The 139274-nt window shown below is 44.7% G+C and overlaps 1 protein-coding gene across 1 annotated transcript; it reads right to left on the bottom strand.

Annotated features, from left to right (window-relative positions):
- Nucleotides 1-24476: 24476 nt before the first annotated feature.
- Nucleotides 24477-87879, bottom strand: LOC122925677. The gene is made up of 3 exons (XM_044277024.1): nucleotides 87822-87879; nucleotides 28750-28888; nucleotides 24477-25220 (listed from the first exon to the last, which is right to left on the bottom strand). The coding sequence occupies exons 2-3, from the start codon at nucleotides 28761-28763 to the stop codon at nucleotides 24554-24556; spliced, it is 681 nt and encodes a 226-aa protein (XP_044132959.1). The 5' UTR covers nucleotides 28764-28888; nucleotides 87822-87879; the 3' UTR covers nucleotides 24477-24553.
- Between the last annotated feature and the right edge of the window lie 51395 nt (nucleotides 87880-139274).

A 139274-nucleotide genomic window follows, 5' to 3' on the forward strand; every position in this document is an offset into this window, starting at 1 on the left:
GATCTAATAACTATGTATAAATATATCAGGGGTCAGTACAGAGATCTCTCCCATCATCTATTTATCCCCAGGACTGTGACTGTGATGAGGGGACATCCTCTGCGCCTGGAGGAAAGAAGGTTTGTATATAAACATAGAAGAGGATTCTTTACAGTAAGAGCAGTGAGACTATAGAACTCTCTGCCTTAGGCCTCATGCACATGATCGGTGTGTGCATCCGTGGCCGTTGGCCCGTGTAACGTTTTTTTCTGCGGTCCCATTGACTTTCAATGGGTCCATTGAAAATTCGGCTACTGTCACCCGTGCCCGTGACCCGTTTTTCCTGCCCGTCAAAAAATATAACCTGTCCTATTTTTTTCACGGCTAACGGGTCGCGGCCCCATTCAAGTGAATGGGGCCGTGAAAAACGCGGTTGCACACCCGTTTGTCATCCGCGTCCGCGCCCGTTTTATTTCATCTTATGGCATGTGCAAATTGTCTGGCCAAACTTGTGGCAATAAAATTGAAAAAAAAAAAGATACAGGAAGTTTGAGGTGACAGGATATGCTAATTTCTAGGCATCTGTGGTAAACAGCTTGTGTGTGGTGAGGCAGCCATTGCAGCAGGTTTAACCTCCTCATGACCGCCGTACGCAGGATTGCGTCTTCGCGGCGGTCGTGCTGCTCTGGGTGGACGCGCCGGTGCGTCCTCTCGCGAGACGCGAGATTTCCGGGTATGCCGGCCCGCGCATGCGCATCGCGGGCCGGCAAAATTCAAAGAAGAAGTTCGTCATCAACCTGCCGGCCACGATCATTGGCTGGCAGGTTGATGATTTTCAAAAAATTGAATCAGCAGCCATTTAACCCCACATATTAGTAAATATGATGGGGTTATATGGCTGCTGTGCTCCTCTGCTCCTTCTTTTGGTCGGTTGGTTCCAGGAGAGGAGCAGAGGAGCACATCATCACTGTGAGTATCCACTACAGATATGCCACACAATTTATAACCGCTAACCCGGGAAGCTCTTATGCCCAGTCTTTCCGGTGGAAACCAGTCCAAGTTTCCGAAATTAAAACTTTTCTGGGCCTCCTCCTCAACATGGGCCTGACAAAAAAGCATGAATTGCGGTCATATTGGTCCACGAACCCAATTCATCACATGCCCATGTTCTCTGCTGCTATGTCCAGGACACGATTTGAGACCATCCTGCGTTTCCTGCACTTTAGTGATAACAGCACCTCCCGTCCCAGAGGCCACCCTGCTTTTGACCGGCTCCACAAAATTCGGCCCCTCATAGACCATTTCAACCTGAAATTTGCAGATATTTATACCCCAGAGCAAAACATCTGCATAGACGAGTCCCTAATACATTTTACCGGGCGCCTTGGCTTCAAACAATACATCCCAAGCAAGCGCGCCCGGTATGGGGTCAAATTGTATAAGCTCTGTGAAAGGGCCACAGGCTATACCCACAAATTTCGGATCTATGAGGGAAAAGATCAGACCCTGGAGCCGGTCGGTTGCCCTGACTACCTGGGGAGCAGTGGGAAGACAGTTTGGGACTTGGTGTCACCCTTATTCGGCAAGGGGTACCATCTTTATGTGGACAATTTTTACACAAGTGTGGCCCTCTTTAGGCATTTGTTTCTAGAACGGATTGGCGCCTGTGGTACCGCGCGAACTAGTCGCGCGGGCTTCCCCCAACGGCTCGTTACCACCCGTCTTGCAAGGGGGCAGAGGGCCGCACTGTGTAACGAAGAACTGCTCGCGGTGAAATGGAGAGACAAGCGTGACGTTTACATGCTCTCCTCCATTCACGCAGACACGACAATCCAAATTGAGCGAGCAACCCGTGTCATTGAAAAGCCCCTCTCAGTCCACGACTATAACCTCCACATGGGAGGGGTCGACTTCAATGACCAGATGTTGGCTCCGTATTTAGTTTCCCGACGCACCAGACGCTGGTATAAGAAGGTGTCTGTATATTTAATTCAATTGGCTCTGTACAATAGTTTTGTTCTCTACAGTAAGGCTGGGAGAACTGGATCCTTCCTCAAATTTCAGGAAGAGATCATCGCGAACCTCCTGTATCCAGGAGGTTCCGTGGCCCCATCCACCAGTGTAGTTAGCCGTCTACACGAGCGACACTTCCCCAGTGTCGTTCCTAGTACCTCAAACCGACCGCCACCCCGAAAAAAATGTCGTGTCTGTAGCAGGAGTGGAATAAGGCGTGACACCCGCTATTTCTGTCCTGACTGTCCGGACCACCCTGCCCTATGCTTTGGAGAGTGTTTCCGGAAGTACCACTCACAGGTACACTATTAGCATAGGGATCATCTCACCAGGATAGGCACACAGGGCTATTAGCTCTTTAACAACTGAAACTACCAGCAGGCTAGAATAGCTGGTAGTTTCAGTTGTTAGGGCCCATTCACTCACAGCTGCTGCAAACGTCTCCTTTCACATGGGACAAAGTGCATAACGCACTTCGTCACATCTTTGGGCGATTTGCGCTTTGCACATTGACCCATGGGGAAGGAGAGGTTTGTTCTATAAAGGTAAAAAAACAAAAAACAAAAAAAAAAAAACACCAGTAAGCAAACACGTTAATGTTTAGTTCAAAAAGTTAAAGTTACATGTTCTGTTCCAAAGTTAATAAAATTATTGCGTTGTGGCCTGGTTTTTTCTTTTTTTTTGTCTTTTTACCTTCCAGGTGGACCAACCGATCTACTAGCTGCAGCACCGATGTGCATTCTGACAGAAGCATTGTGCTGCTGTCAGATTACACGCAAGTCGGTGTATGCGGCGCTGCAAGACGGGATTTTCTCCTCTGCAGTGACAGATACGTTTGCCGAGGCATACGAGCTGAGGAGGAGGCGGCGTTCCTATGCTTTGGCAAACACTTTGTATATATATAAAAAAATTCTATGAACTTGCCAGGCCCCTCATTGGATACCTTGGGGTGTCTTCTTTCCAAAGTGGGGTCACATGTGGGGTATTTATACTGCCCTGGCTTTTTAGGGGCCCTAAAGCGTGAGAAGAAGTTCATTTGGGTGGTAAGTTGCATGACCGAGCGATAAACGGTGAAAGGAGTGTAGTGCCGAAGTGTAAAAAGTGCTCTGGTCATGAAGGGGGTTTCACCTAGCGGGGCTGAAGTGGTTAATTTCATCCACCATGCCGCAATGGAATGTCGAAAAACTAATAAACCTCGTCCAGGAGAGGCCCGAGCTATGGGATACCCGACAAAATTCCTATAGTGACCGATTAAAAAAGGATGCTTCGTGGGAGCAAGTGGCACAGAGCATGCGCAGAAGTGAATGGCTCAAGGCTGATAGCCGAGGCCGGGCCAAATTAAGTAAGTGTTATCAATGTAGTTGTGCTGTCCTTGCCCTCTGTGTGGCCCTAAGATGTAGTTTAAAATTCCCTGAGGTGACAATAGTGTTTTTTGGGTGGTCCAGCCTCCTTTTGCCTAAAGGCCTGTACATGGTTTTTTAATGAGGCGTCTATTTTTCCCCTTTATTAATTATTTACCTCACAATTGTCTTCTATGTCATTTCTAAACAGTTAAACAAACCAAAACCCGCTGGGCAAGTTGCCGGGACCAATTCCGGCCGGAGATGACCAGCAAAGGCCGGAGTGGGGAGGGAACCTCGAGGAAACAGGCCTATATTTATACGGCCCAGTTGCAGTTTCTGCGGCCAGTAATGGAATTGAGGCCGTAAGTATTTTAAATTTTTTATCAAAATGTTTAATATTTGCACACTTACGTTTGTTTTTTGCCAAGCTAAAGTGTTCCAGAAACTAATGGATACAGTTATGTTGTTCAATTGAAGACCTATACTTTCTGTAGGGCAGCCATGTCATAACTGACTACATCCAGCTCTTTAACAACTGAAACTACCAGCAGGCTAGAATAGCTGTAAGCTACTCGGTCCTGCTTGGAGTTGTAGTTGGGCATCAGCTGGAGGGCAACAGTTTGTAAATGCCCGGTGTTGGTTGCCTACATCAGTTTAGTGGTGGAGTCAAACCAGGGCCCACCGCTTATGAGCTGAATGAGGAGACGACACGTGAAGTGTGCAGATGGCGCCTCCCTTCTCTATTTTGTTTGTGTAGAAGCAATTTATTGTCCCTCCTGGAACATAGATGTTTCCAATTGGAACAAAAGCAAATACAGATGACACTTGCGCACTGCATGCATTATTTCCTCATACAGTAGATCATTGTGTTTGTCTGCTCCTAGTCACACACCAATGTTTAAAAAAGCTTTCCAAAAGCCTCCCGTTTAAATGGGAGCCCGGACTAGAGTTTTTTGGTAAAATATTTTAGGGCGACATGAGATTTGTACCATAGCGACATATTATCTAACTTTTTGTTGTTTTGGAAATGGGTACCCTTTAGGTATTGGCATTGTAATTTATATTGCTGAAATTGTATTGCACCGAACACCACATGGTTTCCTTACATTGCTCCTATAAAATGACAATAACCACATCCTAATCAAAAGTGTAAAACTGAGGTTGCAACTACGCTTGAGCAGCAGGATTAAAAATAGTACTCTCACCATGGTCAAGTGGTTGTTTCTCTGTAAATGATGTTCTACTATGTTCAAATTACATCTTGGATCTGGTAGCGGGGCACATACAGATGAGTTGGCCTGAATTTCAGCACTGGTTTTGGTCCTTGAATGAGGAATCAGAGGCTGGACAGCTCCAAGCAGCAAACAATGTTTTACCATTTCCGAAACAATAGGCCTTTACAGGACTTATTCCATCAATAGATTCCAAATGCTATTCAAATTGGAATTCCACATTTCACATTGAAGCAGTTATTCGTTGTGTAAATTCAAATCTCTGATGTATGCTGCCACTCCGTATATATATTGTATTTGCACGGTTGTTTTGCGAGTAATATAATCTATGTACTTTTGGAATGTTGAAATTAAATGATCTAATGTTTTGTTTTTTAAATACAGTACTGTGGACAGTCTGGATCCGTCCCAAGATTCCGATACGTCGGGCAGTGAAACCCCTGGGGTATTTTCACCCCAAGCAAGTCCTGCTCCAACGCCGGCTGAGGACCCGGAGGACTCTACACTGGCCGAGGCCCCTCTACCACTGGCCAGTCCACCCTGGATTGTCCAGCCCCAGCCCAGACGGCACCGCCAAGTCCCTCCCTCTACCTCTGGGCCTGAGAGTCGGGAAGTTATTGATGCCCGCGTCATTGACTTTCTGGCCCAGAGGAGGAGTGATGGAGTTGAAGAGAAAATATTACGTGGCTTAGGACCGCTAATGAAGCACGTCACTCCTTTGGAGCAACATGAGTGCCTTGCTTCATTAGCAGTCGTTATAAAAATGTTTGCTCTGCCGAACCATGGGGACATTCTGGGGAAGCTAAATTTGATCAAACTGGAGCTTGAGAATGCCGGACAGCAGCAAAGGGCCGGACCCTTGGATTTTGCGCCCCAAACATCCCAAGGGCCATCATACCACCAACAACCCCAGTATGGACTATCCCACGCCCCATTGCAACAAGTGGGTCAGCCCCTTTACCCGGGCAGTTTCACATCTGGGGGACCTCAACAGGCCAATGTCAGGCCAAGGTCCACGTTTACTCCGGCATCATTCACGCAGGACCTTATGAATTTATAAACATGTTTATTCTTTTTGTTATGAGCACTTATATGTTTTTGAAAAAAATGTTGGGACCATTGGCTTCCATTTTATTACGTTTCTCACAATCTTCAACATAAATGTTGTTTGGGCCAAAAAGTTGTCGACTGTTTTTTATTTGGCACACTACAGAAAACATTTCCTTTTACAATTTTCTTTATAAAAAAGAAACACCGCACACTTTTCCTCACAAACCAACACTTTATTTGGATGAGCAACATCTTTATTTGGGGATACGGTCATGATGAGGTATTAGAAAACTTTTGGGACAAGAAAAAACAAATATAAAGATGTTAAAGTCTATTTTGATTTAGACCAAAACATCAATTATATTACTTTATATGCAGATTTAAATGTGTGAGGTCCCAAAAATCTCAGCCCGCAAGCCCACGTCAAGGGTCCTCATTATCTTGCGAGTCCCTACACTCAACTCCCACAATAATTGTTTTTATTTTATCTACAAAATAATAAAAAGCTAAATAGCCCAGAAGATTTCAAAAACTGCCACGAATAGCGTCCCTCTGCCATGGCACGGACCAGACACAAGCAGTGCACATTACAGGTGAAACTTTACAAGTACTGTACTGCTTACCTCAATGTGATGATGAGCCTTCCCTCAGGAGTAATGCTGCGCCTCATATTGGTGTCCATAAAGGTAAGGACAGTACGTAGAGACGACAGCAAGCGATCAAATGTACCCACTGACATCCGACAGAAGGAAAAGAACTTCGCAGGATGCAGGCGCAGATCTTCGTAGAGGGTATGGAAGTGTCCTTTCCGGTACCATTGGGAAACTATCGGATGGACCCAAAATCGTTGCCTTCTACTCGGTTCCTCAGTCAACAAAGGAGGGCGCGGACCCTATTGCCGAGAAACTAGCCAATGCACTAACACCTCTTCCTCTGAATCAGACATGGTGAAACAGCAAAGAGAAGCAGCCAAAATAACCTCTGTACTCTGGAAAGACTACAGAAAATGGCCACAAATGCATACTCAGGTGCCCTTGATTTATACCAGTATCCTGGGTGGAGATATTAAAATTACATTTTTTTCACCATGCCAAGTTTTCAGACGGTCCGCAAAAAAAAACGGGAACGCGGACACACGGAAGCACAACGGAAGAAAAAACGGGCATGGATCACAGAACAACTGAACCACTTTTTGCAGCCCGTTAAAAAATACTGTCGTGTGCAGGAGGCCTAAGGAGGTGGTGATTGGGAGTTCACTAAAAGAGTTCAAGAGGGACCTGGATGTATTTCTGGAGCGTAATAATATTACAGGCTATAGCTACTAGAGAGGGGTCATTGACCCAGGGAGTTATTCTGATTGCCTGATTGGAGTCAGGAAGGAATTTTTTTCCCCCTTAAGTGGGGAAAATTGGCTTGTGCCTCACATTTTTTTTTTTGCCTTCCTCTAGATCAACTTGCAGGATAACAGGCCGAACTGGATGGACAAATGTCTTTTTTGGCCTTATATACTAAGTTACTATGTTGCCCTGGCCCTAGAAAGCATCGGTGTAAGGAATGCTACTCTGAATAATTATTGCAGCCATAGCCACTACAATGTTACAAACTGGTTGTACCACCTTTAGCAGCAAGAACCGTATCCTACTGTATATACTTCTGATATTTACATTGTTCCAATGTCTCCTAGAAATTGTGTTTTAACCCCTTAAGGACCAGGCTCATTTTCACCTTAAGGACCAGGCCATTTTTTGCAAATCTGACCAGTGTCACTTTAAGTGCTGATAACTTTAAAACGCTTTTACTTATACAGGCCATTCTGAGATTGTTTTTTCGTCACATATTGTACTTCATGACACTGGTAAAATAAAGTCAAAAAAATTATTTTTTTTGCATAATAAAATACCTAATTTACCAAAAATTTGGAAAAATTAGCAAATTTCAAAGTTTCAGTTTCTCTACTTCTGTAATACATAGTAATACCCCCAAAAATTGTGATGACTTAACATTCCCCATATGTCTACTTCATGTTTGAATTATTTTGGGAATGATATTTTATTTTTTGGGGATGTTACAAGGCTTAGAAGTTTAGAAGCAAATCTTGAAATTTTTCAGAAATTTACAAAAACCCAATTTTTAGGGACCACTACAGCTCTGAAGTCACTTTGTGAGGCTTACATAATAGAAACCGCCCAAAAATGACCCCATTCTATAAACTACACCCCTCAAGGTATTCAAAACTGATTTTACAAACTTTGTTAACCCTTTAGGTGTTGCACAAGAGTTATTGGCAAATGGGGATGAAATTTGAGAATTTAATTTTTTTGCCTAATTTTCCATTTTAACCCATTTTTTCCACTAACAAAGCAAGGGTTAACAGCCAAACAAGACTGTATCTTTATTGCCATGACGCTGCCCTTTACAGAAACACCCCATATGTGGCCGTAAACTACTGTACGGCCACACAGCGGGGCGTAGAGTGAAAGGTACGCCGTATGGTTTTTGGAAGCCAGATTTTGCTGGACAGTTTTTTTGACACCATGTCCCATTTGAAGCCCCCTGATGCACCCCTAGAGTAGAAACTCCATAAAAGTGACCCCATCTAAGAAACTACACCCCTCAAGGTATTCAAAACTGATTTTACAAACTTCGTTGACCCTTTAGGTGTTGCACAAGAGTTATTGGCAAATGGGGATGAAATTTGAGAATTTCATTTTTTTGCCTAATTTTCCATTTTAACCCATTTTTTCCACTAACAAAGCAAGGGTTAACAGCCAAACAAGACTGTATCTTTATTGCCCTGACTCTGCCGTTTACAGAAACACCCCATATGTAGCCGTAAACTACTGTACGGCCACACAGCGAGGCGTAGAGTGAAAGGTACGCCGTATGGTTTTTGGAAGCCAGATTTTGCTGGACAGTTTTTTTGACACCATGTCCCATTTGAAGCCCCCTGATGCACCCCTAGAGTAGAAACTCCATAAAAGTGACCCCATCTAAGAAACTACACCCCTCAAGGTATTCAAAACTGATTTTACAAACTTTGTTAACCCTTTAGGTGTTGCACAAGATTTAATGGAAAATAGAGATACAATTTCAAAATTTCACTTTTTTGGCAGATTTTCCATTTTAATATTTTTTTTCCAGTTACAAAGCAAGGGTTAACAGACAAACAAAACTCATTATTTATGGCCCTGATTCTGTAGTTTACAGAAACACCTCATATGTGGTTGTAAACCGCTGTACGGGCACACGGCAGGGCGCAGAAGGAAAGGAATGCCATATGGTTTTTGGAAGGCAGATTTTGCTGGACTGGTTTTTTGACACCATGTCCCATTTGAAGCCCCCCTGATGCACCCCTAGAGTAGAAACTCCAAAAAAGTGACCCCATTTTAGAAAGTACGGAATAGGGTGGCAGTATTGTTGGTACTAGTTCAGGGTACATATGATTTTTGGTTGCTCTATATTACACTTTTTGTGCGGCAAGGTAACAAGAAATAGCTTTTTTGGCACATTTTTTTTTTTTTTGTTATTTACACCATTCATATGACAGGTTAGATCACGTGGTAATTTTATAGAGCAGGTTGTCACGGACTCAGCGATACCTAATATGTATACAATTTTTTTTATTTATGTAAGTTTTATACAATAACTTCATTTTTAAAACCAAAAAATTGTTTAGTGTCTCCATAGTCTGAGAGCCATAGTTTTTTTCAGTTTTTGGGCGATTATCTTGAGTAGGGTCTAATTTTTTGCGGGATAAGATGACAGTTTGATTGGCACTATTTTGGGGTGACTTTTTGATCGCTTGCTATTACACTTTTTGTGACGTAAGATGGCAAAAAAATTCTTTTTTTACACAGTTTTTTTTTTTTTTCCGGTGGTCACCTGAGGGGTTAGGTCATGTGATATTTATATAGAGCCGGTCGATACGGACGCGGCAATACCTAATATGTATACTTTATTTTTATTTATGTAGGTTTTACACAATGATTTTATTTTTGAAACAAAAAAAATGATGTTTTAGTGTTTCCATAGTCTAAGAGCCATAGTTTTTTCAGTTTTTGGGCGATTATCTTGAGTAGGGTCTCATTTTTTGCGGGATGAGATGACGGTTTGATTGGTACTATTTTGGCGTACATGCGACTTTTTTGATCACTTTTATTACCTTTTTTGGGAAGTAAGATGGGCAAAATTTCAATTTTCTCATAGTTTTTATTTTTTTATTTTTATGGCGTTCACTGTGCGGGGAAAGTAACATGACCGTTTTATAGATCAGGTCGTTACGGACGCGGTGATACCTAATATGTGTAGTTTATTTTATTTTTTTAATTTTTATTCAGTGATAAATGTTTTTTTTATCTTAACTTTTTTCACTTATTTTTTTTATTTTTTGACCCAGACCCACTTGGTTCTTGAAGATCCAGTGGGTCTGATGTCTGTATAATACAGTACTGTACTCTATATAGGGTACTGCACTGTATTTTACTTACACTGAACAGATCTATGCTTTCAGCCATGGGAACCTTCCCCGTCTGCCACAACTTCGCAGACGGGGAAGGGTGAGGACTGGGGTGTCGGGGGGCTGTCTGGGGGCTCTCTCCCTCTCCCATCGGGGGGCTGTAAAGGCACAGCAGCCCCCCGATCGGAGATGGAGGGAGTTCCCTCTTACTGTTAACCTTTTCCGCACGGACCGCTGTATGGAAAGGGTTAAACGGCTGACATCGCATCAACGATGTCAGCCGTTTATACCAGGGTGCCAGCAATGTGCTGGCACCCTGGTATACCCACTGTACACCAACGATTACGCAATGGGAGGCGGGCGGGGGATCGCGATCCAGCCTGCCGCACCGCCCGCCTCCCGCAACGCCCCCACCGCCTGCGACACCCCCCTTGCACCACCCGCCGCCATCAAATCGTGCAGGGGTGCAGGGGGGGTGTACTATATTGATTTTAGGCACTCTAAAGTTTCTGATCCCCGCGGTCAGGGACCGCGGGGATCAGAAACTGCAAAAAGCGCAGCAAACCGCAGGTCTCAATTGACCTGTGGTTTGCTGCTATCGCCGACACGGGGGGGTCAAATGACCCCCCCTGCGTTGTTACGGGATGCCGGCTGAATGATTTCAGCCGGCGCCCCGTTCCGATTAACCCCCTTGGCGCCGGAATCCCGATTTTAAGTCAGGACGTACCGGTATGTCCTGTGTCCTTAAGGACTCGGGAAATAGGGCGTACCGGTACGTCCTATGTCCTTAAGGGGTTAAAGGAACTGAATTTTTTTGACTTCGTAGTAGAAAACTTTTTTTTTTTTTGGCTGTTTGCCTTTAATTTGAGCAGTACTGTGCCACTGAAAATAAAATACAAAATATTGTCTTTGCAGTTAGCACAGAGAGATAAATATCTTCTATAGTAAACCCATGTCACGGATGTAGTAGGGGAGAACACCAAAAGACAACAAGAAGGAAGGGAAAAGACACTAGGCCTCACCGCTAGCAAAGGAAAAGGGTCACCACCTATAAAACCCTGCTCCTGGCCCTAACTCCTATCCGTATTGACACCTCTCGATGGTAGAAAACCCTGGTGGCCCTCTGATGCTCTAATGTTAATGACAGGGCAGAGACTACCTACTCCTTCCCTGTTGAAGGAACCAGCGTCTCGCTGAGGCCTAGTAAACAACAAAGGTGGGGGGGGAATACAAAATACAACAAACGGAACACTTAACTTCTGAGGATGATGGATGGTGGATGATGGATAATGGATGAACAGGACTTCAACTAGAACCACACTCCAGCTCTTCCAAAAACCAAATGAAGCTATCCAGAGCAAGGAGTGATGGGTAGAGTCAGACTAAATAGGTCACATGATCCAAACCTGAACAGGAGGTATGGACATACAAGCAACGCACAGACAAAGTGAAACCAAAAGCAAAAGAGGCTGTCAGATCACTAATATGCAGATAATCTTTCAGACCTTCTAAAACCTGTCACCGGTGTGACAGTACCCCCCCCCCTCCTTCTATGGTTGATCTCCGGGCACCCAGGACCGACCTTATCAGGATGAGCTCTGTGGAATGCTCTCACCAGGCGACTAGCATTAACATTGGTCGCTGGAACCCACATCCTCTCCTCTGGTCCGTACCCTCTCCAATGAACGAGATACTGGAGGGATTTCCGGAGAACTCGGGAGTCCACAATCCTGCTGATCTTAAATTCTAAATTGCCGTCCACCATGACAGGAGCGGGAGGCAAGGAGGACGACCCATTGGCAGTTTAATACTGGTATAAGTTGAAGATTTTATCTGCTAGTATAATGGTAGGTGTAGAATTGGGACCTCAAGGTGACAGCTCTATTGCTTTCTTGATAGGCCTAGATAAAGAAGCCCACAGAAGAGCTTTACATTGATTAGTATACGGTAGGTTTCATGGCACTCTGTGGTATAGTGGGTGGTTTCAGTAGGGTTCCAAACCCGATGATATAGAAAGGGTAAACAATCACTCCAATTTAGCATACACTCATAGAACATTTATTGTGCCCTTGTTACAGGCTTCACACTTAAGTGGGTGCCAATCCCGGCAACTGCTTAAATTGCTGTTTTGATGTGTACTGGAGGCTCCTGGGTGTGGCTGTGGCCATGGCTGCTGTCTTTAGCGGCCTCCTTGTTCTAGCTCTCACTCCCAGGATCCCTGCAGCATGTGGCTCTGCAGTCGTAGCGTTGCCCTGCCCCCTGTAATCCAATCGCCACCGCTGCATGGCTCAAGCCACATGTTGATCCATCAGTGAGGGCAGAGCTCTAGCCTGCCCTGCTATAACTTACCCGCACTGTCACAACCCTAGGCGTCAGAGCCTGCTGGCACACATGAATGAGTGAAGAGCAAAGTTCTACCACCTGGATCCAAGCAGAGCACTTAAGGACTGCTGCTACTGGCTCCCTATAGCCTAGCCCAATCCAGGCCTCTAGTCAGCACCTCAGTGGCCCTAGTCCACCACCAATCCATTTAGCATTATATGTTGCTTTTGGTAAGTCTGATAGGACTGACTTACACATACAGGGTTTGGGGGTTGGGGCAGACTAACTGCCATAGATTTTAGTAGTTTGAGGTGGAGGAGGAGATAGTTGTAGTGCTGTTAGTAGTTTTTTTTAGGGAAGGGGGGAAAGATTTGGAGGGCCAACAAATTTCAGCAGCTTAAAGGTGTTGTTCGTTCCAGGGGTATTCAGGCAGATCCTGCAGCATGATCAGACCAGCATCATGTCACTGGGTCACTTGACACATGGGGTACATGTCACTGCTGTGGCCAGTCATTGGCTGCAGAGGCAATGTGATCCGCATCAAACCAGATGTTAGTGAGGGGGACCAGAGATCTGCAAGTGATGGTGGGGAAGCAAAGGATCCAGAAGCCAGTAGCGAGGATCAGTTAAGTATGATTACCTCCACAGGTCTAGCCTTGCTGGATGGTCTGCCCAAAAGGCATTAACCTAATCTCATCTACTTAGCTGGTACTCGATTACACTGTAGATTTTCTGAACAAAATGATGCATAATCTGCAATGTGTGCATCTATATATACCCTTTAGTAGTTTTGGGCAGCGGGGTGGGAGATTGCGAAGCAGAGCCAGACTAAGAAGTTATTCACTTATCCATGTCTATGTTGACATCTGTGACAAGAATGTCAGTGGTTCATCCATAAAGATGTCTGTGAAGAGTTCTGTTGGTTGTTTTCATGGATTGTTGCTAGCATTTGCTCTGGAAATTAAAGGGGTTTTCTCATATTGATGACGTATACTCAGGATAGGTCATGAATATCAGATTTACATGGGAAGATACATTCTGTTTACTATTTATCTGCCCACCGACATTGCAGTGTAACAACAGCTGCTCCGCCACTGTCAACAGCAAGCGGTTAAACAGTGAAGAGAATATAATGCTCAGATAAACGCTGCAGCCTCTTCAAACAGCTGATCAGTAGAGGTGCATGAAGTCAGACCCACATCATTCTTATATTCATGACCTATCCTGACAATACATCATCAATATAGGAAACACCCCTTTAATCACTTTAATTTTCAGATGAGCAGTTTCCATGGACCACAGATGACACATGGATGAACCGCTGAGCATCTTGTCACGGATGTCATCATGGATGCAAATATGTGCATAAAGCCTAACTGACTATTTGCTGGGCGCACTTATTTTTGGGGCGCTGTATGTCAATAATTATTGAAGGGGGCACTATCTGTGTGGTACTAGTATTTTCAGGGGGACTGTTTCTGCAGGACTGATGAGCTTTTAGCTACATCCTTGGTGCCAGGGCTGCTTTCTATTCCCAGTCCAGTCCTGAATGTCCCTCATCTCCCTTTGTTCTCTGGTCAGTGTGAATGGCCTGACTGGGAAAGTCAAGCAAGGCTGTTTGCCGTGTTAAAAGTCCAAACACAGGAGATAGTTAAGAGACACAACAGGAAGTAGAATATCTGCAGTGGCTTCGAAAAATTATATCCAGAAAAATATCTTCTCTTTATTTGTAAAAGACAAAAATGTTTTTACGAGTTCACATAAAAAAATACAATATTCCTCCATAGGAATGTATTACCACCATAATATGAATCATGAAAAGATGCGTGTACATGAGCCTTTATGCTTCTGTATGGATTTCAAACACCATATACACTCAGAATTTTTATATACTACACAAACCATTTAATCATTAACGTGTCCAGAAGGTTATCATTAATATAACATCCAATACAATCTACTAAAGGAAAGACCCTCATAACATAATATTGGTAGCCTCTGATAAATATCCAGTCTTTAATTCAGGCCTCAGTGCTAGAAAAGATTTGATCAGTAGCCAAGTCTTTATAGTCTGTCACTCGTATAAATCACTTTTAAACTGAATAGCTGTGACTAAATAATGCAGATCACCACCAGCAGGGAGAATCATTAAAAACGTTAACCCCTTAAGGACCCGCGCGGTACATGTACGGTGCTGGTGAACGTGACTTAAGGCCCAGCGCCGCACATGTACGGTGGGCTGATTGGGCGGGTACAGGAGCTGCGCCTGCCAGATCAGAGGCACGGACCAGGCATACGCCAGCATCAGTGAAAACACTGACGCCGACATATTAACCCTTTGTATGCCGCGGTCAAAGCTGACCACGGCATGCAGAGGGTTTGTGGAGGGTGCGCGTGCCCTCTGTATCTCCAGTGGCGGGGACCCGCTGGCAAAAAAGGCAAGCTCGATGGCTTCCATAGGTAGTGGAGCTTGCCTTCTACAGAAACCTGTGAGATCTAGCCCTTAGGCCTCATTCATTAATGTTATTCCTTCATTATCCCAATTACAATGAGCAGATAAAAGGTCCAGAGTTCATTTTTTAAGTGTGCTATTTGCATTTGGAATCTGTTGCTGTCAACTCTCAAGATGAGATCCAAAGAGCTGTCACTATCAGTGAAGCAAGCCATCATTAGGCTGAAAAAAGCAAAACAAACCCATCAGAGAGATAGCAAAAACATTAGGCGTGGCCAAAACAACTGTTTGGAACATTCTTAAAAAGAAGGAAGTCACCAGTGAGCTCAGCAACACCAAAAGACCGGGAAGACCACAGAAAACAACTGTGGTAGATGACCAAAGAATTCTTTCCCTGGTGAAGAAAACACCCTCCACAACAGTTGGCCAGATCAAGAACACTCTCCAGGATGTAGGTGTATGTGTGTCAAAGTCAACAATCAAGAGAAGACTTCACCAGAGTGAATACAGAGGGTTCACCACAAGATGTAAACCATTGGTGAGCCTCAAAAACAGGAAGGCCAGATTAGAGTTTGCCAAGCGACATCTAAAAAAGCCTTCACAGTTCTGGAACAACATTCTATGGACAGATGAGACCAAGATCAACTTGTACCAGAGTGATGGGAAGAGAAGAGTATGGAGAAGGAAAGGAACTGCTCATTATCCTAAGCATACCACCTCATCAGTGAAGCATGGTGGTGGTAGTGTCATGGAGTGGGCATGTATGGCTGCCAATGGAACTCATTCTCTTGTATTTATTGATGATGTGACTGCTGACAAAAGCAGCAGGATGAATTCTGAAGTGTTTCGGGCAATATTATCTGCTCATATTCAGCCAAATGCTTCAGAACTCATTGGACGGCGCTTCACAGTGCAGATGGTCAATGACCCAAAGCATACTGCAAAAGCAACCAAAGAGTTTTTTTAAGGAAAAGAAGTGGAATGTTATGCAATGGCCAAGTCAATCACCTGACCTGAATCCGATTGAGCATGCATTTTACTTGCTGAAGACAAAACTGAAGGGAAAATGTCCCTAGAACAAGCAGGAACTGAAGACAGTTGCAGTAGAGGCCTCACAGAGCATCACAAGGGATGAAACCCAGTGTCTGGTAATGTCTATGCGTTCCAGACTTCAGGCTGTAATTGACTGCAAAGGATATTCAACCAAGTATTAAAAAGTGAAAGTTTGATTTATGATTATTATTCTGTCCCATTACTTTTGGTCCCTTAATAAGTGGGAGGCACATATGAAAACTGTTGTAATTCCTACACTGTTCACCTGATTGGATGTAAATACCCTCAAATTAAAGCTGACAGTCTGCAGTTAAATTGCATCTTGTTTGTTTCATTTAAAATCCATTGTGGTGGTGTATAGAGCCAGAAATGTTAGAATTTTGTTGATGTCCCAATATTTATGGAGCTGACTGTTTCTACATGCAGTCAATTTGATGTACATGCAGGTGTGGGCTGGGACAGGGGGCAGGGAGGCAATTGTCCCCCAGGCTGCCCTAAAGCATGTTTGTTTGTTTTTATTCCTCAGGGCCGCATCGCCGATCACCACAGGTGGCGCAGCCCTGGTTCTAGTTTCCAGCAGCAGTGGGTTGGCAGTAGGAGATAGGCGCTTCCATTGTGGAAGCACTCATCTCCATATTTATCTGTATCGCCGTCCTCAGGACAGCGATACAGATAGCTGTGCTGCGGCAGGGGAGGGAGAAGCGTCTGCCTTCCCTGTTCTTCCGATAGGCTGCAGGCACTAATGCCTGCGGCCTATCAGAGGCCGGCTCAGGCGGCACGATGACGTCATTGTCATCAGGCTGCCTGAGCCGGGCAGCACACAGCAGGGACACAGGCCAGAAGAGGCCTGCATTGTATCACTGCTGATGGAGGTATTAGTGTTTTTTGTTTTTTTTTCTTTGCTGGGGGAGCTGGAACTATGGGGACATCTGGCATTTCTTACAGCCCCATTTTTTTTAGGGTGGCACTCTGGGGGCATTTATTTTTTGCCCATTTTGTGGGGGCAATATGGGGAATTTCTTACTGCCACATTATAGGGGGGGGCGCCATGGGGGAGAGGAGCACTCTGGGGGCATCTGGGGCTCTAAAGGGGCTTTTTTTATTGGCACACTATGGGGGGCACTATAGGGGAGAGCGGCACTAAGGCATTATTTGGGGGCACTATGGGGGAGTGGAGCACTATTGGGGCATCTAGTGGCACTAAGAAAGGGCATTTTTTACTGGCACATTATGGGGGAGAGGAGTACTATAGAAGAATCTGCTGGGGGCACTAAGAAGGGGCAATTTTTTACTGCCATATTATGGGGGACAATATGGGGCAGAGGGAGAGGAGCACTATGAGGGTATTTACTGGGGCACTATATAGCAGTATTGTATACTGGCATACAATATGGGGACATTAGCTCAACTGCTGGCACTAAGCGGGGGTATTTCATGTACTGTCATATTATAGAGATAATTATTACTACTAGGGAGTATTATGCAGAGCTTTACTACTACTGGGGGGCTATGAGGAACATGATTACTAGTATGGGCACTATAGGGGCATTATTACTACTAAGTGTGCTCTGGCAGAGAATTATTTCTATTAGTGGGATTTTGGGGAGCACTGTGTGCCAATAATTGTTGAAGGGGGCACTATCTGTGTGGTAGTAGTATTTCCAGGGGGACTGTTTCTGCAGCATAGTATTAGGGGTGGTAAAAAAGGGTGTTTAGAAGATGGGAAAATGATGGAAATGTGGGAAACTAATGTCTGTTTGTCAATCTCTGCAGAGACGGGAGATGGCTGAAAAATCATCATGGCGGTCTGGTCTGAATGGAGAAGATGAGGAAAGAGAACGTCTACAACAAAGGTGACATCACTGGATGTAAGAGGTATGGGGCGCTATGTAGGAGAGGAGATGCTCACGGCTCCTCCCCCTGCCATTTGCAGAAGGAGGATTCAGAGCTGGGTGAGGACGACCAAAGGGGGAAGCAGGCCACGGGCGGGTGACAGATGGTGGGGGGAACCACAAGCCTTGAGCAGGATCTGGGGAGGGAGGAGAGCGGAGGAGCTTCCTGGCTGTAGCCTGCTATTTATTGTCTAATGTGAAGCAGGCAGTGCAGCCAGGACAGGCCCTCCCCTCTCTGTATGATGTGTAGAGACAGGCCTCAACAATAGAATTTCAGCTGTACAGTGTTTGTTGGGAGTGGCTTATTATATGTAGGAGGGGCTTTTAATAACTGGCGTGCCGCATTTTTAAATATGAAGGGGGCTTTGAAAAAAAAATAAAAATTGACCACTTGACTGGATTTGCCCCCCAGGACTAAGGCTGCGAGCCCTCCCCTGCATACATGTACGTGGGATTAAGGTAACAAACCACATTCCATTATATATGTGTACATCAAAAGGCATTAAGGGGTTAGTATAATATACAGTATATACTGAACTCAATAGTAATAGTAAACAGCAAGTTAATTTACTGACAGTATATTTCTTAATTCTAATACTTAAACTGTTGAAAATAATGTCCAGTCATCTAAAATTAATTTGTAGATAATTTGTAGAATGTATATTTAAAAAAAATATATATAATAGAGAACAAAATTGTGCAGTTCACAGTTAAATTTTTACAAATCAAAGCTTTAGCAAGCAATAGCATTGGTCAAGCGCCAAGAATTACCCTAAAATTTGAGAACACACAACCTTTGAAAAGATCACTAATAGGGCACAAAAACAGGCAGAACACAACATTGCTAATTTAAACCAGAAACATTATGTTGGTAGAGCAATGGATGACTAATGTTCCTTAAATCACTATCTTCTTTACGACATCACAGGCTGCACTCATAGCAAATGTGACTATGAACATCACATTACTGCTGTGCAGATTTTGTCTCTGTAAGTTCACTTCATGGCCTGCAAGTTCTTTTAGAACAAGATGAGTTTACTCCACCCACGTTTAGATGGATAGCATATTTACAGTGTAAAAAACACCAGCTGTCTTCCCTTCTGGCATTTTCAGTAGATAGTAAGTCATGGCTGATAAATATTCGAAAACACACAAATGGCCTAGAGATACTAAAAGAATCAAACAAAATGTATTTTTTATTCTTTCAGAAATATCAAATTAAAATACAGCTATAAATATAGTAAAAAATATTATGAAAAGGTATGTGTACTAACGAAATGCAACATAACACACACCCTTCAAATCATATACTGCATATGTCCAGCTGAGCTAAATAACTGGTTAAAAGGAAGAGTCTTTGGCCTCTTTCACACGAGGGTCATGTTTTTGGCCCGGAAAAGATGCGGGTGCGTCAAGATTTTTCAGCACGGGTGCAAAACATTGTAATGCGTTTTGCACGTTAGTGAGAAAAATCAGCATGTTTGGTACCCAAACCCGAAGTTCTTCACAGAAGTTCGGGTTTGGGTTAGGTGTTGTGTAGATTGTATTATTTTCCCTTATAACATGGTTATAAGGGAAAATAATAGCAGTCTTAATACAGAATGCATAGTACAATAGGGCTGGAGGGGTTAAAATCCACTTGTTCGCGCAGCCCGGCTTCTCTTCTGCCTTCTTCTTTGAGGAATAGGACCTTTGATGACGTCACTGCACTCATCACACGGTCCATCACATGGTCTTTTACCATGGTGATGGATCATGTGACGGACCATGTGATGAGCGTAGTGACGTCACCACAGGTCCTTTTCCTACTGCACAGCAAAGATGAAGACAGAAGAGAAGCCGGAATGCGCGAACAAGTGGATTAACCCCTTTAGGACACAGCTTTATTTCACCTTAAGGACCAGACCATTTTTTGCAAATCTGACCAGTGTCACTTTATGTGGTGATAACTTTAAAACGCTTTGACTTATCTAGGCCATTCTGAGACAGTTTTTTCATCACATATTGTACTTCATGACACTGGTAGAGGGAAAGGTACTTCGTGTGGTTTTTGGCAGGAAGATTTTGCTGGACTGGTTTATTTACACCATGTCCCATTTGAAGCCCTCCTGATGCACCCCTAGAGTAGAAACTCCATAAATGTGACCCCATCTAAGAAACGACACCCTCAAGGTATTCAAAACTGATTTTACAAACTTTGTTAGCCCTTTAGGTATTGCACAAGAGTTATTGGCAAATGGGGATGAAATTTGAGAATTTAAATTTTTGGGCAAATTTTCCATTTTCATCCATTTTTTCCAGTAATAAAGCAAGGGTTAACAGCCAAACAAAATGCTATATTTATTGCCCCGATTCTGTAGTTTGCAGAAACACCCCATATGTGGCTGTAAACTACTGTACGGGCACACAGTAGGGCGTAGAGGGAAAGGTGTGCTGTATGGTTTTTGGAAGGCAGATTTTGCTGGACTGGTTTATTTACACCATGTCCCATTTGAAGCCCCCCTGATGCACCCCTAGAGTAGAAACTATATAAAACTGCCCCATCTAAGAAACTACACCACTCAAGGTATTCAAAACAGATTTTACAAACTTTGTTAACCCTTTAGGTGTTGCACAAGAGTTATTGGAAAATGGGGATGAAATTTGAGAATTTCAATTCTTTGGCAAATTTTCAATTTTAATTAAAAAAAAATTCCAGTAACAAAGCAAGGGTTAACAGCCAAACAAAATGCTATATTTATTGCCCTGATTCTGTAGTTTGCAGAAACCCCCCATATATGGCTGTAAACTACTGTATGGGCACACAGTAGGGCGTAGAGGGAAAGGTGCGCCGTATGGTTTTTTGGAAGGCAGATTTTGCTGGACTAGTTTATTTACACCATGTCCCATTAGAAGCTCCCCTGCTGCACCCCTAGAGTAGAAACTCCATAAAACTGACTCCATTTTGTAAACTTCGGGATAAGGTGGCAGTTTTGTTGGGACTATTTTTAGGGTACAAATAATTTTTGGTTTATCTATATTACATTTTTGTGAGGCAAGGTTACCAGAAATAGAAATTCGGAAATTTCATCACCATTTGCCAATAACACCTAAAGCGTTAACAACGTTTGTAAAATCAGTTTTGGATACCTTGAGGGGTGTAGTTTCTTAGATGGGGTCGCCTTTCTGGAGTTTTTACTCTAGGGTTGCATCAGGGGGGCTTCAAATGGGACATGGTGGCAAAAAAAATGTCATCAAATTGATTTTTTGGCAGCATTTTTTTTCACTGTGTTCATCTGAGAGGTTGGGGGGGTATTTTTATAGAGCAGATTATTACGGACGCGGTGATACCTAATATGTCAACTTTTTTAAATTTTTGTTTTACACTATATTATCTTTTTATAAAAAAAAAAAAAACATTTTAGTATCTCCATAGTCTAAGGCCTCATGCACACAACAGTATTTTTTCTCGGTCCGCAAAACGGGGTTCCGTTGTTCCGTGATCCGTGTCCATTTTTTCTTCTGTTGTGTTTCCATGTGTCCGTGTTTCCATTATTTTTTTGCGGACCGTCATTAAACAAGGAATGGTGAAAAAAATGAAATTTTAATAACTCCACCCAGGATACTGGTATAAATGCTGTTCACCTGAGTTTGGTTTTGTGGCCATTTTCTGTAGTCTTCACAGAGTACAGAGGTCATTTTGGTTGCTTGTCTTTGCCGTTTCACCATGGATGATGAATCTGAGGAAGAGGTCGTACTGCATTGGCTTGTTTCTCGGCGATGGGGACAGCGCACTTCTTTTTGGCTGAGGAACCTAGTAGAAGGCGATGATTTTGGGTCCATCCGATTGTTTTGCCACGTTACCGGAAAGGACACTTTCATTCCCTCTACAAAGATCTGCGGCTGCATCCAGATAAGTTTTTCTCCTTCTGTAGGATGACAGTCAATACATTTGATCGCTTGCTGTCGTCTCTACGTACTGTCCTCACCTTCATGGACACCAATATGAGGCGCAGCATTTTTCCTGAGGAAAGGCTCATCGTCACGTTGAGGTAAGCAATATTTAATGTTTCAAGCTTCACCAGTAATGTGTGTTGCTTCTGTCAGGAGGAACATGTGTTTTAAAATGGCTGCTGTTAGACATGTGCTTATGTTTGCTTAAGTAACCTTTCTTTGGCCATAATGTTTTGCGCAAATTTTTTTTGTATTTGTGTTTTAATAACCGTTAATCCCTGACACATAACATCCAAATATTGAAGGATGTGCAAGTTTCAAACTTGTGTTCAGCTAACGTCCTCAAGACACTCCAATATTCCACAGCACTCGCCAGTTTTTGGTGACAAAATGGTGATTTTTTCCGTCAGGCAGCCAGGTTACAGCAGGCTGTGTGAGTGACTAAATAACCATTTTTTTTTTTACAAACTATTGCCGACTGCAGCAGATTATTGGAGTGTCTTGAAGACTTGGGTCCCTCAGTCAGGATCCCTAGCTGCGTGCACCACCCTGCTTGAAGCCTATATACCTGTAACCTATTTTGTGTGATTGTGGTGGTGTCAAAACCCTGAGATTTTATTCTAACGTCCTCATCATACATAATGTTCACATAATTTTTAAGTCGGCACTAACTTACAGCATTTCAAAGGGGCTAAAGACAGTTGTTGTAACTTAGTTGTGGTAGTACTGGCCACACAGTAATAGCTGGTAGCTGTTTTAGTCATATCCAAAATTAAAAAATAAAAATTTGGGTGTAAGTCCACAATGGACATAGGGTGTTTAAAATCATATCTTGTGTACAACATTATACGTGATTCATGTATCTGATGTTTCCTTTGATTTGCTGCTGTCTGATTTTTTTTCTTTTTCATTTTTCAGCAGATTCCTTGCAACGGGGAACTCTTTTGCATCCCTGCATTTTGAGTTTCTTTTAGGAACATTGACGATCTCTCGGATTGTACGTCATACTTGCCAGGTCATCTGGCAGCAACTCCGAGAGACGGTGATGCCGCAGCCCAAGGTGGACGATTGGCTTCGGATTGCTGAGGGCTTCCAAATTTCCGTGCAGTTTCCAAATTGCATAGGGGCAATGGATGGCAAGCACATCCGTGTGAAGAAGCCGCCTCACTCAGGGTCCAGATTCTTCAATTATAAACAATATTTTTCGGTAGTGCTGATGGCTGTAGCTGACAGTAACTACCGATTTATAATGGTTGATATCGGGCCTATGGAAGCACTGCTGATGCTCACATCTTTAGTGCTTCTAGAATGGGTGAGCGGCTTCGTCCCAACCAGCTTGCCCAGCCGAGTCCAGAAGACTGCCCGGATCTGCTGGGCCGCCGGCTCCATTTGTTATCGTGGTGGATGAAGGGTTTGCATTAACTCACCATGTTATGCGGCCCTTTCCAAAGCGTGGTTTGGATGTCAGGAGGTGTATTTTCAACTACTGGTTGACTCGTGCCCGTCGGTATGTTGAATGTGGTTTCGGAATACTCTCTAGCAAGTGGAGGGTGTTTGTCATCCATACAGATGGATCCGGAGAATGCTACCCTGGTGATTCAATCTTGTGTTGTTCTACACAACTTCACCAGGATTCACAAGGCTTCCTCGTCGGTTGACATGGAAGATTTGCCAGCGTCATCGGGTTTGGGCTTGGATCGGACCCTGCATAGACGACCTGGGACTGCAGTTCGAGAACTCTATGCAGACTACTTTTTGCCATGGCAGAGAGAGACGCAATTCGTGGCAGTGTTTGATTTCTTCTGTGCTCACTAGTTTTTTTTGGTTTTCTAGATAGCTTCTGTAATTTCAGACATAGTTGAGTGAAGGGACTCACAAGAGAATGAGGACCCTTGATGTGGGCTGAGGTTTTTTTGAACAAAAACTTAATCTCATTTTAATTAAAATCATAATCATCATTTTTTAATATTTAAACATCATTAATGGATTTGCTATGTTTCAAAAAACCTTCTAATACCTCAGATTTTTTTTATGTTGGGCTCACCATGGAAAATAAACTTTGTTTAGTACTACAAGTATTGGTTGTGTCTTTTTTAAGTGTATTATTGGATTGGAATGTTATGTATTTCATATCAAGCTGGAATTTAACAATTAACACCATCACATTCTACATGTATTCCTGAAACATGATGTGCTTTTTTTGGCACCAACTCAATAGTAAGTGTTGTTGGGCGAAAATGCACTTAGCCAATAGGTTTCCTGTACAACCATTAGGTTAATATTTTATTTATCAACCCCCCAAATTGTAAAATAAAGGGGGGTTTGTGCATTTGTGCCTTCTACTTTCAAATAATAATAGTTTACATTGCTCCCTGTACAAACAGATGTTGGGACGAACGCCAATTCAAAAGGCCTATATCAGTGATGGCTAACCTTGGCACTCCAGCTGTGTTAAAACTACAACTCCCAAGATGCACCCCTTGATTGGCTGTTCTCAGAACTCGGTAGAAATATATGGAGCATGCTGGGAGTTGTAGTTTCAACACAGCTGGAGTGGCAAGGTTAGCCATCACTGCCCTATATAATTTGTATTGCTACTTCTCCATCCAAAGGTTGCGTTGGTTGTAAAGCCACATCCCATAGTTATTTGGTTTGTTTGCAGTCACAATTGTACTTGCTTTTGTAATAAATTCAAGACACATTGCGTTGTAGTATATTTTTTTATAAGAAAACCCATGCCCCCCCAAATAAATTTTCAACAAACAATTATGCCAAAAATAAGGCACGGAAACAATAAAAATACATGAAACTGTAGTTGAAAGGCAGCACTACAGGTCAAATAAATCCCTGGTGAAGGGACCATGCTGAAATGAACTCCCTGGCCTAACCTGTTCAGGTTGCTGTGGCCCACTGGGATAGGTGGCAGCCTGACTAAAAAACTGTGGTGGGGGGCGGCTTGTTTCCTGTACCACCTGGTAACGTGGGCCTGGTAAAGGTGGGCCATGGGGTTGGGGTTGGCTGGCCATAGAAACAGGGTGGGAGCGGGCAGCAATGATCTTGCGCCTCACAGTGTTGATTTCGGAGACAATGTCTCCCTCGTATGGTGAGGAGAACATTTCAATCACCATTGCCATTCCTGCCCCACAAGGACTCAATTTGTGGGCAGGGACAACCCTCAGTAAAGGTCCCAGCCCCCTCACCACAGCTTCTTCTGGTCCCTCACTCCTCTTCTTGGCGAGGAATTCAATGACTCGAGAGTCAATCTGCTCCCGAGTATCTGCCGCCGCGGAAGCCTGGGGGACATTTCTCCGCCGCCTTGGCTGAGGCTGCTGGGTCCTTTCCGTACTCCCCTGGGAAAGGGTTGGTGGCGCAACGGTGGGATGCTCCGTCTCCTCGGCCTGGGTATTAGTGGGGCTACTTTCTGGGAAGAAAGCAGCTAGAGTTTCGCTCCCACCCAAATCTGACTCCTCTGGATCATCCAAACTGTCGACAGTACTGTATGTAAAAATTAGGAAACAACATATTAAATCTATGGAGTACAACATTTCAAATTACATAAGGTTTATACCAAAAATAAAAATTGTGTTGTGCTATAGTCGATGATTCTACATACAAGACATATTTTCTGAAAATGTGGAAAATCCTTGTGAGATGATAATTTAACACATCCATAAACACAAATTCACAAAGGATTCCTATTGGGAGCATCAACACAATTTTAGAAACAAATTTTCAGAGCAGTGATAGTAGTTTGGGGATGTACTGGCCGAAAACAGGTGGACACATTCTATGAGCCAACCAAGTGCTGAAATTCTGTGCATCTGCATTGGACGTGTTTGTACACTGTCACACTCGTTTTTGTCAAATAAACCAACAAATATACCACTCCCAGAAAATTTTAAATGCATCCTAACCGCTTTAAGTCCGCCCATAGGATATAAACGTCCTATGGGTGGACCTCTATTTCTGAAAGCACGTTTTAAAACGTCCTTTCAGAAATAGCAGCTGCACGCTAATTGTGCAGCTGCTGATCAGGTTGCCCGCTGTCAGTGACAGCAGGGCAACCCAGAGAGAAGGCAGGGACAGTGCCCAGGTGTCCCTGCCTTCCGGATCACTGCAGACACAGCGCTCACCGAGCGCTGTGTCTGCAGAGCAGGAAGCGCTGTGCGCTTCCTGTTCCGGCCCGGCGGTCATGTGACCGCCGGGACCGGAGCGTGCAGGAGCTGTGTGAGGTCTCTCACAGACCTCGATCAGCCCTGCTCTGAGGCTGTACAGCGCAGAATCACGCTGTACAGCCTCTCTGGGGGGTGCATTTCTTCTGTAACTGGGGCTACTATGTCAGCCCCAGTTACAGGAGAAATCAACAGTGAAAAAAAAAAGAAAAAGTGAAGCAAATGTCCCCCAGAGGTCTTGTATGACCTTATGGGGGACGAAAAGTGTAAAATAAAATAAAAAAAAATAAAGGGCTGAAAAAAATAAAATAAAAAAAAGTTTCACATGTAAAAAAAAAAAAAGGTCCCCAAGTAAGGAATAAAAAAAAAATTTAAATTAAAAATAGAAAAAATAAAATAGACATATTTGGTATTGCCACGTCCGTAAAAACCAGCTCTATAAAAATATCACATGAGCTAACCCCTCGGGTGAACACCGTAAAAAAAAAAAAAAAAACTGTCAAAACAAGCAATTTTTGTCACCTTACATCACAAAAGGTGCAACACCAAGTGATCAAAAATGCGTATGTCCCACAAAATGGTACCAATAAAACCGTCACCTCATCCCGCAAAAAATGAGCCCCTACATAAGAAAATCTCTCAAAAAATTAAAAAACTATAGCTCTTAGAACATGGAGACACTAAAACATCATTTTTTGGTTTCAAAAATGCTATTATTGTGTTAAAGTGAAACAAATAAAAAGTATACATATTAGGTATTGCCGCGTCCGTAAAAACCAGCTCTATAAAAATATCACATGAGCTAACCCCTCAGATGAACACCGTAAAAAAAAAAAGTCAAAACAAGCAATTTTTGTCACCTTGCATCACAAAAGGCGCAACACCAAGTGATCAAAAACGCGTATGTCCCACAAAATGGTACCAATAAAACAGTCACCTCATCCCGCAAAAAAATGAGCCCCTACATAAGAAAATCTCTCAAAAAATAAAAAAACTATAGCTATCAGAACATGGACACATTAAAACATAATTTTTTTTGTTTCAAAAATGCTATTATTGTGTAAAACTTTAATAAATGAGAAAAAGTATACATATTAGGTATCGCCAAGTTCGTAACAATCTGCTCTATAAAAATGTCACTTGACTGAACCCCTCAGGTGAACGCTGTAAAAATAAATAAAATAGAAACTGTGCTAAAACAACCAATTTTTTGGTCACCTTGCCCCATAAAGTGTTATAATGAATGATCAATCATATGTACCCAAAAATAGTACTAATAAAACTGGCACCTTATCCCCTAATTTCCAAAATGGGGTCACTTCTTGGGAGTTTCTACTGTAAGGGTGCATCAGGGGGCTTCAAATGGGACGTGGCATCTAAAAACCATGTGGAGTTCCTTTTCTTCTGCGCCCTGCCGTGTGCCCATACAGCAGTTTATGACCACATGTGGGGTGTTTCTGTAAACCGCAGAATCTGGGTAATAAATATTGAGTTTTGTTTGGCTGTTAACCATCGATGTGTTAAAGAAAAAATTGGATTAAAATGGAAAATCTGCCCAAAAAGTGAAATTTAAAAATTTGATCTCCATTTTCCTTTAATTCTTGTGGAACGCATAAAGGGTTAACAAAGTTTGTAAAATCAGTTTTGAGTAACTTGAGGGGTGTAGTTTCTACAATGGGGTCATTTATGGGGGTATCCACTATGTAGGCCCCACAAAGTGACTTCAGACCTGAACTGGTCCTTATAAAGTGGGTTTTGGCAATTTTCTTAAAAATTTGAAGAATTTCTTCTAAACTTCTAAGCCTTCTAACGTCCTAAAAAAATAAAATGACATTTCCAAAATGATGCCAACATAAAGTAGACATTTGGGGAATGTTAAATAATAAATATTTTATGAGGTATCACTTTCTGTTTTAAAAGCAGAGAAATTGAAATTTAGAAAATTGCGAATTTTTCAAATTTTTGGGTAAATTTGGGATGTTTTCATAAATAAAAGGTGAAATATTTTGACTCAAATTTATGACTATCATGAAGTACAATGTGTCACGAGAAAACAATCTCTGAATGACTTGGATAAATAAAGGCGTTCCAAAGTTATTACCACATGAAGTGAGATATGTCAGTTTTGCAAAATTAGGCCTGGTCAGGAAGGGGGCAAATGGCCCAGATGGGAAGTGGTTAAGACCATGGTGGAAGTTGAATTTCTAATTCTGCTCCAGGAACATAGTTGGTGCATCATTACTCAGTGTAATAGTACAAAGTATTGTGCCTTTTATTTTAACCGAATAAAAACATTTTTTGAACTTGAAATACAACTTGATAATAATGGTAAAGGAAATATCCATAGTGAAGGGGTCCATTTAAAAAAAAATAACAAAAAATTGAATTTATGTACACAAACATAGGAACACAGAACAATACCTAAATGGGAACACTATTCAGACACCTATGGCTGCTAAGGCCTTGGACAAGCATTATCATATTTAGAACATATACAAAAGGATAGGTACACATTATCATATTGGTGATGGACAAACACCTGGCAAAATATATGACAATCAGCTGTATGATGAGGAAATACGTGCAGTGCACAAGCGTCATCTCCCTTCTCATTTCCAGAACTGATAGCACTCTATCCCATCAGATATCTGTGACTAGATTTAACAGAAAGTGGCACACAGGAGGAAGAGAGACGGCAGAGGGCAGGGCATGCGTGATGTGCTTGTGTTGACTCTTCATACTGCTGAAGAGTATGGTTGTTCGTTGATGACATTGTCTTTTAAAAATAAAAATAGAACCTACACAGAGGAGATAGGTCATCAATAGTCAAACACCATAATAAACATACTTACGGCCTCAAATCCATGACCGGTTTTAGAAATTCTATATATGGCCTTTTGCGGGCTCCACCATCCCCACTGCGTCCTCGCTCGTTAAGCTCCCGGCAGAATTGATCCTGGCAACTGTTCCACCGGGTCTTGGTCTGCTTGACTATTTAGAAATAAAACAATTACAATATTAGAAATTTTTGGCAAAAAAAATCCCCCAAAACAGGAACCAAGAGCAAAGCAGACATTTCTCCAAAATCAAGCAGCCCCCTGAAGATAAATATCCAAAAATGGACGAAAAGACACCACATGCTACAGTAGTTCCGGTGTGGGTATACCAATAAAATACATTCATGAAGCCAGTGAATAATCATGCTAGCCATTGGTATCTTAATTTTAAACAATATGTGTTAAGTACCAACTATTGTATGCTCAATTTAAACTAGAACAAGTGCAACCAACTAGCAGGTGCACATGCGTAGTATCCATTACTACAGTTTACAGTATCATAGCTAGGGCCAGGCATTTAAAATACACCCAATGGTAGGAGTATGGTATATATTTTACAATTTTTTGGTAAAATCCATATATAGGCCTATATAAAATAAGGCTGGCCAATAAAAAAAAAAAAAAAAAAATACAGTTTATGAAGACGGATCTGAGCGTTCCGCGGTATCATGGCCTAGCTGTGACGACCACCCGCCAATCCCGTCGTACTATGCCACAGTTGCCATACAGGTCTCCACTAGAGACTCCTGAAGGCGAATCCACTGTGAGCACAGAAGACGTGTAAGATTGGTTGGTGGGCCCAGACAGGATGCAATCACGATTGTATGTACAATCGGTAAAAATAAAATTACTGATTTCACGCTGGAAATCAAATTAATTTGCTGCCACCACTCTTCGTATTGAATCGGGGCGAAGAGACCCCGGCTAGCTAATCCTAAAGGGACTAAATGGTTATTTGCAACCTAGCTAGTACATTAACAATTTATAAAAATAACACAATTTGGTAGGATGTCTTCTGAGGACAGAGTTCTTAGCATAGATCAGGTCATCAAGTAACAAGGGCAAAACTGGAACGATGAAATCGCTAGTTTTTTATTCTAAAACTACACACAAAAATATATATATTAAAGCTGGCAGATAAATCTACCGGCCGGTGAACAGATTGGTTTGGATAGAAATAGGTAAGCGGTGGAAGGTAATAGAATGTCTGTAAGTTCAGAATTACCGTGGTAGTGTCCAGTAATAGGCAAAGTCTTTGAAATAATAATCCAAGATGGTGGGGTGCCCGTGTCCCTGCGGGCGGTCGAGATGTTAGACGACGTCAGATGGTAGGTGAAGGACCCAGGACCTGAGTGTGTCACTGTTTTTACCTACTCTGAAGCGGGGAGTGGTTATGACACGTTCAGGTCCAGCCTTGGGTAATTGGAACAGGGGCAGTCCTTTGCCCCATAGGGAGAAAACCTGGCAGCATCTTTGCTTTGCCCATTTCTCCATATCCCGTAAGTCCAATCAAGAAATATAGTAGATATTGATAATCAGTACAATTTTACGCATCATCTGATAACAAATACGACTAGAAGATAATACAGGGTGCCTGAGAACCTTTATATCTCAGAGCGGGAATCTCTGATTTGTCCGCAGGTTTCCTAGAAGGTGGGTTAGGAGAACCAAAACCATCTCTGAAAAGATGGTTCCTTTCCCATTTCCATAACCCATGAAATATTAGGAAAATATGGGAAGAATATGAAGTTTATGGATTGGAGGTGACTTTCAGGTCATCTTTCCTCCTGTACCAACCAGCTGTGTGATAAGGATCTGTCCTTTTCTTCTGAAGCTCGCTGCCCAGGCTAAAGGTGTGAGACCCCTGCTGGTATTGGAGACACTATGGCTGCAGAGAGACCAGGTTTATGAGGTTCTGTCAAGAGAATACCAGATTGATGGGTACTTAAACCTGGCATGGGGCAGGAAGATTCTTTGGCAAGAAGGTGCTAATTGTACCTCTGATCTGTGAGTTACTCCTTTAGTGAAAGAGAAGATTCTTAGTGAAGGCTCTTTTGTCTTTGTGATTGAGAAATATGGCGCATTTGTGATTTCCTAGTATCGCTGTGGATCGCAAAGCGTCACACTAGCATCCTGTTGAGAACAGGTGTTGCCACAATCATTGGTTGCTATGACACCATAGCAGTACCGTAATACACTCATATGATATATACCAGTGCCTGACTGTACTTCAGCGTCGACACAAAGCACACCGCATCATAGCAACAAAAGAGGATACCAGGCTGGGATACCGCAGAACGCTCACCTCCGTGTTCCACACTCGCATGCAGTTATTAGGACATCATGGAATAGCTAGTTCAATAGTGACAAGACAGGGGCCAGGACAGTGCAATGACATTGCTGGCACCTAAATCAGCTAGGCCTCTGGCATCAGATTTTTGCCATTCTAAACACCTCATGGAACGGGCCACTTTCTCCCATGACACCTCCTTGCGGACTTGGTCTTGGTAGATATTGAGCCTGCTGTCCCATAACTCTGGCCTCTCCTGAACCAGAGTTATACACTTTTTGACATTCCATTCCTACGCACTGTAAAACGCTCAACAAGGAGAAACCAATGCTTCCCTATGGGAATGGTTCTCACCTGGGCGTTTTACAGCGTGTACGATCGCGCTGTAAAACGCCCGACGCCCCAAGAAGTACATGAGCTTCTTTGGGGCGTCTTGTCGCGTGTTCCCGTACATAGACTTTCGGGAACGCGTGACAATAGGTGTTCGCTTGTCTCTGTATGCGCGATTGCAAACACCGGTACAATCGCGCATACAGAGCGCTCCATCGCTAACGCTCAGGTCTGAACCCAGCGTAAATACCCCTGTCTAATCTAACTTGTACCTAGCCTTTCCCTAAATACCTGGGGGTGCTGGGGCACAGATGGGGTTCTGGCTGGATTCTGGGCTCTGAACAGATGGGGGTGCTGGCTCTGATGATGGAGCGCTGCGATGGAGGAGCACTGCGATGATTTGAAATGCCCGCCCACCCCTGCAGCCAATCAGAGCGATCCTGAGAGGTGATGTCACATCACCTCTCAGGATCTAAGGATGGCGATTGGTGGTGTATTATCACACCACCAATCACCATCCTGTTTCGGATTATTAGGTCCCCAGAGACCCGAATAACCCGGAAACGCAGCAAACTGCAGGTCTGAATTGACCTGCGGTTTTCTGCGATCGCCTACATGCGTGCGAGTCCCTTATGGCGGGAGCCATGCGTGCGAGTCCCTTATGGTGGAAAAAAGTATCAGATGGCCGTGCGAACTGCGAATGGCGATGCCAGTCGTGAGGTCCTATAAGCGAACAACCACTCGTGTAAGTCTTTATGGGAGGAGCCATGCATGCGAGTCTCTTATGGCAGGAGCCATGCGTGTGAGACTCTTATGGCGGAAAAAAGTATCAGATGGCCGTGCAAACTACAAGTGTCGGTGCCAAACATGAGGCCCTATAAGCGAAGAGCCACTCGGGCGAGCCTCTTATGTTTTTTTTTTTTTTTTTTTTTTTAAACCACTTATGCAGTACCAGAATGCCTTGGGGACTCGCATAACCATGACCCCCTCCAACTGCAAACCTGGGACACTAACCAGCCTACAACCATGTCGTACCCCTAACAAACAAAACAAAACATGAAACGGTCATGGGGCCCCCGGAGCCATGAGGCCCGATCAGTCATAGGGCCCCCAAAGCCAGAGCAATGACGTTGCGGTGACGATAAGTAATTAAAACGTAAGCCGGACCTGATAGGATATGCAGAGACTTGAATGATTGGATTGGCTAGAAGGTGGCCTAAAGAACCTAACTGCCAACAGGCGTTGAAAATATAGACATTAGCAAGCCGAAGCCTGTGCATACATAAAACACTAACCACCGCGAACCATAAAATGTAAACATACAATTGAAGCAGAGATGGGAAAAAAACAAGAGCCTGAGGTATTGCAAGTTCGCTAAGAGAAGTCTCTTATTGTGACAAAACAAATGAACAGCTTGTTAAAACATAGCAGGAAACTTACGCCTATTGACCCACTGACATCCGCTGAGGAGCTGTTTGGTGAACTGGGGAAGGAGACCAATCTGAGTGGATACGAACCAGAAGTAAAAAGGAGACCAGTCTGAGTGAATATGAACCAGAGCGGTGGGTGCAGACTGCCCCGGTGAGACTATTGAGTAAAACCATGACGTAGCAATGAACAGGAGAATGCAGCTTTGAGCGGACGCAGAGTACAACACATGATGTAACAACAAATGGGTGAATGGAGCTTTGGATGTGAGTGGTACCTAAAAAAACATGGTATGGCCGCAGCTCTGAGTATGGGTAGCGCATGAAAAGCATGGTATAAAGCAGACGTATGAATGCAATTTGACAGTGAGCAGAGTATTGATGTGATGCGAAAGCAGACACGTGAACGCAGCTCTAGTAGTGAATTGAGTATAGGACAAGATGTAAAAGCAGACATGCGGACGCAGCTTTGGATGTGAACGGAATATTAACTTGATGTGACAGCAGACATGGAAAGCGGCTTTGGGGAGTGGGGTATACGACCTGGTGTAGCAGGAGAAGTGTGAACACAACTCTGGGTATAAACAGAGCATGAAATTTGGTATAACAGCAGCTCTGGTTGCGAACGGAGCATAACATAGATGTAACAGCTACATGAATGCAGTTCTTGAAATGGGCCTGGAAAGAACCTGTAGTAGTAAAGGATGTGTGAACGCAGCTCTGGGTGCAAGAAGAGTAAACCCGATATACCGATAGAGTGGGGTATGGCAGAGACTTATTCTAACAACAAAACATGACATCTAGCGTAGTATCATCAGCGGCTGAACCTGACGGTCCAGTTGTCACCCAACATTTAGCTTATCCTGGGCGATCCAGGTAACAAGACAAATGACATAGCATGGTATCTGCAGTAGCTGAACCTGGGCGATCCAGGTGACACACAACATGTAACTCGGCCTGGGCGATCCAGGTGACAAGACAAAAACATACAAGTATAGTATCAGCCGTGGCTGAACCTGGACAGACAAGGTAACATGCAGCCTGTGCACCTGAGAACACACGCCTGTGAGTGAGGGTGTGGCTCGTATATGAAGAGCCTCCGCCCCTCCCACAAATGCAGGCTGACTAGGGATGAGCGAACTCGAACTGTATAGTTCGGGTTCGTACCACACGGACCCGAACCCGGACATTTTCGTAAAAGTCCGGGTTCGGGTTCGGTGTTCGTCGCTTTCTTGGCGCTTTTGTGACGCTTTCTTGGCGCTTTTTGAAAGGCTGCAAAGCAGCCAATCAACAAGCGTCATACTACTTGCCCCAAGAGGCCGTCAAAGCCATGCCTACTATTGGCATGGCTGTGATTGGCCAGAGCACCATGTGACCCAGCCTCTATTTAAGCTGGAGTCACATAGCGCCGCCCGTCACTCTGCTCTGATCAGCATAGGGAGAGGTTGCGGCTGCGACAGTAGGGCGAGATTAGGCAGATTAACTCCTCCAAAGGACTTGATTAATCGATCGATCTGCAGCTGTGCATCATTGAGCTGCTGAAATTCAATTGCTCACTGTTTTTAGGCTGCCCAGACCGTTTGTCAGTCACTTTTTTCTGGGGTGATTGGCGGCCATTTTGTGTCTTGTGGTGCGCCAGCACAAGCTGCGACCAAGTGCATTTAACCCTCAATGGTGTGGTTGTTTTTTGGCTAAAGCCTACATCAGGGTGAAGCTGTCACACCAAGTGCATTTAACCAGCAATAGTCTGTTTATTTTTTGGCCATATACTACATCAGGGGCAAGCTGCGCCCGTCACCAAGTGCATTTAACCCTCAGTAGTGTGGTTGGTCAAGCTGTCACACCAAGTGCATTTAACCAGCAATAGTGTGGTTATTTTTTGGCCATATCCCAGTCTAATTCTGTCAGTAAATCCATATCGGTCACCCAGCGCCTAAATACTAGGCCTCAAATTTATATCCCGCTAAATCTGTCGTTACCGCTGTACTGTTCTGGCTGGGCAAGTTATTTAGTGTCCGTCAAAGCAAATTTTTTGTTCTGGGTTGAAATACAATTCCCAATTTAGCAATTTCATAATTTAGTGGTTTCTGCTATATCAGAGCTATTTGAAATCTATCCCTAAAAGGGTATATAATATTCAAGGTGCACATAGGGTCATTCAGAATAACTTCACACACACGCTACTGTGCATTTTCAAGTCTAATTCTGTCAGTAAATCCATACCGGTCACCTAGCGCCTAAATACTAGGCCTCAAATTTATTTCCCGCTAAATCTGTCGTTACCGCTGTACTGTTCTGGCTGGGCAAGTTATTTAGTGTCCGTCAAAGCACATTTTTTGTTCTGGGTTGAAATACAATTCCCAATTTAGCAATTTCATAATTTAGTGGTTTCTGCTATATCAGAGCTATTTGAAATCTATCCCTAAAAGGGTATATAATATTCAAGGTGCACATAGGGTCATTCAGAATAACTTCACACACACGCTACTGTGCATTTCCAAGTCTAATTCTGTCAGTAAATCCATACCGGTCACCCAGCGCCTAAATACTAGGCCTCAAATTTATATTCAGCTGAATTTGAATACAATACATTGGGCCAAATAATATTTTTGTTGTTGTGGTGAACGATAACAATGAGGAAAACATCTAGTAAGGGACGCGGACGTGGACATGGTCGTGGTGGTGTTAGTGGACCCTCTGGTGCTGGGAGAGGACGTGGCCGTTCTGCCACATCCACACGTCCTAGTGTACCAACTACCTCAGGTCCCAGTAGCCGCCAGAATTTACAGCGATATATGGTGGGGCCCAATGCCGTTCTAAGGATGGTAAGGCCTGAGCAGGTACAGGCATTAGTCAATTGGGTGGCCGACAGTGGATCCAGCACGTTCACATTATCTCCCACCCAGTCTTCTGCAGAAAGCGCACAGATGGCGCCTGAAAACCAACCCTATCAGTCTGTCACATCACCCCCATGCATACCAGAGAAACTGTCTGAGCCTCAAGTTATGCAGCAGTCTCTTATGCTGTTTGAAGACTCCGCTGGCAGGGTTTCCCAAGGGCATCCACCTAGCCCTTCCCCAGCGGTGAAAGACATAGAATGCACTGACGCACAACCACTTATGTTTCCTGATGATGAGGACATGGGAATACCACCTCAGCATGTCTCTGATGATGACGAAACACAGGTGCCAACTGCTGCGTCTTTCTGCAGTGTGCAGACTGAACAGGAGGTCAGGGATCAAGACTGGGTGGAAGACGATGCAGGGGACGATGAGGTCCTAGACCCCACATGGAATGAAGGTTGTGCCACTGACTTTCACAGTTCGGAGGAAGAGGCAGTGGTGAGACCAAGCCAACAGCGTAGCAAAAGAGGGAGCAGTGGGCAAAAGCAGAACACCCGCCGCCAAGAGACTCCGCCTGCTACTGACCGCCGCCATCTGGGACCGAGCACCCCAAAGGCAGCTTCAAGGAGTTCCCTGGCATGGCACTTCTTCAAACAATGTGCTGACGACAAGACCCGAGTGGTTTGCACTCTGTGCCATCAGAGCCTGAAGCGAGGCATTAACGTTCTGAACCTGAGCACAACCTGCATGACCAGGCACCTGCATGCAAAGCATGAACTGCAGTGGAGTAAACACCTTAAAACCAAGGAAGTCACTCAGGCTCCCCCTGCTACCTCTTCTGCTGCTGCCGCCTCGGCCTCTTCTGCTGCTGCCGCCTCGGCCTCTTCCTCCGCCTCTGGAGGAACGTTGGCACCTGCCGCCCAGCAAACAGGGGATGTACCACCAACACCACCACCACCTCCGTCACCAAGCATCTCAACCATGTCACACGGCAGCGTTCAGCTCTCCATCTCACAAACATTTGAGAGAAAGCGTAAATTCCCACCTAGCCACCCTCGATCCCTGGCCCTGAATGCCAGCATTTCTAAACTACTGGCCTATGAAATGCTGTCATTTAGGCTGGTGGACACAGACAGCTTCAAACAGCTCATGTCGCTTGCTGTCCCACAGTATGTTGTTCCCAGCCGCCACTACTTCTCCAAGAGAGCCGTGCCTTCCCTGCACAACCAAGTATCCGATAAAATCAAGTGTGCACTGCGCAACGCCATCTGTGGCAAGGTCCACCTAACCACAGATACGTGGACCAGTAAGCACAGCCAGGGACGCTATATCTCCCTAACTGCACACTGGGTAAATGTAGTGGCAGCTGGGCCCCAGGCGGAGAGCTGTTTGGCGCACCTCCTTCCGCCGCCAAGGATCGCAGGGCAACATTCTTTGCCTCCTGTTGCCACCTCCTCCTACTCGACTTCCTCCTCCTCTTCTTCCACCTGCTCATCTAGTCAGCCACACACCTTCACCACCAACTTCAGCACAGCCCGCGGTAAACGTCAGCAGGCCATTCTGAAACTCATATGTTTGGGGGACAGGCCCCACACCGCACAGGAATTGTGGCAGGGTATAGAACAACAGACCGACGAGTGGTTGCTGCCGGTGAGCCTCAAGCCCGGCCTGGTGGTGTGTGATAATGGGCGAAATCTCGTTCCTGTTCTGGGACTAGCCAGTTTGACGCACATCCCTTGCTTGGCGCATGTGCTGAATTTGGTGGTGCAGAAGTTCATTCACAACTACCCCGACATGTCAGAGCTGCTGCATAAAGTGCAGGCCGTCTGTTCGCGCTTCCGGCGTTCACATCCTGCTGCTGCTCGCCTGTCTGCGCTACAGCGTAACTTCGGCCTTCCCGCTCACCGCCTCATATGCGACGTGCCCACCAGGTGGAACTCCACCTTGCACATGCTGGACAGACTGTGCGAGCAGCAGCAGGCCATAGTGGAGTTTCAGCTGCAGCACGCACGGGTCAGTCGCACTACAGAACAGCACCACTTCACCACCAATGACTGGGCCTCCATGCGAGACCTGTGTGCCCTGTTGCGCTGTTTCGAGTACTCCACCAACATGGCCAGTGGCGATGACGCCGTTATCAGCGTTACAATACCACTTCTATGTCTCCTTGAGAAAACACTTAGGGCGATGATGGAAGAGGAGGTGGCCCAGGAGGAGGAGGAAGAGGGGTCATTTTTAGCACTTTCAGGCCAGTCTCTTCGAAGTGACTCAGAGGGAGGTTTTTGGCAACAGCAGAAGCCAGGTACAAATGTGGCCAGCCAGGGCCCACTACTGGAGGACGAGGAGGAGGAGGTGGAGGAGGATGAGGATGAAGCATGGTCACAGCGGGGTGGCACCCAACGCAGCTCGGGTCCATCACTGGTGCGTGGCTGGGGGGAAAGGCAGGACGATGACGATACGCCTCCCACAGAGGACAGCTTGTCCTTACCCCTGGGCAGCCTGGCACACATGAGCGACTACATGCTGCAGTGCCTGCGCAACGACAGCAGAGTTGCCCACATTTTAACGTGTGCGGACTACTGGGTTGCCACCCTGCTGGATCCACGCTACAAAGACAATGTGCCCACCTTACTTCCTGCACTGGAGCGTGATAGGAAGATGCGCGAGTACAAGCGCACGTTGGTAGACGCGCTACTGAGAGAATTCCCAAATGTCACTGGGGAACAAGTGGAAGCCCAAGGCCAAGGCAGAGGAGGAGCAAGAGGTCGCCAAGGCAGCTGTGTCACGGCCAGCTCCTCTGAGGGCAGGGTTAGCATGGCAGAGATGTGGAAAAGTTTTGTCAACACGCCACAGCTAACTGCACCACCACCTGATACGCAACGTGTTAGCAGGAGGCAACATTTCACTAACATGGTGGAACAGTACGTGTGCACACCCCTCCACGTACTGACTGATGGTTCGGCCCCATTCAACTACTGGGTCTCTAAATTGTCCACGTGGCCAGAGCTAGCCTTTTATGCCTTGGAGGTGCTGGCCTGCCCGGCGGCCAGCGTTTTGTCTGAACGTGTATTCAGCACGGCAGGGGGTGTCATTACAGACAAACGCAGCCGCCTGTCTACAGCCAATGTGGACAAGCTGACGTTCATAAAAATGAACCAGGCATGGATCCCACAGGACCTGTCCGTCCCTTGTCCAGATTAGACATTAACTACCTCCCCTTAACCATATATTATTGTACTCCAGGGCACTTCCTCATTCAATCCTATTTTTATTTTCATTTTACCATTATATTGCGAGGCTACCCAAATTTGAATGAACCTCTCCTCTGTCTGGGTGCCGGGGCCTAAATATATGCCAATGGACTGTTCCAATGTTGGGTGACGTGAAGCCTGATTCTCTGCTATGATATGAAGACTGATTCTCTGCTGACATGAAGCCAGATTGTCTGTTACGGGACCTCTCTCCTCTGCCTGGGTGCTTGGCCTAAATTTATGAAAATGGACTGTTACAGTGGTGGGGGACGTGAAGCCTGATTCTCTGCTATGACATGAAGACTGATTCTCTGCTGACATGAAGCCAGATTGTCTGTTACGGGACCTCTCTCCTCTGCCTGGGTGCTGGGCCTAAATTTATGACAATGGACTGTTGCAGTGGTGGCTGACGTGAAGCCTGATTCTCTGCTATGACATGCAGACTGATTCTCTGCTGACATGAAGACAGATTCTCTGTTACGGGACCTCTCTCCTCTGCCTGGGTGCCGGGGCCTAAATATCTGAGAATGGACTGTTCCAGTGGTGGGTGACGTGAAGCCAGATTCTCTGCTATGGGACCTCTCTCCAATTGATTTTGGTTAATTTTTATTTATTTAATTTTTATTTTAATTCATTTCCCTATCCACATTTGTTTGCAGGGGATTTACCTACATGTTGCTGCCTTTTGCAGCCCTCTAGCCCTTTCCTGGGCTGTTTTACAGCCTTTTTAGTACTGAAAAGTTCGGGTCCCCATTGACTTCAATGGGGTTCGGGTTCGGGACGAAGTTCGGATCGGGTTCGGATCCCGAACATTTCCGGGAAGTTCGGCCGAACTTCTCGAACCCGAACATCCAGGTGTTCGCTCAACTCTAAGGCTGATTTGTTTTTAACCCCTCCAGCCCTATTGTACTATGCATTCTGTATTAAGAATGCTATTATTTTCCCTTATAACCATGTCATAAGGGAAAATAATAATGATCGGGTCCCCATCCTGATCATTTCCTAGCAACCATGCTTGCAACCATTTCCTAGCAACTTGCTTGCGGATGCTTGCGATTTTAATGCAGCCCCATTCACTTCTATGGGGCCTGTGTTGCGTGGAAAACCACAAAGAGGAACATGCTGCGATTTTCACGCAACGCACAAGTGATGCGTAAAAATAACCGCTCATCTGCACAACCTCATAGAAATGAATGGGTCCAGATTCAGTGTGGGTGCAATGCGTTCACCTCACGCATCGCACTCGAGGGGGAAATCTCGCCCGTCTGAAAGAGGCCTTACATTCCATAACTATGCAGATTCATGTCTTTCAGTTAGGGTTCATGCACGCGTCCGTAGTGTATTGTGGATCCGCAATACAACCGGCCGGCGCCCCCATAGAACTGCCTATTCTTGTGCGCAATTGCGGACAAGAATAGGACATGTTCTATTTTCTTCCGGAGCTGCAGACCGGAAGATCGGGGCCGCGCTCCGGAAATGCGGATGCGGAGAGCACATAGTGTGCTCTCCGCATCCATTCCTGTCCTATTGAGAATGAATGGGTCTGCACCTATTCCCGATATTGCGGAACGATGCAGACCCATTTGCGGACATGTGAATGGACCCTTAGATGGGGTGACAACCTAAATGACTGCCATTAGTGGATATTATCTGTTTAGAAGACAATGTAATTTAGAAACACTTAAAGTGTCTGTCCAGGATTAGAAAAACATGATCAATCTTTTCCTAAAACAGTGCCACTTCTGAGCTCAGGTTGTGTGTGTTATTGCAGCTCAGCACCACTCACTTCAATAAGGTCTCCTGCACACGACCATATGTATTTTGTGGATCGTTTTTCACGGATCCGTTGTTTGTTTTTTTGTTTCCGTTGTGTTTCCGTTCCGTTTCCATTCTGTATTTCCACAAAAACATCTCTGTATGGTTTCTGTATGCAATCAGTTTATTGCGGTTCGCAAACGAAAAACAAACTTTGTAATCCTCTTTTTTGGACACATCCCCTTTTTCACTCCTCCTATTTAACTTGGTTATGTGATTGTTGTGACTCCATTTTATGCAGCTTGTTGCAGCATTGAGAGCTCAGTTCGAATCCTGTATTTGGCAGACATTGGTTTCTGGCTGTAATTTTCTGTTGTATCATGGCTGACGATTCGGAGAAAATGGTTCTCTTGTGCTAGCTGATTTCTTAAACAGGAACAGCAGCCAAGTATGCTGAACGTGGAACCGAGGAGGAGGCATTGGGTTCACCCAATTGTCTCTCAGCGCTGCAGGAAGGGTCATTTCCACATGCTGTACATGGATCTGCGACAGCATCCTGATACATTTCATGGGTTTTGTCGTATGTCTGTGAACAGCTTTGACTTGTTGTTAGCGACTCTGCGTCCTGGCCTCCCATACCAGGACACAAATATGAGGCGCTGCATTTCCCCCCGAGGAACGGCTCGTTGTGACGTTGAGGTATGTATTTTTAACATTATTTTATATTTGTAGAATGTGCAAACTAATAAATCGTACTATTTGTTCAATTTGTAATATGTGTGAGAGTGTAGCTACAATGTGATAATGTGCATATGTAGATTTGGTGTATTTCTTGGGTGTGAGTATATCTGTGTTGCATTATATGTTTATTTGTTTTCCAGATTTTTGGCAACTGGGAATTCATTTTCATCTCTGCATTTTGAGTTCCTGCTGGATGTCTCAACGATTTCTCGGATAGTTCGTCAAACCTATGATTTGATTTGGCAGTGACTCCGGGAAGCGGTGATGCCAGAGCCCAAGGCTGAGGATTGGATCCGAATTGCTGAGGGTTTTTTATGCCGATCCGGAATTGCAGATCCAGATCCTCAATTCCGATCCTGAAAGAAATAGAACATGTCCTATTCTTGTCTGCAATAGCGGACAAGAATAGGCATATTCTTAGTGCCGGCAAAGTGCGGTCCGCAAAATGCGGAACGCACATTGCCGCTGTCCGTGTTTTGTGGATCCGCAAAACACACACGGATGTGTGAATGGACCCTAAAAATTTGTTTCCAATGTAGTATTAATAACTAAACAATTACATAATAAACGTATTGCATTGTCTACTTACCACCAGGACAATAAGATGATCTGGTCTCTGGCTCTTGGACTGGCTCTGGGGACTCCCTTGTCACTCTCTCCCCCCCCCCCCCTCTTGTCACTCTCCCCCCCCCCCCCCCCCTGGTCACTCTCTTCTCCCCCCCTTGTCACTCTCTTCTCCCCCCCTTGTCCTCTCTCTCTCACCCCCCCTTGTCACTCTCTTCTTCCCCCCCCCTTGTCACTCTCTTCTCCCCCCCCCCTTGTCACTCTCTTCTCCCCCCCCCCTTGTCACTCTCTTCTCCCCCCCCCCTTGTCACTCTCTTCCACCCCCCCCTTGTCACTTCTCTTCTTTCCCCCCCCTTGTCACTCTCTTCTCCCCCCCTTGTCACTCTCTTCTTTCCCCCCCCCTTGTCACTCGTCTTCTCCCCCCCCCCTTGTCACTCTCTTCTCCCCCCCCCTTGTCACTCTCTTCTCCCCCCCCCCTTGTCCCTCTCTTCTTCCCCCCCCCCCTTGTCACTCTCTTCTCCCCCCCCCCTTGTCACTCTCTCTCCCCCCCCCCCTTGTCACTCTCTTCTCCCCCCCCCCTTGTCACTCTCTTCTCCCCCCCCCCTTGTCACTCTCTTCTCCCCCCCCCATTGTCACTCTCTCTCCCCCCCCCCTCCTTTTGTCACTCTCATTCCCCCCCCCTTGTCACTCATTATTCCACCCCCCCTTTGTCACTCTCATTATTCCCCCCCCCCCCCCCGTCACTCTCATTCTACCCCCCGACCTCTAGTGTAGCGTGGCCGAGCTCTGTTCGGTCCGCGGTACAGGAAACAAAAGCTCCTGTACCGCGGACCGAACAGAGCTCGGCCACGCTACATTAACAACAGCACAGAGCAGACACAGCAGGCAGGATTCTTTAGAGCGACAAGCGCTCAGCCTCAGCCGCTCAGGCGGCGCAGCATGAGGGGCGCCGCCGGCCTCCCGAACTTATATAATCAACTTTTTTAAACCTCAACGGGCGCCCTCTGCTAAATGGCACCCTAGGCGACTGCCTAAGTCGCCTTACTGGTGGCGCCGGCCCTGTGCGCAAACACAAATGTGTTAAGAAGCCGCCTCACTCAGGGTCCCGGTACTACAATTGCAAAAAAATATTTTTCTCTAGTGCGTTTGGCCTTGGCTGACAGTACTTACAAGTTTATAATTGTGGATATTGGGGCCTATGGGAGAACTGCAGATGCTCGCATTTTTAGTTCTTCTAGAATGTGATCAGTCACTGTTGGGTATGGTACATTTCGCCATGTGCATCATTCCCCAGGGCAGGTAGTTTATTTCCTGGTTGTTGGCCCTTCTTCCCAAAGCGCCTCATCAGGATAGCCCAGTGCAGTTAGACGCTCAGGCTATGGCAGATCTGGTCATGTGGGATCATTTTTTGAGCCACTGGAACCGGGTTTCTTTTTTCATACCCGCCGCCAGTGATTCTTCGCTGTGGTCTTTTCAGACAATTCAGCCAGTACTGGTTTTGCTGCTATTTTTGGCACCCACTGGCTAGCCGGAAAATGGCCCAACGAAGTTGGGCAGATTCCGGGTTTTCTGCAGACTTCAGCATTATTCGAACTCTACCCCATAGTGGCGGCTGCACACGTTTGGGGCAGCTTATGGGCCAATTCCACAGTCATCTTTGTTTCAGATAATTCTGCGACAATAGACATTTTAATGCAAGGGAGGTCCAAGTCACCACATGTGATGTCTTTCGCGAGACGTCTAGTTCAGCTCTCCCTGTTGCATAAATTCCATTATTGTTGTTCCCATATTCGAGGTACCCAGAATGTGGCAGCTGACGCCTTGTCACGGGCTAACTTCTCCCTTTTTTCGCAGGTCATGCGAGAAGCAGACGACATAGGGGCCACAGTTCCAATTTTCTTGGCGTTAGTTCTGAACTAACGAGCCATCTGGTCACCGCACACCGCTTGGTGGCCAGGTCAGTGTCAGCTAAAACGGCCAGGACTTAACACACGGGTTGGAACTTGTTCTGCAGATTTCAAGAAATATATCCCCAGAGGGACATCAGGTTTATTGAGTATGTTTTGGCCTTCATTGGCTACTGCCATTCGGAATGTAAGCTGTCGCATAATACGATCCGGTCCTACCTTGCCGGAATGCAACATTTCACCTCCATTAGTTGTCCAGATAGGGGATCCCTATTCTTCGCTCACGTTATTAAGGCCGCCTTGAGGGGTTTAGAGAAATCTAGTCCGGGAGGCCAGTTGCCCAGAGAAGGCATTTCAGGCAAACTGTTTTGACAATTATCAGACATGTTGGATAGAGCCCCCTTCGGTATACTGCCTAGCTTAGTGCTTAAAGCTGCTATTTATTTAGCATACTATATTTACATGAGGCCAGGAGAGTTCACGTGTAAGAACGCCAGCAGTAGGTTTATCAGCATCAACCAGTTGAACCGGAGCCCTGATGGTTTGGTAGTGTCATTACCAGTCACCAAGACTTCCCAGACAGGTCCCCCCACTGAGGTCACCTTCTTTCTGACTTCTCATTCCTGGTGCCCGGAGCTGGTTCTTCAGCAGTTACTAACTTCCCTAGCGGACCGAGACCCAGAGGGACCGTTGTTGCCATTCCCCACGACATCCCTCACCACCTCACAGTTTGTTACGCATGTCCGCATTTTAGTCTCAAATTTAGGTTTGAATCCTGCTATGGTGTCAGGACACTCTTTTGGGATAGGCACTGCATCTGCTGCCTCCAAGAACAGGGTCCCGACTCACGTTATTCGTAAACTAGGCTGTTGGCGCTCCTCTTGTTTCAATAGATACATTCCGCAGCCCAAGCAAGAAATGTTGCTCGCATTTCAGAATCTCATGTAAGATTGCTGTAAATAAATTTTCTATTTCTGCAGTTTGGTGTTTTGCCCTCTTTTCAGGTATCCCTACTACGCAGAAGTTATGGCACAAGTCAAGCCGCTTAGTCCTAGTTAGTCAGGTAGGTTGAGGGTCTTGTCCCTTGGCGTTCTCACTTTCCACGACCACAAATAAGATTGTTTTAAGCATGTGATGCTCCATTAAACTCACCTGGGGCAACTAACAGGTGTGGGCAATATAAAAATCGCACATGAAAGCAGATAAAAAGGATAGAAGTTCACTTAGTCTTTGCATTGTGTGTCTGTGTGTGCCACACTAAGCATGGACAACAGAAAGAGGAGAAGAGAACTGTCTGAGGACTTGAGAACCATAATTGTGGAAACTTATCAACAATCTCAAGGTTACAAGTCCATCTCCAGAGATCTAGATTTGCCTTTGTCCACAGTGCGCAACATTATCAAGAAGTTTGCAACCCATGGCACTGTAGCTAATCTCCCTGGGTGTGGACGGAAGAGAAAAATTTATGAAAGTGTCAATGCAGGATAGTCCAGATGGTGGATAAGCAGCCCCAAACAAGTTCCAAAGATATTCAAGCTGTCCTGCAGGCTCACGGAGCATCAGTGTCAGCGCGAACTATCCGTCGACATTTAAATGAAATGCTATGGCAGGAGACCCAGGAGGACCCCACTGAGGCAGAAGACACAGAGACAAATAAAAGCAAGACTACATTTTGCAAAAATGAACTTGAGTAAGCCAAAAACCTTCTGGGAAAATGTCTTGCGGATAGATGAGACCAAGATGGAGCTTTTTGGTAAAGCACACCATTCTACTGTTTACCGAAAACGGAATGAGGACTACAAAGAAAAGAACACAGTACCTACAGTGAAATATGGTGGAGGTTCATTGATGTTTTAGGGTTGTTTTGCTGCCTCTGGCACTGGGTGCCTTGAATGTGTGCAAAGCATCATGAAATCTGACGATTACCAACGGATTTTGGGTCACACTGTAGAGCCCAGTGTCAGAAAGCTGGGTTTGCATCAGAGATCTTGAGTCTTCCAGCAGGACAATGACCCCAAACATACATCAAAAATCACCCAGAAATGGATGGCAACAAAGCGCTGGAGAGTTCTGAAGTGGCCAGAAATTCGTCCAGATCTAAATCCAATTTAACACCTGTGGGGGGGATCTTAAAATTGCTCCTGGGAAAAGGCGCCCTTCCAATAAGAGAGACCTGGAGCAGTTTGCTAAGGAAGAGTGGTCCAAAATTCCAGTTGAGAGGTGTCATAAGCTTATTGATGGTTATAGGAAGCGACTGATTTCAGTTATTTTTTCCAAAGGTTGTGAAACCAAATATTGAGTTAAGGGTGCCAATAATTTTGTCCAGCCCATTTTTGGAGTTTGGTGTAACATTATGTCCAATTTGCTTTTTTTCCTCCCTTTTTTGGTTTTGTTCCAATACACACAAAGGGAATAAACATGTGTATAGCAAAACGTGTTACTGCAATACTTTTCTGTGAGGAATACTTAATTTTCTTGAAATATTTCAGGGGTGCCAACATTTACAGCCATGACTGTATGCTGAAGGCATGGTATGTCACACAATTATACTCAGGGGAAACTTTGACCTCTCTTAAGCAGGTAAATATAGGTCAAAACTAACACTTCCAATGTGTTTCAGAGTAAATTCTAACTATTGGAAATACCTTAGTTGAATTCAATATGGCATTCGAAAATGTTTCCTCTACCAAATAATGCAGCCTCCCTCCCTATTAATACTTTCACACATTGTCAATTTTCTACAAATTGCACCAGTAAAAAAGCTGTGTCCAGACATTTGCCTCAACTTGTACTAGCAGCCTTAAAGTCCCTATAACACATCTAGGCAATGCCCCCCATAACACTGATAGCCAAACAGTGGCCCAAATGACATTGCCACCCACACATTCCCCACATATCACTTTTAGTCACACAGTCCCTGCATAACACTGCCAGCCATGTTTTAGATGCTGGTCTTAATAGGCCCCTGCGCTGGCAGTGGATTTGCAGAAGTTATGTAGAGGCATATCCAGTAGCGATCTAAATGTTAGCCAGCTTCTTTGCTGTCTAACATTTAGACTATTTTCTACACCTAAAACAGGCATAGAAAATGATGAATGGGACAGGTCTGCAGGCCGGTCCCCTTTCCCCACCTACGCCACAACCACTTTTTTAGAACTGGCATCCGTATGCGGGGAAAAGTTGCAGGTTGCGGCGCAAATAACCTTTGCACCACAATCTGTACCAGAAATATGCCTAATATAGGCATATTTCTGGTCGTAAATGACCCCCTGAATGTCAAATCAGGTCTGCCCCATATGTCTGTCTCTCGGGGCGGTGGCCAGTATGACCTATAAAGATGCAGTGGAGGACGACAGGTGAACCCAGTTATAACTCACTGGTTAACCACTTAAGGACCACAGGTTTATACCCCCCTAGTGACCAGGCCCTTTTTTACAAATCGGCACTCCACAACTTTAGCGGTTTATTGCTCGGTCATGCAACTTACCACCCAAATGAATTTTACCTCCTTTTCTTCTCACTAATAGAGCTTTCATTTGGTGGTATTTTATTGCTGCTGACATTTTTACTTTTTTTGTTATTAATCGAAATTTAACGATTTTTTTGCAAAAAAATGACATTTTTCACTTTCAGCTGTAAAATTTTGCAAAAAAAACGACATCCATATATACATTTTTCGCCAAATTTATTGTTCTACATGTCTTTGATAAAAAAAAAAGTGTTTGGGCAAAAAAAAAATGGTTTGGGTAAAAGTTATAGCATTTACAAACTATGGTACAAAAATGTGAATTTCCGCTTTTTGAAACAGCTCTGACTTTCTGAGCACCTGTCATGATTCCTGAGGTTCTACAATGCCCAAACAGTAGAAAACCCCCACAAATGACCCCATTTCGGAAAGTAGACACCCTAAGGTATTCGCTGATGGGCATAGTGAGTTCATAGAACTTTTTATTTTTTGTCACAAGTTAGCGGAAAATGATGATGATTTTATTTTTTTTATTTTTTCTTACAAAGTCTCATATTCCACTAACTTGCGACAAAAAATAAAAAATTCTAAAAACTTGCCATGCCCCTCACGGAATACCTTGGGGTGTCTTCTTTCCAAAATGGGGTCACTTGTGGGGTAGTTATACTGCCCTGGCAATTTAGGGGCCCAAATGTGTGAGAAGAACTTTGCAATCAAAATGTGTAAAAAATGACCGGTGAAATCCGAAAGGTGCACTTTGGAATATGTGCCCCTTTGCCCACCTTGGCAGCAAAAAAGTGTGACACATCTGGTATCGCCGTACTCAGGAGAAGTTGGGGAATGTGTTTTGGGGTGTCATTTTACATATACCCATGCTGGGTGAGAAAAATATCTTGGTCAAATGCCAACTTTGTATAAAAAAAATGGGAAAAGTTGTCTTTTGCCAAGATATTTCTCTCACCCAGCATGGGTATATGTAAAATGACACCCCAAAACACATTCCCCAACTTCTCCTGAGTACGGCGATACCAGATGTGTCACACTTTTTTGCTGCCAAGGTGGGCAAAGGGGCACATATTCCAAAGTGCACCTTTCAGATTTTGCAGGCCATTTTTTACACATTTTGATTGCAAGGTACTTCTCACACATTTGGGCCCCTAAATTGCCAGGGCAGTATAACTACGCCACAAGTGACCCCATTTTGGAAAGAAGACACCCCAAAGTATTCCGTGAGGGGCATGGAGAGTTCCTAGAATTTTTTATTTTTTGTCACAAGTTAGCGGAAAATGATGATTTTTTTTTTTTTCTCTTTTTTCCTTACAAAGTCTCATATTCCACTAACTTGCGACAAAAAATAAAACATTCTAGGAACTCGCCATGCCCCTCACGGAATACCTTGGGGTGTCTTCTTTCCAAAATGGGGTCACTTGTGGCGTAGTTATACTGCCCTGGCAATTTAGGGGCCCAAATGTGTGAGAAGTACTTTGCAATCAAAATCTGTAAAAAAATGACCGGTGAAATCCGAAAGGTGCACTTTGGAATATGTGCCCCTTTGCCCACCTTGGCATCAAAAAAGTGTGACACATCTGGTATCGCCGTACTCAGGAGAAGTTGGGGAATGTGTTTTGGGGTGTCATTTTACATATACCCATGCTGGGTGAGAGAAATATCTTGGCAAAAGACAACTTTTCCCATTTTTTTATACAAAGTTGGCATTTGACCAAGATATTTTTCTCACCCAGCATGGGTATATGTAAAATGACACCCCAAAACACATTCCCCAACTTCTCCTGAGTACGGCGATACCAGATGTGTCACACTTTTTTGCTGCCAAGGTGGGCAAAGGGGCACATATTCCAAAGTGCACCTTTCGGATTTTGCAGGGCATTTTTTACAGATTTTGATTGCAAAGTACTTCTCACACATTTGGGCCCCTAAATTGCCAGGGCAGTATAACTACGCCACAAGTGACCCCATTTTGGAAAGAAGACACCCCAAGGTATTCCGTGAGGGGCATGGCGAGTTCCTAGAATTTTTTATTTTTTGTCGCAAGTTAGTGGAATATGAGACTTTGTAAGGAAAAAAGAAAAAAAAAGAAAAATCATCATTTTCCGCTAACTTGTGACAAAAAATAAAACATTCTAGGAACTCGCCATGCCCCTCACGGAATACCTTGGGGTGTCTTCTTTCCAAAATGGGGTCACTTGTGGCGTAGTTATACTGCCCTGGCAATTTAGGGGCCCAAATGTGTAAGAAGTACCTTGCAATCAAAATGTGTAAAAAATGGCCGGGGAAATCCGAAAGGTGCACTTTGGAATATGTGCCCCTTTGCCCACCTTGGCTGCAAAAAAGTGTCACACATCTGGTATCGCCGTACTCAGGAGAAGCTGGGGAATGTGTTTTGGGGTGTCATTTTACATATACCCATGCTGGGTGAGAGAAATATCTTGGCAAAAGACAACTTTTCCAATTTTTTTATACAAAGTTGGCATTTGACCAAGATATTTCTCTCACCCAGCATGGGTATATGTAAAATGACACCCCAAAACACATTCCCCAACTTCTCCTGAGTACGGCGATACCAGATGTGTCACACTTTTTTGCAGCCTAGATGCGCAAAGGGGCCCAAATTCCGTTTAGGAGGGCATTTTTAGACATTTGGATCCCAGACTTCTTCTCACACTTTCGGGCCCCTAAAAAGCCAGGGCAGTATAAATACCCACATGTGACCCCACTTTGGAAAGAAGACACCCCAAGGTATTCAATGAGGGGCATGGCGAGTTCCTAGAATTTTTTTTTTTTTTTGCATAAGTTAGCGGATATTGATTTTTTTTTGTTTTTTTCTCACAAAGTCTCACTTTCCGCTAACTTAGGACAAAAATTTCAATCTTTCATGGACTCAATACTGCCCCTCACGGAATACCTTGGGGTGTCTTCTTTCCGAAATGGGGTCACATGTGGGGTATTTATACTGCCCTGGCTTTTTAGGGGCCCTAAAGCGTGAGAAGAAGTCTGGAATATAAATGTCTAAAAATGTTTACGCATTTGGATTCCGTGAGGGGTATGGTGCGTCCATGTGAGATTTTATTTTTTGACACAAGTTAGTGGAATATGAGACTTAGTAAGAAAAAACAAAAACAAAAACAAACAAAAAATTTCCGCTAACTTGTGCCAAAAAAAATGTCTGAATGGAGCCTTACCAGGGGGGGGGGGGGTGATCAATGACAGGGGGGTGATCAATGACAGGGGGTGATCAATGACAGGGGGTGATCAATGACAGGGGTGATCAATGACAGGGGGTGATCAATGACAGGGGGGTGATCACCCATATAGACTCCCTGATCACCCCCTGTCATTGATCACCCCCCCTGTAAGGCTCCATTCAGACATCCGCATGATTTTTTACGGATCCATGGATCGGATCCACAGAACGCATGCGGACGTCTGAATGGAGCCTTACAGGGGGGTTATCAATGACTGGGGGTGATCAGGGTAATCAGGGTGATCACCCCCCTGTCACTGATCACCCCCCCTGTAAGGCTCCATTCAGACATCCGCATGATTTTTTACGGATCCATGGATACATGTATCGGATCCACAAAACGCATGCGGACGTCTGAATGGAGCCTTACAGGGGGGTTATCAATGACAGGGGGTGATCAGGGTAATCACCCCCCTGTCACTGATCACCCCCCCCTGTAAGGCTCCATTCAGACATCCGCATGATTTTTTACGGATCCATGGATACATGTATCGGATCCACAAAACGCATGCGGACGTCTGAATGGAGCCTTACAGGGGGGTTATCAATGACAGGGGGTGATCAGGGTAATCAGGGTGATCACCCCCCTGTCACTGATCACCCCCCCTGTAAGGATCCATTCAGACATCCGCATGATTTTTTACGGATCCATGGATACATGGATCGGATCCACAAAACGCATGCGGACGTCTGAATGGAGCCTTACAGGGGGGTTATCAATGACAGGGGGTGATCAGGGTAATCACCCCCCTGTCACTGATCACCCCCCCTGTAAGGCTCCATTCAGCCCTCCGCCTGATTTTTTCCGGATCCATGGATACATGGATCGGATCCACAAAACGCATGCGGACGTCTGAATGGAGCCTTACAGGGGGGTTATCACTGACAGGGGGTGATCAGGGTAATCAGGCCCCCCTGTCACTGATCACCCCCCCTGTAAGGCTCCATTCAGACATCCGCATGATTTTTTACGGATCCATGGATACATGGATCGGATCCACAAAACGCATGCGGACGTCTGAATGGAGCCTTACAGGGGGGTTATCAATGACAGGGGGTGATCAGGGTAATCAGGGTGATCACCCCCCTGTCACTGATCACCCCCCCTGTAAGGCTCCATTCAGACATCCGCATGATTTTTTACGGATACATGGATCGGATCCACAAAACGCATGCTGACGTCTGAATGGAGCCTTACATGGGGGTTATCAATGACAGGGGGGTGATCAGGGAGTGTATATGGGTGATCACCCGCCTGTCATTGATCACCCCCTGTAAGGCTCCATTCAGACGTCCGCATGTGTTTTGCGGATCCGATCCATGTATCCATGGATCCGTAAAAATCATGCGGACGTCTGAATGGAGCCTTACAGGGGAGTGATCAATGACAGGGGGGTGATCAATGACAGGGGGTGATCAGGGAGTGTATATGGGTGATCACCCGCCTGTCATTGATCACCCCCCTGTAAGGCTCCATTCAGACGTCCGTATGATTTTTTACGGATCCATGGATACATGGATCGGATCCACAAAACGCATGCGGATGTCTGAATGGAGCCTTACAGGGGGGTTATCAATGACAGGGGTGATCAGGGTAATCACCCCCCTGTCACTGATCACCCCCCCTGTAAGGCTCCATTCAGACATCCGCATGATTTTTTACGGATCCATGGATACATGGATCGGATCCACAAAACGCATGCTGACGTCTGAATGGAGCCTTACAGGGGGGTTATCAATGACAGGGGGGTGATCAGGGAGTGTATATTGGGTGATCACCCGCCTGTCATTGATCACCCCCCTGTAAGGCTCCATTCAGACGTCCGTATGCTTTTTGCGGATCCGATCCATGTATCCGTGGATCCGTAAAAATCATACGGACGTCTGAACGGAGCCTGACAGGGGGGTGATCAATGACAGGGCGGTGATCAATGACAGGGGGGTGATCAGGGAGTTTATATGGGGTGATCATGGGTGATCAGGGGTTTATAAGGGGTTAATAAGTGACGGGGGGGTGTAGTGTAGTGTAGTGTGGTGTTTGGTGCGACTGTACTGACCTACCTGAGTCCTCTGGTGGTCGATCCTAACAAAAGGGACCACCAGAGGACCAGGTAGGAGGTATATTAGACGCTGTTATGAAAACAGCGTCTAATATACCTGTTAGGGGTTAAAAAATTCGGATCTCCAGCCTGCCAGCGAGCAATCGCCGCTGGCAGGCTGGAGATCCACTCGCTTACCTTCCGTTCCTGTGAGCGCGCGCGCCTGTGTGCGCGCGTTCACAGGAAATCTCGGCTCACGCGAGATGACGCCAATCGGCGTTAGCGTAGCCTGGGAGCGCCGCGGAGATGACGCCTTTCGGCGTTAGCGTGGCGCCAAGTGGTTAAGGTGAGGTTCCAGCATCACAAAAACAAAAATCAAACAAAATAAACTCCTGTCCGTCTGGGCTATAGCTAATACAAGTTCATTTCTAGCTCACCTATTGAGTGCAGGTCAGACGTGGGGCATCAGGCTTCACTAGCCAGCAAGGCAGCTAGCTTCCTAAGGCTTTTTCCAGGCATAAACCCTTCCCAGACTGACAGCCTGGGATGTGCTTTTATTTCCCCCTAATGATCCCAGATGGACTACACCTGGGGATCCCTCAGGCTAGGGGAAAACATGCCCTGGAATGGGGGTGGACTGGGGAGGTCCCAATACCAAACCTACCTTCCCAGTCAAAATAAAATCCAGCCCTCGAACTTTAACAAAAAATAGCTCCAGTGACTACATTTGCTAAAGCCAGCGCCATCTTCCTGGATTTTACTTATCTCACCCAGTTGAGGAACCTAGGTGGGATATACACCCCTTCCAGGACTTTACCCTACACTTTACCACTATACATTAAAGTAGTGTATATGATATGTAGATTCTAGGACATAGCTCTGCCCTCAGCATGCTGATGTTTATCCATGTCAATCAGGAGGAAACGTCATGTACAGAGCTCAGGGTGTGTTACAAAAGCAGGGCTCCAAGGATTCAGCACAGTGCGGTAAAAAAAATTATTCATACTCAAATAATCCATTTGAGCTCAAAGAGGCCGCCGCAGCTATCTTGCTTGAAGATCTCGCTTGAAATCTTGTGCGCAGCAACGTGGGCAAATGGGTAAGGTGAGTATTTTTTTTTGTGCCAATTAACCCCCTGAAAGCCCTAATTGATAAACTCGGCTTCTGAGGGAGGCACTGCAATTGCCATTTCTCTCCTTGAGTCCGCCATTCACAAAGAAATGCGCTTCGTGACAAAGTAGTTTTCTAAATTTCGCTCATCTCGTATCTACAGTAATACATACGTAGTACTGCAGATATATATTTTTTATTTTACTACTGCTCCGTCCCCATCCCCTACTGTCAGCGCTCAAAGCTGCACTGAAATACATGATCCAGACTACCGTGCTGTGCTAATTTAATGGAGAGGACACTAATGTGCGCATGCACAGCAGTTCTGACAATGTATTTCAACACATCTCTAAGTGCTGACAGTGGGGGAACAAGAGGTAGAAGAAAAATAAAAAATAAAGTGATCTGAACTCCATATCTCCTGTACTACTCATGTATTACTGTAGCTAATAGTCTGAAATTGGATTTCCCTTAAAGTGGTTTTCTGGGGATTTTTCACTGATGACCTATCCGCCTGACTCGGGTTTTGCATGTATATACTCATTTCCTTATGCAATTTTGAAAGTATAATAAAGCGCTGGATGAATGAAAAAGGCTTTCGGAAATTTACTATGCTGGGCTTTTTTTCTGGCTAAATACAGGAGACATAGCAGGGATTGCAGTGGATACCGCATCTGTTCTATAATAGTGATTGATTGATTACGTCTGTGAAAAAACTGTCTATGAATTTCAAACTGATTTGAACTTATCTTCTTGAATGGGAGCAGCGCAGTTCTGATTACAGTATGTCATAAATTAAAAGGGTTTTCCGATATTTTAATACTGATGACCTATGCTCTGGATAGGTCATCAGTATCTGATCGGTTGGGATCCACGCTAATCAGCTGATTGTTTGAGCTTCAAGCCACCGAAACTGCAGACGAGGATTGCAAGTGCAGCAAAGTTTTTCTGAGTACTGCAAAATTACAGAAAAGTGCGGAAAATTACAGATAAGTAAATAGCTTAACACTAGGCCATAGTTCAACACAAGGACATAGGAACCAAGGTTTGATAGAGTCTCCTTGTGCATTGTGTGCTTGATTCTAGCAGGTTCTTCATTTAAATTCATTATTACTGTTTCTATTTTCTTCTTTACTGTTCATTCCCATTTAAACATGTGCTCTATGGACAATGGTACTAAGTGTGTGTCCTGTGCAATGTATGGGTGCCTTAAAGAGCCATTTGAGGGTGAATACATTTGCACTAGATGCAAGCATGCTGCATATTTAGAAGCCCAGATTCTGGATTTAGCTTGCAACACTCAGAAGCACTGCAAACCTGGAGAGAGGCTTACATCTCATTATGCAGGCACTGACTGTGGTCAGTGAAATGGAGGTGGGCAAGTTCAGGACTAAGGGGTAGGTAGTTGAGTTAATGTTACAAGAAGGGGTAGAGGGAAAAGTGACCAGGAGGCTAGTCCTGAGCTGGGACATCCTAGTAAATATGCCTGCTTGGCTAATATGAGAGACGAAAGCCCAGGGCCAGAAACACTGCATCCGGGCTTTGCTCCTAGCAACCAAGAGGATGACTGCTGCAAAAAGGATGGACAGAGAAATGCAGCAAAGTTTAGGAAGATGCTAGTGGTAGGGGACTCTATTATTAGGCGGACAGACAGGGTCATCTATTGCCAAGACCATGAATGCCAAACAGTGTGTTGTCTTCCAAGTGCTCGGGTTCAGCATATTGTGGATCGGATAGATCGCTGTTAGGGGTTAAGAAAGACCTAGCGGTCATGGTACACATTGGTACCAATGAAAAAGTCAGGGGGAGAAGGAAGGTCCTTAAAAATGATTTTCAGAAACTAGGAGAGAAGCTCAAGTCCAGAACCTCCAAGGTAGTGTTTTCAGAAATACTACCAGTGCCTTGAGCATCACTAGAGAGACAACGGGAACTTAGGGAGATAAATAAGTGGCTCAGAAGCTGGTGCAGGAAGGAAGGGTTTGGGTTCATGGAGAAGGGCTGCACCTTAATGGGGACAGTTCAGCTGCTCTGGGGAAAAATGTGTAGATGGCTGAGGAGCTTTTAAACTAGGATCTGGGGGAGGTAGGGGGGTCATACTAATAAGAGGGTAGACAGTGTACGTACGGAGTGGGATATAGGAGGGGACATTAGGGAATTAAGACGGCTGGGGTTAATGAGGTAAGTAGGGAAGTGATTGGACATAAACGTACACCCATGAAAAATAGAGCTGGTGGTAACACCAACCAACAATATCATCCAAGCTACCAAAAAAATCCCAGATATTTACTTTGTGGGAACTGAATGTAGGAAATGAAATAGCAACTTAAAATGTATGTTTGCAAATGCCAGGAGTCTAGCAAGTAAAATGGGGGAGCTGGATTCTATGGTACTAGAGGATCACATAATTGTAGTTGGTGGACATGGCTGGACTCTTCTCATTACTAAGCTGTTAATATTCAGGGTTTTACACACCAGGGCCAATAGAAAAGGCTGTGGTGTGTGCCTGTATGTGAGGAGTGATATGAAGGCGAAATGGGTGGAATTACAAAGGGAAATAAACTCTGAAAAAAATAATACTTGGTGCAATCTATAGACCTCCTAACATCACAAAGGAGATAGTAGTTCAGCTGTATAACCAAATAGAGCGGGCAGCACAGGATGGTACTGTGGTCATAATGGGAGATTTTAACTTCCCAGACATTGACTGGGGTAATGGTTCTGCCTCAACTGCAAAGGGGAGAAGATTCCTCAACTTGCTGCAGGACTACTTTATGTGTTTGTAGAAGCTTCCACTAGGGACAATGCCTTATTGGATCTAGTAATTTCTAACAATGCAAAACTTGTTGGAAATGTTACTTTTTGTGAAACACTTGGTAATAGTGACCACAATATAATTATATTCCCTATGAACTATAAGAAGCAAACTCTGACTGGGAGAGCGAAAACATTGAATTAAAAAAAATCTAGATTCTCAGAGTGAAGACGTGATGACGTAGTGGACGTCACGCTCCCGGCTCTCCCCGCTGCTCTGCTACCTCGCTGCCGCTTTGAGTATGCCGGCGTCTGTGTGCCGAATTCTACATCTACCTTCTCTGTGACCGGGACCGCGTGATCTGCGCTGCTGCTCTTTGCCCAAAGCCTGCTACGGTGCCGATATCGGCTGTTGGGTTCAGGCTGCCTCCGGTTCCTTCTTGACTGTGCCGTGTCTGATGCTGCCGCTCCTGCCTCCTCTCCTGCTCTCCATTTCATTGCAAACAGTTTGCTGTCTGGAGGTTTTCTCTCCTCTACCTCCATTGAGTGTGCCTCCGGTTCCTGCCTGATCCGTTACCCCCCCTGGTTCTGATGTCAGTGAGTAACCTGCTGTTCCCTCATATTTTGAGGAAGCTATAAGTTTCTCTCCTCTAGTGATTAACCTCCCCATGACCGCTGACTCCAACTAACCTTGAATGGACTTTGAGTAAGTTGTGTATGTATGGTTACATATGATTATAAGCTGCACTTGATCATAAGATCACAAGAAAGCTAACTTTAAAGTCTAAAATATAAGCTGGAGAAGGGGAAAAAAAAAAAAAGGAAATAAGAGGAGAAAGAGTATAAAGAAGAGTGGACATAAAAAGAAAAATAAAAAAAAAAAAAAATAGGGAGGAGCGAAAAAAAAAAAGGGTTTAAAAAAAAAAAAAAACAAGAACTAAGAAGAAGGCACTGAAAAAAAAAAAAAGGGGGGATAAGGAAAAAAAGAAAAAAAGGAAAAAAAAGCAAAAGAAAAGGAACAGAAAAAAAAAAAAAGAAAAAGAGAAAGAAGGAGAGTAAGGAGAGTATAGGAGAGTACAGGAGAGTAAGGAGGCGGAATAAGGGAAAAAAAAAAAATAAATCAAAAATCAAATAAATATTCAAGAAAAAAAATATTTAAAGAAAAAAATTTACAAAAAAAAAAAAAAAGGAGGAATAAGATATGGGCCCAAAAGCCCCAAGGCGTTCGACCGATCTATCAGGTCAGAAACAGGGGTCTAGAACGGCTGAACCAACAAAACTTGACCAGTTTCTGAAATCCCCAAGGGTCAATACGAGGGGCGGACAAAAGGAATTCTCTGAAAAAAAGAATTATGAATTGGAGGTAACTGAGCGAGAAATACAAAAAGGCGCTAGTTACCCTGAGGAGGAGGATGGAATAATGGGGGAAGTTATCCCTGATGACAATTCGTCCCCGCTGGAAGAAATACTCCTAGCGGTTAAACAGAACGGAGATTTGATACAGGTGGTTACAACCCAACTTGGATCTATTCAAGTTGATGTGGGACTAATAAAAGAGGAATTGACCAAAATGCGAGTCAGACTCAACACCCTTGAAAGCTCTGTTACTTTTATACAGAAGGAATCCAAAAAAATAAATACGGAAGTTTCTATACTTAAAGTGGAAAATAATCTCCTGAAGAAAAAGGTAGTGGACCTTGAAGATAGGTCACGAAGATATAACGTGAGAATAATAGGCATTCCAGAGGGTGAGGAAGGAAAAAATCCAACTGAATTCGTACAGAAATTAATTCTTGAGAACTTTGGTAAAGAATCATTTTCTCCTCTTTTCATGATTGAAAGAGCTCATCGGGTCCCAGGAGGAAAACCAATTCCAGGGAGACAACCTCGGACAATTCTTGCTAAGTCACTGTCTTCAGGGGACAGAGATGTCCTCTTGAGAAGGGCGAGGGAATCCTCACCGGTTGTTTATAATGGGATTAGACTGGCCTTTTTTCCTGACTTTTCGAAAGAAATACAAGAAAAGAGACGCACATTCATGATTGTTAAAAAGAAGTTAAGAGAGAGGGATATTAAATATTCTCTTATATTCCCGGCCAAACTGCGGATTATTTTTGAGGATAAAACTTTTTTTTTTGATACCTCAGAAGAAGCCGCGGACTGGATTGACCGAAACAATCAATGACTCAATTGGGTTATGAAATGACGGGAATAACTAGTAATATAGGGGGCTCACACCCCTAAATGAGTCTTCTTTGCTTCAAAATGGCGCCGGGGGGGTGGTTGACTGGGGGGAGGGTCGAGGGTTGGTCTTAGGAAAGAAATCTACTACAATATGTGGTGGGTTGCCTGTGGGAGAGGGGTGGGGGGGGGGTTGGGTTGTGGTGCGTCAAAGTAGGTGTGGTTCCCTTTTTTTCAGTTTATTATTTTCCCTTTTCATCTTGTCTTCTCCTTTTTCCCTCTCTCCTAATCTTCCATTTAACCACTGGTGATGACGATGATTAGAATTTTTTCCTGGAATGTACGTGGTTTGGGGGAAAGAGGTAAGAGACAAGCGGTTTTTGACTTGACTCAGGTCCATCTACCAGCAATAATATGTTTGCTCGAGACCCATCTTACTGAGGAGACCACTAGAGTGGTCGACAGGGGATGGGCTGTGCATACGTATCATTCTACCCTCTCCAATTACTCGAGAGGGGTTACGGTGCTGATACATAGACTTATTGACTTCGTTTGCGAGGCATCCTCTGTCGACCAACAGGGAAGATTTATTTTTCTATACTGCAGGTTAGGGGGAGAGTTATGTATTTTGGCCTTTGTCTATATTCCTCCGCCATTTTCTCTGCTGGTTCTTAATTCTCTTTTAGTATTCATGGATAAATGGCCAGAATGTCCAACATTGATTATTGGGGATTTTAATTGTGTCATCGATCCTTTACGTGATAGGGTCTCTATGAGTGCTAAGGGGGACAGTACGGTTCAGGGGTCCCCCCTCGCACGATTCTGCCTGGAGGCTGGATTTGAGGACGCTTGGGAATATCTGGGACAGGGGAAAAGGGTTTTTTCATGTTCTAGTAAAGCAGGTAAATCATTGTCTAGAATTGACCTAGTACTGATAAATAGCAAATATATGAAATTGATAAAACGAATGAAATATGAAACAAGGTCAATATCCGATCACTCCCCGTTAGTACTTGAACTATGTTTCTCTCAGGTTAGATATATATCAAAACCTCCCTTTAGATTAAACCCTTACTGGCTATCAGTCATAAAGACACATGAAATAATTCGAAATGAAATAGGCCGATTCTGGGATATCAACGACGGCTCGGCAAAAATTCAAGTGGTATGGGATACCTTTAAGGCCTACATGAGGGGATTGATGGTTAGTAATATCACGAATCTTAGAAGAGAATATGGGAAAAAACAGAAGAATCTAGAGAAACATGTGATCACAGCGACAGAATCCTTTCATATAAATAAGACGGAGAAAAATAGGGAAAATATGCAAAAAGCTACACAAATATATGCTAATTTTTTACTGGATAAAGCTCAACAGAATCTTTTTTTTAAAGGGCAAAAATATTTTACAGAGTCTGGGCGACCCGGTAGGCTACTCTCCAGAGTAATCTCCAATCAACAACCTAAAAAACATATAGAGAGGGTTCGAGTGAGGGATGGTAGAATAGCTATTGGTCAGGGTCCGGTGGAGAAGGCCTTTTTTGATTATTTTCTTGATATGTATAAGGCTGATTCTAATATTACAGACGATAAGATAGATCTTTACCTAGATAGGATCAACTTTTCAACTATTAGTGAGAACCAAAAGAAAGCATTAGAACTGGAGGTCTCAATTAAGGAACTTGAGGGAGCTATTAAATTATGTTCACCCAATTCTACTCCTGGTTCAGACGGGCTTCCATATGAATTTTATAGCAAATATGGGGACTGTATTTTTCCTAGATTACTGGAGGTCTTTGCTGAATCAGTGGAGGATGGGAGGTTGCCGGATTCAATGATGGAGGCTACAGTGATATTAATTCCAAAAAAAGGCAAGGACCCTCTAGATTTAGAATCTTACAGACCAATTTCACTGCTTAATGCAGATGTAAAACTTTTGGCGAGGGTCCTCGCTACAAGGCTCTCTGGGGTCATCTCCTCCATAGTCCATCCGGATCAGAGCGGTTTTATGAAAAATAAGGGTACACATTATAATCTACACCGGCTCTTTTCTAATATCCAGGCCCCTGGGGGGACCGCCCGCTCCATCCTGTCATTAGATGCCTCTAAGGCCTTTGACAGGGTGGAGTGGCGCTTCCTCTGGAAGGTTCTTGCTAGGATGGGCTTTGGAGAGAGGTTTATACGCACTCTTAGGTTGTTGTATGGATCTCCAAGGGCTAAATTGAGTCTTAATGGAATTTTGAGTAGCAGTATCGAGTTAAATAGAGGCACCCGTCAGGGTTGCCCACTATCTCCCCTACTATTTGATATATATATCGAACCCCTTGCGATGGCCATTAGGCAGGACGATCAGATCAAAGGATTTGGTACGCTGGGAACACAAGATCGTATCTCACTATATGCAGACGATGTTCTGTTTTTTATAGACCATACGGAAACCACTCTCCCTAGGATTATTCAAATGGTTAAATTATTTGGTGAGGTGTCTGGTCTTCTTATAAACTGGACCAAGACTAGTCTGCTTCCAATAGACCCCCTACCACAGAAAGAGATTCCTGTTACACAGTTGGATATTGTTGATACCTTCCAATATTTGGGTTTGACGATATCGCCTCGGGTCGAAAATTTTGTAGAACTTAATTTGATTCCCATCATGGTAAAGATTAGAGCTAAAATAGGAATTTGGCTGAAACTTCCCCTATCTAGAGCTGATCGAGTTTCACTAGTTAAAATGGTGATATTACCACAATTGCTCTATGTGCTCAGGAATACACCTATTTGGATACAAGACAAACATTTTAAACTTATAGAGAGTCTAATTAATGATTTAATATGGGGAAGAAAGCGAGTTCGACTTAAGTTGGAGTATTTGTATAGATCAGTGGAGTGTGGGGGTTTAAATCTCCCCTACTTTAAGGGATACTTTATTGCAGCCCAGCTCTTGAGGTGCTATGAATCAGAGCATAGCGCACTTCTGGGGAAGTTGGTAACTAGTCATGCCCACAATAATATTTTTTCCTTGTTGGAATCTGGCCTATTGAAGAGTTATGAGCAAGGCTATAGAGAGACTATAAAACTACTCCTTAAGGTGTGGGCTACAACTAGGACATGGTTGAAAGTTAAGGGTTCACTTACATTTACGCCTCTTTGGCACAATTTGTATTTAAAAAGGCTGGATGAAATTGCAGCTGACACATTTTGGCAGAAGAATAAAATTTTATATATTTCACAGGTAGCTAAAGATAGAGAAATTAAATCCTATATGGAAATGACACAAAATTTAAAAAATCTTTCATGGTTTAGGTATTTCCAATTGCGTTCTGTGTTATCCAGCTTGGATGATAAGCGGCTGTTGGATATAGATAATGTTTCCTTTCTGAATGATTGGGTAGGAGGTACACATTCTAGAATAAAAATCTCAAATATATATAAGTTATTAATTAAAGCACGGTTTAGTGATATACACTCTCCAGGACAAAAAGCGTGGGAGGCGGACTGTCCGAATGTACAAATAGAAGGGTGGGATAATATTTTTGGGAATCTATCTTCACTATCCCAGAACTTTAACCATGTCCTGATACAATTTTATATCTGCCACAGATTATATATTACTCCACTGTGGATGAACAAATGTGGGTTAAGAGACACGTCCAATTGTCCCAAATGTGACACTGTAGGAGCAGACTTTCTCCATATAATATGGACCTGTCCAGAACTTATAAACTACTGGAACGGTATCAATAACTATATTATGTGTAAATTAAAAATTCTAATCCCTTTTGAACCACAAGTATTTATTCTCAATGATCTCTCCAAATTAAAAATTCATAGTTATCAAAAGATTTTCTTGAGTAGAGTATTCATGTTGGCTAGAGTTTTGATCAGCCGCACCTGGTTTGCCCGATCCACTCCAAATAAAAACACATGGATAAATTTAATCGATAAGGTAAAGAACTACGAAAAAATTTTATATAGACGGAGGGAAAATGAATACCAATGGACCAGGATATGGGGTGGTTGGAGGTCTGGTTAGCTGAGATCAAGTTGTTTTATTTATAAGGGGTCCTACTTTGACGCACCACAAACTGGGAGGGAGGGAGGGGAGGGTTTTTCTAAATATTTTGAAAAGATGAGTGGAATATACGCACATATAATTACTTGGGTTACTAAGAATTGAGAGATTGTAATAAATTTTTTATTGTAAACGTTATGTAGTTTTCCCAATAAAAAATTTAAAAAAAAAAAAAAAAAAAAAAAAAAAAAAAAAAAAATCTAATTTCTCCGGGTTAAGGGCAGCATTTCAGGGCATAGACTGGGATCAGCTACTATCACATAATAATACTGAGGATAAATGGGAGAGCTTTAAATCCACATTAGGTAATTACACGGCAAAATGTATTCCTGTAGGTAACAAGCATAAATGGCTAAAAATAAACTCCACATGGCCTACAGCTACAGTAAAAGGGGCAATAAATGACAAAAAGAGCATTTTAAAAATTCTAATCTGAGGCGTAAGCTGTAATTTGCAAAGGGCATAATAACATTTATAAAAAATTTTAAAAAAAGAGAGACAATCTGGAAAAATACAAAACGAACAGCAGGTGGCAAAAGAGAGCAAAACAAATCCCCAAAAATTATTTAAATATATAAATGCTAAAAACAACAAGGTCAGAGCAGGTAGGTACCATAAATAACGGTAGCTTTATATACAAAAGAGAAAGGAGCTGATATTGGTGGTGCCAGGGCTGTTAGTACACCCAGTAATATATTCAACTGGATAACTGTAGATATATTCCAATCTAAGATAAATAAGGTAAATGTGAACAAGGCTCCAGGTCCATATGAATTACACCCTAGAGTTCTTAAAGAACTCAGTTCAGTTATTTCTGTGCCACTGTGCAGGCTATGGAAAATGTCCAAAAACTACAAGCTCTGAGCAATTGGGCATCAACTTGGCAAATGAGGTTCAATTTGGATCCGCAGATAGCCATACTCTGTGATGTCAAAGCCCTATAAAAGCCTCATCCCGTCCGGTCTCTACCATTTTACTGTGAGCTGAGCATAGGGACAGACGTGGAAACGAAAGGGACAGTTTTTCACAAAGCTTTTAATTGTAGAATATTGGATCAGGAGAGTGCGGGGAGAGTGCAGGACCAGCGCAGGTATAGTGTAGGGAGAGTTTATAGATACTGTAGGGAGAGCATACAGAGAGCATAGGGAGACTCCTGGGAGTGCATATATTTTGAACCCTATAACTTATTTGTAATTATGTTTATGGAGCTGTATGGGGGCTCATTTTTTGCGGGGCGATCCAAACTTTTCATTGATACCATTCTGGGGTGTGTATGACTTTTTGGGTCACAAAATGAAGCAACCAAAAATGTCGAATCGGCCATTTGGACGCTTTTTTCAGTTTTGCTGCTTGCCATATGGTGAATATATTTTTATACTATGGGTGTTTTCGCACATTACGACACCCATGATGTGTATATTTAAAAAAATATATAATTATTTTATTTATATTTTTTGGAAAAGGGGGGTGATTTGAATATTTGTTTTTTTTTATTTATTTTAGGGACCTAGAACAATCAATCATCTGATTGTTATTATCATAGATTCCAATGCACTTGCATTGGAATCTATGATGTTTTTACTAGTTTCCTATGGAGCCCTATTACAGGCAAGGGCTCCATAGGAAATACAATGCAGCAGCGTCCTGTCATTCATAAAGACAGAGGCTGCTGCAAACATGCTCTGGCTCCTCCGATCGCCACACAGGGGAGCCAAAGGTTTCAGCACACTCAGATACCGTGGTCAGGATTGACCACGGCATCTGAGGGGTTTAATGTCCACGATCTTCATTAATGCCGATTGTGGACATTAGCCGCTGGTGTCTGATAGAAGAAGCAGGTGGCCACCCGTGGCTATGGCGCCCGCAGCAGGCAGGAGCGGCCGCCATCTTTAAACATCCGCCCAGTGCCGTACATGTACGGCGCTGGGCGTGAAAGGGTTAATCTGTTCTGTTATACATAGACTTATTGTGCATCAGACTCTGTGTCAACAGGCGGTCTAATATATAGGCCTGTTTATCTAGTTCACCTGCTGCATCATTTATACTTAGATATATAGCTACATTACTGATTCAAAAGATTGACTTTTATTGGTTTTTTTAACATCAGTGGTACATATTATAGCAATGTTTCGGGCCCAAATTTGGTGCCCTTCATCGTGAAACTGGATGTCCACATTATACAGCTTGATGAAGGACACCAAATTTGGGCCCGAAACACTACTATAATATGTACCACTGATGTTGAAAAACCAATAAAAATCAATCTTTTGAAGACCAATTGGTGTGCTGTCTCAAACTAAGAATTGAGGATCTATTTACATTTCTGGGGTGGAAGAAATAACTCTGGGACGTGCACCCACGACAGCCCCTCTTCGGAAGAGTGCTGTGGTCACATCTCTGTCTACATTACTGATTCAGTTATCATACAATATGGCCAACATGGGCACTCACAAGGAAAGGGAAGTGGCAAAAATGTTGCTGTAGCTGGCACAAGTAGCAGCAGAAGAAAGGGTGGTGGTAGCAGCAGCCGCACCAATAATCCAGAGCCGCAGCAATCAAACTGTACTGGAATAGTTGACTTGCTCTTCAACATCATCTCAGGTGACAACAGATACTGTAGACACAGCTAGGAATTGGTGGGTTCCTCTGAAACCACACTTAGTTGGCATGGCCCAGGAACAACCTTTGTGCCATCATCTGTCCTGCAACTGCCTCTTTCTTTTGCTGCTCCTTCTGCTCGGGAAGTAATGTATGCTACCGGCTCTGCCCTGCTTTTCAGCAAGGACAAACTTTGTGAGAACAAACAGCAGCTACAGTCCAGCACAGACTTGGAGGAGAGGTCTGCTGCATCCTCCTTTAGGCATTCAACTAGAGATGATGACAGTCGGTTAGAAATACGTGTTGCGATCGTTCAGGGACGTGACATAAGTGATGACCAGACAGTAATGGATAATGATGTACGGTAGCTGATCGCACATGGAAGCCAGATGAAGTGGGGCATCATCATCAGGAGGTGAGGGTGGCAGCATGCCGTTGAGCCAGCAGGGTGAAACCAGTGGGAGATCGGGAGCCAAACGCGCCCGAGTAGACGTCTGCTACTCAGGAGCTTATCTGCCAGGAAACAACTAGCGGTGCATGGGTTCATAAAGGAAGCGGCAGGTAGTCAGCACGGAGTGGTGGGGATAACATGCCTTGGCAGTGTGGCGATTTTTTAACAAGTCACTGGCGGTATGCAGGGTATGTGGGCCTGCTGTCAACACACAGATTGTCACCATAAATAGTGGTATTAATGTAGTGGTACAGCCTGATGCAGCAAACGCTGCATTTCCCAGTGGCCCGCATCACCTCTCAAGGAGTCAGGTCCAAAATGGGGGCCTTTTTTACAACTTCTGAGAGGGATGAAAAATTAAACTACTATCGAGACATCCTTTGTAGTTGGTTGGTGACTGCCTACATAAGCCATTGTCCATCCTCACATAGGGGGACCCTCTAAGCTGCACTCCACTGCCATGACTGTGAGGGTCAGGGACAGCACCAGCTCCATCAGCAGCAACTTAAATCTTGAGTCTCTGATGAAGAAACCACACAGCAGCAGGACATGGAGCAGAACCTGAACCAGCAGGTGGTATAATACTTGGAGTGCACCCTGTCACCCCAGATCCAATATCCTCTGGACTACTGGGCAGCCAAATTTGAATTGTGGCCACAACTGGCCAAGTTTGCCCTTGGCAAGCTTTCCTCCCAGGTCAGTAGTGTAGCATCATAGAGGGTGTTTAGTGTGGTGGGTGGCATAGTTACCCCAAAGAGGACTCACATTTCCACACAACATTTTGAAGACTGACCTTTATAAGTATGAATCAGGCATGGATCAACCAGTATTTCCAGACACCGGTGCCTGATGCAACAGACTAGATCATTCTGGCAGTAATGATCTGACTGTAGTTTGCTGCCACACAAGAACATTGGGAAAAATGGCTTGTTACTTTTGCCCACGTCCTGCTGCCACTATTCAGATGCTGTCACCCACCTGCTGCCACACGCCTGCTGCCTCTACTGCCGTCTGCTCCCACTGTCATCTGCCACCATCTAGTGCTGTTACTGCCTTTGCTCTTATCCCCCCCCCCCCCTTGTTCCGGGACCACTATTGTGACTCTCTATGCTGTTGTCACCCACACCACTCTGTTCTGGGGCCACTATTTTCACTCTTCATGCTGTTGCCACCCTCACCAGTCTGTTACGGGGCACTATTGTGACTGTTCATGCTGTTGCCACCCTCACCAGTCTGTTATGGATCCACTACTGTGATTCTTCATGCTGTTGCCACCATCACCAGTCTGCTATGTGGCCACTATTGTGACTTCATGCTGTTGCCACCCTCACCACTCTATTCTGGTGCCACTATTGTGACTCTTCATACTGTTGCCACCCACACCACTCTATTCCGGGGCCACAATTGTGACTCTTCATACTGTTGCCACCCACACCACTCTGGGGCACTATGGGGCCACTAGTGTTCCTGGTTGGCCGAGTTGACATCACAGTTTATTTTTTCGTTCTTCTGATCCACCAGAATAAAAAACAGAAAATAAAAAACTAAATTGTTCATAAGGCCTCTATCATATAGTCAGTATTCTGCATCAGGGTTTCATCATGATTCGGAAGCCAAAAGCAGGAGTGGGTCCAAAACACAGAAGACATGCAAATATTACCATCACATTTTATCTCTGTTATGGACGCACATCTGTTTTTGCCTTACCAATACTGATCAAATACTGATGCAAAATACTGACCAAATACTGACTGTGTGATAGAGGCTTCTTGCACACGACCTTTTGTCCCCCTTGGCCGTGGCATGAATGGGTCCGCAAATCCAGAAATGTGGTGCAGAACCGAACCACAGAATGGAAGCACTACGGAGTGCTTTCATGGGGTTCCGTTCCGTGCTTCCATTCCGCAAAAAGATAGAACTTGTCCTATCTTTTTGCAGAATGGACAGATCGCGGACCCCATTCATGGGGTAGCGATCCGCATGCGGCTGGCCCATGGTCGGTGCCCGTTCAATGCGGACCACAAGGGCAGGGCAGCAGACGTTCGTGATCAATAGGCTAAATACCTTGCAGGATTTCTTTTCAATCTCAATAAAATAGATTTCAGATGCAAATGGATAAAACGCATGCAAATTGGGAATGAGGCCTCTATCACACGGTCAATATTTTTCATCAGGATTTGATCATGATTTGGAAGCCAAAAGCAGGAGTGGATCCAACGCACAGAACAGATGCAAACAGTTCCATCACATTTTATCTTTGTTTTGAACAGATTCCTGTTTTTGCCTTACAAATACTGATAAAATGCTAACCAAATACTGACCATGTGAAGGAGAATGCTCAAAATACAGGATCCGCTTTTTTTTTGCTGTTCTTCTGGCCTCCTGCACATGAACGTGTGCGCCCTGTGGTCGTGCTGCGGCCCACAAATTGCAGCACGCAATGTATGAACACCGTCCGTGGGGCAGCCGCAGTGGATCGCGGACCCATTCACTTTAATGTGTCCGCGATCCGGCTATTCCGCAAAAAGATAGGACATGTTCTATCTAATTGCGGAATGCAAGTACGGGACAAAAGCCCTCAGAAGCACTCCGTAGTGCTCCCGTAGGGTTCCGTTCCGTGTTTCCATTCCGCACCATTCTGCAGTTCTGGATTTGCAGACCCATTGAAGTGAATGGGTCCGCATCCGTGATGCGGAATGCACACGGCACGGTGCCCTTGTATTGCGGATCTGCAAATGCGGTCCGCAATACGGCAATGGGAAGCACACATTTGTGTGCAGGAGGCCTCTGACGGATCAATAAACAGTGTTATCAAAGCAACCTTACTGCTGACACCCTCCCGACTCTGTCACAGGGCCACTACTTGAATCTTTGGCCACTGCACGGTTCAGGCCACGCTGATAAATTAGATCTGGCGCTATCATTGACCTGTAATGCTGAGCTCACACTTCAGTTATTTGGTCAGTTATTTCCGTCAGTTTTTGTAAGCCAAATTCAAGAGATCTACACCTGTTCTGTGGGTTTGACCTGCACCTGCTTTTGGCTGACAATAAATGTTGAGAATAACAAACCAAATAACTGAAGTGTGAACTGAGCCTAATAGTGACACTAGGGATTCCAAAGCATGTGTTTGTACTGCCACAAGATGGATTAAAAGAACCATTTTTTCTCCACTTCTTTATTGGCGCTGCCTCCATGTCTTTATTTTTTTGACTAAAGAGTCATTTAGACACAGCTCCTGCAGGGGTGCACAGCGTTTTTTTGCTTTACTAAATGCTACTGTATGCTTTTTTGTTTGTTTAACAGAAGGAAATAGCTAGGAATGTTGGTGGCCTGCACGAAATTACATATATGTAACCTGCCTGTCATTCTACTGCACAGTAACTGTTTAGCTACCAGAAAGGACTAGATATGCATGTTGGTGAAATACACACTGATGTACACTGAGATACACTCTCCCTGCAGGCCTGAATATAGCTGATTTAACGTGCTTCACAACAAATTAATTCATAACAACCCAATTTTCTTGGAGAAATTTGGCTGAAGTGTCCTAATCAAATTTTTGAAAGCTTCACTCTGTTACCAATGACCTTTCAGAGGATGTTATAAAGTCTCGGAAAACTACTTTAAGTGGGGCTACTGAGGAATAATACCTGTCAGTTTAGAAAGGCTTTTTCCAAACGGACATTATGGTGGGAATACAGTGATCCTTCACTTTTCTGACCCATCGTAAGTTGAAACTAGACTCAACATAAAATGCCTCAGGCCTAGATCCAGCCAATCAAGGCCACTTCTCTGGTAAAAAAAAGCTGCATTTCTGACTGTTATATGTAAGGATATGTTTAATCTGTCTTAGTTATCTGCTTATTTTTCTTAAATCTTCATTTTCTCTTATCTTGGATGACATTTTGGGGCTTTGGAACCGATTACTCAACTTACAATGATTTCAACATACAATGGTCATCCTGGAACCAATTAATATTGTAACTTGAGGGACCACTGTAGTTTATAAAGGTGAAAGGTTCCCTTTACTCGTAAGATAACCCTCTATAAATTGCATTATTTTTGTAAGACAAAATTCATATTAAAGAATACTAATGGAGCACATTTGCTAATCCTTTAGATGCTGCAAACTTAGACAGGCTGTCAAAACGCGAACCAAATTTATCATAGTGGCTCAGGCTGGATGATAAATTTGGTGCATAGTTAGACACTATTGTCTAACTTACCTTGTAATAGAACTTTATGACAGAATTGTGGAACAATATGGTGTATATTAGGCCACTGACCCTTTCCAGTGAAGCCACATCAATTTCCGTTGAGTCACACCCCATTGTCAGACTAGGCACCAAAATGTTTTCTAAACATAGATGCGCCAAATTGCATTACAAGTTGGCGCAATTTACTTAAAAATCTAGGTACACTTTCATTACTAAATGTCGGCCTATATATGAACTAAAGTGAACCCTGCACTAGAAGCTTGTGGCTTGTTATTGTCAGCTAGGCTTTGTTCACACATCAGTTATTTCATCAGTTATTTCCATCTGTTATTGTGAGGCAAAACCAGGTGAGGGTCAAAAACACGGAACAGTTGCCCATCTTTTCATTATACCTTATATCTATGTAGCCTCCACTCCTGGTTTTGGCTCACAAAAACTGATAGAAATAACTGATCAAATAACTGACATGTGAACTGGATCTGAGACGCAGTTAGGGCTCATGCACACGACCATATGCCCTCTGAGACATACGGTCCGTGAGCGGGTCATTTGTCCCAGAGCGGCATACATCGTGTGCACGGGAGCGCACAGCAACATAGGTTGCTATGATACTGTGCGCATCGGGCCTCCCGCGGGACTATTGTCCTGCACTCATATGATCATATGAGTGCAGGACAATAGTCCCACAGGCGGCACGATGCACACAGTATCATAGTAACCTATGTTGCTGTGCGCTCCCGTGCACACGATGTATGCCGCTCTGGGACATATGACCCGCTCACGGACCGTATGTCTCGGAGGGCATACGGTCGTGTGCATGAGCCCTTAGGGTCATTTATCAAAGGCAGTCCCTTTACGCTGATCTTTGCAATCCCCTATGCAGCTGGGGGGGTGGGCTTAATTGATGACTAGTGTAGGAAGGAGCAAGGGGCCGTCATTGATGGAAGGTATGTGTCACCGAGGAGCCAGTAATTTCAAGGGTCAGCGGTAGCTAGTGCTGATTGACACTGTTTGCTGTTAGTATGGCTGTAAAGCTGATCCGGGCCGGCTCTTACTGGGAGTAGCCAAAGTGCTGGGTGGGTGGCTTCTCCCCACATTACAGGCTGGGTCTTTACTGGCCTATAATAAACCCGGCCAGCAGTCTCAGCTGGGTGTGGATAACTCTTCTCTGAAAGTGGAGCGCTGTCAGTCCCTGTGTGTTTGGGAACTGAGAACTTGTGCCGTGCTTAAAGGGGTTGTCCGGGTTCAGAGCTGAACCCGGACATACCCTTATTTTCACCCCGGCAGCCCTCCTGAGCCTGGCATCGGAGCATCTCATGCTCCAATGCGCTCCCGTGCCCTGCGCTAGATCGCGCAGGGCACAGGCTCTTGTGTTTTCAATAACACACTGCCGGGCGGTGTGTTCGGTGACGTCACCGGCTCTGAGGGGCGGGCTTTAGAGCTGCCCTAGCCGTTTTACTGGCTAGGGCAGAGCCAAATCCCGCCCATCAGTGCCGGTGACGTCACTGGGCTGCCTGTCAGCCCCATAGAGAGCCCGGTATGTCACCGGAACTCAGAAAAATGCCTTTGCCCTGTGCGATTTAGCGCAGGGCAAAGGAGAGCATCGGAGCATGAACTGCTCCGATGCTCATGTCAGGGGGGCTGCCGGGGTGAAAATGGAGGGATGTCCAGGTTCAGCTCTGAACCTGGACAACCCCTTTAATGGCTGAGAGATGCCAGCTGGGAAACAGGCCATAAAGCCTGCTGTGGACTGCGGGTGGAGAAACTGCTGACCAGGTGAAGGCTTTTGTTCTGTGGACTTTTTTTGGTGAGAACAAACACCAAGACTGCAAACTGTTACTTTTTGGTTTTCCTTATGTGAGAATAAAACACTGAACTGTTTAAGTTAAAGACTTTGTGGTTGCCTCTGTACTGCGTCCGCTAACCTGTCTACCAGAGCAAATCCCCATCCTAGGCACATGCCTCACCGAACTTTACGGTGTTCGGCACCCGAACCCGAACATTTCAGTAAAAGTTCGGGTTCGGTGTTCGGGTAATATTAATATACCATCTGATCAGATTTTCTCCAATCCGATGGTATATTTTAACTTGCAGCGTCCCCATCACCATGGGAATGCCTCTATGTTAGAATATACCATCGGATTTGAGTTAGATCGTGAAAACTCAGAACCGACAGTATATTCTAACACAGAGGCATTCCCATAGTGATGGGGACGCTTCAAGTTAGAATATACTGAGAACTGTGTACATAACGGCCCCCTGCTGCCTCAGGTGCCAAACCTGAGGGGTTAATTGTGCGGATCTCAGCCCCCTGTAAGAGATCGGGTGCTGCCAGGCAGCAGGGGCCAGACCCCCCTCCCTCCCCACTATTAAAATTATTGGTGGTCGGTGCGGCCTCCCCCCCCACCACTAATTAAAATCATTGGTGGCTAGTGCGGCCTCCCCTCTCCCCCCCCTAATTAAAATCATTGGTTAACAACTCCCCTCCCCCCCATCATTGGTGGCAGCGGAGCGGCAGTTCTGATCGGAGTCCCAGTTTAATCGCTGGGGCTCTGATCGGTTACCACGGCAGCCAGGACGCTACTGCAGTCCTGGCTGCCATGGTTACTTAGCACTTTTAGCAGCATTATACTTACGTGTGCTGTCTGTGGCCGGCCGGCACTCCTCCTAATGGTAAGTGAAAGGTCTGTGCGGCGCATTGCTTATAGCACAGACCTGTCACTTACCAGTAGGAGGAGCGCCGGCCGGCCACAGACAGCGCACGTAAGCATAATGCTGCTAAAAGTGCTAAGTAACCATGGCAGCCAGGACTGCAGTAGCGTCCTGCTGCCATGGTAACCAATCGGAGCCCAGCAATTAAACTGGGACTCCAATCGGAACTGCCGTCCTGCTGCCACCAATGATGAGGGGGAGGGGGGTTGTTAACCTGGGGCCACTGCCACCAATGATTTTAATTAGGGGGGGGGCCGCACTGGACACCAATGATTTTAATAGGGGGAGGCTGCACTAACCACCAATGATTTTAATGTGGAAGGGGTGGGGATGCCGCACTGGCCACCAATGATTTTAATACTGGGGAGGGAGGGAGGGGGGCCGCACTGGCCACCAATGATTCTAATACTAGGAGGGAGGGGGGTCTGGCCCCTGCTGCCTGGCAGCACCCGATCTCTTACAGGGGGCTGAGATCTGCACAATTAACCCCTCAGGTGCGGCACCTGAGGGGTTAATTGTGCGGATCGCAGCCCCCTGTAAGAGATCAAGTGCTGCCAGGCAGCAGGAGGACGTTATGTACACAGTTCTTAGTATATTCTAACTTGAAGCGTCCTCATCACCATGGGAACGCCTCTGTGTTAGAATATACGGTCGGATCTGAGTTTTCACGAACGTGAAAACTCAGATCTGAAAAAGCTAATACTATTATTTTCCGTTATAACCATGTTATAACGGAAAATAATAAAGTGAAGTTCGGGTCCCCATTGACTTCAATGGGGTTCGGGTTCGGGTCCAAGTTCGGGTCCCGGCCGAACTCCCCGAACCCGAACATCTAAGTGTTCACTCAACTCTACTCATCATATATTAAATGCATTCTCCAGCAGTCCTTGTGCCTCAATTGAAATCTACAGCAGCAAGTAACTGGATTAGATTGCAACAATAATTTACACTAGTAAACAGGTGTAAATGATAATGAAAGTGTTGGGGCAGACTCACAATCGCCTTTTCAGCAAGTGGTAAGAGCAACATAGAAACACCACTTGTGCCTAAATTTAAGATCCTTTTTACTCCAGTTTCTGGCATAGAGGGGCATAGTAAATGACCCATTCCCCCCGTGCTATAATGTTTTGGATGTATGTGTTAGCTACAATCTATTAACGGTGACTCTACTTCTCTGATGGTGCTATATAAATAATAATAAAGAAAGTGACGGCATCATGGATATAACATAAAGGATTAAAGCTGAGCTAGTGTGCTATCATGCCACAGCCACATTGCATCTAACCTGTTTGGAGGTTGATTCAGACCAAGGCAAAGGCTTGTTTCACATGGTCAGTAATTTGCATCAGTATTTATTTGATCAGTATTTGTTAGCCAAAACCATGAGTGGAACCTACAAAGAAATGGTATAATAGAAACATTTGAGCCTTTTCTGTGCTTTGGACCCACTCCTGGTTTTGGATTACAAATACTGATGCAAAAATACTGACCAATTACCGACCATGTGAAAGAGGCCAAAGGGTAATAATCAAATGGTGAAGTACAGTTTTACTGCAACTGATTTAAGTGTAGAATAATATGATAATTTACACTCTTGGTCTTGATTTTGCACACTAGTCATATTAGTGACATACTGCATGTATACACATGTGGATATGTTGCTAAATATGAATTAAGTGAATGAAATGGGTTATCCAACCCCTATAATACCCCCTCTAATGCCTGGGCCCCTCACACAGGTTGAACTTACAGTATCTCACAAAAGTGAGTCCACCTCTTACATTTTTGCAAATATTTTCTTCTATCTTTTTCTGGGAAAACACTTAAGATATGACACTTTAATACAGTGTAAAGTAGTCAGTGAGTGTAAGGCTGAATGCACACGGCCGTTGTTCGCGGCCGTGAGCGGTCCGTGGAACCGCGGCCTGGATTCCTGCTGAGTGCAGGAGCGCACGGCGTCATGGGTTGCTATGACGCCGTGCGCTCCCTGCTGCCGCCACAGTACAGTAATACACTGGTATGATCTATACCAGTGTATTACTGTACTGTGGCGGCAGGAGGGAGCGCACAGCGTCATAGCAACCAATGACGCCGTGCGCTCCTGCTCTCAGCAGGAATCCAGGCCGCGGTTCCACGGACCGCTCACGGCCGTGAACAATGGCCGTGTGCATTCTGCCTAAACAGTATAACAGTACATATTTGGTGTGCCATCAAAATAACTCAACACACAGCCATTAATGTCTAAACCGCTGGTAACAAAAGTGAGTACACCCCTAAGTGAAGATGGCCAAATTGTGCCCAAAGTATCATTATTTTGTGTGGCCACTAGAGATGAGCGAATTTCTAAAAAATTTGATTTGAATATATTCGCAAAGAATTGCGATTCAAAAACTGCTATTTACGGGCTTTTATATGGGTGTAGAACACTGTGCCTTACAGTAACACGCATAGGGAGTGTGTTGGGGTAGCGAAATAATATTATCAGTCAGTATGACATGCAGATGACAGGCGTCGCTATTAGGCTCCATTCACACGTCCGTGGTGTGTTGCGGACCCGCAAATTGCGGATCCGCAACACACCCGCCCGGCACCCCTATAGAAATGCCTATTCTTGTCCGCAAGCTGCGGACAAGAATAGGACATGTTCTATCTTTTGCAGAGCTGAAGATCGGGGCCGCGCTCCGCAAATGCGGATGCTGACAGCACACTGTGTGCTGTCCGCATCCATTCCGTCCCTATAGAAAATGAATGGGTCCACACCCGTTCTGCAAAATTGCGGAACGAATGTGGACCCATTTGCGGACGTGTGAATGGAGCCTATGAATCACTGCTTACTTTACTTATATGGGCAGTCACAGGGCCAAAACCGACAAAATAACTCAAGTATGAACTCAGTCTTAGGCCTCTTTCAGACGGGCATTGCGGGAAAAGGTGCGGGTGCGTTGCGGAAACATGCCCGTGTGAAAGGGGCCTTATAGATCGATGTTAGTGTCAAGAAGAAGTGCATTCCTTTTACACCCTCGTTAGCTGATTCCACATAGATTATTACAGAACCTGTTCTATTAAACTGATTCTGTCACCTATTTTTACCCTATAGAGATGCGGACATGCACGGCTAGATCGCTGCTAGCATGTCAGCAATATACCTGTCCCATATCTCTGAGTGGTTTTATTGAGTGTAAAAAATTATTTTATATATTTTTTTAAACTAGCCTGTTAAGGAACCCAAGGGGCTGCACTAACCGTTCTGGAATCTCCTTTATCACAAAATCAGATCGCCGTAATCTTGCGGTGCGCTAGCTCACGCATGCGCAGTTCCTTCCCTGAGGCTGATCCCAGCACAGGGAAGGAACACTATGCCGGCACTGAGCATGCGCGAGCTCGCGCATCGCGAGATTACGGCGATCTGACTGCGTGAGCAAGGAAAAGATTCCTGGAAACAAGTGCTGGGCTCCTTCACAGGGGGGCGTGGCTGGGCTCCAGAATGGTTAGTGCAGCCCCTTGGGCTCCTTACTAGGCTGATTTACATATAGATATATATATATATATATATATATATATATATATAAAATCATTTTTTACACTCAATAAAACCACTCAGAGATATGGGACAGGTATATTGAGGACATGCTAGCAGCGATCTAGCCGTGCATGTCCGCATCTCTATAGGGTAAAAAGAGGTGACAGAATCCCTTTAACCTGTTAGGGACACATGACGTACCGGTACGTCATGATGCCCTGGTACTTAAGGACACATGACGTACCCATCTCTGCCCAGCACCCCCCTTCTGACCATCCTCAGTGCCATCTGGCACTAAAAGGTACATAGGGACAAGTTAGGGAAAGGTTAGGTTAGGCAGGGATATTCAAGGAAAGTTTAGGGGGGGGGGGGAAACTGTTGCATCATCCTGATCGGGTGTCTGGGGTCCACAGCACAGCTGTGTGAGCCTAGACCCCCCAGGGGAGCTGCAGCTAGCCTTCCCACACACACTTTTTTTGGAGCGCCAGTGGGGTTTTTTTTGCGTACGCTGACTGTGGCCAGCTCTCTTAGCGTCCGGCCACTGTTAGCGCATCGCCCACCCCACTGCTGATCAGCTTTGGATGGCTTATCAGTGAGTTTGAATCTTTTTTATATTTTGCCTTTTTTGGGGTTTTCACTTTTTTAAATTTAGTTTTTTTTTTTCTGTTAGGTTTAGGGCAAAGTCCACAAACACCCGTGCCCCCACACACACGCACACTAAATAAAGTTTTCCACACACGCACACACACACTCCCCTATGGCCCGCCGGATGTTCTCGGCCGAGAAGGCATATGCCCAGCTTGCCTTCGAGTCCGAGAGCCCCAGTGAGGACGAGGATGACCCCACTTTCCTCTTGTCATCCGCGTCCTCCTCATCATCTAGCAATGATGATGAGCCTCCAAGGCGGCGGAGACACCGCCAGGCGGAGCAAGGGGACCGCCATGCCAGGGACCCTGTGGCCCACACTAGTACGAGCAGCTCTGGGGCTCATACTAGTTTCCTGCCCACCAGATAAGTCCACCTGAGCCCCCTATCGGTGAACTTGCATGGTGTACCCGAGAGGATTTTGAGCCTGTGATTCCTGATTTTGTTGGTCAACCAGGAATTCAGATTCCCACAGTGGGCTTCACTGAATATGACTACGTTAGTCTTTTTTTTCAGTGACCATTTTGTGAATATGATGGTGGAGCAAACAAACTTGTACGCCCAACAGTTCATTGTTCAACCCCCGGGCTCCTTTTTAGCTATGGCCGGTGGCTGGACTCCAGGCAGTGCAGCCGAGATGAGGACGTTTTGGGGCCTCGTGCTGCACATGGGCCTAGTAAAAAAAAACTGTGTCAGGTATTACTGGAGTGGGGACGTCTTCTACTAGACCCCACTTTACAGTACGGCCATGACACGTTCCTATTTTAAAGCCATTCGGAAATGCCTGCATTATGCAGATAATGCAGCATGTCCCCCCCAAAGTGATCCTGCCTATGACCGCCTGTACAAAATCAGGTCGGCCATCGATCACTTTGGGGCAAAATTTGGCCTGTATACCTGAAAGGGAGGTTGCAGTTGATGAGTCTCTCATTGCTTTCAAGGGGAGACTCCTTTTCCGCCAGTATGCTCCCTCTAAGCGGGAGAGGTATGGCGTGAAGCTGTACAAACTTTGTGAGAGTACCTCAGGGTACACTTACAAGTTTTGTGTGTACGAGGGGTGAGATTCCCGTATTCAACCCCCAGAATGTCCTCCCACTCTGGGTGTTAGTTGGAAACTTGTGTGGGACCTTATGCACCCACTGACAGATAAAGGTTACCAACTATACATAGATAACTTTTATACTAGTATACCCTTGTTCCAGTACCTCACCACCAGATCCACATCCGCTTGTGGGACCGTGCAGAAAAAACTATGCGGCCTCCCTACCCACCCCCTTCAGGTACCTATCCCCAGGGGTGAGACCCGTGCCCTTACCACTGGAAACCTGTTGCTGGTCAGATATGAGGACAAGAGGGATGTCCTTGTACTGTCCACAATTCACGGTAACGGTATCACCCCTGTCCCTGTGCGAGGTACTGCGGCAACGGTCCTCAAGCCCGATTGTATCGTCGACTACAATTGTTATATGGGAGGAGTTGATCTCTCTGATCAAGTCCTTAAGTCATATAACTCCATGCACAAAACCCGGGCATGGTACAAAAGAGTTGCGGTCTACTTGGTACAGGTTGCCTTGTACAACTCTTTTGTGCTGTCCCAGGGCGATGGCAACACAGGGAAATTCCTCCAGTTCTATGAGGCAGTCCTCAAGGCCCTGATTTTTTCTGACCGGGAAAGAGCAGGCCGGAGTACCTCGGGAACTGTAGGCGCCCGGATCGTCCCTGGCCAACACTTTCCAGGTGTGGTTCTTCCATACTGGAAAGTAATATAGAGCAACCAAAAATCATATGTACCCTAGGAATAGTCCCAACAAAACTGCCACCTTATCCCGTAGTTTCCAAAATGGGGTCATTTTTATGGAGTTTCTACTCTAGTGGGGCATCAGGGGGGCTTTAAATGGGACATGGTGTAAATAAACCAGTCCAGCAAAATCTACCTTCCAAAAACCACACGTTGCTCCTTTCCCTCTATGCCCTACCGTGTGCCCGTACAGTAGTTTACGACCACGTATGTTTCTGCAAACTATAGAATCAGGACAATAAATATTGAGTTTTGTTTGACTGGTAACCCTTGCTTTGTTACTGAAAAAAATGGATTAGAAAATGGATTAAAATGGAAAATTTGCCCAAAAATTTAAATTCTTACATTTCATCTCTATTTGCCAATAACTCTTGTGGAACACCTAAAGGGTTAACAAAGTTTGTAAAATCAGTTTTTAATACCTTGAATACCTAAACGATTCCAGCAAAATCTGCCTTCCAAAAACCACACGGCGCTCCTTTCCCTCTACGCCCTACCGTGTGCCCGTACATTAGTTTACAACCACATATGGGGTGTTTCTGCAAACTGTAAAATTAGGGCAATAAATATTTAGTTGTCTTTGGCTGTTAACCCTTGCTTTGTTACTGTAAAAACTTTATTAAAATTGAACATTTGCCCAAAAATCTAAATTCTGAAATTTTATCTCCATTTGCCATTAACTCTTGTGGAACACCTAAAGGGTTAACGACGGTTGTAAAATCAGTTTTGGGTGGTTTCTATTATGTAAGCCTCACAAAGTGACTTCAGACCTGAACTGGTCCTTAAAAAGTGGGTTTTTGAAAATTTCAGAAAATTTTTACGATTTGCTTCTAAACTTTTAAGCCTTGTAACATCTCCAAAAAATAAAATGGCATTCCCAAAATGATACAAACATGAAGTAGACATATGGGGAATGTAAAATAATAACTATTTTTGGAGGTATTACTATGTATTATAGAAGTAGAGAAATTGAAACTTGAAAATTTACAAATGTTTCAAAATTTTTGATAAATTTTGTATTTTTTTATAAATAAAAATGATTATTTTTTTTACTCCATTTTAGCAGTGTCATGAAGTACAATATGGGACGAAAAAAGAATCTCAGAATGGCCTGAGTCAGTAAAAGTGTTTTAAAGTTATTCACACATAAAGTGACACTGGTCAGATTTGCAAAAAATGGCCTGGTCCTTAAGGTTAAAAAGAGCCCGGTCCATAAGGGGTTAAACGCTTATACAAGTAGAGCCCCCCCGACAGAGTGGAGAGGGTGTCAGCAGTAAGTTTGTGTTGAAGTCACTGATTATTTTGACCTTCCTCTGATCCATCAGAACAATAACCCACAAAAAACTGATCCTGTCTGGGGAGCATCCGCCTTCACTCGGTCAGCATTTGGTCAGTAATCCATCAGTATTGCTAAAGCAAAAAAAAACAGGAGTGGATCCAAAACAGAGATGACACGTGAAGGTAATATTTGCATGTCTTCTGTGTTTTGTACCACTCTTGCTTTTGGCTACCAAACCATAAGCCAATTCTGATGCGACCATACAGGCCTTACAGCTGCTACACAGACAGGATCCGTTGTACGTCTCATTTTTCCTTCCTTCTGACCGATCAGAAGAAAGGTCAAATAAATGGTGATTTCAAGAAGGCCAAACAAGGACAATAGCGACCCTGTCATAGAGTGGGGAGGGTGGTAACAGCATGAAAGGTCCACAGAGGGGCCCTATGACATAGTGGTGAGGTGGATACACTCCCCTGTGCAGGGCCTGGCACCAAGTGGCACAATGACAGAGTCTGGAGGTGGCGGCAGCATAAGGAGGCCACAGAGTGGCACAATGACAAAGTGTGGCGGTGACAGCATCAAGAGGCCACAGAGTGGCAAGGTGACATAGTGTAGAGATGGCAGCAACAGCAGCAGCATAATACCACAGAGTGGCAAGGTGACATAGTGTGGAGACGACAGCAACAGCAGCAGCAGCTGCAGCATGATACCACAGAGTGGCAAGGTGACATAGTGTGGACATGGCAGCATCAGAAGGCCACAAAGTGGCACAGTGACATAGTGTGGAGATGGCAGCAACAGCAGCAGCATGATACCACAGAGTGGCAAGGTGACATAGTGTGTACATGGCAGCAACAGCAGCAGCATGATACCACAGAGTGGCACGGTGACATAGTGTGGAGATGGATGATCTAATCTGATGCATCAGGCATTGGTTGGTGGAAATTCTGGCTGATGGACGCCTCATTCATCTTGACAAGGGTAAGTCTCTACACATTTTGGGTGGACAGGCGAGTTCTTCTTGGGGTAACTATGGCCCCAACGCACTAAACAACCACTCTAATGCCACACTATTGGCTGGGCAGGACAGCTTTTCCAGGGCAAACTCTGCCAGTTGTGGCCACAAATCCAGTTTGGCTGCCGAGTAGTCCAGCGGATCTTCTATGATGGCTGGCAGGGTGCTGTCAAAGTATGCCACCACCTGCTGGTTAAGGACTACTTTCTGCTGCTGGTGAGTAGTTTCTTCACTATGCGGGTGAAGAAACCTGCTCATCAGCGACTCTAGACTCAGGCTGCTGGTGCTTCTGTCACTTGTGACGAAGATTACGTCTCTAACACTCCCCTGTGCAGGGCCTGGCACTTCTCTGTCTGACATACTTTTAGCTGAACTAAATAAATTAAAAGCAAATTAAAACACCTCCAAAAGCGCCAAATATATATTTCTTTTTTTACTGAGATAGGCAACTAAAGGATTTGAAATTGGCAACGAAACGATTTCAGCGTAAATAACAGCAAAAGTGAACTGCGTATATATTTCTCGTATTGTAGTGAAATATGACAAGAAAAGCTTTCAGCGCAAATAACACCAAATGTGAACTGGGTCTATTTTTCTCGAATTGTAGTGAACTATGACAAGAAACGCTTTTAGCACAAATAACAGCAAATATGGACTTAGTCTATTTTTCTCTAGAAATATGGCAATAAATGCTTTTAGCGCAAATAACAACAAAAGTGACCTGCATATATATTTCTTGTATTGTATTGAAATAGGCCACTAAATGATATCATAATGACCTGCGTATATATTTATCTTTTTCCACTGATAAAACCCACTAAAGGCTTTTCAACATAGCACTTGCACCCCAATAACTAATTGCTGGAATGACAGAGCTGTATTATGAGACTATCTGGATCTCCATGTAATGTTTCCCTGGACTTGTAAATTGATTGTTTTCACAATGAGGATTTCCCTATGACTCTCCCTAGCATCTGCACATGTCTCTCCCTGACTGTGAAATATTCCTCTCACTATCCTTTCCCTGCACTAGTAAATAGCGTCTTTCCTTTTTTTTTTTTTTTTTTACAATTAGTTTTTCTTTCACTCTCCCTAGCGCCTGCATACACGTACACGTCTGTCCCTAACCAATGTACGATGGTGAATGGCAGCATCTAAGATGGCCGCCGTATTTATAGGGCTGTGACATCACCGGGCTGGCTGGCTGCTGATTGGCTGCATGCATGGCATTATGGCTAGCCGGCTAGCTACCATGTTAGGAAAAATTGTGATTTGGTACCACAAATTTTCCTGAAATTCGGAACGAATTCGACTTCGTAAACTTCCATTCGCTCATCTCTAGCGGCCACCATTATTCCCCAGCACTGCCTTAACTCTCTTGGACATGGAGTTCACTAGAGCTTCACAGGTTGCCACTGGAATGCTCTTCCACTCCTGCAGGACGACATCACACCAGTAAAAGTGACTCTAGGGGCCCATCCTATAGTTTCATACAAATATTGATACTGAAGGGGGTTTTCTGATTTGCATCAACATTCTTTAAAATAATCCTTTATATAGGAAGCTGTAGTGTAATAGTGCACATGACCGCTGCAGCTAATCACTGGCCTTGGTGCTGTACACCACTGAGGCCAGTGATTGGTTACAGCAGTCAGGTGTGGCACACAGGCATTTTACTGTCCAGGGTATTCGTGCTGGATCAAATAGTGATCAGCCTAAGTGTGTATTTTTTATTATTTCTTTTCATTTTTATTTTAACAGCATCCCTGTAGTTTGGCCTAAAAAAAATTGAACTTAGGTACCCTTCAAGCTCAGTACTTAGATACCATAACAATACCAAGCTCTATACTTAGATAAGGTAACAGAACTAAGCTCTGTCTGTGCATAGATACAGCAACAGAACTCTGTTACACACATACGTCTACACATGCCAGCACTATTTCATACACACGCTGTCATACATCCAGGCACCCTTTCATACACACACTGTCATACATGCAGGTACTCTTACATACACACACTGTCATACATGCAGGTACTGTTACATGCACACACTGTCATACATGCAGGCACCCTTTCATACACACACTGTCATACATGCAGGCACTCCGACATACCCACACTGTCATACGTGTAGGCCCTATTTCATACACACACTGTCCTACATGCAGGTACTCTTACATACACACACTGTCATACATGCAGGCACTCTTATATACACACACTGTCATGCATGCAGCACTCTTACATACACACACTGTCATACATGCAGGCACCTTTCATACACACAATGTCATACATGCAGGCACCATTTCATACACACACTGTCATACATGCAGGCACTCTTACATACACACACTGTCATACATGCAGGCACCATTTCATACACACACTGTCATACATGCAGACACCCTTTCATACACACACTGTCATACATGCATGTACTCTTACATACCCACACTGTCATACATGCAGGTACTCTTACATACACACACTGTCATACATATAGGCACCCTTTCATACACACACTGTCATGCATGCAGCACTCTTACATACACACACTGTCATACATGCAGGCACCATTTCATACACACACTGTCATACATGCAGACACCCTTTCATACACACACTGTCATACATGCATGTACTCTTACATACCCACACTGTCATATATGCAGGCACCATTTCATACACACACTGTCATACATGCAGGCACTCTTACATACACACACTGTCATACATGCAGGCACCATTTCATACACACACTGTCATACATGCAGACACCCTTTCATACACACACTGTCATACATGCATGTACTCTTACATACCCACACTGTCATACATGCAGGTACTCTTACATACACACACTGTCATACATATAGGCACCCTTTCATACACACACTGTCATGCATGCAGCACTCTTACATACACACACTGTCATATATGCAGGCACCCTTTCATACACACACTGTCATGCATGCACCACTCTTACATACACACACTGTCATACATGCAGGCACCCTTTCATACACACACTGTCATGCATGCAGCACTCTTACATACACACACTGTCACACATGCAGGTACTCTTACATACACACACTGTGATACATGCAGGTACTCTTACATACACACACTGTCATACATGCAGGTACTGTTACATGCACACACTGTCATACATGCAGGCACCCTTTCATACACACACTGTCATACATGCAGGCACTCCGACATACCCACACTGTCATACGTGTAGGCCCTATTTCATACACACACTGTCCTACATGCAGGTACTCTTACATACACACACTGTCATACATGCAGGCACTCTTACATACACACACTGTCATACATGCATGTACTCTTACATACCCACACTGTCATACATGTAGGCACAATTTCATACACACACTGTCATACATGCAGGCACCCTTTCATACACACTGTCATACATGCAAGTACTCTTACATACCCACTCTGTCATACATGCAGGTACTCTTACATACACACACTGTGATACATGCAGGTACTCTTACATACACACACTGTCATACATGTAGGCACCATTTCATACACACACTGTCATACATGCAGGCACCCTTTCATACACACACTGTCATACATGCATGCACCACTCTTACATACCCACACTGTCATACATGCAGGTACTCTTACATACACACACTGTAATACATGCAGGTACTCTTACATACACACACTGTCATACATGTAGGCACCATTTTTTACACACACTGTCATACATGCAGGCTCCCTTTCATACACACACTGTCATACATGCAGGCACTCTTACATACCCACACTGTCATACATGCAGGTACTCTTACATACACACACTGTGATACATGCAGGTACTCTTACATACACACACTGTCATACATTTAGGTACCATTTTATACACACACTGTCATACATGCAGGCTCCCTTTCATACACACACTGTCATACATGTAGGCACCATTTCATACACACACTGTCATACATGCAGGCTCCCTTTCATGCACACACTGTCATACATGCAGGCTCCCTTTCATACACACACTGTCATACATATAGGCACCCTTTCATACACACACTGTCATACATGCAGGCACTCTTACATACACACACTGTCATATATGCAGGCACCCTTTCATACACACACTGTCATGCATGCAGCACTCTTACATACACACACTGTCACACATGCAGGTACTCTTACATGCACACACTGTCATACATGCAGGCACCCTTTCATAGACATACTGTCATACATGCAGGCACTCTTACATACACACACTGTCATACATGCATGTACTCTTACATACCCACACTGTCATACATGTAGGCACAATTTCATACACACACTGTCATACATGCAGGCACCCTTTCATACACACTGTCATACATGCAAGTACTCTTACATACCCACTCTGTCATACATGCAGGTACTCTTACATACACACACTGTGATACATGCAGGTACTCTTACATACACACACTGTCATACATGTAGGCACCATTTCATACACACACTGTCATACATGCAGGCTCCCTTTCATACACACACTGTCATACATGCAGGCACTCTTACATACCCACACTGTCATACATGCAGGTACTCTTACATACACACACTGTGATACATGCAGGTACTCTTACATACACACACTGTCATACATGTAGGCACCATTTCATACACACACTGTCATACATGCAGGCTCCCTTTCATACACACAATGTCATACATGCAGGCACTCGTACATACCCACACTGTCATACATGCAGGTACTCTTACATACACATACTGTGATACATGCAGGTACTCTTACATACACACACTGTCATACATTTAGGTACCATTTTATACACACACTGTCATACATGCAGGCTCCCTTTCATACACACACTGTCATACATGTAGGCACCATTTCATACACACACTGTCATACATGCAGGCTCCCTTTCATACACACACTGTCATACATGCAGGCTCCCTTTCATACACACACTGTCATACATGCAGGCACTCTTACATGCACACACTGTCATATATGCAGGCACCCTTTCATACACACACTGTCACGCATGCACCACTCTTACATACACACACTGTCATACATGTAGGCACCATTTCATACACACACTGTCATACATGCAGGTACTCTTACATACACACACTGTCATACATGCAGGTACTCTTACATACACACACTGTCATACATGTAGGCACCATTTCATACACACACTGTCATACATGCAGGCTCCCTTTCATACACACAATGTCATACATGCAGGCACTCGTACATACCCACACTGTCATACATGCAGGTACTCTTACATACACATACTGTGATACATGCAGGTACTCTTACATACACACACTGTCATACATTTAGGTACCATTTTATACACACACTGTCATACATGCAGGCTCCCTTTCATACACACACTGTCATACATGTAGGCACCATTTCATACACACACTGTCATACATGCAGGCTCCCTTTCATACACACACTGTCATACATGCAGGCTCCCTTTCATACACACACTGTCATACATATAGGCACCCTTTCATACACACACTGTCATGCATGCAGCACTCTTACATACACACACTGTCACACATGCAGGTACTCTTACATGCACACACTGTCATACATGCAGGCACCCTTTCATACACATACTGTCATACATGCAGGCACTCTTACATACACACACTGTCATACATGCATGTACTCTTACATACCCACACTGTCATACATGTAGGCACAATTTCATACACACACTGTCATACATGCAGGCACCCTTTCATACACACTGTCATACATGCAAGTACTCTTACATACCCACTCTGTCATACGTGCAGGTACTCTTACATACACACACTGTGATACATGCAGGTACTCTTACATACACACACTGTCATACATGTAGGCACCATTTCATACACACACTGTCATACATGCAGGCACCCTTTCATACACACACTGTCATACATGCATGTACTCTTACATACCCACACTGTCATACATGCAGGTACTCTAACATACACACACTGTAATACATGCAGGTACTCTTACATACACACACTATCATACATGTAGGCACCATTTTATACACACACTGTCATACATGCAGGCTCCCTTTCATACACACACTGTCATACATGCAGGCACTCTTACATACCCACACTGTCATACATGCAGGTACTCTTACATACACACACTGTGATACATGCAGGTACTCTTACATACACACACTGTCATACATGTAGGCACCATTTCATACACACACTGTCATACATGCAGGCTCCCTTTCATACACACAATGTCATACATGCAGGCACTCGTACATACCCACACTGTCATACATGCAGGTTCTCTTACATACACATACTGTGATACATGCAGGTACTCTTACATACACACACTGTTATACATTTAGGTACCATTTTATACACACACTGTCATACATGCAGGCTCCCTTTCATACACACACTGTCATACATGTAGGCACCATTTCATACACACACTGTCATACATGCAGGCTCCCTTTCATACACACACTGTCATACATGCAGGCTCCCTTTCATACACACACTGTCATACATGCAGGCACTCTTACATGCACACACTGTCATATATGCAGGCACCCTTTCATACACACACTGTCACGCATGCACCACTCTTACATACACACACTGTCATACATGTAGGCACCATTTCATACACACACTGTCATACATGCAGGCACTCTTACATACACACACTGTCATGCATGCAGCACTCTTACATACACACACTGTCATACATGCAGGCACTTTTTTAAACCAATTACAATACATGTAGATTCCTTCCTCACCTCATAGCCCTCTGTGTTGTTAGTTTTGTCCCCAGGTCCTGAGTCAGGCTCCTTCCCCTCGCAGCAGCAGGGCTCCAGACTGATCACACAGGCAGCAGTCCTTCTAGCAGAGCTGCCTCATTGGAGGAGATCCTGTCAGTGCTATTGGCTGACAGGTTTTAGTCCAATCAGCACTCCTGGTCAGACTAAGGCTGTTTCCATATGATTTAATTTACATAAAATTTCGGCAAAATGCCTAATTTTTTTGTGGAAACTGCCTTACTCTAACCAGGAGTGCTGATTACGCAAAACTTGTCAGTTCCCATGAATCAGTGCTGGTGTGGAGCCCTCCTTCTTATTTAGGATGAATCGCAGGCAGCATGTATCCTACTGTGTACAGGGGAAGGAGCTTATCGCAGACAGCTTCTAAGCAAGGAAGCTCACTTGCTGGTTCGGGGGCCCACTGAAGGATTTCCCTGGCTCCCCGGTGGGCCAGTCCGAGCCTGCTCAATAGGGTTTAGGTCTTGGGACATGCAGATTTGTCCAGCACCTTTACCCTCAGTTTCTTTAGCAAGGTAGTGGTCGTCTTGGAGGTATGTTTGAGGTCGTTATCATATGGGAATACTGCCCTGCGGCCCAGTTTGCAAAGGGAGCTGATCATGCTCTGTTTCAGTATGTCACTGTACATGTTGGCAATCATGGCTCCCTTAATGACCTGTAGCTCCCCACAGCCAGCAGCACTCATGCAGCCCCAAACCATGAGACTCCCACCTCCATGCTTGACTGTAGGCAAGACAAACTTGTCTCCTCACCTGGTTGCTGCCACACATGCTTGACACCATCTGAACCAAATAAGTTAATCTTGGTCTTAGCAGACCACAGGACATGGTTCCAGTAATCCATGTCCTTAGTCTCCTTGTCTTAAGCAAACTGTTTACAGGCTTTCTTTTGCATCATCTTTAGAAGAGGCTTCCTTCTGGAATGACAGCCGTGCAGAACAATTTGGTGCAGTGAGCGGCCTATGGTCTGAGCACTGACAGGGCTGATCCCTTACTTCCTTTAACCTCTGCAGCAATGCTGGCAGCACTCATAAGTCTATTTTGAAAAGACACCCTCTGGATATGACGCTCAGCACGTGCACTCAAATTCTTTGGTCGGCCATTGTAAGGCCTGTTCTAAGAGGAACCTGTCTTGTTAAACAGCTATATAGTCCTGGCCACCGTGCTGCAGCTCAGTTTCAGGGTGTTGCCAATCTTCTTGTAGCCTAGGCCATCATTATGTAGAGGAACAATTATTTTTTTCAGATCCTCAGAGAGGTCTTTGCCATGAGGAGCCATGCTGAACTTCCGGGGACCAGTATTGAAAGAGTGTGAGAGAGATAACAACACATTAAACACACCTGCTCCCCATTCACACCTGAGACCTTGTAACACTAATGAGTCATATGACACCAGGGAGGGAAAATGGCTAATTAGACACAATTTGGCAATTTTCACTTAGGGGTGTACTCACTTTTGTTCCCAGCAGTTTAGATATTAATGGCTGTGTGTTGAGTTAGGCCGAATGCACACGGCCGTGTTTGACGGGCTGGATTCCTGCTGAGATCATACCAGTGTATGACTGTATTGCGGCGGCAGCAGGGAGCGCACGGCATCATAGCAACCAATGACGCCGTGCGCTCCTGCTCTCAGCAGGAATCCAGCCCGTGGTTCCACGGACCGCTGCATTCGGCCTTATTTTGAGGGCTCACCAAATGTACACAGTTATACAAGCTGTACTCTGACTACTGTACATTGTATCATAGTGTCATATCTTCTGTGTTGTCCCAGAAAAATATATAATAAAACATTTACGAACATGTGAGGGGTGTACTCACTTTTGTGAGATACCGTACCTCGTTCCCCAGCACCCGCATCGCTTCTGATGCCTGCACAGCTGCTGCTGCATCTCCCCTTCGCATGGATCAGAACATCCGCCGGCGGGGGGGGGGGGGGGTGAGGGGTTTGAGGGTATAGCCAATAAAAGACCGTGACGGGAATGAGCTTTCCTAGCGTTACGCGGGATCTTAGGAAGACTTCTTCCCATCATGTCCTGCTATTGGCTGCCCGCCCTTTCCCGGATGTTTTAAATACCAGCTTTCAGCCAGACAAAAAGTCCTGCATGTACAGGCTGCTGGAGTTAACAACAAGTATGTGAACTCATGCCTCCTGCACACAACCGTATGTATTTTGCGGTCCGCAAAAATGGATCCGCAAAAAATATGGATGATGTCCGTGTGCATTCTGTACAGAAAGGAACAGCTGGCCCCTGATAGAACAGTCCTATCCTTGTCTGTATGTGGACATTAATAGGACATGTTCTATTTTTTTTGCGGAACTTAAACACGGAAATACGGAAACAGAATGCACACTGAGTAACTTCCGTTCTTTTTGCGGACCTATTGAAATGAATGGTTCCGTATATGGTCCGAAAAAATAAAAGGAACGGACACGGAAAGAAAATACGTTAGTAAGCATGAGGCCTTTTTCTTGGACTATAAAAAAGTCCAGAAATCTTGCAGTTTTCACACTGACCACTGAGCATCATAAAAGGTTGATACATTACTCTGTAGAGATCACCTCTTAGCAGTAAACTCATTATTATCATAAGTAGGATTACAAGTAAAGGTAATACCTCTTCTTAAAGCTAGAGACAACACAGGATCCACCATGGGCAACAGGCAAAGGACAGCAATAACCTCCTGTATGTATCTGCACAGTGACCTCTGCACAGATCACAGAGCATCCCTCGAACACTGTCCCATAGAAATCGGTCATCACTAGACTACAGATTCCTATGGTCCATGTGGTGTCTGTAAACCAAATTCCTAAACTTCTGGTAATAAAGGAGAGCACCAGCTCAGGCACTGTACTGTAGCTGCTCCCATAAATCATGTAGAGAAAGAATTTCTACATTTACAGTACAAACTAAAAACTAATTAGAAAACTTTTAAAAGGCTTCCTTCTACAGACTCCAATTCAAACCATATTCAGTCAAGCAATATTGAGCTGCAGACACCTTTTCCATGTGATTTAAACCTTGGCACAAGTGGTCAGTGTTTGTGTCATGCGTCATTCCTGGCACAACAAAGAACAAGAGGGGAATTGCACTTGATACAATTAACTTTGTAATCTCTGAGTGCCATGAAAAGAGATAATGGGGCAGGCCACAGGAAGGAGGGAACATACACACAATGGGCTGTCAGTTGAGCACAGGGGATGTGAAGTATAATATTTCTTTAATGCATTTTGTTATGAAACTACAATTGTGAATATCAAGGTAGGATAGGAGTTGTACTTTTGCACCACTGGAGAGCTGAAGTTTGGAGAATCACTCCTGCATGTAGTCACAGTTTGAAAATGTGCTCAAAGCTGCTAAATATCCAAGATTCCTGGCGCTAAGTTTTATCCCTCATTATTTTGCAGCTCATTACCTGCTAAGGTCTTTATAAACAACAAAGCCAAAATGATTTGGTAGTTAAATGCTGTCCTTAATGTTAACTGAAATAAATCTGCTGCCACTTGTGAATTTTATTCTAAGTGCCTTTGAAATATCAGAATAGCTTTTAGATTTTCTAATGCAGTAAGGGGCAGTTGCTGGGGGGCATCAGTAATGATTATGATGCTGGCGCAATCATTTATCTTGTTTTGGCTTCTGCTGTTCTACTGCTGTAATATGATTGCCAATCACAGTTTTGTGCAAAACAGAAATTCTGTAATAAAGCAAAACTAAAATATTCAGGAGCTGTAATAATAATGTTGCATGATTGTTCAAATGGCAAGTCATTCATTATAAATCTGAGTATACTGTGTACTCAGAAGAACAGATTTTTCCCCTTGTTTTTTAGTCTTTCGCTTTATTTCAGTTCTCTTTCACAAAAACTCACTTTAGCTCAAATTTACTTTTTATTTAATGTTTTTAGAATTGGAATTGGGATAAAAAAAGATGCAATTGCAAATCAATCCCTGATTGTTAGGGCTCATGCACGTAAACGTATTTTCTTTCCGCTTCCGTTTTTTTGCGGACCATATGCAGAACCATTAACTTCAATGGGTCCGCAAAAACAACGGAAGGTGCATTCCGTTTCCGTATTTACGTTCAGCAAAAAAGATGTGCATGTCCTATTATTGTTCGCAAATCACGGTCCGAGGCCCCATTCAAGTCAATGGGTCCGCAAAAAGTATGGAACGCACATGGAACACATCTGTATGTCATCCGTATTTCACCCGTATTTTGCACATCCATACTGTAGAAATGCTATTCCCAGCCCATATTGCTCATGTGTTTATTCATTAATAAGTTACTGTTTCCATTTCCAATCCGCAAAAAATGGATCGCATACGGAAACCATACGGATATGTTTTGTGAAATAACGGAAGAGGACTTAAATCAGAGAAAAAAAAAAACTCAGATCCAGAACAATTGTTCTAGGGATCAGTAGGATTCTCTAGGCATCTAAAATTTTGATACAGCTCTCTCTGTGACATAGTGGTGATGGTATTTTTAGCTTTTCATGTCACTAATCTATATTAGAAGAAAAATAAAATCTTAGTCTTGGTTTGTACAGATCACTTTTCTGCAGTCATCTCATTATCAAGGCAATAAAGAGTACCATTTCACTATATATATATATATATATATATATATATATATAGATATTGTAATAAGGTACAAGGAATCATCGTGGATGATAGGTTTCATGTGTCAGCAGCAGTTGCTGTTTGACACCTTGGTACTTAGCATGACTGCAATAGCTGATCCGAGACGGCTCTTACTGGGAGTAGTCAAAGTGCTAGGTGGGTGACTACTCCCCACCCGCCAGCACTGCCAGATGGAGAGTATTACCTCCGTCTGACAGTGGAGCTCAGGAGGTCTGTATGCTGGGATCTGGGGTGTGTGTTAGGCTGGAGAGCAGAGACCTGAGTGTCAGGGGAACAGGCCGCCTAAAGCCTGTATTTGAACTTTCTGAGGCACAACTGCCACCAAGGTGACTTTTGTTTTATTAACTTGCCATTGGGTGTGAAGTAACAGCAACACTGCAAAAGTTTTTTTGCATCAGTTTGAATTTTGAATTCCGAACTTGTATTTTGGCTCTGTACTGCTCCCGCTTATCCTAACTACCTATAAAATTATACAATAGCAATCGGAGGTCCATCAAAGGCATTTTAATAAGGGTTATTACTTTTGCTAAATTATAAATTTACCATCCTGGATCCTGATAAAAAGTTCTGTGGAAGGTACGATAAAATATTGTATTTCAGCGTCTATTGAAAAACATATTATTAAGAGAAAGCTGAAAATTATTTTTAGCTGATAGATTATGGAGAGCACTTAGTATGCGGAATACGTGTACACAGTATTATAGGCCAGAAGATGCCCCTCTGGGTTACTGGGAAAGATATCCAAATTGACTTTCCACCCTCTGAGTGGGTACTAATAATAAGGCTGTTAACAGCCTGCATTTGTGGGAGGGGCGTCTGGCTATTTATTCCCCTACCTGCCGCTCAGCCAGGCGCCCGAGCCTCACGCATCACTGCGGCTTCACGCTCCCTCCTTCAGTGTCGTCACTTCCGGGTTACCGTGGTCACGTGCCGCCGACGTCAGCTTCGCGGCCAGCCTGTCAGGTAATCGGGGTACAGCGTCCCCGCTCCAGCTTTACTCCACGTCCGGCCTGGTATCTGGCTCCGGGGGTGGTGCGGTCGGGATGCCGCTCTCCCCCAGTACGTTTCGCCCACGCAGTTACAGGCGGCTGGGTCGGGGAGCGGTGTCCTAGCTTGTGCTCTTCCGTCTCATCGGTGTCCAGGAGTCAGGTCCGGAGGGGGGCCACTCTGCTACCCCACCAGATTACCAGGGGAGAAAGCATATGATGGGAGTACAGGGGAGGTAGATGGTTCTGGAGAGTGCCTAACCCAGCTAGATGTAGCGGTGATGAGTATGCCGTGGTATCACCGTATGTCATCTGTATTTTTTTCCATAAGGCTGCATTTAAATCCTTCAGAGTTATCGGATAAGGGTCATGAAGGATTTAAAGGGCCAGTGGTAGAGTCAGGCCGAGGCTATATTTGAGATTGTTGAAGCAGTGCTTCCAGCACAGCAAGGGTTGTCAAATTCCGGTGTTATGGTGCAGGGGTACTCCTGCGTTCAGGGGGGGGCATTGCTTCATTCATGCTCCCTAAACCCCTCCAGCAGGTTACCGGCGGGTTTAACACACCATGCGTGTGCCCGTTTTCAGAGCAGCGATGCAGGCTGGCTATTTTAAAAAAAAAAAAGAAGAGAGGGGGAGTTTAAATAAAAAAAAAATATATATATAAATATATAAATACATATAATAATACTTGCATACTTAACAGTTTTCAAACCCTACAGCATCATAATGCCAGAATTTGCGGTCTAGTTGAGGGGAAGTTTTCACTTTACTGTTTCAAGTCAGCGGTTTTGTTTCAGTTCCATTGTGCGTCTGTCTCGGTTGTCCATGTCCCTGGATCGCCCAGGGTGTCAATGTCCCTGGATCGCCCAGGGTGTCAATGTCCCTGGATCGCCCAGGGTGTCAATGTCCCTGGATCGCCCAGGGTGTCAATGTCCCTGGATCGCCCAGGGTGTCAATGTCCCTGGATCGCCCAGGGTGTCAATGTCCCTGGATCGCCCAGGTTGTCAATGTCCCTGGATCGCCCAGGTTGTCAATGTCCCTGGATCGCCCAGGTTGTCAATGTCCCTGGATCGCCCAGGTTGTCAATGTCCCTGGATCGCCCAGGTTGTCAATGTCCCTGGATCGCCCAGGTTGTCAATGTCCCTGGATCGCCCAGGTTGTCAATGTCCCTGGATCGCCCAGGTTGTCAATGTCCCTGGATCGCCCAGGTTGTCAATGTCCCTGGATCGGCCAGGTTGTCAATGTCCCTGGATCGCCCAGGTTGTCAATGTCCCTGGATCGCCCAGGTTGTCAATGTCCCTGGATCGCCCAGGTTGTCAATGTCCCTGGATCGCCCAGGTTGTCAATGTCCCTGGATCGCCCAGGTTGTCAATGTCCCTGGATCGCCCAGGTTGTCAATGTCCCTGGATCGCCCAGGTTGTCTCTGTCCCTGGATCGCCCAGGTTGTCTCTGTCCCTGGATCGCCCAGGTTGTCTCTGTCCCTGGATCGCCCAGGTTGTCTCTGTCCCTGGATCGCCCAGGTTGTCTCTATCCCTGGATCGCCCAGGTTTTCTTCGTCCCTGGTTCGCCCAGGTTGTCTGTGTCTCCCGGTTCTTCAGGGGGTTCGTATATATTCTTTTAATTCTGACGTTGTGTTGTTCTTCCCTTTAGATTGGCTTTTAGTTGTACGTTCTCTACGTTTTCGGCCAGGCAATTCCGAGGCGCTCTCTGGTAAGTCAGTTTATAGTTGATTAGCAAGGCAGGGCGGCAAACTTCGGTTTTACTCAGGGTCATTTTCCTTTCATTAGCTCCAACTTTAGCATTTGGGGTTTTGGAGCCGTGCTTCCAAATCCATTCGCGTCCTACCAGGTAGGTTGTTGGTCCGATGGGCATTTTACTCACCTTTATTGGCCTCACGCTCCGCCGACATCCGGATCGCAGCACGCCAGCCTGCCGGGTGATCGAGGCTCAGCTGGCTCCGTGCTAGCTGCGTCTCGCACCCAACCTGGTTCCCTGCCCCCGGCTGGTGCACGCTTGATTGCCGCTCCCCCCAGCATGTTACGCTCGCACGAGTGCGGGCGGCGGGGTTGGGGGAGCGGCGTTCTAGTCAGGGAACTGCCGGTCACATGCCGGCTCGGCATGAGAGCCTATTGTGTTAAAAAAAGGGTGTCGTAGGTTGATTTCACTTATAACCATGCTATCTTGGCATATCATTAATTCTGGTTTTGGGATGCAGGTTGCCCTCCCGCTGTCAGGGGGGGGGGCGCAGTTTTGGGTCCCCTGCCAAATTAGTTGGGGCTCTGTACGTTTAATTTTAAGTTTATCTGCCTTGCATCACAATACCAGAATTAGCGATTTACGTGTTTTCACTTTACGGTCTCAGAAATCAGTGGTTTATCGTTTTCTGGTTCAAATCTGCTTCTGTCTCCTGGTCTTTACGTATGGCCGGGGTGCCCTGGCCCCCCCGGGATCTCAGTGCCTCCCGGATCGCCCAGGTTGTCAATGTTCCTGGATCACCCAGGTTGTCGGGGTCCCTGGTTCGCCCGGGTTGTCAGGTTCCCTGGATCGCCCAGGTTGTCAGCGTCCATGGATCGCCCAGGTTGTCAGCTTCTCTGGATCGCCCAGGTGGTCAGCGTCCATGGATCGCCCAGGTTGTCAGCTTCTCTGGATTGCCCAGGTGGTCAGCGTCCCTGGGTCGCCCAGGTTGTCAGGGTCCCTGGATCGCCCAGGTTGTCAGGGTCCCTGGATCGCCCAGGTTGTCAGGGTCCCTGGATCGCCCAGGTTGTCAGGGTCCCTGGTTCGCCCAGGTTGTCAGCGTCCCTGGATCGCCCAGGTTGTCAGGGTCCCTGGATCGCCCAGGTGGTCAGCGTCCCTGGGTTGCCCAGGTGGTTAGCATCCCTGGATCGCCCAGGTTCTGTCTTCGTTTAAATGTCAGTGTCCCTGGATCGCCCAGGTTGTCAGTGTCCCTGGATCGCCCAGGTTGTCAGTGTCCCTGGATCGCCCAGGTTGTCAGTGTCCCTGGATCGCCCAGGTTGTCAGTGTCCCTGGATCGCCCAGGTTGTCAGTGTCCCTGGATCGCCCAGGTTGTCAGTGTCCCTGGATCGCCCAGGTTGTCAAGGTCCCTGGATCGCCCAGGTTGTCAGGGTCCCTGGATCGCCCAGGTTCTCAGGGTCCCTGGATCGCCCAGGTTGTCAGGGTCCCTGGATCGCCCAGGTGGTCAGGGTCCCTGGATCGCCCAGGTGGTCAGTGTCCCTGGATCGCCCACGTTGTCAGCGTCCCTGGTTCGCCCGGGTTGTCAGGGTCCCTGGATCGCCCAGGTTGTCAGGGTCCCTGGATCGCCCAGGTTGTCAGGGTCCCTGGATCGCCCAGGTTGTCAGGGTCCCTGGATCGCCCGGGTGGTCAGCGTCCCTGGGTTGCCCAGGTGGTTAGCATCCCTGGGTTGCCCAGGTGGTTAGCATCCCTGGATCGCCCAGGTTCTGTCTTCGTTTAAATGTCAGTGTCCCTGGATCGCCTAGGTTGTCAGTGTCCCTGGATCGCCCAGGTTGTCAGTGTCCCTGGATCGCCCAGGTTGTCAGTGTCCCTGGATCGCCCAGGTTGTCAGTGTCCCTGGATCGCCCAGGTTGTCAGCGTCCCTGGATCGCCCAGGTTGTCAGCGTCCCTGGATCGCCCAGGTGGTCAGCGTCCCTGGATCGCCCAGGTGGTCAGCGTCCCTGGATCGCCCAGGTGGTCAGCGTCCCTGGATCGCCCAGGTTCTGTCTTCGTTTAAATGTCAGTGTCTCTGGATCGCCCAGGTTGTCAGCGTCCCTGGATCGCCCAGGTTCTGTCTTCGTTTAAATGTCAGTGTCTCTGGTTCGTCCAGGTTGTCAGCGTCCCTGGATCGCCCAGGTTGTCAGTGTCCCTGGATCGGCCAGGTTGTCAGTGTCCCTGGATCGCCCAGGTTGTCAGTGTCCCTGGATCGCCCAGGTTGTCAGTGTCCCTGGATCGCCCAGGTTGTCAGCGTCCCTGGATCGCCCAGGTGGTCAGCGTCCCTGGATCGCCCAGGTGGTCAGCGTCCCTGGATCGCCCAGGTGGTCAGCGTTCCCGGATCGCCCAGGCGGTCAGCGTTCCCGCTTCGCCCAGGTTGTCAGCGTTCCCGGATCGCCCAGGTTCTGTCTTCGTTTTCTAAAGCCACCCTTCGGGGTATTCAAAAGGAGGGGAAGGGGTCCGTGAGCCATAGGCAACCTGTGTCCGGTAAATTGTTCAGGGATCTTTTTTTTTTCGTCATGGGATGGTAATCCTTTTTGGGCCCTTCACTAACCTGATTTTGAAAGCGGCCATGTATCTCACCTTTTGTGGATTCCTCCGGCCCGGTGAGGTTCTGGTGGGTTCAAATCGCCATAACCATCCTCTGAAGCAGCATCTGTTATGGGGCCAGGGCCATTACACTCCCCTGCTACCTTCCACCAAAACCATTCAGACGGGACCCCCTTCTGAGGTAAATTCTATCCCACGCTGAACGATTGGTGCCCAGTTCAGGTGCTGCATCAACTGCTAGCCCTCATCCAAGGTTCATCACCAGATAGCCCGCTCCTGCCACACGCAGGCAAGCTTCTCAGCACCCTCAGTTTATATCTTTCATCCGTGCCCTCGCCCAGGGTCTAGGCTAGGACCCCAAGGTAAATTCGGGCCACTCATGTCGCTAGGGGCAGTCTCCGCTGCTTCTCGGCATCAGGTGCCAGCTCGTGTCATCCGGTCCATGGGTCGGTGGCGGCCCTCCTGCTTCACTAGGTATATACACAATCCTCGAATAGAGATATCTCGTGCCTTTCGATCACTGGCTTTGTAGTTTGCAAAAGTGTTGTACCTAACTGATGTTTTTTGCCCCCTTTTTCTCACTGGTGTACCCGCGCCGTGGCTCCCGGCACAATTCAGCCACTATGTTCAGGACAGGTGTCTCTGCGTGCGCCGACGTTGTCCTAGCCCTGACCATAAATAATAAGGCTGTTAACAGCCTGCATTTGTGGGAGGGGCGTCTGGCTATTTATTCCCCTACCTGCCGCTCAGCCAGGCGCCCGAGCCTCACGCCCCTCCCTCCCGCCCTTTTTCTCTAAACTCCCTTCAGGTATGCCCCCTTTTTCTCACTGGTGTACCCGCGCCGTGGCTCCCGGCACAATTCAGCCACTATGTTCAGGGCAGGTGTCTCTGCGTGCGCCGACGTTGTCCTAGCCCTGACCATAATTTCTATTATGGAGACTAGGTGATACATCTGATGACTATTGTAGGCTAGACAATGCTACTCTTGATTTCTGGGGGAAGTATATAGAAATTATCATGTCTAACATCTGTTTGCCTCAGCCAGGTTTATGAAATCTAATTTGAATCTAGTGGGACATCGCCTAACCTACAATACTGTGCACACGTACTTCACATACTAGGTGTTCTCTATAATGAGAAAGAGTACCCCTTAGACCAGTGTTTCCCAACCAGTGTGCCTCCAGCTGTTACAAAACTACAACTCCCAGCATGCCCGCACAGCCAAAGGCTGTCCAGGCATGCTGGGAGTTGTAGTTTTGCAACAGCTGGAGGCACACTGGTTGGGAAACACTGCCTTAGACAGTGCATACATATTGATGATAAACACAGATTAGTATACTGGACTCTCTTACTCACTCTCTCTCAAAAGATTCGGCTTTGTGTGAATAAAAACTTTTTTTAAAATTGGGAACAAATCCTAAACTGGTAGAATCGATTCTCTCATCCTAAGGCCGGGTTCACATCACGTTTTTCCAATCTGTTTAACGTATACAAAAAACATATACATTAAATTCCCCATTAAAAGTGTCCTGTCTGACCCAGGAAGAAGTACAACAGCGACTTAAAAAGATTAAAATAGACAAATCGCCAGGACCGGGTGGCATACACCCCCGTATCCTAAAGGGAATTAAGTAATGTCATAGCCAGACCCTTATTTCTGATATTTGCAGATTCTATACTGACAGGGAATGTCCCACAGGACTGGCGCATGGCAAATGTTGTGCCAATATTCAAAAAGGGTCCAAAAACAGAGCCTGGAAACTATAGGCCGGTAAGTTTAACATCTGTTGTGGGTAAACTGTTTGAAGGTTTTCTGAGAGATGCTATGTTAGAGCATCTTAACGGAAATAAGCAAATAACGCCATATCAGCATGGCTTTGTGAGGGATCGGTCATGTCAAACAAATTTAATCAGTTTCTATGAGGAGGTAAGTTCTAGACTTGACAGCCGCGAATCAATGGATGTCGTGTATCTGGACTTCTCCAAAGCATTTGACACTGTACCACATAAAAGGTTAGTATATAAAATGAGAATGCTCGGACTGGGAGAAAACGTCTGTAAGTGGGTAAGTAACTGGCTCAATGATAGAAAACAGAGGGTGGTTATTAATGGTAAATACTCAGATTGGGTCACTGTCACTAGTGGGGTACCTCAGGGGTCAGTATTGGGCCCTATTCTCTTCAATATATTTATTAATGATCTTGTAGAAGGCTTGCATAGTAACATATCAATTTTCGCAGATGACACTAAACTGTGTAAAGTAATTTACACTGATGAGGACAGTATACTACTACAGAGCGATCTGGATAGATTGGAGGCTTGGGCAGATAAGTGGCAGATGAGGTTTAACACTGACAAATGTAAAGTTATGCACATGGGAAGGAATAATGCAAGTCACCCGTACTTATTAAATGGTAAAACACTCAGTAACACTGACATGGAAAAAGATCTAGGAATTTTAATAAAAAGCAAAATAAGCTGCAAAAAACAGTGTCAGGCAGCTGCTGCCAAGGCCAATAGGATAATGGGTTGCATCAAAAGGGGCATAGATGCCCGTGATGAGAACATAGTCCTACCACTTTACAAATCGCTAGTCAGACCACACATGGAGTACTGTGTACAGTTCTGGGCTCCTGTAAAGAAGGCAGACATAGCAGAGCTGGAGAGGGTCCAGAGGAGGGCAACTAAAGTAATAACTGGAATGGGGCAACTACAGTACCCTGAAAGATTATCAAAATTAGGGTTATTCACTTTAGAAAAAAGACGACTGAGAGGAGATCTAGTTAATATGTATAAATATATCAGGGGTCAGTACAGAGATCACTCCCATCATCTATTCATTCCCAGGACTGTGACTGTGACGAGGGGACATCCTCTGCGTCTGGAGGAAAGAAGGTTTGTACACAAACATAGAAGAGGATTCTTTACTGTAAGAGCAGTGAGACTATGGAACTCTCTGCCTGAGGAGGTGGTGATGGTGAGTACAATAAAGGAATTCAAGAGGGGCCTGGACGTATTTCTGGAGCGTAATAATATTACAGGATATAGCTACTAGAGAGAGATCGTTGATCCAGGGATTTATTCTGATTGCCTGATTGGAGTCGGGAAGGAATTTTTATTCCCCTAAAGTGGGGAAAATTGGCTTCTACCTCACAGGTTTTTTTTGCCTTCCTCTGGATCAACTTGCAGGATGACAGGCCGAACTGGATGGACAAATGTCTTTTTTAGGCCTTATGTACTATGTTACTATGTTACTATTAAATACACTGACCTAAAGAATTATTAGGAACACCTGTTCTATTTCTCATTAATGCGATTATCTAGTCAACCAATCACATGGCAGTTGCTTCAATGCATGTAGGGTTGTGGTCCTGGTCAAGACAATCTCCTGAACTCCAAACTGAATGGGAAAGAAAGGTGGGCTACAACAGCAGAAGGTACACTGGGTACCACTCATCTCCACTACAAATAGGAAAAAGAGGCTACAATTTGCACGAGCTCACCTAAATTGGACTGTTGAAGACTGGAAAAATGTTGCCTGGTCAGATGAGTCTCGATTTCTGTTGAGACATTCAAATGGTAGAGTCCAAATTTGGCGTAAACAGAATGAGAACATGTATCCATCATGCCTTGTTACCACTGTGCAGACTGGTGGTGGTGGTGTAATGGTGTGGGGGATGTTTTCTGGGCACACTTTAGGCCCCTTAGTGCCAATTGGCCATCGTTTAAATGCGACAGGCTGCCTGAGCATTGTTTCTGACCATGTCCATCCCTTCATGACCACCATGTACCCATCCTCTGATGGCTACTTCCAGCAGGATAATGCACCATGTCACAAAGCTCGAATAATTTCAAATTGGTTTCTTGAACATAACAATGAGTTCACTGTACTAAAATGGCCCCCACAGTCACCAGATCTCAATCCAATAGAGCATATTTGGGATGTGGTGGAATGGGAGCTTCGTGCCCTGGATGTGCATCCCTCAAATCTCCGTTGTAAAAATAAAAACGGATCTTTTTTTTTTTACCATTGTAAAAAAAGTATACTTTTTTTAACCATTGTAAAAAAAAAATTATACTTTTTTTTACCGGACTCTGCAGGATACAAGGACATGGTCTGCTGCCATTTTGTATCCTTTTTTTTAAAAATGTATATGTCAAACAGAGGCACAAAAGGTGATATGAACCCCCCTTAGATCTAAGGGTGAGTTCACATGTGCGTTGGAGCACTTTTTCATCCAGTAAAAAACACTGGATTCTGAAGGGAAATTGAACACGGCCTAATATGTTCATCTTCATTTGACTCCAGTCCTGGCTTTGGCTTTCAAAACTGCATCAAAAACTCCATATTTGAATCCTGCCCTAGGCCTAATGCACACGACCGAGCCGCAGTATTTGCGACTCAGATGCGGACCCATTCACTTCAATGGGGCCGCAAAAGATGCGGACAGCACTCCGTGTGCAGTCCGCATCCGTTGCTCCAATCCGAGGCCCCACAAAACAAATATAGCATGTCCTATTCTTGTCCATTTTGCGGACAAGAATAGACATGTCTACTATGGGCCGTCCGTTCCGTTCCGCAAATTGCGGATGGCACACAGGCGGCTTTCGGTTTTTGCTGGTCCGCGGTTTTTGGACCGCAAAAAACAGCACGGTCGTGTGCATGAGGCCTAATAAAGATATAAAGAAAGATGTATCAACAGCGTTGTAGGATATATTTATCAAAATGAATAAGAAGTACAAAAGGAAAAAACACATTGCAGGATGATGCCTCTACTTTAAGAAGATCTATTTAAAAAAAGGAGATAAAACAATAAAAGCGTTTCATCAGTGGACTGCTGGCTTCCTCAGACAATCTGATACATGATAAAGTAGGTAAAGCTCGGAAGTCATATTAGCATTAGTTCACAGTGTGGAGCATCATAACTTCCGTTTACAATGAATGCAATGATAGTCATGCCATATCCACTTTGAAATAGATACTGCTGAACCCCACTGACATCAATAGACTACTGACGTCAATAGGGTTCTAGTATTTGTGATGGGCACAAATAGGGCTTCAGACTGTGCTATTTTTGTCATCAACATTTTGGAAAGTCCAAAAGAAAGCCTGACAGATCACTTGAGTGGCAGTGTAAACACAGCCATGCAATCAAAATCAGACATTAGAGTGAAAAGATAAATAACTCAAATGGAGTGAGGGCCCTGCTCACAAGAGTTTCCAATCTATGAATAAATAGGTACTGAAAAAAGTTGTAAGGTTTTAGATGTGTACTATGGTGCAGTTAAAGTGTTACTGCTGTTCTTTTTTTATTTTTGTATTGTATAGGGGCAGTGATGCTGACCATTTTTGTAATATACTTGAATTACTGAAATCGTACATTTCTACTAGACAAATAACTCTAAAGTGGCAATTTTGAGCCTTAGAAACACTCCAACATGCCTCTGTCTTCTGTCAGTGTTAGCAAGTCTCCACAGTTATGTAAACAGAAGACAGAGGAGCATTGCTAAGGCTCAAAATGGGCCACTTTAGAGCTATTTTTCTAATAGAGATGTATGATTTCAGTAATTTAAGAATATTACAAAACTGGTTAACATCACTGCCCCTACACATTACAAATAAAAATAGAATGGCAATTACACTTTAATTATTGTTACTCCTCTTACAGCATCAAAAGGATCTATGATGCTGTGAGTTCAGGCTAGTAGACCCGTAGTCAGGCAGGAACACTCATCTACAATACACGCACATAATAATACACTTGTATGAAACTGGTCTTAGATCATAGGCTCTTATGAACAGAGGTTAGTTTAGTTTTGGTTTTGAATGTTTGGCATTACAATAATTTTTTGCACAAAAGTTTGGTGTATACGTATGCCAGGAATGAGGTGGTGAAAGAAAGAGAAATTTGTCCAAATTGTAAAGCACTGCAGAACATGCTGCCACTGTATAAACTGCCCTAGAATTCCACCCCAAAGAGTAAAGGTCAGCCAGATGATTGAAGTTTTTTTTATTTGCTAGTTTATTAAAGTTAGGCATGTATACCTGAGTTAGTCTGTCAATGATTGTCAAAAGATCCATAAATACCTTATAATAACAGCTTTCATTAATGTCCCCTGTCCCTTTCCACTGGACCCTTAACCCCTTAAATACATAGGGCGTACCGGTACGCCCTGTTTTCCGAGTCCTTAAGGACACAGGGCGTACCGGTACGTCCTAAGTTTAAATTTACATTGCGGCGTGGCGGGGGTTAATTGTGACAGGATGCCCACTGAAATCATTTAGCGGGCATCCTGTCACAACGCCAGGGGGGTCCCGTGACCCCCCACCCCCCCTATAGGCGATCGCCGCAAACCGCAGGTCAATTCAGACCTGCGGTTTGCGGCTTTTACCTCATGCGGCGGGCGGCAGCAGCAGTGCCATCGGGTCCCCATGCGGCTGTGGGGGGGACCCGATGGCATGGAAGGCAGCGCGATGTCTAAGGAAGGCATTGCGCTGCCTTCCGGTGACGAGCCTGTGAGATGCTGTATTACTCATACAGCCAATGCATTCCAATACAGAAGTATTGGAATGCATGGTAAAGGATTAGACCCCCAAAAATTCATGTCCCAAAGTGGTACAAAAAAAATTTGAAAAAAATAAATTAAAAGTTTCAAGTAAAAATAAACAAAAATGGCATTTTCCCCAAATAAAGTTAAAAAAATATTGTAAAAAATAGGGCGGGGAAGTATACATATTTGGTATCGCCGCATCCGTATCGACCGATTCTATAGACATATCACATGACTTAAACCCTCAGATGAACACCGTAAAAAATAAAAAATAAAAACTGTGCTAAATAAACAATTTTTTTGTCACCTTACATCACAAAAAGTGTAATAGCAAGCGATCAAAAAGTCATATGCACCCCAAACCGTCATCTCATCCCGCAAAAAATAAGACCCTACTTAAGATAATCGCCCAAAAACTGAAAAAACTATGGTTCTCAGAATATGGAGACACTTTTGTTTCAAAAAAGCTGTTATTGTGTAAAACTTACATAAATTAAAAAAAGTATACATATTAGGTATCACCGCGTCCATATCAACGGGCTCTATAAAAATATCACATGACCTAAACCCTCAGATGAACACCGTAAATAATTTGAAATAAAAACTGTGCTAGATAAACCATTTTTTGTCACCTTACATCACAAAAAGTGTAATAGCAAGCAGTCAAAAAGTCACACACACACCAAAATAGTGCCAATAAAACCGCAATCTCATCCCGCAAAAATCATACCTTACCCAAGGTAATCGCCCAAAAACTGAAAAAATTATGGCTCTCAGACTATGGAAACACTAAAACATGTTTTGTTTTGCTTAAAAAAGAAATCATTGTGTAAAACTTACATAAATAAAAAAAAGTATACGTATTAAGTATTGCCGCATCCGTGACAACCTGGTCTATAAAAATATTACATGATCTAACCTGTCAGATGAATGTTGAAAATAACAAAAAATAAAAACGGTGCCAAAACAGCTATTTCTTGTTACCTTGCCTAATATAGAGCAACCAAAAATCATATGTACCCTAAACTAGTACCAACAATACTGCCACCCTATCCCGTAGTTTCTAAAATGGGGCCACTTTTTGGGAGTTTCTACTCTAGGGGGGCATCAGGGGGGCTTGAAATGGGACATGGTGTCAAAAAAAACAGTCCAGCAAAATCTACCTTCCAAAAAACGGTATGGCATTCATGTTCTTCTGCGCCCTGCCGTGTGCCCGTACATCGGTTTAGGACCACATAATGGGGTGTTTCTGAAAACTACAGAATCAGGGCCATAAATATTGAGTTTGGTTTGGCTGTTAACCCTTGCTTTGTAACTGGAAAAAAATTACTAAAATGGAAAATCTGCCAAAAAAGTAAAATTTTGAAAATGTTTCTCTATTTTCCATTAATTCTTGTGGAACACCTAAAGGGTTAACAACGTTTGTAAAATCTGTTTTGAATACCTTGAGGGGTGTAGTTTCTAGAATGGGGTCATTTTTGGGTGGTTTCTAGTGATGAGCGGGAGGTGCCATATTCGATTTCGCGATATTTCGCGAATATTCAATTGAATATTCGTGTTATATTCGTCGAAATCGAATATTTGTAATTATTCGCAATATTGCTCTAACTTCGTCTTTTAGAATATTCGTAATATTGCTCTAACTTCGTCTTTTAGAATATTACGAATATTCTAAAAGACGAAGTTAGAGCAATATTAAGAATATACGTAAAAAGTTGAAATCGCAATTCGATTATTATAACTTGAATTAATCGGATTGCGATTTCAACTTAGCTAAGTTAGCACTGCTATATTCCATATTAGGCTAGAATTAACGAATATGGAATATAGCAGTAAGTTAAAATTGCAATTCGATTATTATAACTTGAATTAATCGGATTGCGATTTCAACTTAGCACTGCTATATTCCATATTAGGCTAGAATTAACGAATATGGAATATAGCAGTGTTAAGTTGAAATCGCAATTCGATTATTATAACTTGAATTAATCGAATTGCGATTTCAACGTAATTCTCAAATCCGACAGTACATTCTAGTATATGGAGACGTACCCATGGTGATGGGGACGCTCCATGAGCACAGAACTTGGCAGAAGCGACACCGGGCACTGACTGGAGCAGCTAGGAAGCCAGGAATCCAAAGGACAGGTAAGAACAACTTTAGGGAAGTGGGAAAGAAAAAAATATAACAATAAAAAAAACAAAAAAAAAAATATTCGATTTCGCGAATATATAGAACAATATTGTAAATATTCGCGAAATCTCGAAGTTGCGATATTCGAGAAAAAATATTCGCAATTCGAATATTCGCGCTCAACACTAGTGGTTTCTATTATGTAAGCCTCGCAAAGTGACTTCAGACCTGAACTGGTCCCTAAAAATTGGGTTTTTGAAAATTTCTGAAAAATGTCAAGATTTGCTTCTAAACTTCTAAGCCTTGTAACATCCCCCAAAAATAAAATATCATTCCCAAAATGATCCAAACATGAAGTAGACATATGGGAAATGTAAAGTAATAACTATTTTGGAGGTATTACTATGTATTATAGAAGTAGAGAAATTGAAACTTGGAAATTTGCAATTTTGTACAAATTTTTGGTATTTTTTTATAAATAAAAATGATTTTTTTTTTACTTCATTTTACCAGTGTCATGAATTAAAATATGCGACGAAAAAACAATCTCAGAATGGCCTGGATAAGTCAAAGCGTTTTAAAGTTATCAGCACTTAAAGTGACACTGGTCAGATTTGCAAAAAAGTCCTTAAGGTGAAATAGGGCTGAGTCCTTAAGGGGTTAAAGGGGTTATCCAAGACTATAAAATACTCCCCCATATGCCGGGCCCCTCAAAATAAATATACTTTCCTGTCTCCCAGCTCCCTGTGCCTCTCTTGGTCCCTGCATTGCCACTGCTGCTTCTCTTTGTGCATGGATAAAAACATCAGATGTCGAGGGGGAGCAGCCAATGGCGGGTGATGCTAGGGATGCTTGCCCTCATCAGTCATTGGCTGCTCCCAATGCTGCTCCCAACACCAGATGTTTTAATCCGCTCACGGGGAGAACCAGCAGTGGTGGTGTGGGGACTAGGAGTGGCGCAGGGAGCGGGGAGCCAGGTAAGTATATTCCTTGTGAGGGGCCCGGCCATATGGGGGAGCATTTTATAGTCTTGTATAACCCCTTTAAAAGACCATTGATATGGCTTTTTTTGTCTTCTCTTTAGTGTAAACAGAAGACACAGGGGCAGTCCTTCACACTGCATGCCTGCATTAGGCTTCAGAGTGAGGAGGTGTGTCTCTCAGTAATCCAATCTGATTGGCTGACAGGAATCTAGCTACAGCAAGTGTGTATGAGAAGTGAAGAAAGGCAGTTTTGGCCTCAGAAAAAACAGCTCAGAAAAAACAGTGGTATGTGAAGAAACTAAAAATAGTTTCATGCATAATTCTGCAGCAGTAACATACAGATACAGTTAACACACCTGTTTTATGAGACGTGCTATCTAAACTAAATGCGATAAGCAAGCACCTTCAATTGCTTTTCAATTGCTTTTGTTTCAAGATAACGCGATGAGTTAAGAAATTTGAGTTAAGAGTCTGTGTTAACCCTGCTACATCTGTATGCTGAAATTGCACTTTAAATGTTTTTTCAAAGATCTGAGGAACTCCTTAATTCCATGTTGTTTCTACATTTATTTGTCATTTCCCATGAAAATAAAGATTATTGTTATTAATAGGTGCATGTTGACAATTTTGTCTAGAGAAGCAGTCCCTTGTGATGGGAAGGGGAATATAAAAAAACTGCATGAAGCAGTCACTTAGCCAGTTTTAGGGTACAACCACAAATGGCGTACATGCTGCAGATTTTCCACATTGGAAAATCCACAGTGCATATGACTGAAATCCTCATGATCAAAATCAGGACCAGATGTCATCCGGATACATTTACTATAGCTCTACGCCAGTGATCTGGCATAGAAAAGTCACACATTTTGTCACCATTGCAATTTTGCAACAGAATTTGTGACTTTTTAGCTTTTTCTGACACACTCTTTTTTAAAAAAAAAATGGATAGGTGTGGACAAGAGACCTAGAAAACTAGTGCACATTACACCAGTAATCTGGCTGGAGTAGTTTTCAGTTCTGGTGAATGGACTAAAGAAGATGCTTAAGCCTCTTAATACTTAGGTAAAATCTTCTTTATTAAGACTGGTGTGTGAAACTCTGGCCTTATTAAATCACCCCCCTATGCGTGGCTGTACCCCTAGGCAACTTACATACGTTGTGGAATATGTGTGGTTTTTCCACGGTGAAAAATAACGCAGTGCAGTAGAGTGCCAGCAAAGTGTATGAGATTACACTAATCTCATGTACACTGCAGATTTTTTCCCTCCAGAAATTGACCTGTTGTGCAGTTTTTAAATTTAATACCATGTAAATTATGTTTGCAATTTTAGCTGCGGATTTCACCCTTTTCAATGGAAGGATGAGATCTGCGGCAAAGCATATCAAATCCGCCCTCGGTTAGACATGGCAGATTTTGTTGCACACAAATCCGCATGGAAATTAGTGCCGATCTTATGTGCATTCACCGGCACCCCTGTGCAGGTAGCCTTAGAGTTCATTCAAATATCAAGTGCAGAGTGAGTGATGTGCAATAAGCAGGATACGGGTACGCTGACGCAACTTGTGCAGTGGGTCAGGATATGGGTAGATAATAGTTTGTAGTTTGTTCGTGACGCCAATTGCAGCGTGCGCAGGGTACTATCACAGGGCCCTCTCAAGATGTTATAATGCACGTCCCAGGTTAGGAATGCCAGAGTGTCATGCCCTGCTCAGGTTATGTGCGGAGGTCTGCCAGGTTAGCAGCACGTGTGTAGTTTTTGGTTTGTTTTGGATTTGGAGTTGAGCTGTATCCGCCACCCTTCAGGTGCACTGGGTGGGGTCGTTTGTGTGAGTTTAAATTACGCCCCTTCCCAGTGTCCTGTGCGGGTTATAGCTTCTATCTTGCTCTGAGGAAAGGTGGATTTGCTGTTTCTGCTTAGCTACAAGATAAGTTGGTTTTTGTTTTCCTTTTTGTGTTCTGTCTAGGCTGTTAGAGAGACACCTGCCTCCTCCAGGTCCTGAGGAAGCAGGCTGCCTCTTTCCCCCTTTCCACCATCTTAGGGACTTTAGGCAATCTGCAGCCTTAGGCACAGGGGCACGTTGATTCCCACCTTTAGGGTCTGAACGTGGGCACAGAAGTCCAGGGAGAGCTGGTAGGGAATTGTCAGGAGGTGACCTTTATCCCCAGCTTCTGGCCTAGATGCTTGTTTTGTGCTTTTCTGTATGTTTATTGTATCTTGTATCCTACCCAGTGTGACACAGAGTGGTGTAATTGCCTATAATGTCTCTGTGTGGTGATGATAATGGTGTCAACGATGTCTCCTACCTGGGTACGACTGGACTCCTGGTTCACTTGCAATAAATTAAGTGTAGTGATAGTAGGAGTAATAGACGGATTTTGCAGCAGAAATTGATGTCCAGACCTTTGGTGAAGTTCAAACTTGTCTTTACTGAAGATAACTTTCATCCAAGCAATATACAGCTTTGGTCTTAGGTCCCAGCAGGTTTTGGCAATGGTTGGCAGGAATTAATCTTCTGCACTATAAATCTGGAGCTTGCAAAAAAGGATGACTGCTTGGTAGCTCTGAAACTGTGGCAGGGATTTGGCTTCTTCACATCTCTATATCTTATGCTTTGTGGGGACAGACTAGCTGAGGAGGAATATGGCTTCTCCTAGGTCTCTGGACTTTACTCACAGATAGGCTCACAGGGAATACTTTTGTCCTGGAATTGAAGTTTGTCTGCTTTCTTGTCATCCAGCTGAGGCTGCAGGGCTCAGTCTGTGTATGTGATCAATGTCTCAGCCGAGACAAGTTCCTGGCTTTGTTCCCTATATCGGGAGCTCCTAACACACACACCCTACCCCTAGCAGGGGGTGGGCTACACTCCTCTCTAACTTCCTTCTCCACCCAGGGTGTAGGTTGTGGGGATAGTCCACACCTCCACAGAGGAGGAGCTAAGCTGGAATGAACCATTCCAGCTTAGAAATACTAAACTAAACCTAACTCCTTACTAACGCATTGCTGCCACCTGCTGGTGAACATGGAAAATTACAACATTAGTGGAATTTAGCATGGTTTATGCTCATTTGTGAATGACATAATGTACCATCATATTGGATGACAAGGTAAAGGCTCTTAACAGATTGTAGTGAGGTAGAGGCGTCTTGTAACACTACTCTGGGGTGTTACAGATGCGATGAAGGTAGCTAATTTATGGTATGCTGTATGCTAATGCAAGTGTTTTTTATTTTTTTTTGCATTCAAAAAAGTTAATAAAATCTTAACTACAAATTACATGTACCCAAAATGATGCCATTGAAAAATACAACTCGATCTTCAAAAATCAACCCTCCTACAGCAATAAAAAGAGTAATACTTTATTTGTAAGTCACTAAATGCAAATGTTTATTCTGCCACTGACTGTGTCTATAATCACCTGTAGCTGATGATAGGTGGTAGCCATGGCCGTCTTTAACGAGGGGCAAAACAGCTCGTGAGTAAAATGAACCCTTTTACTCACCGCTCCTTGGCCTCCAGTCAGCACTGCGCTGCAGGGCCTGGCGTGCACATGTCAGCGCGCTGGCTGACGCTGTGTTTGACATCAGGTCCTGGCGGTGCATGCTGGAAAGAAGACGCTCAGCGTTTGTCTCCTGCGGACTCAGCACACTGCAGGATAGGTAAGTATTAAGTCTAGCAGGGGCCCAAATCTGGGGCGTGGGGGTTGTTGCGGGTGTCACGCAGATTTGAAGGGGGCACCTGTGATTTAAAGTGATGGCGCTGGGGGACATGGATGGCAAATTGGCAGTGGCAGCATGGAGGGGCAGGCTGATGATATCTTATGGCCCTGGGGGACAAGGTTGAATCGTTGGCAATGGCATGGAGGGGAAGGTGCTGATGACATCTGATGGCACTGGCTGGGGACATGGATCATTCATTGGCAATGGCATGGAGGGAAGCTGATGATATCTGATGGCACTGATGGACATGGATCATTCATTGGCAATGGCATGGAGGGGGGCTGATGATGATATATGATGGCACTGGGGGAGTGAGGGACATGACATGGAGAGGCAGGGGCTGATTATATGTGATGGCACTGGGGGACATGGATCATTCATTGGCAATGGCATGGAGGGGGGGCTGATGATATCTGATGGCACTGGAGGAGTGAGGGACATGACATGGAGGGGCTGATGATGATATCTGATGGCACTGGGGGAGTGAGTGACATGACATGGAGGGCATGGGCTGATGATATCTGATGGCACTGCGGGACATGGATCATTCATTGACAATGGCATGGAGGGGGGCTGATGATATCTGATGGCACTGGGGGAGTGAGGAACATGATATGAAGGGGCAGGGGCTGATGATATCTGATGGCACTGGGGGACATGGATAATTCATTGGCAATGGCATGGGGGGGGGCTGATGATATCTGATGGCACTGGGGGACATGGGTCATTCATTTGCAATGGCATAGAGGGGGGCTGATGATGATATCTGATGGCACTGGGGAAGTGAGGGACATGACATGGAGGGGCAGGGGCTGATGATATCTAAAGGCACTGGGGGACATAGATCATTCACTGGCAATGGCATGGGGGGGGGCAGATGATATCTGATGGCACCGGGGGAGTAAGGGACATGACATGGAGGGGCTGCTGCTGATGATGATGATGATATCTGATGGCACTGGAGGAGTGAGGGACATGGCATGGAGGGGATGATGATAATGATATCTGATGGCACTGGGGGAGTGAGGGACATGACATGAAGGGGCTGATGATAATATCTGATGGCACTGGGGGAGTGAGGGACATGTCATGGAGGGGCTGATGATGATGATGATATCTGATGATGGCACTGGGGGAGTGAGGGACATGACATGGAGGGGCTGATGATGATGATGATATCGGATGGCACTGGGAGTGAGTGACATGACATGGAGGGGATGATGATGATATCTGATGGCACTGGGGGTGTGAGGGACATGACATGGAGGGGCAGGGGCTGATGATATCTAAAGGCACTGGGGGACATAGATCATTCACTGGCAATGGCATGGAGGGGGGGGGGCAGATGATATCTGATGGCACCGGGGGAGTAAGGGACATGACATGGAGGGGCTGATGATGATATCTGATGGCACTGGAGGAGTGAGGGACATGGCATGGAGGGGATGATGATAATGATATCTGATGGCACTGGGGGAGTGAGGGACATGACATGAAGGGGCTGATGATAATATCTGATGGCACTGGGGGAGTGAGGGACATGTCATGGAGGGGCTGATGATGATGATGATATCTGATGATGGCACTGGGGGAGTGAGGGACATGACATGGAGGGGCTGATGATGATGATATCGGATGGCACTCGGAGTGAGTGACATGACATGGAGGGGATGATGATGATATCTGATGGCACTGGGGGAGTGAGGGACATGACATGGAGGGGATGATGATATCTGATGGCACGGGGAGTGAGGGACATGACATGGAGGGGCTGATGATGATATCTGATGGCACTGGGGGAGTGAGGGACATGACATGGAGGGGCTGATGATGATTATATCTGATGGCACTGAGGGAGTGAGGGAAATGGCATGGAGGGGCTGATTTGATGGCACTGGGGGACATCACAATGGATGGCATGGCATGGAGGCACTGGGGGAGTGGGTTGAGGCCAGCAAAATGGCAATGGATGGCATGTGGGTCTGGCTCTGATTCCAGCAAGGGACGTTCTGATGGTGGTGGTAGCTGTCTGTAGGTTTAATCATGGTGGTACTGGCACGGGGGTCTGATTTAAAGGCAAGGCTGACTTACTTGAGGGGGGGGGTATTGTGGCTGAGATGTGATAGTCTGATTTGGAGGGTGTAATTTATCTGAATGGTTACTATTGGGAAACTAAGCCTGTTTTTCTTTATACCACTTTTGATAAATCTCTTTTGCCCCATAGTTTTTGCTTTTGCTGTCTAAAAATACCAGAAAGGCTTAGAAGAAAACAGTACAGATGTGTGCAAGACAGTCAGAACTAAAGTTGCCTTAAAGTCTTGAAAGTTGCCTGAAAATTGAACACAACATAAAGGGTAAGGCAATGTTTATGTCTTACTACTTTGTTTACTTGTATTTTTTTAAGCAATTTAGAATTTTTTATGTGAATTTTGCTTTTAAAAGATATTTGATCATCCTATTTTGGTTTCTTTAACAGCTTAGGCCAAGTTCACATTGCAGTGTGAACACTGGCACTCTGATCATCTGGCGACTGGCTGAAGTCCGGCCACAAAATGCTATGTCACTGAGCAGCATTTTTTGTCCGGATCCACATTCAGTCAATGGGCATCCAGCTATGACAGATGCAGCCAGTGAACTCTGGCAGTCTGTTCCTCCACCGGAGCAGACTGCCGGAGTTCACAACATAACCTTAGATACACATTCTGGCAGAAGAACAGCCTGCTGGAGTATACCGTATTGGGTATAGCCGAATACAACCAGCTATATGCTCTTATTGACTATAATGTGGTCCAAGGCCATCTGGCCATGTTCCGGCATACATGCTGGGTATCATCCAAAGCTTTTTTTATTTTTGAGTGCTGTAACAAGGCCGGACCCCATTACAGTCAATTGCTGCAGCAGCCTGCAGTATCCAGCCATAACCAATATGGTACATTTTGGCTGGCTGTTCTTCTGACAGACTGTATATTGCAGCTGTGAAAGAAGCCTTATGTATGTGCAATTATTTGCTATGCCATGGTAAGAAATAAAAATATTGTTTTTATAAAACAATACGTTACTTTAAGAAGGATTTTCTTATCAGAATACTCGATTAATCGTAAAAATAATCGATAGAATACTCGATTACTAAAATAATAGTTTACTGCAGCCCTAGTGCCGATCCTATCCTTTACTTGTTTTATATGAGTAAATGTGAGTAAGGGTGCTGGGTGGTTGGAGAATGGGGGGATGGAGAAGGGGAGGAAGGGATGGATGGAGGGGTTAGTAGTTGAACATTGTAAAAAAAAAAGTAATCTGCAAAAAATTATATATTTTTGTGTCAGAAGTTGTGTTTTTTTTTATTTTTTGAATAATGATACAGCCATTTTATTTGATACTTTTGTGATGATTTTTTTTCCTCTATGTTAAGGGACACTATAGTCACCAGAAACACAAAAGCTAAAAGTAGTACGTCTGGTGTCTATAGCATGTCTCTGCAAGCTTTTCAATGTAAACACTGCCTTTTCAGAAAAAAAGGCAGTATTTACATTACTGCCAAGGAACACCTCTAGTGGCCACTCAGACGGCCATTAGAGGTTCTTCCTAGTCCAATGTTGCACAACGTGCAACACTGGCATTCACGCTAAACACTCCTCATAGAAATGCATTGATTCAAAGCATCTCTATGAAGTCACGCATGCGCTATAGCCTCCCAATGCTTCCCTATGGGTAAGCAGTGGGTTGGCTATGATATACTCACACACTGCACATTCCTGTGCATTGTATTGATGAGGTGAGATGGAATACACTCACAAACTGTGACTTATATTGCTGTAGAGCTTGCGATACTCACACACTCCACTTTTCTATGCATTTTATTGCTGAGGTGATCTGTGATGTACCTGCACATGGCACATCACTGTGAGTTGTATTGCTGTGGAGCTATGCGATACACTGCTATGCTTCACGTTACTGTGAGCTGTATCGCTGTGGAGAAGTGTGTTACACTGCTATACTTCAAGTTACTGTGAGTTGTATTGCTGTGGAGCTGTCACGGGTAGTACGGGGAAGGAAAGACAACCAAAGGGAACCACAACAAAACAACAACAGACTAGGCCACAAACCAAGGGAACAAAGAGGTCACCTCCTAGCAATCCCTGATACTCTACCTAAGCTGCTAACAACATGTGCAAATCTCAAAGGTAGAAATGCACATGCACAGGAACCTGAGACTGCTGAAACACTGCACCAAACCCTCAGCTTAGGGAACAGGGAAAGAGGCAACCGGCTCCTTCCAAACTGAAGGAGCTAGTGATGCCTAGTCAGAACAGACACATCAAGAAAAGGGAAAAGGACTTAACGTAAGAAGCAACTGGAACAGGAGAACCACCACACAAGCAGAGCACTCCACAGAAGAACTATCAGCCGCAGGGAAACAAGTGAGAGGCAGAACATATAAGCCACCTGACTGATAATGAACAGGATCTGCGAAGGGGTGGAAACCTGTCAGCAACAATGAAAACAAGAGAGATCTGTCATATAGACTCCCGAATCTTCCGTCTTTCTGAACTTCTAAGATCTCTCCCAGGGCCGGCGGTGACAGGAGCAGTGTGATACACTGATACACTTCACATTACTGTGAGCTGTATTAATGTTGGACAAAATCATTTGATGAAAGAAGAGGAAGCTTCACTGGTGTGCACATTTACTGTTGCGTGTATACACGCATGCACTGGATCTTAACCAATCAGAGAGAAGATCCATGCAACAGTCATGAGCACAGCTACAGAAGGGAAGAGCAGACAAAGCATGGAAGAACAGCGAGAGGAGGAAGGGGATTAGTGTGGCGCTGCTGCTCTCGTTAGATGCCTTTTGTGGGTACTTTGCATCTGTAGTAAGTTAAACAGCATGTTTGGCTGTAACATCAAAATTTGAAATATGCTAAAATCTTGTTAAAATATAGGCATTTTCACTCTATTGACATTTATTTACTGCAAGTGTCAATTATGTTTATTTATTCAGGAGCCTGACTGCCCTCAACATGTCCAAACCTCTGAGTGGTGCACAGAAGCGGAAGAAGAAGCAGGAGTTGGAAGAAAAAATATGTAGATTCCAAAAATAACTGGTTTTCTTGTAATTACAAGTGGATCTTCTGGACAGCCTTCTGCGTGTGGATCTTCTCAAGAACATGCAAGTACATGTTCTCAAGAAGAGATTATTCCTCAAAGTGTATCTGAATATGACTCTGAAGCCAACACAGTAGATTCTTCTGATCAGCCCATGCCACTAGAAACCACTCCAGTTCCCATGGAAGTTGAGAAAACTAGCTCCCACATTGTTGAAATACAATAGGCTACTGCTGAAGTAGTTGATATACTGCCAGAATCCATGAAAAGGACAGGTTTCCAAACTGACATTGGTTTGTGGCCCAACTCACCTACTCTGGAGATGCGGGAGTATTGTTCCAAAAATGGAAATTCATCAGTAAGAAAACCTCTGGAACAACTGCGCAATGAAGGATTTCAAAAATCATTTAAAGATGGACGTTGCTGTACAGCAGATATGTTTTTTCGTAACTGTCCCAAAGGCCGAATATACTGTTTTGACTGTAAATTATTTAGTTTATCAACAAATGCATTTTCCCGTGATGGCTTCAGTGACTGGAAACATGCCAGTGAACGAATTTCATCCCATGAACAGTCTCAACATCATATACGAGCTGTGATTGATACAGCCAAATTTTCAAAACTGGAAGGTCGGATTGACTATAAAATGCAACAGCAGATTGAAGAGCTGGCCAACTATGGGTCAAACCTAATAAAACATTTGCTTAGTGTCATCATTTTTCTTGCTGAGAGAGGATTGGCTTTTAGAGGTGATGATCAGACTATTGGATCCCCACACAATGGTAACTATCTCGGTATTCTGGAATTTCTGTCAGAGTATGATGCTTTCCTAGCACATCCAAACAAAGGCGAACAAAGGCAAAGGATGTACAAGTTATTTATCATCAAATGTCTGTGAGGAACTCATACAAATTACTGGGGATAAGATCTTAGAAGTTGTCATCAACCGTATTAAAATGACAAAACACTACTTGGTTTCTGTGGATTCAGCAGAAGATTCTTCTCATACTGACCAACTCACAGTGATTTTCCGATGCTTAGAAGGAAATCGACCTGTGGAGCGTTTTGTAACTTTTTTACCCTCAACAGGGCATAAAGGAGAATAAATGGCAGATGCGCTCCTAGCATTTCTTAATAGTGTTGGACTTACCATACAAGAATGCCGTGGACAAAGTTACGACAATGCAAGCAACATGTCTGGCCACTACAAGGGTATGCAAGCAAGAATTATTAACATGAATAAATATGCTAAGTACATACCTTGTTTTGGACACTCGTTAAACCTTGTGGAAGGGATGCTGTAAATTCCTGTAGTGAGGCTGTAAGATTTTTTAATTTTGTACAAGCTCTTTATACATTCTTTACTGGTTCAACTTGGCGCTACAAGAAGCTTAAAGGATAACTGTCACACTTAGACCCTAATTTCAATTTTCATATATGTAGTTACTAATAGCATGATATTCCAGAATCAGTTACTATTAGACTGACTTACCCCATATTTAATAAGATTCAGCCCTTAGCAACCAGTCTGCATAAAACTGCAATCTCACTATTCAGTGAAGATGGCCGCCACTGCCCTCACCCTGAGGCTAATCCCGCCTGCCCTCACTAGCCAGTAACAATAGCCCCCCAAAAGTGTCAGTAACCAGAGCCCTACCCCCTAAAGGGTTAATCTCCTGCAGCACAAAGGGGTCCTCTTACCACATGTTGCTTTCATTTATACACTGAGCAGATGGCAGATCTCCCTTCCCTGGTCTGCGCTGCTTCAACTCTGCATTCTCCAGTCTGCTGAGTGAGGGAGCGTCTGCCAAGCGCAGGGACAGGGAGAAGTGCACACAGCCCAGGCACTGTTATCAGCTGCTGGGGAGGACCTGGCTTTAATCATTTACTTACAGTCCCTGGCTGTCTGTAATCTGACCTTGCAGGCTGCGTGCTTCTGCGTCCTCCATCCTTCAACACAGAGGACTGACCTGCATAGCAACCTGATTTTAAGCACAGATAAAAATAGGCAGTAGAGGGAACAAAACTGTGGAATTAAGGGGTAATTGAATACACAGTGAAAAGTTGAAATAGGGCCACCAAGGAGATATTAATCACCACAATCCAATACTCAAAAAAAAAAAAAAGATGACAGTTATACTTTAAAGACAATCTTGATGAGAAAGGTCTCTCTGTGTCCATGCCAAAAAGCTAAGTGACACACGCTGGTCATGTCGTGCAGATGCTTGTCAAGCATTAGTCCATGGCTATGACAATATAATGGACATTTTCTTTGAATTTTCTTCTGACATTGAAGAAGAATCTGAGTGCCGTAATACTGCAAAAGGACTATTTGATCAGATAAGCAAGCTCGAGACAGTTTTTTTTGCAGAATTCTGGATCACTGTTTTGCAGCGTTTCAACAGCAGCAGCAAAACTCTGCAGTCTGTTCAGCAGAACCTAAATGCTGCTGTTGGCGTTTTGAAATCGTTAAAAGATTTTATTAATGAACAGCGTACTAAATTTGATGCTTTTGAAGAAGCTGGCAAGCGTCTAACAGATACTGAGGAGTATATTGTGGAACACCGCCGTCTTCAACGCCGGAATGTCTGTCAGCAGCCACTTGACTATGGACACAGTGAAGAAGCTCAATTAACGCCAAAGGAGGCCTTTTATGCCAAGGCCTTTCTCCCATGTGTTGACAAACTTTTAATTGCCTAGGTGCCTACAGTGAATTGTGTGATTTATTTGGTTTCTTTATAAACTTTCGAGCGATGGACTCTGAATCTATTAAAATTGCAGCAGAAAAGTTGTCTGCTTTCTACAAGCATGATCTGGGCATGACATTTGGTGATAAGTTAATTCAATTTCAGTCATTCATTTCTCTTTTACTGGATGAAAAACCAGACGATTGCAGCATAGAGCAATGAATGAAAAGGATACTTTTACCAACACGGAAATTGCTTTAAAAATCTACAATACTTTAATGATCACTAACAGTTCAGGTGAACGATCTTTTTCAAAAATGAAATTGATAAAAAAAACTTACAACGCACAACCATGAGCCAGAGCCGTCTCACCAAACTATCTATAATGTCTGCTGAATCCGATATACTTCACGGTCTTGATTTTTCAAACATTCCAAACACATTTGCTGCTCAGAAAGCACGTAGACTCATTGTTTAAATTGAATTAAAATATTTCTTTATTATTTTATGTAAAAGTTCTCTGCACTTTACGTTAATGGTTTTCTAACAGGAATTATAATAAGGTCGACCATATAACACTGGTACTTGATTCCCTATTCTCCATATTGGAATGGGAAATGTGCACTTGGATTCTACAGATTGTAACGTTTAATATTGTTTATTTAATTCCATTGTTTAGATGCATTGTTAATTGTTGTTATTAATTAAAAAATTTTGTGATATTACTAGCCAACATAATTATTAGTGACAAGCGACAGGGGTCATATTCGAATTTGCGATATTTCGTGAATATTTTGTAGAATATTACAAGGTAATGATCACGTAATATGTGAATTTTCGTAATTTTTATCGCAAATTTTTCAATTGCCGAGTAAAAACATGATTCCTCCCTGCTTCTTGCTTGTGAGCCATTGAGTCATAGGACTATATCGAATATATTTGTTTTTCAAATATTCGATATATTCTAAAACAAGAATATATAGCAATATAGCGAATATTCGAAAAAACAAACAAATATAGAGCAATTTAGCTAATATAGTGCTATAATTATTTTTTTCAATCTGACCTTCAGATGAGAAAAAAATTACAACTATTAGACAAAGAAGATTATAGCACTATATTAGCTAAATTGCTCTATATTTGTTTGTGTTTTTTTCGAATATTCGCTATATTGCTATATATTCTTGTTTTAGAATATTACGAATATTCGAAAAAACTAATATATTTGATATAGTGCTGTATATTAGTTTTTTAGAATATTCATCATTTTTCCCATTTAAAGTCATGATTCCACCCTGCTTCTTGCTTGTGGGTCAATGAGTCATTGGCCCACAAGCAAGAAGCAGGGAGGAATCATGTTTTTACTCGGCAGTTGAAAAATTTGCGATAAAAATTTGCATTACGAAAATCCACATAATGAAAATTAGAAATAAAAAATATTGAATATTCAAAATTACGAATATATCACTATATTCTAAATATTCATGAATTTTTGAAGCACCTATATTCGCGATAAAAATTTGCAATTCGAATATTTGTGATCAACACTAATAGTTATTTGTTTTATAATTTAAACATAATAATGTTGATTTGCACTGTTACTGAAAGTTATTAAGATATTTGCATGCTTGTTCTTCCAGCAACATATAACTGTTAATAAAAATATACTATAAGACCGATGTTAAAAGAAGCTACAGGTGGTAAATAGGTCAAGCTAGGACTTTTTTGTGAACCAGTTCTTTATGTTTACATTATTAAAGTTTACTACTCTACGAGGTGTGTGGATTATTATTTTTTGTGTAGTTTTGGTGGAGTGAGTGATTGCATGATAGGGTGTAGGAAGGCAGGATCTAGGGGGCCCAAGTAAATTCTTGCCCAGGGTCCAATCAATATTAAAGACAACCCTGGTGGTAGCATTCTCTTTTGTGAAACAAGTCCCATCATTTCCCTGGGTTTTCCGGGAAATGATAATCATGACCTATCCTTAGGATAGAAGATTTCACAGCAGCATATCCAGTGTGACTTTTATTGGGAACCAAGAGTGCACACACAAGTACGACGTTTCGGCTACGCAACAATGAATTTTGCAAAAAGTTTGAATCTGTTAACAACAAGTATTCCTTTGAGTTGATGCTTCTCAATATAGAATATCTGCAAAAAGAGGCTGAGAGTATTAAAAGAGTCCCTGTGCCTTTGGAAATGCAGATTCATGATCTGATGTCTGCGGACGATTTTGCTGTTCACAAGGAAAAACTCCCTTTACATGTATAACGACATAAAGTTGAAGTTGAAAAAACCAAAAGGGATAAATGGAACCATGATCTTGAGGACTATCAGTCTGGATGGATATATAATTGGCAAAACCAACAAACCTGTACTAGACCCCCTTGGAGAAGGGGCAGAGGGAGGAGGTTTGACCAGGGCCATTTTGGATTCACAACAGGCGAGTTAGATTCCACTGATGAATCCACTAAACCGGCTTTTTTTAGGGAGAGCGGGACATGCAGGAGGAAGAAACTCAGACGTGGTGGTAGAAAACACAGCCTCCACCGATGTACCCGGGATACAACCAGGGAGCACGAGAGAGGGTGACGAGATGCATGCACAAGAAATAAGCTATCTGGGGGTGAACATATCATCCATAGAATTGAATGATGACCAGATCAACGTTTTAGCACATGGACTTTCATTTTGTCTTGTGGCAGACACTGATTGGTTTGAGTTGGAGCTTGATTTACAGCGTGTTTTTAGGCATCTTAGATTGAAGGCATTCTTTGACAATAAGGTCCACAGTGCGGTTATGTCTGGCAAGGAAACTGCTGAATTGTCCTTGGCCAAATTTGAGCTGAGCAACAAGAGCAGCTTCATGCCGCCACATAATAACCACATTGTGGAATCTTATATCCAAATTGTTACTAAACATATCAGACACTTGCAGGAATGTAGTCAGCAGCGACATCACAGTCCCAATTTGTCATATGATGAGAGACAGGCCCTTAAGGCATTAACTTCTAACAGAGATATCACTATCAAACCAGCCGACAAGGGGGGAGCTGTGGTGATCATGGACACGGATGGTTATGTTCGGGAGATACATAGACAGCTGAGTGATGGGGAGGTTTATGTGAAATTATAACATGATCCTAAATGGGAGATCGCCGGAGAGGTGACGAACATTGTTGACACGGCATTTGCACAGGGTATCATTGATTCAGATCTGTGCCAGTTCCTTAAGATACCTTTTCCTATCACTCCGCTGATCTATGTTCTCCCCAAAATTCATAAACGGGCATAGATCACTCCGCTGATCTATGTTCTCCCCCCCCCCGGGCAGACCTATAGTGTCGGGCAGGGGATCTATTTTCAGCAATATTGCCATATTTCTGGATAGACTACTCCGTGTGTCCATGCGACCTCAGCTCCCTCCTATGTCAGGGATACGTGACATTTTTTAACCAAACTTAGTGGTATTACTTTACCCATCCATTTCTACCTGGTAAGTTTTAATGTGGTGTCTCTGTACACGTCTATCATGCATGATTATGGATTAAATGTCGTCGATGTGGCCCTGGCTGGCACGGGACTCACTTGTGATGCACGCCGTTTTGTCCTCGATCTCCTCGAGTTGGTCCTCAAGAGGAATTATTTTCTCTTTGTCAACTCCTTTTACCAACAGTCACGCGGTATGGCCATGGGGTCCAACGTGGCACTCACTTATGCCAACATGTTCATGGCGGCGGTTGAGGACAAACTGGTATATGCATCCATGTATCGCCGGTGGGTCCTGTGCTGGTGGCGCTACATCGACGACATTTTTATGATTTGGAGTGGTTCAATGGATGAGTTGAATGAATTTCATCAACATCTTAATAATGGAGTACCCGGGCTGCAATTTACTGTGACTTCCTCTTCTGAGGAGTCACAGTTTCTTGATGTCAGGGTATACCTAGAAGGAGGCCAATTAAAAACTGATTTATACAAGAAGCCTACAGATAGGAATAATCTTTTAAGATACGACAGTAATCCTCCACGCCGCATGCTTGACTCCTTACCTTGGAGCCAGATGCTGCGTGTGAGACGAGTGGTGTCAGATGATGATGTGTTCATGAACCGTATTGATGAAATGTGCAAAAAATTTGCCAAGCGAAAATATCCATGCAGGCTGTTACACAGATCGAGGGCCCGGATCTCCTTGGCTGACAGGGTGTCCACCGTTCAGGCTTCCTTTAGGAATAAGAATATGGCACGAATCCCGTTTGTATCCACCTATGGCCACCACAGTGTAGATATTGCACAGATCCTGAGAAAAGATTGGCATATTTTACACAGTGGTCTTCCTTCAGTAAGTGAATTTGATAAACCACCATTGATGGCATACAAACGTGGAGTTAACTTACATGACAAGCTGATTAAGATGGAAATAGGTGAAGTTAACAAAGGAGGTCAGATATATTTAAAACCTAGACAGACAGGTAATTTCTCTTGTCTGGGTTGCTGCAACTGTGGAAATATGTTGAAAGGGAACACCTTTGTTCATCCATATAGTGGCAAGAAATTCAATATCAGAGAGTACTACACATGTCGATCTAAGTATGTCATCTACATGATCGTCTGTCCATGTAGTTTAATATATGTGGGTGAGACGACCATGGAGGTGAGGGAGCATATCAATAAACATAAAAGTACCATAAGGAAAAAAATGCTGGACAAGCCAGTGGCCAAACATTTCGCTGACTGTGGACACTTTGTCAGCCAATTGAGATTCCGGGTCATCGACTAGGTGCAGATTCCCAAGAGAGGAGGTGACAGGGAACGTATGCTAAAGAAAAAAGAGCTGAAATTTATTTTTACCTTCCAAGCTCTACACCCCCAGGGATTGAACATAGAGTTTAATGCAAACAATGTAGAGAGATAGAGTATTTCCTTATATGTTGATGTCCTTTTCAATATATCATGTTTTTACTGGGTATTTTAAGGTATATATATATATATATATATATATATATATACATATTTGTTATACACCCCTTTATTCACTTTAAAAACAAAAAAACTTTTTCAATTACATCACCTGTATGATCATCTGCTCCCCAATGTACATGGTTACTCATTGTTTTTTATAATGTTTTTTATACATATTCTTTCTGGCATCCGAATTATAGTAACACTTGTGGATAATGGCATTGCTATTTTCCCCATATATGATTGAGTGGCCGATTATATCGACACTTTACTCAATTGTCCACTTTGTATGTAGACCACACTAGGATACATATGGGAAATATGATTGCGCTTTTTGTGCATTAAATATATAATTGTGGTTTACATAATAGATCTATTATCTTCTTACGGTGTTCCAGGACCTTTTGCGGGTCAGGTGATGGTCACGTGACTGATGACGCGCCTTACATGTGACCGATAACAGCGATGTTTATTGGTTCACATGCGGTGCTTGTGTCTAGATGGGTGCAGCTTTCTTGCTGTTTGTGGCAACGGCACCCCGCCCATGCATCCACGCGATGACATCACGTCCATGCGCAATGGGCCCATGGAGACGCCGACATGTATGGCCAATACGAGGATGCAGTAGGAGTTTGTCTAATGAGCACCAGGTAAATTTGATTTTGGAGCAACATTTCTATTGGCAGCAGTGATCATTTTAATTAACACACAGGTGTCATTAAAAAGCAGCTTGAGCTTATTGGTTATATGTTGTCACATGGGGGGCTTATTAGGGTATTTATATGTTTGATTGATTTTGTACCAGTATACTTGAGAAAGGCTACTGTCACGAGGGTGTCAAGAGCCACGCCTGACTCCGTTGTACCCGGGGTCAGGAGGTCGCAGCGGTTGGCTGCACGCTCTATGTAAGATAGGGATGTTTCCTTATTGTAGCTTTCTGGGTTTGCTTTGCGAACCCTTTTGGCTCACTCAGGGATCCGTAGCTCCTTCTCTCAGCTGTTCCTTGTCCAGCACTCCCAATCCTCCTTATATTCCCCTCTCACACTTCTCTAGTTGCCAGATATAGAGCTTCCTGCCTGGACATCTATTCTGACCCACTGGAGCTGTGTTGCTGCGTTCTCTGGTAGTTGATCCAGAACGCTACCCTCCGGATCCCTGTTGGACCTTTGTGGACAGTTGTTGTCGTCCACCTGGGTGTTTGTGTTTGTCTGTGTTTGTCTGTCCTCTCCCTGGTGTTTCCCTCTTAGTGTCAGTGGTGAGGACTAGTGATCCCACCGGCCCGTTCATTATCTAGGGTTCATTTCAGGGAAAGCCAGGGTTTAGGCACGTGATCGCCGCACGGGTGAGGAACCCGTCTAGGGACGTCAGGGCAGTCAGGTGCCAGCTGCAAGGAGAGTTAGGGGTCACCACCTTTCCCTCTCCCTTGGGCAGGACTTTCCCTTTTCCCTCCCTGTGCGTGTTGCCGGTCATTACATTATATCTGGCCCTTATTTTTGTGTAGGTAAAAAAAAAAAAGAAAAAAATATATATTTTTTTTTTTGCCTACTTAGAATCCAGTATGGATCAAATTGCTGCTCTGTCTGAACAATCTCATGGCCTGTCTTTGGAGGTGGCAGGATTGAAGGCGTCGGTCCTCCAGCAACAGCAGCAATTACAACAGACCGCAAGTCCAGCGGTTGCTACTGGTAACCAGGTTGTTGCGGAACCCAAGGTCCCTCTCCCTGACAGATTTTCTGGGGGAAGGGACAAGTTTTTGATTTTTTCCGTGAGGCCTGTAAATTATACTTTAAGCTGCGCCCTTACTCCTCCGGTAATGAAGAACAGCGGGTGGGGGTTGTTATTTCCCTGCTGCAGGGGGACCCGCAGTCCTGGGCGTTCTCTTTACCTACTGATTCTCAGGCGTTTCGGTCAGTGGATGAGTTTTTCGGGGCCTTGGGTCTCATATATGACGACCCTGACTGAGTCGCACTGGCTGAATCAAAATTACGGAGACTCCTACAAGGAGAGCGGCCGGTAGAGGAGTATTGCTCTGACTTCCGTAGATAGGCTACGGATACCCAATGGAACGACCCGGCTCTCAGGAGTCAGTTCTGCTCTGGGTTATCCGAAAGGGTTAAGGATGCGCTTGCATTGTATGAGACCCCCTTTTCCCTTGATGCAGTTATGTCCCTTTCTATCCGTATAGATAGACGTCTTAGGGGCAGGTTGAAAAAACCGGAGCCATTGGTAACCCCTCCCAAGCAGCAGTTAGTCTGTACGGACTTAGACGAGCCAATGCAGCTAGGACGAACTACTCGTTAGGTCCGTCCTCCTGAGGTTCGCCGTAGGCGTGGGGTTTGTTTTTTTTGTGGGGAGAGGGGTCATTTCATTAATGTCTGTCCTTCTTTCCTCAGAAACAAAAAAAACGTCGGAAAACTACTAACCCCAGGCTGTGTGGAGGATGTCAGCCGGGGGGTATACGTTTCCTCCATACGTACATCACAATTTGTGTTGCCAGCGGTTATTGTTTTTGGTGATAAGACAGAGACTATTTCTTTCTTTCTAGACAGTGGAGCAGGGGTAAATTTGATAGATGCCCATTTTGCCTGCACTATGGGTTTGTCTCTCTGTACACTACAGAGACCTATTCCCATATTTGCTATAGATTCTGCTCCTCTGTCTCAGAGAAATCTCACCCACATTGTTCATAACTTACACCTTCGGGTAGGGGACCACCATAACGAGATGCTCTCATGTTATGTTCTGGAGGGGCTTCCCACTCCGGTAGTGCTGGGCCTTCCCTGGTTGGTAGCGCACAATCCAGTGGTGGATTGGCAGGCCAGGGAGATATCGGAGTGGAGTGAGCCGTGCAGAGAAAATTGCTTAAATAGCAATTGCTTAGTCGCCTCCATAGCTACCCTACCTACTTTTGTTTTTTCTGAAAAGGGTTGTCAGAAGTTACCACCTCATCGCCCTTATGATTGCCCGGTTAACCTTATTCCTGGCGCAAAATTACCCAAGACCAGGTTATATAATCTTTCAGGTCCAGAGAGACAAGCCATGAAGGATTATATCTCCGAGAGTTTGGCTAAGGGACACATCAGACCCTCTTCTTCACCCGTGGCTGCAGGGTTTTTCTTCGTTAAAAAGAAAGATGGGGGCCTGCGTCCTAGCCTAGATTTTCGTGAATTAAATCGGATAACCATCAGAGACCCATACCCTCTTCCTCTCATTCCTGACCTGTTTAACCAGATTGCGGGTGCTAGGTGGTTCTCCAAACTCGATCTTAGGGGGGCCTACAATCTGATTCGTATTAAAGAGGGGGATGAGTGGAAAACAGCTTTTAACACCCCTGAGGGGCATTATGAAAATCTAGTTATGCCTTTCGGCCTGACCAATGCTCCTGCCGTCTTCCAACATTTCGTTAATGACATTTTTAGTCATCTAATCGGCAGGTTTGTGGTAATATACCTAGATGATATCTTCATTTATTCGTCTGATCTGAGAACACATGAGGAGCATGTCAGACAAGTACTACAGGTCCTACGGACGAATGAATTATATGCTAAAATTGAAAAATGTGTTTTTGCCGTTCAGGAGATACAATTCCTAGGTTATTATTTATCTGCGTCAGGTTTCCGTATGGATCCTAGGAAGGTCCAGGCAATTTTAGATTGGGATCTTCCTGAGAACCTCAAAGCATTACAACGGTTCTTGGGCTTCGCGAATTTCTATAGGAAATTCATTAAAAATTATTCGGTGATCGTAAAACCCCTTACTGACATGACTAGGAAGGGGACTGATTTTTCTAAATGGTCTGACGCCGCTAAAGTTGCTTTTTCCTCTCTAAAAGAGAGGTTTACCTCAGCACCTGTACTAGTCCAACCTGATGTCTCTCAGCCTTTTATTGTTGAAGTCGATGCATCAGAGGTGGGAGTGGGGGCTGTACTGTCTCAGGGTCCGTCTCCTGGCAAATGGCGTCCTTGTGCTTTCTTTTCTAAAAAACTATCTGCAGCAGAACAGAACTACGATATTGGCAATAGGGAACTGTTAGCTATTAAACTTGCGTTTGAGGAGTGGCGCCAGTTCTTAGAGGGGGCAGTCCATCCCGTCACTGTGTTTACGGACCACAAAAATCTGCTGTACCTCGAATCAGCTAAGCGTCTCACCCCTAGACAGGCTAGGTGGTCGCTATTTTTTACCAGGTTTAACTTTGTGATTACCTATCGTCCTGGGGCAAAGAATACCAAGGCTGATGCACTATCTCGTTGTTTCCCTGGAGGGGGTAATGTGAGTGATCCGGTGCCCATTCTTCAAAGAGGAGTGGTTGTCTCTGCGGTACACTTTGCTTTGGAGAGGAAGGTGTTAGAGGCCCAGGGGGACGCCCCGGTCTCTTGCCCCTCAGAGAAATTGTTTGTACCGTTGAACCTACGTCTCGAATTATTAAAGGAACATCATAATTCGGCACTTGCTGGGCACCCGGGTGGTAAAGCAACCTTGGAGCTATTGTCTCGTCGTTTTTGGTGGCCAAGGTTGCGTCAGGATGTATTGGATTTGTGTCTTCTTGTTCTACCTGTGCGCGCGCAAAAGTTTCACATACACGTCCTGCAGGGTCTCTATTACCACTCGTCATTCCCAATAGACCATGGACACATCTGTCTATGGATTTTATCACTGACTTACCTTTGTCTGCAGGTAAAACAGTTATTTTGGTAGTAGTGGACAGGTTTAGCAAAATGGCACACTTCATTGCGTTACCCGCACTACCTAATGCTAAAACTCTTGCTCAGGTATTCGTCAGTGAGATCGTGAAGCTTCACGGGGTCCCCTCCGATGTTGTTTCGGATCGGGGAACCCAGTTTATTTCTAAATTTTGGAAAGCTTTTTGTTCCCGTTTGGGGGTTCACTTGTCCTTTTCCTCAGCTTTCCATCCTCAGTCGAATGGACAGACTGAGCGTACCAACCAAAACCTGGAGACATATCTAAGATGTTTTGTGTCTGAAAACCAGGAGTTGTGGTCGTCATATTTACCCTTAGCTGAGTTTGCCATAAATAATCGCCGTCAGGAATCCACTGGCAAGTCACCATTTCTTGGTGCATATGGTTTTCATCCCCAATTTTGTACTTTCAAAGAGGGGGGGTCTTCTGGGGTTCCCGAAGAGGAACGGTTTTCGTCATCTCTTTCATCGGTATGGCAGAAGGTGCAAGCTAACTTGAAAAATATGGGAGGTAAATACAAATGCGTGGCTGATAAGAGACGGTCGCCAGGTCCGGACCTAGGAGTGAATGACTATGTGTGGTTATCTACTAGGAATATCAAATTGAAGGTTCCCTCTTGGAAACTGGGTCCTAGGTTTATTGGTCCGTACAAGATTGTAGCCATCATCAACCCCGTGGCTTTTCGCCTGGAGTTGCCTCAGACTTTTAAAATCCATAATGTCTTTCATAAGTCGTTACTCAAAAAATATGTTCCACCTCTAGAACCGTCACCGCTGCCACCCCCTCCTGTTGTCGTGGATGGTAATTTAGAATTTCAGATATCCAAAATTATTAATTCTCGTCGGGTCCGCTGCTCTCTCCAATATCTGGTGCACTGGAGAGGTTACGGTCCCGAGGAAAGAATGTGGGTTCCTGCGTCTGAGGTAAACGCCGACAGGCTAGTTCGGATTTTTCATGCCTCTCATCCTGAGAGACCTGGTCCTGAGTGTCCAGAGGCCCCTCGTAGAGAGGGGGGTACTGTCACGAGGGTGTCAAGAGCCACGCCTGACTCCGTTGTACCCGGGGTCAGGAGGTCGCAGCGGTTGGCTGCACGCTCTATGTAAGATAGGGATGTTTCCTTGTTGTAGCTTTCTGGGTTTGCTTTGCGAACCCTTTTGGCTCACTCAGGAATCCGTAGCTCCTTCTCTCAGCTGTTCCTTGTCCAGCACTCCCAATCCTCCTTATATTCCCCTCTCACACTTCTCTAGTTGCCAGATATAGAGCTTCCTGCCTGGACATCTATTCTGACCCACTGGAGCTGTGTTGCTGCGTTCTCTGGTAGTTGATCCAGAACGCTACCCTCCGGATCCCTGTTGGACTTTTGTGGACAGTTGTTGTCGTCCACCTGGGTGTTTGTGTTTGTCTGTGTTTGTCTGTCCTCTCCCTGGTGTTTCCCTCTTAGTGTCAGTGGTGAGGACTAGCGATCCCACCGGCCCGTTCATTATCTAGGGTTCATTTCAGGGAAAGCCAGGGTTTAGGCACGTGATCGCCGCACGGGTGAGGAACCCGTCTAGGGACGTCAGGGCAGTCAGGTGCCAGCTGCAAGGAGAGTTAGGGGTCACCACCTTTCCCTCTCCCTTGGGCAGGACTTTCCCTTTTCCCTCCCTGTGCGTGTTGCCGGTCATTACAGCTACTGTGTAGCCGAAACGTCGTACTTGTGTGTGCACTCTTGGTCCCCAATAAAAGTCACACTGGATATGCTGCTGTGAAATCTTCTGTTATCTACTTATGCATATGAGACAGCGTTGGATTGGCTTATCCATCACGGCTGATGCATTCCAGACCGGTCAGAAGGTCCATTTTGTGCTGCTCCACAACTATTTCTCACTACTATCCTCAGGATAGGTCATCATTATCACAACAGTGGGGGTCCAAGTCCCGTCACCCTTGCCAATCCTAATCAGCTGTTTCACGGAGTCTTTTTTCTCACAGAATCTCACATGAGTGATTCAGGCTCCCGACAGCGTTGTACATTGTATAGTGGCAGTGCTTGGTATTGCAGCTCAACCCCATTGACTTGAATGGGACTGAGCTGCAACTAGGTCATGTCACCAACGTACAGTGATGCTATTGGCCTAGGAAGCGGCTGAAGTACTCAAGGCCTCTTCTAACAGCTGATCGGTGGGGGTCGTGTGTTGCACCCCTGTAGATCTGATACCGATGACCTATCCCAAGAATGCCATAAATATCTTTACCTGGATAACCCCTTTAAGGGCTCATGCACACGACTGTATGTTTGGTCTGCATCTAATATGCATTTTTTTCGGACCGGATGCGGACCCATTAATTTCCGTGTGCTGTCCACATCCTCATTAGGTGATATTTAGAGCTGTAGTTTCACACTGTACAAACTTATAGGAGCAGGGTAGGCAGAGTATGTAAATGGTATTGGTACTAAACTTTTAAGGTGGTGCTGTATCTATGTAATACACTTTGTTCTGGTGCTGTATTCATGTATTGCGGTTAATTCTGGTGCTGTATTTATGGTACGAAGTTCTGGTGCTGTATTGATGGTATGAGCTTGGTTCTGGTGCTGTATTTATGTACTGAGGTTAATTTCGGTACTGTATTTATGGTATAGACTTCTGGTGCTGTATTGCCTTAGGACTGGAGCATGGTTCTGGTGTTGTATTTATGGTATGATCTTCTGGTGCTGCATTTGAATTATGGATTGATGTACTATGTTTAGCTCCAGTGTTGTATTTATGTAGTCATCTTGGTTCTGGCATTTTATTTGTCTGTTAAACTTGGATCTGATCCTTTCTATCACATTTGTGTTGGAGGCTCTGTTCGGGGCATTTGTTAGATTCATCCTAAAAAGACTGGACAAAAAAGTCTGACATGCAGGACCTTTTTATCCGGTGAACAGAATCCCAAGTGAAAACTGAATTGACCTGATTATAGTCAAAGGAGTCTGTTCAGTTATGTTAGTTTTAGTTTTGTGCTGAATCTGGCACTTCTGTTAGGCTACTTTCACACTAGCGTTCGGGGCTCTGCTTGTGAGTTCCGTTTGAAGGCTCTCACAAGCGGCCCCGAACGGATCCGTCCAGCCCTAATGCATTCTGAGTGGATGCGGATCCGCTCAGAATGCATCAGTCTGGCTCCGCTTGGCTTCTGCTCCGCTCAGCAGGCGGACACCCGAACGCTGCTTGCAAACGGATACCATCGTTTGCATTATAGGAGCGGATCCGTCTGTACAAATACCAGACGGATCCGCTCCGAACGCAAGTGTGAAAGTAGCCTTATTCTGTTATTTCCCTCCAGTCCTACTGTTGGGGTTGTCCTCTTTTTACTACTGATGGCTAATCCTCAGGATAGGTCATCAATATCAGATCGGCGGGGGTCTGACACCCGGCACCCTGCCAATCAGCTGTTTGAAGAGAGGGCAGTGCTTATATGAGAGCTGCTTTCTCTGCTCTGTTTACCTGCTCGCCGCTGCAATTGCAGTGGTGAGCAGGTAAACAGAGCAGAGAAGGCAGCGCTTGTAGGGGAAAAAAAGCAGACAAGCCCTTTAAAGACATACTTGGAAAACATTATATACAGAGCTACAGAACATACAGGGTCATACAGCACCACATATGCACCTCTTACATCCAGTGACATCTCCTCTGATGTACATATTCTCTTTCCTCATCTTCTCCGGTCTGACCAGATTGCCCTGATGATTTCTTTCAGAGTTTAACAAACAGGCATCTTAGTTTCCTACCTTTGCATCCTCCTTACCACCTCTCAACACTCCATCCTGCCACCCCCAATACTGTGTCCCCCTTAAAATACTGGTACCACACAGAATACCCCCAAAAAATAACCTCTTACCTTTCAGATCAGACCCCATAAACCCCCCCCCCCCCCCATTTCTGACCAGACCCCTTTTAGACCTCTATCAGATCCCATATCAGACCCCAGTTTTAGACCTCAGATCTGACCCCCATTAGACCTCCATGTCAGGCCCTTCCCCAATGTCAGACCTCAGATAAGACCCCATTAGACCTCCAGACCCCCATATAAGACCTCCAATTAGACCACCAGACCCCCAATCAAACACCTATTAGACCTCCAGACCCCCAGTAGACCTCCAGACTCCCAGTCAGATCACCATTAGACCTCCAGACCCCTAATCAGACCCCCATTAGACCTTCAGACCCCCAATCAGACCCTCGTTAAACCTCCAGACCACCAACCAGACCCCCTTTAGACCTGCAGACCCCAATCAGACACCCATTAGACCTCTCCAGACCCCCAATCAGACCTCCAGGCCCCCATTAGTCCTCTCGGCTCTCGGCACTCTCCCTGTCCTGGCTGTCTTCTCAGGGCCCGCGCTGCACAGTCACCTGATTGCCTGGCGTCTGTGTTTTGGTCAGTGGCAGTGAGCCAAAACCATGATAGGTTATTGGTTACTTACTCAGGGCCTCCCCATAACTTCCCCATTTTTCCCCCCATAAAAATACCATCCCAATAAGACACCACACACTTTGCTTGGATTAAATCGGCCACAGCAGCCGTTTTATTAATAAAATAAATACATGCATAAATAACAATAACATTAAAATGAACATTAACCCCTGACGAGGGAGATCGTAGAAGCCCCAAAATGTTACCATCCACAAGAAGCCAACCTGGCAACTCCATCTTGCCTCCAGCCATAAGCACCAGCTCGGAGACACCAACTGATGGACGCCTCTCCAATCAACCAAGTACCTGAAACTATGAGAGTCCAGCCCCACCATTGAGGCCCTCCCATTTCCAATACCGGCATATACCACCAGCTTCTATGATCTCCCACTGCCACGACTGCCGCGACAGTTACCACAGACACAAAATATACTGCACAACCCCAAAAACCTTAGGGTGGGAGGGAGGGAGTTCGTCTCCACACAAAATGGTGTCGGCTAACTGCCGGTCACCCCTATTTAGCACCTAAACTCCTCCTTCCTAATCACCCTAGCCACCCCTCCCCACCATAGTTAACTACCTCCTACCCAGGCCCTTCCTACCAAAACCTATCATGGCGGCCTCCCCTTACCCTGCGTTCTAGTCCGGCCTCTCTGGATTGGAGCCTCCACAGAGATAAGGTATAAGAGAAAGATCTGCACCTGTTCTGTGTTTAGAGACACACCTGGTTTTGGCTCAAAATCACTGATGGAAATCACTGACCAAAACACTGACGATGTGAATGAGGCATAAACCCTCAGGCACAGTCAGTACTTGGTCAGTATTTTTGCATCAGTATTTGTAAACCAAAAGCCAAAAACCAGGATTAGGTCCAAAACACGAAAGAAGCACAAATATTTCTGTTATACCTTTTATACCTTTTCTGTTATAGCTTTTCTCCGTAAGTTCCACTTATGGTTTTGGCTTACAAATACTGACTAAATACTGAAGCAAAATACTGACCAAATACTGACCGTGTGAAAAAGGCCTAAGGGTAGGTTCACACTGAGTTTTTTTGTAGGAGGTTTTGAGACAGATTTTTATCCAGTTTTTTCAGCCAAAGCCAGAAGTGGGTGGATTTCATTTGAAATCCACTTCTAGCTTCGGCGAAAAACATGCAAGAAATCTGCCTCAAAACCTCCTCTAAAAAACTCAGTGTGACTGTTCCTGATGCGGATTTGGAAGACAAAATCACAAGTCTTTTATAAAAGAAAGTATAAAGGACAGATACAACCTCTCCTCTTTTTTTAGTTCACTCCTGGTTTTGGCTTCCAAAACTTAATTAGGAATTACAGAAGTGTGAACTCAGTCTAAGGAGTCATGAACACAAACGTGCAGGGCCGTCTTTAACGCGGGGCAAAATGGGCAGCTGCTCTGGGCCCAGTTGCTCCTGGGGGGCCCAAGGCAGCTGCCTCTTGAGCCCTGCTGCAGTGGAAAAGCGGAAAGCATGGAAGGCCCCGTCCCTATGTCTTCTCTGCACAAAAAAAAATTACTGTAGACAGTTTTTATTCATGGTTAATGCATTGAGGCGACCCGCCCACTTCTCCCTACGGCTCCGAGTAACAAGTCAACCCGACTGCCTCCCCCCGGCCTGCCCACTTTTCCCTACAGCTCCGAGTAACAAGTCAACCCGACTGCCTAACCATCTGCCCACCCATCCCGCTCCTTGGTTCATGCGCCCACCCCCTGTCTGACCTCGAGCTGCGGGCGTGCACCCGGCGTTCTACTTGTCCTCCGCTCTGAGCTTACGTGCTGCCCACCATCTGACCATAAGCCAGTGAGTGCACACCCCCCCATACTGTCTTCTGAAAAAGGTATCTAGCCTATCATGTGTAATACTTCTGAGAGGTGTATCCAGTACTATCATTTATGAAACAGTTTTCTAAATCAGCTTAAGTTTTTTTATGTGTGTTAATATCTGTGAAGCATCTGTATCTAAGCTTATCATCTGATACTGATTTCATATGTGAAACTGTCTCTGGGTCGCGGAATCTAAGGCTACTTTCACACTTGCGCTTGATCGGATCCGTTCTGAACGGATCCGATCATATTAATGCAGACGGAGGCTCCGTTCAGTACGGATCCGTCTGCATTAATAACTTAGAAAAATTTCGCAAGTGCGCAAGTAGCCTGAGCGGATCCGTTCAGACTTTCAATGTAAAGTCAATGGGGGACGGATCCGCTTGAAGATTGAGCCATATGGGCTCATCTTCAAGCGGATCCGTTCCCATTGACTTACATTGTAAGTCTGAACGGATCCGCTCGCCTCCGCACGGCCAGGCGGACAGCTGAACGCTGCAAGCACTGATGCAGTCTGAGCGGATCCGCATCCATTCAGACTGCATCAGGGCTGGACGGAGGCGTTTGGGTCCGCTCGTGAGCTCCTTCAAACGGAGCTCACGAACGGACCCATGAACGCTAGTGTGAAAGTAGCCTAAGCCTATCATGTGTTATATACTTTCTGCCCAGCTGCTGTATTTCATATGTGACACTGTCTTTTGAGAGGTGTATCTAAGTCTATCATGTGTGATACTATCATCTGAAAGGTATATCCAAGTCTATCACTGTCTTCTGAGAGGTGCATCTAGGAGTCTGTCATATGTAATACTGTCTCCTGGGACACTGTATCTAAGCCTATCATGTGTTATATGTTCTGCTCAGTAGTGTTGGGCACGAATATTCGAATCATGAATATTAATCACGAATATCGGCACTTCGAGAATTCGTGAATATTTAGAATATAGTTATATATATTCGTAATTTCGAATATTTTAGATTTTTTTCCATCAGTAACCTTCCTTCTTGCTTGTGGGCCAATGAGAAGGCTGCAATGTCTTTGTCTGAGCTTAGCAACATCCCTAGCAACCAATAGGAAAGTTGCCGAGTAGTCGTCGGGGCTCTATGCCGGAAGAATCCTTATCAGGATTATCCCCATGCATTCTGAATCTAGAGAAATCCGTTCAGGATGCATCAGGATGTCTTCAGTTCAGGACCGGAACTTTTTTGGCCGGAGAAAATACCGCAGCATGCTGCGCTTTTTGCTCCGGCCAAAAATCCTGAAAGCTTGCCGCAAGGCCGGATCCGGAATTAATGCCCATTGAAAGGCATTAATCCGGATCCAGCCTTAAGCTAAACGCCGTTTCGGCGCATTGCCGGATCCGACGTTTAGCTTTTTCTGAATGGTTACCATAGCTGCCGGGATGCTAAAGTCCTAGCAGCCATGGTAAAGTGTAGTGGGGAGCGGGGGAGCAGTCTTACCGTCCGTGCGGCTCCCGGGTCGCTCCAGAGTGACGTCAGGGCGCCCCACACGCATGGATGGCGCTCTGACATCATTCTGGAGCGCCCCGGGAGCCGCACGGACGGTAAGTATACTGCTCCCCCGCTCCCCACTATTACTATGGCAACCAGGACTTTAATAGCGTCCTGGCTGCCATAGTAACACTGAACGCATTTTGAAGACGGATCCGTCTTCAAATGCTTTCAGTTCACTTGCGTTTTTTCCGGATCCGGCGTGTAATTCCGGCAAATGGAGTACACGACGGATCTGGACAACGCAAGTGTGAAAGAGCCCTAAGTCTATCATGTATGACACTTTCTTCTGTGAGGTGTATCTAAGGCTACTTTCACACTTGCGGCAGTGTGATCCGGCGGGCAGTTCCGTCGTCGGAACTGGCCGCCGGATCCGCCGATCTGCTGCTGCCTGAAAGCATTTGTGAGACGGATCCGGATGCGGATCCGTCTCACAAATGCATTGCAAGGACGGATCCGTCTCTCCACTTGTCATGCGGACCGACGGATCCGTCTTGTACATTTTTTGCATTTTTACCGATCTGCGCATGCGCATGCCGGAACGACGGATCCGGCATTCCGGTATTCTGAATGCCGGATCCGGCGCTAATACATTCCTATGGGAAAAAATGCCGGATCCGGCGTTCAGGCATGTCTTCAGTTTTTTTCGCCAGAGAAAAAACCGTAGCATGCTACGGTTTTCTCTTTTGCCTGATCAGTCAAAACGACTGAACTGAAGACATCCTGATGCAAACTGAACGGATTAGGGTACTTTCACACTTGCGTTGTTTGATTCCGGCAGGCAGTTCCGTTGCCTGAACTGACTGCCTGATCAGGCAAACTGTATGCAAACGGATGTCATTTTTTCTGACTGATCAGGCATTTTTCTGACTGATCAGGATCCTGATCAGTCAGAAAAATGCCTGATCAGTCAGAAAAATGCCTGATCAGTCAGAAAAATGCATTGCAATACCGGATCCGTTTTTCCGGTGTCATCAGGCAAAACGGATCCGTTTTTTTTTTTTTTTTTAATTTTTAAAGGTCTGCGCATGCGCAGACCGGAATGACGGATCCGGCATTCCGGTATTTTGAATGCCTGATCCGGCACTAATGCATTCCTATGGAAAAAAATGCCTGATCAGGCATTCAGGCAAGTCTTCAGTTTTTTTCGCCGGAGATAAAACCGTAGCATGCTACGGTTTTCTCTTTTGCCTGATCAGTCAAAACAACTGAACTGAAGACATCCTGATGCAAACTGAACGGATTACTCTCCATTCAGAATGCAGGGGGATCTGCCTGATCAGTTATTTTCCGGTATAGAGCCCCTGTGACGGAACTCTATGCCGGAAAAGAAAAACGCAAGTGTGAAAGTACCCTTACTCTCCATTCAGAATGCATGGGGATATGCCTGATCAGTTCTTTTCCGGTATAGAGCCCCTAGGACGGAACTCTATGCCGGAAAAGAAAAACGCTAGTGTGAAAGTACCCTAAGCCTCTCATGTGCCCAGAATACTGTATAGCATTACATATGGCTACAATTTTATTTGATACTTTTGTGCTGATTCTTTTTTCCCCTCTATATTAAGGGACACTATAGTCACCAGAACCACAACAGCTAAACATAGAAGGTCTGGTGTCTATAGCATGTCTCTGCAAACTTTTTAATGTAAACACTGCCTTTTCAGAAAAAAAGGCAGTATTTACATTACTACCAAGGAACACCTCTAGTGGCCACTGGCCACTGAGACGACCACTAGAGGTGCTTCCTAGACCAGTGTTGCACGCTAAACACTCCTCATAGAAATGAATTGATTCAAAGCAACTCTATGAAGCCATGCATGCGCTATAGCCTCCCAATGCTTCCCTATGGGAAATCAGTGGGTTGGCTATGATATGCTCACACACTGCACATTCCTGTGCATTGTATACAAGGTGTGTGGATTGTTTTTGTGTGTGTGTGTGTGTGTTGTGTGGTGGAGGGCATGATTGCATGCTATGGTGTGGGAAGGTGGGATCCAGGTGGCCCAAGTAAATTCTTGCCCAGGGTCCAATCAATATTAAATACTGCCCTGCAAACGTGTGCCGCCTGTGCACAGCATCATGGAGGTTGCAGTGCAGAATGGAGGCATTGAACACCACGGAAGCACTATGGATTGCTTCCGTGGGGTTTCTCTCTGTGTCTCCACACCGCAAAAAAATAGAACATGTCTGCATCTGTATGCGGAAACTGCACGGATGTTGCCCGTGTATTGGGGACAACAAATTGCAGTCCTCAATGTATAGAATGGCCGGCACACGTTCATGTGCATGAGCCCTAAGGGGATTAAAAGTTATTGTTAAAAACGTTTTAAAAAAAGTTTAAAAATAGCCATCAAAATATTAAGTTTAAATCACACCCCTTTTCCGAATTTTACATATAAAAATATATAAACATAATACAACAAAAAAATATGTAACAGGTATCACTGCATCCGAAAAATATCTTAACTATTAAAATATAAAAAAACTTTTTCCTGCACTGTGTACGCTGTAACGGAAAAAAACAACAACACATGAGTCATCATATGACTGAAAAAGTTGTATGCGCCTCAAAAATGGTATCAAAAACTACAGTTCATCCCCCCTCCCCCCAAAAAAAAGCCCTCATACTGCTCTGTGGACGGAAATATAACAGTTAGGCCTCGTTCACACTTCAGTGTTTGGTCAGAGATTTCCATCAGTGATTTGTGAGCCAAAACCAGAAGTGGAGCCTCCACAGACATGAGGTAGAAGGGAAAGATCTGCTCCTGTTCTGTGTTTAGAGTTGCACCTGGTTTTGGCTCACAAATCACTGATGGAAATCACTGACCAAACACTGAAGTGTGAACGAGGCCTTAGGCTACATGCACACGACAGTGTGCCCCCCTGTGGCCGTATTGC

This window comes from Bufo gargarizans, chromosome 2, assembly GCF_014858855.1.
Source record: "Bufo gargarizans isolate SCDJY-AF-19 chromosome 2, ASM1485885v1, whole genome shotgun sequence".
Classification (NCBI taxonomy): domain Eukaryota; kingdom Metazoa; phylum Chordata; class Amphibia; order Anura; family Bufonidae; genus Bufo; species Bufo gargarizans.